The sequence below is a fragment of the Aquarana catesbeiana genome, linkage group LG01 (assembly GCF_042186555.1).
Source record: "Aquarana catesbeiana isolate 2022-GZ linkage group LG01, ASM4218655v1, whole genome shotgun sequence".
Taxonomy (NCBI): Eukaryota; Metazoa; Chordata; class Amphibia; order Anura; family Ranidae; genus Aquarana; species Aquarana catesbeiana.
This window is the reverse complement of record NC_133324.1, coordinates 334,304,676-334,448,854: the sequence shown is the minus strand read 5'-3', so window position 1 is coordinate 334,448,854 and position 144,179 is coordinate 334,304,676. Positions and strand designations below refer to the sequence as shown.

Here is a 144,179-nt window from a genome sequence, read left to right as displayed (position 1 = left end):
ATGACAAAAGGCAGAGCAGTATTCTAGAGAAAATCACAAAAAAACAATAAAAGTCAAATATAGGACAAAGGTTAAGGCACATATTCCACAACAGAACAGTGGAGGCTATAACTCCTTCTCACATCCTCCAGATGAGAATCCCTCCAAAAATGGTCTGTAACTAAGCTGTTCATTAAGTCCGGGGGGCGAGGTAGCAGCAAGGTCCACAATCCAGCGGGCCTCCTGCTGCAAAAGGGCCTTGTGCAATCCCCGCCCCCTCAGATAGGGATGGATTCTATCTAAAATCAGGAACTCAACCCCTGGAAAGATGCCGTGATGCTTGTTGACAACATGCCTTCCCAGAGGGAGATCTGGGTTGGCTTTCTTCATTGATGTAATGTGTCTAGAGGCTCGTAAGTAAAACTTTAATTTGGTGTTGCCAATAAAGAATTGTTGACACTGACAGGTGAGAAGGTATACCACCCCCTCGGTCTTGCAGTTGAAGAAGTGATAAGGTTTATATGGTCGTCCGTTAGGGAGAATGATGTCCTTCCTCGTGTTCATGTAACGGCATATCGGGCATCCACCACAGGTGAAAGTCTCCAACCTTTTACAGGGATCGCTATGAAACTTACCCACAAATTCACTATGGACCAACTGGTCCCTTAGTGAACTAGTGCGTCGGTAAGTGATTGCCGTTCAGATAAGTGCGGGCGTAAGGTAGGGTCAGCGTACAATAGGTGCCAAAACCTATTGAAAATTGACTTGATTGATTCATGTTGGTTACTAAATCTCATGATCATCCTCACTACCGAGGAGTCATCAGTTTTCCTTTGGTGACCAAATAGCAGCTCATGTCTGGTTCGTCCATTGGCTCGCCTGAATGCCTTTTTCAAGATAGAGTGAGAGTAGCCTCTCAAGAGGAGCCTATCTCTAAGGGTGGCTGCTTCGCGTAGATAGGTTTCCTGATTGGAGCAATTCCGCTTCAACCTCAAATATTGGTTGTAAGAGATTGCACGGAGGAGAGGCTGAGGATGAGAGCTGGAGACGTGCAATATTTTGTTCCCTGCTGTGGGCTTACGAAAAAGCCCACTGGAGAGACTGCCATCCTTATTTTTGGTTATAATAGTGTCCAAAAACGTGACACTGGTCTCACTGTGAGTGACAGTGAACTTCAAATTGAAAGTATTGTGTTGCATCAAACAAATGCACTCTTTCAGCTCCCCCTCCGAGCCCTCCCACGGTACCAAAATATCGTCAATATATCGGAACCAAGCCGCTACATTTTGGGTATGAGGTCTAAGGGATTCATCAGACAAGAAAGACTGCTCCCATTCCCCCAGGTACAGGTTGGCGTACGATGGGGCACAAGATGTCCCCATCGCAACGCCCTGTACCTGGAGGAAATGGGAGCCATCAAAAGAAAAGACGTTATGGTGGAGTATAAACTCCAGTGCCATGATAATTAATTCACATAGTTTTTTATTGTCTCTATGCATCTACGCAATGACACGTCTAATCACGGCAAGCCCTAAATGCTGGGGAATGGAGCTGTATAGGGCTTCTATGTCAATAGCCACCAGCAGAGACTGCTGTGAAACATGCAAACCCTCTAAGCTTTGTAAGAGGTGAATAGTATCCCATACATAAGAGGGTAAATTCTCAACAAAAGGTTTGAGATGAGTGTCAACATACAGACTAAGATGTTCAGTGACAGCCCCGTTACCTGATGCTATAGGTCTCCCTGGCGGAGCCAGCAGGTTCTTATGGACCTTAGGTAAACAATAAATGGTCGGGGTCCTGGGGTATTTTATGCGCAAAAATTCCCAGGTATCCTGGTCTATAATGCCCTGATAGAATGCTCCATCCACCAGAGCATAAAACTGGGTTTCGAATTTTGAAATACTCGCTCTGGGAATTGGTTTGTACCAGTCTCGATTCGCCAAGACTTTGTTACACATTCAGAAGAAGATTAATTGCCAACCTTTTTCTGTATTTTCAATTTCTTAATCTCCGATGTCACCGAAGAAACAAAAGACATCAAATTCAGGTTAGAACTAAGAGGAGGAAATTTATCAGATTTGTTTTTCAACTTTTTTTGACCGAGGAGGAGGTACTTCAGCCGTCAGTTGTTCCTGGAGGAGGGAATCTATATTAATGGTGTCAATTAGATCTGAGGAGTCCTGTTCCTCTAGTAAGGACAACAACACATCAAGATCCTTCTCATATTGAACAACAGGAGTTTGGATTTCTCCTTGTTCTTGGAGTACATGCTTTTAAGCAGCAATTTTCGCGCAAAAAGTGTCAAGTCCTTGATAACCTCAAAGGTATCAAGGTTGGAGTCTGGCAAAAGCTTAACCCTTTAGAAAGTAAGGCCCTCTCTTCAACTGACAGTTTGTGGCTAGACAGATTAATGATATTCATATCCCTAATGTTCGTCACTGCGGCCTGTACCCTCTCTATGTTTTGGGGATAGGTGTTGTGCCCTGTGGAAAAAAACTGCTTTTGCCTACCTCCTCATCTGAAGTCATAGCCAAACCCATACTGGATTGAGAGGGTTGTCCACCCATGTGTTAAGATAGAGAGGTGTTACCACCCAAAGTGCCCGAAGAGTAGATAGGAATATCACCTCATGTGTTATAGTTACCCAACGTTCCAGAACCAGGCTGAGCGGAAGAAGGAGGATGGTCTGTGATTAATTTCTTATGCGCATTGGAGTCTTCACCGGACAGAGCACGTTTTGATTTCTTCTGCCTATTCCTGTTATGATTACGAGAGGAAGAGGAGACAAAAACAGAAGAGTTAATGGAAGAGTCTGACCCCCTTTCCACTGTGGATTTTGTTAAACCCCTATTTCTGGAGTTGGATGTATAGTTGTTCTGGAGCCATTTATAGGCTTTCCCTTCTTGGAATGACATTTTGTCACGCCAAAATTTTGTATCCTTCTTTCTCAAGTTTTCACCAGTTACTTGGTCCAAGTGGGTCTTAATCCTCTCTTCATGTTCCTTTAATGCAGGAAGACTTTTAAACATTTGTAAGTATACACTAAATCAATATCTTTCTCAAGTGCCAGAATCCGAATTCTATACTCCTCAATAAGCATTTTCATCATATTACGTGTGCATGACTGTAAATTGGGAGGAAAAAAGTTGAAAAACAAATCTGATAAATTTCCTCCTCTTAGTTCTAACCCGAATTTGATGTCCTTTGTCTCTTCGGTGACATCGGAGATTAAGAAATTGAAAATACAGAAAAAGGTTGGCAATTTAGCTTCTTCTGAACTACTCGCCCTGGATAATTTTAAAAAATGCCATTCCCTTACGATTAAACCCTCTGATAAGGGGGGCAACATTGTCATCATGTCCAATGATCAATGTGTAACAAAGTCTTGGCGAATCGAGACTGGTACAAACCAATTCCCAGAGTGAGTATTTCAAAATTCGAAACCCAGTTTTATGCCCTGGTGGATGGAGCATTCTTTCAGGGCATTATAGACCAGGATACCTGGGAATTTTTGTGCATAAAATACCCCAGGACCCCAACCTTTTATTATTTACCTAAGGTCCATAAGAACCTGCTGGCTCTGCCAGGGAGACCTATAGTATCAGGTAACGGGGCTATCACTGAACATCTTAGCCTATATGTTGACACTCATCTCAAACCTTTTGTTGAGAATTTATCCTCTTATGTGCGGGATACTATTCACCTCTTACAAAGCTTAGAGGGTTTGCATGTTTCACAGCAGTCTCTGCTGGTGGCTATTGACATAGAAGCCCTATACAGCTCCATTCCCCATCATTTAGGGCTGGCTGTGATTAGACGTGTCATTGCGCAGACGCATAGAGACGATAAAAAAACTGTGAATTCATTATCATGGCACTGGAGTTTATACTCCACCATAACATCTTTTCTTTTGATGGCTCCCATTTCCTCCAGGTACAGGGTGTTGCGATGGGGACATCTTGTGAACCATCGTACACCAACCTGTACCTGGGGGAATGGGAGCAGTCTTTCTTGTCTGATGAATCCCTTAGACCTCATACCCAACATGTGGCGGCTTGGTTCCGATATATTGACGATATTTTGGTACTGTGGGAGGGCTCGGAGGGGGAGCTGGAGGAGTGCATTTGTTTGATGCAACACAATACTTTCAATTTGAAGTTCAATGTCACTCACAGTAAGACCAGTGTCACATTTTTGGACACTATTATAAACAAAAATAAGGATGGCAGTCTCTCCAGTGGGCTTTTTCGTAAGCCCACAGCAGGGAACACAATATTGCACACCTCCAGCTCTCATCCTCTCCTCTGTGCAATCCCTTAAGCCAATATTTGAGGTTGAAGCGGAATTGCTCCGATCGGGAATCCTATCTACGCAAAGCAGCCGCCCTTAGAGATAGGCTCCTCTTGAGAGGCTACTCTCACTCTATCTTGAAAAAGGCATTCAGGCAAGCCAATGGATGAACCAGACGTAAGCTGCTATTTGGTCACCAAAGGAAAACTGATGACTCCTCGGTAGTCAGGATGATCATGAGATTTAGTAACCAACATGAATCAATCAAGTCAATTTTCAATAGGTTTTGGCACCTATTGTACGCTGACCCTACCTTACACCCGCACTTATCTGAACGCCGGGAATCACTTACCAACGCACTAGTTCACTAAGGAACCAGTTGGTCCATAGTGAATTTGTGGGTGAGTTTCGTAGCGATCCCTGTAAAAGGTTGGGGACTTTCACCTGTGGTGGATGCCTGATATGCCGTTACATGAACACGAGGCAGGACATCATGCTTCCTAACTGATGACCATATAAACCTTATCACTTCTGCAACTGCAAGACCGAGGGGGTGGTATACCTTCTCACCTGTTAGTGTCAACAATTCTATATTGGCAAGACCAAATTAAAGTTTTACTTACGAGCCTCTAGACACATTACATCAATGAAGAAAGCCAACCCAGATCTCCCTCTGGGAAGGCATGTCGTCAACAAGCATCACGGCATCTTTCCAGGGGTTGAGTTCCTGATTTTAGATAGAATCCATCCCAATCCAAGGGGCGGGGATAGGAACAAGGCCCTTTTGCAGCGGGAGGCCCGCTGGATTGTGGACCTTGCTGCCACCTCGCCCCCCGGACTTAATGAACAGCTTAGTTACAGACCATTTTTGGAGGGATTCTCATCTGGAGGATGTGAGGAGGAGTTATAGCCTCCACTGTTCTGTTGTGGAATATGTGCCTTGACTTTTGTCCCATATTTGACTTTTATTGTTTTTTTTTGTGATTTTCTCTAGAATACTGCTCTGCCTTTTGTCATCATTTTATCGGTTTATGTTTATTCCATCTTTGCAATCTCTATACGTTGCCTGCCTATTTGTCCCATGATTTTTGGAATCCTCTTGCCACGTCCAGGGGTTGGAGACTGTTTATCGTGGGTATATCTGCTGGCCTCTCATTGTACCGCCCGGCGCAGGTGGGCCTCCCAGGATCATTGATCCTTGGGGGGCCTTTTCTTTTTGGCGGCCGTTTGTGGGCGGTGTCTGCTGGGCGGCCATAGCGCTGGCCCAGCGGATGGCTGTCTGCATGGCCGCCTTCCTGCGTCGGTGGGCCATGACTGCAGGACTCTCTTCGCAGGCTCAGCCCTGCGGGGGGGGGCCGTGCAGTGATGGTTTAGGGTCCCCTCTTTGGCGCCTCCGAAATTGCCCTCCTTGGGGATACATGAGATGACCTTTTGTTGCTCCCCCGGTTTGGCTGATTGACCGGAGGTTCTGGTCATATTCTGTATTTCACATTTGTCACTTCCAACATTTCTATTGTTTAGCCCTCTCCACTAGTTGTTATGCCTCCCCTGTTGCTAGGCAATCGGGTTTGATGCGTAGTTTCCTCTCACGTATCCGTGGGAGGAGCCTTTGCAATTTCTGTCCATCTCCCTGTCATGCTGAGTGGTTGTGTAGGGATGTCGCAGAGAGAGTGGCGCCGCATCACAACCACTTCTAGTGTATCCTCTTTCTCCCTCCCCTTGACGGTGATGTAATGACGCGATGACGCCGCACGTTGAGCAGCGCCGCGTCAGACTCCGCCACTCTGAACCCTTTTAAAGCAATGCTGGATGCGATACACTGTCATTGCTCCGGATGGCTGGATGAGTGGACGACTGCTGTGTTTGGATTGTAGCATATGGGAACTAGCTCCAGACTACTATGTAGGTGTTCCCTTTGCTTCTTGTGGAACTTAGTTTGTTAAGAATGTTGTTACATTGAGAAATGTCTGACACATTGTCGTTTTTCTTACTTGCAGAATCTCTGTTTGAAGGAAAACAGTTGAAATACACTAATTAGGAGCGATCTATTGTTACACTGCACCACACACCCTCGTCCTCTCATTTCTCCTCCCCTCTCCCTCTTGTGATTTTTGGGCTTCTGCCACGATTGAGGTAGGATACTATGGATTGATCTGGTCTAGATAATAGGCTTTAAAATGGTATATGGCAGCATACGATTGCCTGGCTATACACTATTTTTGAGAATATATATATATATATATATATATATATATATATATATATATATATACACACACACCTTTTTAGACACACATCTTGGCCTATAATCCTCTTGGGTGAGCTCTGCCTCTTTGGTGCCGCTTGGGTGGACCAGTGTGGACAAGGTGGGGCCAGCCACACACCTCAGCTTACTCCTTTGGATCTTGGGGTGGTGTTTTTTGATACGGTCGCCGTCAGGACTTTGGCAATGAGATTCCAATACTGATATGTCTGGGTATGTTTTTTCTCTTCATGTAACCACAATGCTGAATGGTTTTTGTGATGTAAAGCAGTTGTTTAATATATTTTTGTAACAATCTACTGATATATTCTTTCTTAATCTGGATTTTACTATATAGTGTGATCCTTCTCCACAAGTTGCCCCTGATGAAGGGACGTCGTGCATAGTCCCGAAATGGGTAGGGCCGCGTGGAAGACTTCACAAGCATCACTACCATTGCATACAAGTGATTGTAGCGGGTCTATTGTTATATACATCTTTGTTTATATGTACATACCTATTTTGTTGTTTTGTATTTTTCCATTTGTATTTAATAAAATTGTTCTTTTATTACCTGGTTGCTGTTAGTCGCATCAACTTTCCTGGGGGTATTCTTATTCCCTATTTAATAATTTCTGAACTGTACACACATGCCCATAATTATATATTATACCCGCTATATTCTTCTGCAATTCAGTATTCAAAATATTCCTCCTCTTGCAGCTGTGAGATCTCACTAACAGCATTCAGTGCTTGTAAGGTGTATGTGAGCACATCCCTAGCCGCACCACAGAAAGAGACGGGACATGTGTTATTGTTATTGTGGAACTCTCTAATGTATGGAAATCTCAATAAACTTCAATATTACCACAATACCGGTTTCTGTGATATGTAACATCACATACAATACACATCAAGCTGAAAATAAAACAAAGTTGAAACTTTGCAGGGATGGTGGAAATCCCTCCTACAGATATTTGGCAATAGACTGTGTCAGTAGGGAAGTGGACAGTGTCAGTAGGACAGTGTCAGTAAAGCAGTGGACAGTGTCCACTGCTTATCAGTGCAGCCTCATCAGTGTAGCCCCTTCAGTGCAGCATATCAGTGCCAACTCATCAATGCCAATCAGTGCAGCCTATTAGTGCAGGTTATCAGTGGCCATCAGTAGAGCCTCATCGGTGCAGCCACATCAGTGCTGCATATCAGTGCTGCCTTATCAGTGCAGCTTCTCAGTTCCCATATGTGCAGCATAGCAGTGCCCATCAATGCAGCAGGGATCACACAGGGAGGAATAGTTAGGATTGCCGGCCAGATCATATAGAGCGGGTATTTCCCGCTGTGAGACAGCTGGTATATGAAACGCTGGCTGCTGTCAAAGTCCCAGCGGAGGAGGCGGGACTTTGACAGCAGCCAGCGTTTCATATAACAGCTGTGTCACAGTGGGAGATCCCCCACTCTGTGTGATCTGGCTGGCAATCCTCACAATTCTTGTGATCTCCGTGCACCAAATGGCCAAATGGCAAAGGGGGGTGGTTGGGGCAGTGATATGGCTTCAGGAGAGGCAGGGAGCAGAAGAGGAGGAAGGAGGACTCCACCTCCAATGGGCGGTACAGACTGGGGGTCTGTACATCCCCTCCGCCCACAGTATACAGAACTACAAATGAGCTGTGCAAAGACTGGTGGCTGGGAGGATAGCAGCCACCGGTCTTACAAACAGGAAATTAGTGGGCAGTAATGGTTTTATTTAAAAATCATCAGACTAGTACAGAGCAACCACTAAGCTAAGAAGAAGATGGATGGCATATTCGGTGAAGGTAGATCAGCAACAAGGACATGAGAAAAAGTTTTTGCCTGACTTTCTGCTTTAAACTTTGTGTTATACTGCTGCCTACAGGGAAGATTGCAAAGAAAGAAAGAAAACTGTATGCAAGCCCAGGATAACCTCTCCCACTATCAGCATGCCTCAGTTTTGTAGCAAAGCAGTACTGGGAGCAATATTATAAACACGGAGGGGTGGGACCTATGTTCCTCAATGCGCATGGGAAAGGATTTTATGGCGAGTACAAAAATCCTATTTTATTCTTCATCCACTGAGGGACACAGGAAATATTTACCTTTAGCACATCCAAAAGTATTCAACTGAGGGGTGGGCAACACAGCAAACAAACACGAACAGGTCAAGGAAAACAACAGAAAACTGGGGACTGCAGTCACCTGATGGAGTACAGGCCTAAAGTTGGCATCCGATGGGGCCACAACATCAACCTGGCAATACTTAGAGAACGTGTTAACAGTAGTCTAAGTAGGAATCCTGGAAATAGTTGCTTGGTCCCAAAAATCCTAAGAAACACTTATAGATCCTGTAGAATGTACCTTGACAGAGAAGGGTGGAACCTGATACTTGGCGACATAAGCTTGGATGATGGCCTGTCTGAATCACCTAGAAATGGTGGAACAAGAAGCCAGTGTATCCTTACTGAGCCTCAACATTAACTTGTCTCTATTCAAAACCAGACAGGGCTTCTTGCAGGATAAGGCTGCCAGTTTAGACACTCAACTCTCAGAGGTGATGGTTACAAGGAAAGCCACTTTGCAGGTGAGAGTAGAAAGAGGAATATTTCTAATGGGTTCAAAAGGGTAGTTTCTAAAGTGCCGAGAGAACCAAATATTTAGAGATGCGTGTCTCTCAAAACCTGGGCTTCAGATATTCTGTTAAAAGGAGAAGTATGGGTTTGGCTTTTTTTCCCAGAATCATACTTATCTAGGTGGATGCAGCATCGATCCGATGCTGCAACTGTCCCTTGGCATCTCTGCACTGAGAACCGAGCCATCGAACACCCCTCAGTTCTTTCAGCTCCCAGAGAGGAGAGCTGCTGCCTGTCAATCAGCAGCTCTCCTGCTCTGCTCCTCCAGGCTCACTAGAGCACTGAGGTGTGAAGGGGCGGGGAGCAGCCGTCTCAGCATCTTGCTGAGACTGCCATCAGTCCAGGCACCTGGCGTATCCAGACTTCCGAAGTCAGGATGACACGGTGCCTGGACTGATCTGTGTGACGTCAGAGAGCGGACTTCAGACCGCTCTTTGCTCAAAACGGGTCACAGGAGTGCAAAACTAATTGCACTCCTGTGACCATTAGGAGAAGCCCAGCCAAACGAGCCCAGGCTGGACTTCCTCGTTAAAGCCTTTGACCATAAAGCAGGATTGTAAATAGGTTCTTGAGAAAAAAAGATCCTGATAACCTGGAAGAGCTCATGCAGCATCTGCCAGAGATCGTCCCAGGTCAGAGTACCACATCCATCTGGGCCAATCCAGCGCTGTCCTGTGGCTGTACAGCTCCAGACATATCCGCACCAGGCCGTGTGTGCTAGTCTTGAATTCAAAGTACATTATAATTTCCCTATGCTGGGAGAAAGTAGGAGACTCTTTTTCTGAGATTCTGCAGTGATGGACAGAGGGGAGGGGACACTAGTGTCCCGATGTCCCACTGGAGACTAGAACGTGCTTAGAATGGCTGAGTCTGATGGCTCAATATGGATGGCGTGCTACTTTCTGGACCCTGGGACTGCTGGGACATATAGTTCCGTGTTGCCTGTGCTGGGTGAGGCTCTGAGCTAAGGCCAGACCCCCACAGCCCCTTCCAAAAGTCTGTGGACTTCACCCTGGCTGCCTTACTTCTGCTACTGGCCCCTACCCGTCTGTCTAGATCTCTGCCCTGGGGGCGTGGCTTCAGGGTAGTTTGAATAGGATGTATTTGTGAAGAGCTCCTGCCATCCTGCTATACATCCTTGACATCCCTTCTCCAGCGGACCCATCTTGTTCCCTCCACAGTACTCAGGGCTCACCAGATGGCCGGCGTGCCGCTTGAGGCCGACATCGCAGCGCTGCTCCATGTCTGCAGCCGTCTGGGAGACAGACCATGGCTCTGGCCTAGCTTTGGGAGCGGCGGCCATCTTGCTCCACCCGGCCGCGGTACCAGCGCTCACTCCTAGCTTCCCTGATCACCCTGCGCCTGGCTCTTCCTCTACACAGCCACCGGAGTTCAACTACCTGCTAACCGCCGCCTGCAGCACTCAGTGACACTCCTTCACAGCGGCCTGCAGGAGGAATGTCAGATCCGGCCCTGTGAGTGGCCGCCATCTTGCTACACCTCGGCGCTCACCTTCCTGACTCCTCTACACTTGATCCAAGCCACCCCTGGAAGTCAGAGCACTCTAGTCGGTCAGGCCACGACCCCCCGCAGCGGATAGCTATTTTCATCTGTGGCACGAGTTAAAACAGCAGCCCTAGCTCCAGAGCCATGTGTAGTGGCCATCTTGCTCCATCCTGCTACAGTGTCCACAATCAGTCTTGATCTCTTTGCCCCCTCTGCACCCGGCTGACTCCCTACACTGCCACCGTGTGAGGGCTGGCTCAGCCCTTCCTTCTCTGAGCTGGCCCCTCAGTTGTCAACTAATTGCCATCTCTCTCCACAGTTAACCAGCTGTTGTGGATCTGCTCATCAGTCCCGCCTACTTAAAGATCTCCAGCTCACTTCATTCCTGCTTTCGCCTTGGTCACATCACAAGAAACCATCTCCTGCGTTCCTGTTTAAAGACTGGCTTTGCCGACATCCCATCTAGCTCCTTATCCTGCTTGCTGTTCCTCTACTTGCATCCCTGACTTTTGGCTTGGCTGATTACCTGATCTGGTTACTGAACTCTGGCTTGGCTTATTACCCGATCTGGTTACTGAACTCTGGCTTGGCTGACTACCCGATCTGGTTAATGAACTCTGGCTTGGCTAACTACCCGATCTGGTTACTGGACACGGGCCATGCTTTGACTACACTTACTCTATTTACCTTTTTATTTTTATTAATAAACAAGTGTGATTTTACTGTACTTCTGTCTCGGTCTGGTTCATGGTTTCATGAATTCATGGAGAAGGACATGAATTCAGAAGATACAGTCAATCCACTTGCTGGTAATATTTTTTTCATATTGAACAAGCAAGATCACCGCATGGATCAGTTTTCCTGAGTTGCACGGCTCACCTGGAATCCCCCACTGTGGCTGCTCCGGGACAACCTGAGTTGCAGGCCGTCCCTGCTGCTGCACCAGTCTCTGTGCAGGCACCCGCCTTGAGTATTACGTCTAAAAGAGGTATTTCTGGTTCCGCCCCGCTTCCCCAGTGATTTGAAGGTGATCTAGTTCAACGCAGAGGGTTTCTCAACCAAGTTGAGATATACTTTGAGATGCTGCCCCAGGCTTTTCCCACAGACAGAAGCAAAGTAGGGTTCGTGATATCTTTGCTTTCTGAGAGAGCCTTGGCCTGGGCTAACCCTCTATGGGAGATGCAAAAACCTGTTGTCTTGAGTTACCCTGAGTTTGTGGCCTCCTTTAGAAGGGTATTTGACGTTCTCGCATGCTCCACTTCTGCTGCCAAGTGCCTCATGTCCATCAGAGTACGAGAACTGTTGCCAACTACGCCACTGAGTTCCGTACTCTGGCAGCAGAGGTTACTTGGAACAATGAAATCCTCGTGGCTGCTTTTTCTCATGGTCTCTCAGATTCCATCAAGGATGAGATAGCAGCCCGAGATATACCCACTAAGCTGGAGAGCTTGATCTCGTTTACCATTCTCCCAAGGCAGCTGGCCACCCTGGTAAGAATCAACTCGTTTGGGCCATTTCCCAACAATTCTGGTGGCCTAGTCTACGTGCTGATGTAATTGCCTTCGTAGCTGCCTGTTCCGTGTGTGCTCAGAGTAAGACTCCACGACACCTTCCAGTGGGCCTCCTACAACCCATACCCAATGAAGAGAGGCAATGGACCCACCTGTCTATGGATTTCATTGTGGAGTTGCCTAACTCCCAAGGCAACACAGTTATCCTTATGGTGGTTGACCGGTTCTCAAAGATGTGTAATTGTATTCCACTTAAGAAGTTGCCCACTTCTAAGGAACTGGCTTTCATTTGCTCGGGAGATCTTTCGCTTACATGGGCTACCCAAGGTGATTGTCTCGGACAGGGGTAGTCAGTTTGTGTCCCGGTTCTGGCGAGCCTTTTGTGCACAGCTGGGAATTCAGCTTGCTTTCTCCTCTGCCTATCACCCGCAGTCTAATGGGGCCGCAGAACGAGCCAATCAGTCCTTGGAGCAATTCCTATGTTGCTATATTTCTAACCATCAAAACAACTGGTCAGACCTATTACCATGGGCAGAGTTTGCTCACAACAGTGCCTTGAATTCTGCTTCCCGATTGTCTCAGTTTATGGCGAATTATGGTTTGCCAACCTTCCATGTTGCCTGACTCGTTTGTTCCGCAGAGTATTCCTGCGCTAGAGGAGCATCTCTGTGGTCTTCATTTCACTTGGGCACAAGTCCAGGAGGCTTTGCGTCATGCTAATGATAGGAACAGACCCCATGCTGACCGCAGACGCCTGGGTCTCATCCTCGGACGTACATGCTCCTGCCCTCCTCCATGATTTCCATAGATGTTTTCCCCTCAAGCCCAGTGGTCCTCTGAGGGGGAGGGGTCGTTGAGGAGGGGGGTACTGTCAGGGCTGGCTCAGCCCTTCCTTCTCTGAGCTGGCCGCTCAGCTGTCGGCTAATTGCCAGCTCTCATCTCTCTACACAGTTAACCAGCTGTTGTGGATTTGCTCGTCAGTCCCGCCTACTTAAAGATCTCCAGCTCACTTCATTCCTGCCTTCACCTTGGCCACATCACAAGAAACCATCTCCTACGTTTCTGTTTAAAGACTGGCTTTGCTGACATCCCTTCTGGCTCCTTATCCTGCTTACTGTTCCTCTACTTGGATCCCTGACTTCTGGCCTGGCTGATTACCCGATCTGGTTACTGAACTCTGGCTTGGCTGATTACTCGATCTGGTTACTGAACTCTGGCTTGGCTGATTACTCGATCTGGTTACTGAACTCTGGCTTGGCTGATTGCCCGATCTGGTTATGGAGACTCTGGCTTGGCTGACTGCCCGATCTGGTTACTGGACTCTGGCTATGCTTTGACTACGCTTACTCTATTTACCTTTTTATGGCTGACTACCGGGATGTGAGGAAGCAGTTTGCCAGAGCTCCGTCTGTCCCACTCCTATCCTAGCCTGATCCCGCTGACCCGATCGCCCCTGTTGGAATGCACCAGCCTTCTTACCCTACTGAGACCACCAGGAAAACCTGGGGATGGTGAAATACGGCCCCACGCTGGAGGATATTGCTTAATTCCCACTGCTGCTCTCTCCATGTGAGCCGCAACAAAATGGCGCTGGCCAGCCTCATGGAAGGGATCACAGCAAGCCCTCCTCTTCATCCACGGCAGGGCAACACAAACCAGGGAAGAGTGAGTCACAAAACCCCCTGCTTCTAGCCCTGAAGACCCCCTGCTGCTCTCACAACCTGAGGACACAACACCTCTCTCCCCCAGCACTGACCATGCTGACACAGGCCCTGCAAATCCCACGCTGACACAGATCATGGAGGCTATTCAGCACAGTCATCCCTCACCCCTCAGATAGACTCTATTAGATCTGTCCTTCCTGAAACAAGATGTGCATAATCTCTGCCATAGAGTGACCAGTGCAGAACGCATAGGAGATTTGGAGGATGATACCTGTCCTTTGCAGGCCTCTGTTAGAGAATTACGCTAAACCCAAGCGTTACCGCCGACAAGTTAACAGATATGGAGGACCGCCTGAGGCATAATAATCTGCGTTATTTGGCCTTTCCGGAGGGTTTGGAAGATACGGCCCCCAAGTCTTTCATGGAGCGGTGGTTAACATCTACTTTTGACACCTCCACCTTCTCTCCACTATTTGCCATAGAATGAGTGCATAGAGTTCCCCTGTGCCCTTCACCTATTGGGGCACCCCCACATGCTATGCTCATCAAACTGCTGCACTTCAGGGACAGGGAAGCGGTTCTCAGAGCCGCCAGCACAAAGGAGCGCATAGCCTTCAATGGCAACGGGATCACTATCTTTCCTGATTTCTCAGTGGCTGCGCAGAAACAGAGGGTTACTTTCCTGACCATTAAAAGGAGACTACAAGACCTCCAACTACCCTATGGTATGCTATACCCTGCATGACTGAGGGTCATCCATAAAGGAAAGGCCTACTTCTTCACAGATCTGACAGAAGCGGCCCACTGGGTGGATTCATTGGGTCCTCCTGATCAACGTCACCAGCAACGAAGATCTCCTTGCTGACCTTCGGTTATCCTTTTTCACAGCTCCCCCCCTCGCTTCTTTTCTCATCTGCACCACTCCGCAAGATTAGTCACAGAGAACGCTTGTTCATTCATGATTTTTCTGACACTTCTCATCCGAGTGATTGATGAACCATTACCTCATGTTGCCCTCCACTCACCAGACAAAGCTACTCCTGGATAGCTTTCACAGTAATCTCCTTGATGATGTCCTACTAAGATAACCGACATATCTCTGTAGGGCCCGTGTCACCTACCATAACTCACTTTGCGGCTACTGATGGAGCCTAACTGTTGTGAACTCTATCGCCACCCACCACATCCCCCATGTTTTACGGTTTTGTTTCTGGGATCAAAGCCCCCAAGTGTTAGGTGTGGGGGCCGGGAGGGTTAGGGCTGTTCTACCCATTTCCATTGTTTTTGGGACATGCTCCTCCCTTTTCTATTTTTATCTTTATTTTTTGTGTCTTTTTTCCCCCATGGTTTTTGGCAGGATCAATCATCATGGTATGCAGTCTACAGCTGTAAGAGAAATACTATACCTTCTTATCTATGTATTGTTATCAGCGACTCATGCTACATTGGGGTTGCAGGTTTATAAAACCTGGTTAACTTCACTACAATACAGAAAATATTCTTCTTTATGCTATACATTGCATGGTTATGTCTAAACTATGTATAATTTCATAGAATGTTAGGGGCTTAACTCCAAGGTTAAACGCTCACTGATGTTTGAGTACCTGGCCCAACAGAATCCGCATGTGATCTTTTTCCAGGAAACACATCTACTTGGCTCCAGAGTAATAGTGCTAAAGAGGGTAAAAATAGCCTACGCCTTACATTCCACATACTCACGGGGCACATCTATTCCCATAGCTCAATCAGCTCCTGTTACTATTAAGCATATTAAGCTAGATCCTGGTAGCTGCTAGGTAATTGTGGTGTTAGAACTCCTTGGTAAACCATACACAGTGACTAGCCTATATACCTCACCACCCTTTACTAAACAATTCTTTGATCGTGTACGCACTTCCATCCTGGAAATTGCAGAAGGTCCTTTATTGATAGCCGGAGATTATAAGGGCCTTGACAACTCTCTTGACAGATTTTGATGCTCTACTGTACCCCCCACTCCCTAAGGCAATTATCTTCCGTCCTGGAAGACTTCCCAGAAACACCATTACCGGTAAGTGTAACTGGTTATTTTCTCAAGTCGTCTTCCAGGACGGCACCCTGAGAGAAGAGCAAGTAGCTCAGACCTACCTTAGGGCGGGATAACAGCCTGCAGGACATTTCTGCCGAAAGCCAGATCCTGAGGTGACAGAAGTTCCACTGTGTAATGTCTCAGGAACGTGTTCTGACTTGACCACATTGCTGCTCTGCAGATCTGATCTACCGATGCTCCAGCCCTTTCTGCCCAAGAGGTTGCCAGAGACCATGTAGAATGTGCTTTGAGATTAGCTGGGACTGTTCTACCTGCTTGTTCATAAGCTATAGAAATGGCTTGTCTAATCCATCTAGCAATACGGTAGTTGTTTCTGAAGCCTGCTCACCCCTCCTTGTGCCACAAAAACTGACCAACAGATGATGAGATCTTCTGAACTCCTTTACCCTGTCTAAGTAAAGCAGCAGACACCTAACATCTAGCGAATGAAAGGCTCTTTCCTTCTCGTTCTGTGGATTGACACAGAAGGATGGGAGGACAATTTCCTGTGACCTATGGAACCGTGAGGCCACCTTAGGAAGGTACAGGGGATCCTGCCTAAGGATGGCTCTGTCCTCCAATAGACGAAAAAATGGCTTTTTCATAGATTGAGCATGCAAATCGCCCACCCTCCTGGCTGTTGTAATGGCCAGAAGGAAGGCGCTCTTAAGAGAAAGCAGTTTAACTGAACACTGAACCAACGGCTCAAAAGGAGCCCTGGTTAGGGCCTCTAAGACTAGAGATAAGTCCCAAGGCGGAAATTTATTCATTTGGACCGGAGACAACCTCTCTAGCCGTCAAAAATCTTTTGACCAATGGGTCCAGAGCCAGTCTTCTGTCCAAAAAGCTAGACAGAGCTGCCACCTGGATCTTAAGGGTCTTGGTTGCCAAACCTCGATCCACTCCCTCCTGTAGGAAGTCTAGGATCGTAGGAATGTCCTGCTGAAAAGTCCTTCTTGTTTCACACAAACGAGAGAAGACCCCCCAGACCCTAGCATAAATACGTCTGGTAACCGGCTTTCTGCTCAGCAAAAGGGTCCCTATTACTCTCCCAGAGCACTCCTTCCTGCGCAGGCTCTCCCTCTCAAGCGCCAAACCGTCAATTTGAAAAATCCTAGGTTCGGGTGGCAGAGTGGACCCTGAAACAGAAGATCCCGACGGTTTGGATGGTGCAGCGGGGAGGTCACCGACCAGTTTCCCAGAGTGGGAAACCAGGTCCTCTTGGGCCAACAGGTAGCAATCAGGATCAAACTGCCCCTGGACCAACTCAGTTTCTGAATAATTCTTGGGATGAGTGCTAAGGGGGAAAAGCATAAGCCAGGCTGAAATCCCACTCTTGTGCTAATGCGTCCACCCCCTCAGACCCCTCCTCTCTGGACAGGGAAAAGAACCTTCTGACCCTCCTGTTCGCCCTGTGGGCGAAGAGGTCTATCTCTGGAGTGCCCAACCTCTGACACACAAGAGAGAACACCTTGGGATTTAACACCCATTCTCCCCAGTGAACAGTCTGACGACTGAGGAAATCCGCTTGTACATTGAAAATCCCCCTTAAATGTACCGCTGAAATTGAGGGAACCCTCTGTACTGCCCATTCCAAGATTTTCTGTGTCAAACTCATTAGAGAGCGCGACCAGGTACCCCCCTGACGATTCAGGAAGGCCACCATCGTAGAGGATCTGTACTTCTCTCCCCCTGATCCTGTCCTTGAACGCTCTCAGAGCCTCTTTGACTGCCTGAAATAGGAGGAGGCGGCTCTTTGGAGCCTGTCCCAAACACCCTGAGCCTGTAGCCCTTCTAGATGGGCCCCCTAACCCCAGGAGCTCGCGTCGGTTATCACCCTGACAGGCTGAAGCTGGGTCCAAAGGTGACCCACCCCCAACCACTGAGGGTTGAGTCACCAAAGAAGGGACATCTTTACATTTCCAGGAATGGAAACCCAAACGTCCAAGGACTCCCTTTTTCCATCCCATGAGGAGAGAAGGAAATTTTAAAAAGGGACCTGGAGTGGAACTGGGCCCAAGGTACTGCTGGAATATAGGACATCATGAGTCCCAGAGTTCTCCTGATCAACCTTTGGGAGGCTTCCCTCCGATCTATGATTGAGGATACCATGCAAATCAGTGCTTCCACCTTCTCCTGGGAAAGAATCAGCTCCTGTGCTACTGAATCCACCAGAAGGCATAGGTAGAGCTTGGTCTGAGATGGAGTCAGTGAAGATTTCTCGTGACTGATCAACCATCCCAGGGACTCCAAGGTGCCTACCACCTTGTCTAGATCCAGGAGCAGAGAATTCCTGGAAAGGTTGTAGACCAACAGGTCACCTAAAATAGGGGATCAGAGTGATTCCCTGAAGGTGCAAGTAGGAGACGACCTCTGCTAGAATCTTTGTAACGACTCTCGGGCTGGCTGCCAGCCAGTCCGAAGGGCAGGGCCCGAAACTGCCAGTGCTGTGTGCCCTGATCTGTGTGTATTGTAAGACGAAGGAATACCTGATGCTCCGGAAAAATGGGAACATGCAGATATGCATCCTTTAGGTCTATGGCGACCATAAAGACCTCCTTCAACAGATGCTTCCTGACCGTGTACACCGACGCCATACGAAACTTCATGTATTGTAGGAAGGTGTTTAGTTTTCTCAGATTTATAACCAAACGGTATTTCCCGGAGGGTTTTGGAACCATGAAGACATGGGTTTAAAACCCCCATCCTCATTGATTTGTCAGTACTGGGAGGATGACCTCCTGGTCTGCTGTCTGAAATTCTCTAAGAGTCCCATAGCTTTTTGTCTGTCCCTGGGTAAATAGGTTAGAAGGATTGGGGAGGTCTGGAAACAGTCCACTGAATGATAAGAGGACTCAGAGACCTGTTCCCACTGTGTGACAAAGTGTGAGGGCCTCCCCCCTACCCTGGTGCTGGCATCACTTTGAATCCTTGTCTGCAGACTTTGGGCCTGAGAAAAGGAGACCTCGTTTCTACTTGCCCCTGCCCATGCCCCATTTCTTGCCTTCTTTGCGATTTTTAAAACTGTTGTTGATCTGGGGGCCTCGAAAACAAATTTCCCTTTATTCTTTTTCGGTTTTACAGGAAACTTCTTTCCCTTTTCAGTGGATCTGGAAAGGGTCTGGTCCAAACCTGTACAAAACAGGAGGGACTCTTCAAATGGTAGACCACACAACCTTGTTCTGGATGTGTGGTCCCCATCCCAGGTCTTAACCCATACGGTCCTTCTAGCCGAATTAAGGAGGGCTGTTGCCTTTGCGGACGTACGCACAGTCTCAACTACAGCATTCGCAAGATAGGCAACCACCTTCCCAATCACTTCCAAGGAATCCAAAAGTTGTTTGGACTTGGAAGTTTGCGTTATATAGTCCATCAACTCATTTACCCATATATCCGTATATCTGGCTACACAGGCTGACGCCAGTGCTAGGCTCATAGCCGCAGCATTGGCCTCCCAGGCTCAGCGCAAAAGGGACTCGGACCGGCGGTCCATCTGGTCCCGTATATTGCCTGCATCCTCAAAAGAGAGGTCCGATTGTTTGGACACCTGAGCCAAGGACGCGTCAAGCCTGGGTAATTTAAAAAAGTCTCCTCTTCCTCTTCTTTGAAGGGGCACCTGAGTTTCCAGGTTTTAAATTTTAGAAGTTTTTTTCTCTGGTTCCTTCCACTCCCTCAGAATAATCTCCTTGAGGGACTGGTGGATAGGCAAGACTTTGGACTGAGGCCTGATCAGACCTCGATACATCCTATTCTGGGCGGAAATGTGTGCTTTGGGTTCCTGAATTTCCTCCGAAGCCTATATTGCCCCCAGGAGACCCTCCATATCTGCTGAAAAGATGTCTGCCTGGTCTGTTCCTCTTCCTCCTCTTGGCTATTTTCTACACTTTCCACCTCCTCAGGGAGGCTCCGAGTGGAGTCATCAACCTCCTCTGCCTCATCCTCAGAATCCTGAAAGGACGGGAGCCTCTGGGGCTCAGTGCGTGAATATCTACCACCCCTAAGTGTAGAAGCACTCGCCTGAGAGGATGAGCCCTCTCTGCTACAATGGGGCTCTTCCTGCCTAGTATTTCCCGCACTGTGGGCTCCCCCTGCAGTGCCCTCTGGATGCTGTGCCATTTTCCAGTTGTCCCGGAACCGGAAGTGCCTCGCTCTAGCATGGCGCGCCGTAACCACACTTCCGGTGCCTAGGAGGAAGAAATCCTCCGCAAAATGGCGCCGAAAGAACTTCCACTGTTCCCAGGGTCCTTCAGTTCTCATGGGGGTTCTTCTTCTGCCCCCCCTGAGAAATAGGGAAAACCCCTCAGGACCCTACCAGACCCAGAGGCTTCCCAAGCCTGTGGTCTGGCTCCCAGGGGGAGACTACCAGCCCTCGGCCTTAGGTCTATAAGAAAAAAAAAACAAACTATTTCGCTGAGATGGAAACACAATCAAAAACTGAGGAGCACAGGGAGGGGCAGGGTTTTTAACCTCTATCTTAACTGTTTCACGTCAGGTGGGACCAGTCATCTCTCAGGGTGCTGTCCTGGAAGATGACTTGAGAAAAACAGGATTTGTAAGTAGGCATCCTTGAGGTCTTCTGATGCCAAGAAGTCCATTTGATGAAGTTATTTACGGACTACATCCTGAATCTTTGTACCTTCAGGAACTTGAGACTTTGAGGCCGATTTTGTTTAGGTTCAGAATAGACCCATGTCTCGGTTTCTCTTGGGAATTGTGAGCAGGTTGAACAGAAGCCATGAGACCTCTCCTCTGCGGTCACAGGTGTAACAACCTCTTGGGATAGCAGTCTTTTTATAGAATTTAATTGACGACAGCGCTGCACCCCACGTGGGGTTTTTGTTTAGTTTTCAGAGTGCTCCGGCATTTTGTAGCAGCAGCTGAGTCCACTTTATTATGAAATTATTTCATAGTGCAGGTGCGCATTTAAGTTTTACACAATCCCTCAGCTTCCACAGCCAATTCATTAAAGCCCGCAACTGATAAACAAGATGGTAAGCTGGTTCTGCAGACAGATCTGGACAATCCAGGAGGGCCCACAGAAGGTCTGCTAGAATACTGAAGATGTCTAAACAACATGTCCTCGTGGGCCAGTTTGGTGGAATAAGAATCAGCAGAATTGCCCAATTCAATCCTGCATAGAAGACAAGGTATGGGCCTTAAGCTGGCTACACATTATACAATTTTCTTGTACAATTTTCCTTTAGATTTACCAAAACCATATAAATATGAGGTCAAACCTAAACACTTTCAAATTGTATGCATGTATGAAGGCCCTTGCACTACATAGTAAATTTAAAGGAAATTGAACAAGAAAATTGTATGTGTAGCCAGCTTAAGAGGGGGAAAGGAATAGATCAAGATGAACTGATCCCATAGAATTACCAGCGTATCCACTACAAAGGCCCGAGGATCCCTGGCGAAAAACTTGTCCACCTGTTGAACATGTACACCCGGAGGTCCACGTTTAGAGTTCTTACCTCGAAGCGCAAAACTCCTTCAGTGAAGAGACCATTCTCTGGGATCCAGAGGTTGAGTAAGAATGGATGCCTGCCAGTTTTTCATGCCTGGAATGTGAACAACAGTCAGGGCTGGAATATGGTGTTCTGTCCAAGCCAAAATGTAGTCCACTACTCTGAGCTAAGTGACTTTCAGTGACCACCTAACGATTGATAAAGGCCACTGCTGCGACACTGCCTGACAGAATCCTGGTCAGGTGACTCTGCAGATGAAATGTCCAGGGCAGAAGGGACAACCGGATTGTCCTGAGATCCAGGACAGGGATCAGAAGCTGAGCTTCCTCCAATGACCCACAAAGTTCCCTGCACAAGAGGGCATCTAGGATTTCTGCCCATCTGGACAGGTTGACATCCTTTGCGAGTACTTTCTAGATCATCGGAAGAAAGGCTTATGGGGCGATATCATGACTGGGTCTGTTTGTCCCATGCTGACAGAATGTAGAATTGCAACATCCCAGAGTAAAGCTGGGCATACGGTACTGCTTTGAAGGAGGCCACCAAAACCCCCACACATTTATGCTAAAGCTCATGGTTGGGTGGCAGGTAGGCAGGAGCTAGTCCAGAAGGAGAGGAAGACTTTGGACAGGGTCATTCCAGATACTTCAAGCAAGTCTGATACTGTGCTGACTTCTGGAGATTTAGGAACCAACTGAATCTCTGCAGGGTCTGCGCTGTCCATTGGACATTGGCTGACAATGGGGATGCCCTGAAATTGGTGCAGAGCTAGGACAGTTACTAACCCCTTGAAGAACACTCAAGGTTTACATCAGGAGACTCATCCTGGATATTTGGTGGAATGTATCCAATAAAGGCTTTGCCCCCTTAATGACCAGGGCATTTTTTGCTATTCAGCACTGCGCTACTTTAACTGGCAATTGCGCGGTCATGCAATACTGTACAAAATTACATTTTTTATCTTTTTTTTCACACAAATAGAACTTTCTTTTGGTGGTATCTGATCACCACTGGGTTTTTTATTTTTTGCGATAAACTAAAAAAAAAAAAAAAAAAAAAAGACTGAAAATGTAAAAAATACCACCAATATTTTCTACTCGGTCATAAAACATCCAATAAAATCAAATTTTGTCATAAATTTAGGTCAACCTGTATCTTTGGTAAAAAAAAAAAAATCCCAATAAAGTTTATGTTAATTGGTTTGTGTGAAAGGTATATTGTCTACAAACATTTTTCTGCACTTAAAAAGCCAGGACAGTACAAACTACCCCTTTTTTTGACAAATTCAATTCTTTAGAAAATGAAGAAATTTGAATATAATATACACACACACACACATAGTGGGGATGGAAAGTATTCAGATCCCTTAAATTTTTCACTCTTTGTTATATTGCAGCCATTTGCTAAAATCATTTAAGTTCATTTTTTTCCCTCAATGTACACATAGCACCCCATATTGACACAAAAACACAGAATTGTTGACATTTTTGCAGATTTATTAAAACAGAAAAACTAGAATATCACATGTTCCTAAGTATTCAGACCCTTTGCCCAGTATTTAGTAGAAGCACCCTTTTGATCTAATACAGCCATGAGTATTTTTGGGAAAGATACAAGTTTTTCACACCTGGATTTGGGGATCCTCTGCCATTCCTCCTTGCAGATCCTCTCCAACGCTGTCAAGTTGGATGGTAAATGTTGGTGGACAGCCAGTTTTAGGTCACGGAGTTGTTGTGAAGCCACTCCTTCCTTATTTTAGCTGTGTGCTTAGGGTCATTGTCTTGTTGGAAGGTAAACCTTCGGCCCAGTCTGAGGTCCTGAGCACTCTGGAGAAGGTTTTCGCCCAGGATATCCCTGTGCTTGGCCGCATTCATCTTTCCCTCGATTGCAGCCAGTCGTCCTGTCCCTGCAGCTGAAAAACACCCCCACAGCATGATGCTGCCACCACCATGCTTCACTGTTGGGACTGTATTGGACAGGTGATGAGCAGTGCCTGGTTTTCTCCACACATACCTCTTAGAATTAAGGCCAAAAAGTTCTATCTTGGTCTCATCAGACCAGAGAATCTTATTTCTCACCATCTTGGAGTCCATCAGGTGTTTTTTTTAGCAAACTCCATGTGGGCTTTTATGTGTCTTGCACTGAGGAGAGGCTTCCGTCGGGCCACTCTGCCATAAAGCCCCAACTGGTGGAGGGCTGCAGTGATGGTTGACTTTCTACAACTTTCTCCCATCTCCATCTCTGGAGCTCAGCCACAGTGATTTTTGGGTTCTTTACCTCTCTCACCAAGGCTCTTCTCCCCCGATAGCTCAGTTTGGCCGGACGGCCAGCTCTAGGAAGGGTTCTGGTCGTCCCAAACGTCTTCCATTTAAGGATTATGGAGGCCACTGTGCTCTTTGGAACCTTAAGTGCAGCAGAAATGTTTTTGGAACCTTGGCCAGATCTGTGCCTTGCCACAATTCTGTCTCTGAGTTCTTCAGGCAGTTCCTTTGACCTCATGATTCTTATTTTCTCTGACATGCACTGTGAGCTATGACGTCTTATATAGACAGGTGTGTGGCTTTCCTAATCAAGTCCAATCAGTATAATCAAACACAGCTGGACTCGAAGGTGTAGAACCATCTCAAGGATGATCAGAAGAAATGGACAGCACCTGAGTTAAATATATGAGTGTCACAGCAAAGGGTCTGAATACTGATGTGATATTTCAGTTTTTCTTTTTTAATAAATCTGCAAAAATGTCAACAATTGTGTGCTTTTCTGTCAATATGGGGTGCTGTGTGTACATTAATGATAGAGATAGATATATATATATATATATAGATATATATATATACATACATACATACATACATACACACACATAAAATTTTTCATCTTTCTTTTGGTTTACATTCATGACAGCTGGCTACAGCTATGGTGCTGGGTGCTTGCGATTGGCACAGGTACCATGTTATAGCTGTGAGCCAAGCACAGCATAGTAGGAAACACAGTGGTTATTAATTTTTTTTTATTCATAACAGTTTTGTTGACATTGTGATCACCACATGCTCACTGGGTCTTGCATAAAGGGATTCGCAAATGGTCCTGCACATGTCAAGCCACAGCATATGTACTGTGGCTGGTCGGCAAGTGGATAGTCATTCTATATAGTAGTGAAGTGCTATCGGTGTTGAGAACTAATGGATCTGCTACAATTGATTCAAGATCCCAAATCAAGTTTTTGGATCAGATAGCTAAAGTCAGTTAATCACCACAGCAGGTTGCATAGCCAGACCTCACAGGCAGAACAAGGCCTTAACCTTAACCAAAGCTCTTAACCTTTTTTCCCACAGGGTTCTTGAAAACTGGGACATTCTCAACAAGGGCTGATGAGTTTTTGTTAAGGCAGGAAATGGCAGGGTCAATGACTGGGACTGACCATTACTTTGGGAAATCAATAGCATAGGACTATTTGGGAGGGATGAAAATGTTTCTGGATGAGGCTAGTCACCATACAACATAGGTTTTAAAACAAATGTACTTAGAAGATTTTTTGCAGGCCGAGTTAGATTAGCCGACCCTAGGCTGGGACGACATAAGCTACTCTAATGCAAGACACATACACACTGAGTCAATTCTTCAGCTTGGGGCAGAATTTGGCAAATTGGGTCTCCCTGATACTGAATTCTCCAAGTGGGGCAGGGTACCAGTCTTGGCAGGGCAAGAGGTAGAGGAGTAGTCAGTCTCTGAAACATGGGGCAAAGGAAACAGAGTGTGTACAGAGTGCAGGGTTTAGGGGTGCGCTATGCACACTGTGCATAGCGCACCCCTAAACCCTGCACTCTGTACCCAGCACACCCTTGAACTCTGTACGTAACGCACTCCTGAACCCTGCACTCTAAGCATAGCGCACACCTGAGTTCCGCACTCTGTACATAATGTACTCTTGAACCCAGTACTTTTTACAAATTGTACCCCAGATACAACCGGCCCGTTGAGGACAACCATACTGCTGATGTGGCCCACTATGAAATGGAGTTTGACACCCCTGCTTTACAGCATTGTTTGCCAGTGCCCAATCATCTGAAGGCAGCAACATATAACCCATGGTCTAAGACTGAGATCCAGTGTCTTGTAAAGTACAACGGAGAAAATAGATTTATAGTTTGTATTTTTAGTAATGAATGTCATGTTAACCCTGTTAGAAATGTAACCAACATCTTCTTACACTTAATTAGAATATTGTTTTACTCTTGTAGTGGTAATTAACATTAATGTTAACATTCTAGCCTTTGCTATATAAATGTTAAACTTGTTAAAACGAAAGGTTGTCTTAGGGCTCATTCACAATTGTGTGCTGTAAAAATTTAATGCATTGCGTTAAAATACAGTGCAGCGCATAATGCATTCTGCATGCGTTTCCCCCCTGGTCACCTGGGAAAAATGGATAGGACTCCAAAAACACATGTTTTTGGTGCGCTTTCCTTCACCATAATGGAAGGTGTGTTTTTCAAACAGGGCACTGCTGCATGTAGGACTTTTCAAAAGCACTGTGCACTTTAAAAAAAGATGAGTCGCACAAAACAGTTAGGTAAAATTTAAAGGTGACTATTTTTCATGTGCTTTTGATGTGCTGGGAGGGTGTGTTTTAGCAGGACAAAGTGCACAGGTGTGAACAAAGCCTTGTACTTGTTTTAAGCGAACCTCTAAAACAAACCTATAAGCATTTTTCTCTACCCTTTTCATCATTCTCAGGTGATATATATCAGGACACCAATTGAGAGGGGAAATCTTCCCAACAAGGACATACAGTAATAAAACCATTCCCCACTTTTTTCAAAATTTCAACTTAACATTTGCATGCGGTCTAGAGTAGGGATACTAGAGATACTAGTAGTAGGGGAAAAAAAAAAAAAAAAAAAGGAAGAGCGCTTAATCAATTTCCACAGCTTTGGAAAAGACACAGTATATTAAATCAAGGAGTTTATTCATTTCACATATGACTGAGGGAAAATGTGAAGGCTGGCAGCCTCACACCCCTGCACCCTAGAAAACACAGATTCTGCTCCTCGGTGTCAGGTCCCACATGTACACACAAAGTGCCCATTCCCTCCCTCATACATATTTTGCACATGATTTGCTCTTTTTTTCCAAAGAATTCATTATGCCCTATGCAGAATAGCGGGGTGCAGTAACCTTACTGCAACGTATCCAAGTCCTGTCATTCCTATACCAGTGACCTATGGGATTGATGCACAACAGGGTTGAGTGAATAGTGGAGAACCCAAAATGGAATAGGGACCTTGTCACCCAGATCCTGAAGTGCCTTATTGCACTGTAAGACTTTTCATATTGTCCCAGAACCGGTTTTGCGCTAGAGTGTGGTGAAAGGCCCCTTCCAGCAATATAGTTAATAATATTAATTTAAAAAAAAAAAAAAAGAGGAAAAAAAAAAAAAAAAAAAAGTGTCAAAGCCTCATTCATTTGTCCTCTCTGATCCTGCGTATATCCTGCCGCAATGGATCCTGGAACATACAAGTTGAATAAGCCACGGAGTCCAAAAATGGGATGGGAAAAAAAACAAAATAAAAAAAAACAGGCTACTGGTGACAAGGCGGAACAACGTCTCTATAAAGAGGGTTTGGCCCTGCATCTCTGTGGGTTGTTCATAATTCCCAATAGGGGGAGGGTCCTATCAAGGTCTGTCCAATTCATCACCGCTGGAGGAAGAGTTTGCTGGCATCATAGGGTCATCAAGCAGAGAGAAGTGTTGTTGTTGGGGCTCATAACCCGATAAATCATCACCAAAAGTAGGTCCTTGAATTCTGCTTGCAGAAGTTGCGTGCAAAGGGTGGTAACGAGGTATTGTCAGGCCAGCAAGTCCAGACTGATGCAGCATTCCCTCTCCTGCAGCTCCATACATGGCCCGCAGAGTATTTGCACTGGGTTCTGGTTTAGGGTCCCGGGAGAAGGAATGAGAAGTGTCACCAGCACCATGCCGTGCTGATGGTAAAATTAGCTTGGAGGGAGGACGTTTCTTTCTCTTCTTAGCTGCTGTGGGAAGGTGTGGAGCATCAAATGTATTCTCTGTGAGTGAAGACTAAAGAGTGGGGGGAAATAAATAAAAACTTGATTAAAATGTCAGTGGAAACCTACAACCTTCAAATATCTTAGACACCAATATTATGAAGTTAAAAAACATAACAACTATACTCTATGAAAGGACAGAAAGCAGAGAAACCACTAAACATTAGCAAAAGAATCAGGGGCTTGTGTTGTAAAATCTTTAATATATATGGCCAAATTGTACTATTATTATTATTATAGAACAACCAAAATGCTTACCTTTTTCCCATTGTGATGGTGGGAAGTCTGCATAGTGCCTAAAATACCATGTGCTACTGAAGAGGATTTGGATTTTTTACTCTTGTGTTTCTTGCGTTTCCTCCGGTCCTCCATGTACTGTGGATAGTTAACACATAAGCACAACATATTTTTGAGAGACAATCCAAATTTGGCCTTAGAGGTTTCTAGTTACACTTCTAGTAAATCTAGACAAAGTTTATCAAAAGCCATATAGGGTTTTAAACAGCAAATCATCTTTTACAATATTTTTGAGGATTTAGTACCCACAATACACATACTAATGCCTTTGTCACTATCAGAAAGTTCACAAAGCCAGAATGATCAAAATTACTTTATACAGTACACCTTTGGCAGCATCCTGTCCTGTTTGACTTTTTCACGTTCCGATATCAAATTCTGTGGCCAAACCAAAATGTTGCCATTCTGGTATTCATTTAACTGCTTTTCATATTAGGATCCCCCCCCACCCCCCCAATTTTTTTTTTTTTTGCATGTACAGGGCCTTAATTTAGTCAGTTTTAAAAAATACCCTGCACGTATTTTTTTATTTTTTTTTATTACACAGAGAAAACAATACTAAATATGTAGTTCTAGTTTTTTTTAATATGCCAATAGTTTTGTATAACGATTACTATTCCAAATAAAAATATCTTCTATTTATCCTGAACACAGGGACCCCAAATATTTGTAGCTGTTGATACATACATTAGTGTATTGACTGTATGGTCAACATACATGTATTTTTAGTAGATATTTTCTAGTAAAATGGCTGTAATTCCTTGATGAATAAAATATCTCTAAGAACCAGGGTTTTTTTTCTTGCAGTCCACTAAGGGACACAATGTCATACTGTCGGGTTATGCTGCTGCGTACAGCAGGATTGGAGACTGGCATATAAAAATTCTAAAAGCAAGCCCGTGATAACCCCTCCTACTCCCAGTATGCTTCAGTTGACCACAGTACCAAGAGCATGGTAATTACAAAAATCCTAATTACTTTCACTTTCATTGAGAGACACAGAAAGACGTATACTGTCGCTGTGTACTGACGTTCCTAAGCAATTCATCTGAGGGGTGGACAACAGTAAACAAATGCTAACAGGCCCAACGTGAACAAAACTGGGAACTGTGTGCAGAGCAAGAGCATCCCGAGGACCAACACCCAAAGCTGGTCCTAGATGAGGCAAAACCCCCCACCTGGTAGGAATGGGTCAAAATCAGGTGATAGTACAGGTAATAAAGCATGACGTTGAAAACCAAGAAAATACTCCCAACTAGTGAGGAACGACACAACATGGGAGAGAAAACTGAGTTCTAAATACCAATATGGAAACTGGACTACTTGATCCAAGCAGATAGTGTAGAACACACAAATTCCCTACAGGGAAGGACTCGCATCCGAAAGTGTTGTCACTGTGGAGAAATAACTTTTCTCCATAAAGACTGAGCAGAGGAAACTGAGAACAAAAACGTCCTAGTAAGGGGAGCCCAGATATGCCCTGGCTTAGAGAAGACTAAGCTTCAACTCACCTGATCCCATAAGGTCCAAGAGAGAAAAAGAGCTAATGTCTGTAAGGGCTGCCAGGGCAGATGTCCATTTCACCAAACAAGGACTACACAGGAAAAACCCTGAGGATGACATGGTCAAAAGTATGTACAACTTAAACCCCCCTGTCTATAAGAACAAGGCCCTCTGGGGTAAATCAGGACCTTGGTTGAATGCAAAACAAGAAAAATCACCAGAAGAGCATTCAAGGGGTGGAGGTTTAGATAAAGCAAGATCCAGCTGAAACTTGGAGGCATTTGGACCTTCAGAAAGACAGTGTCAACTGGAGACCATGGCGACGGTTTTCTCCACAGGTCTTTGCCTTGGTGTTACACAATAGGGATGTAATAAGAATTGGTGAGACCAAACACTGCAGCCAACACAGATTCCAGGGATGAGACTGAGTTTGAACTTGGGTAGGGCAGTGATTGGCAAGTATTCATCTTAGCAAAAGCGCAGGTCAGAGGGTCCAGGAGGACAGGGATGTTGGGGTCTCATGAATACCATGTATCATGGCCTTTCATGTCCCAAGGGACAATTTCTCTGGGGGAGAGGACAGTGGCCAGATTGGGATACAGGTTCTGAAAATGAAGAACTAGAACAAGGGTCCCTAGGCCCAGAAGACGCCAAGGAAGCAAAGGCAGGTTGACCAATTTGTGCGATGACACAGGAAGGCAAATTATAATGTGCTGAACAGAGCTCAGAAAGAGTGCTTTCTTCACCTGAATGCGTGAAGGGGAAATGACCCAAGAGCTTACAAGGAATTAAAAAAAAAAAAAAAAAAATGTACACCCCCACCCCACCCACTTAGAAAAGTCAAGGAGCACCATCATGCTGAAGACCTCCCTAAGGGTGCTCAATCTTGCAGTTGGGCAGGGACCAAGTCATGCCCACTCAAAGGAATGGGTAAAAATGAGGAAAGAGTTAGCCAACCTTTCATTAGACTTCTTACACTGTGGCAGGTGAACACTGTCCTCCAGTGATATCCTTGATAATGCATTAGGAATATTTCCCTTTTGGAGGACCACAGCTTGCTCATGCATGGTCTCTAGATATCCTGGTGTAATCCACCTTCTGACTCCCGCAAATACATGCGTGTGAAATATAAGGAAGAGAACCCCTAGTGCTATACTGCTTATAAAATGTATTAAATGTAAAAGTAAAACTGGTATGAAGGCAAAACACAATTCCTAATAAACACGGCAGCAGCAATTGTAGATCAGTCAGTGCGTGCGGACATCACAACGCTAGCTCTGCCCGACGAGTTTCCCCATAGAAGGCGTAATAATCAGGGATTGGAGGCACCAATCTCCAGCCAAATGTGTTGGGCGAAGCTAGCGGTGCGACGTCAGCACGAACAGACCATTCTACAAATCGCTGCAGCCGTGTTTATTGGGAATTGTGTTTGCCTTTAAACCAGTTTTACCCTAAGTGCAATACCTTTTAAATTAATACATTTTATAAGCAGTATAGCGTGGAATTCTCTTCCTCATTTTTGATACGCATGTATTTGTGGTCAGAAGTCAGGAGTCAGAAGGTGGATTCCACCAGGATATCTATAGACTGTGCAGGAGCAAGCTGTGCTTCTCCAAAAAAAGAAAAAATTCCCAATGCGCTTTTTTTTTTTCATCTCCTTTGTGGGATGTTATGGTCTGGTAAGCAGCCTGTTAGCCCTTATGAGCCTAGGGGTGACACTGAAGCACTTAATTTAAAGTTGTTTTTAGCACAACAGCACCTTTTTTGCAAGTGGAGGGACTTGTTTTATGCATGAATTTTTGAGTATTCAATGTGGGTCATTAATTTTGTGTTGCATTTTTGTGTTATTTTTTTGCATTATATTTGCACTTTATTATATGAATTTTTCACAATACTTTGCATTTTTAATACTTGTATTTTTACATGCTAGTGGTTATTTGATATGGCAGGATATCAATGATCTATATGTGATTTTTACATTCACAATATACAGGTTTGACATAGCACACTTCTATATATTTTTTTTACAGAATTTGTATGGATAAGTATTCAGCTACTTTTTAGTGCAGCTGTCTCACTTTAAATTCAAAGCGTGAGTTCCAATCATTTTTAAAATATCCCTGATGAGAATGTCAAGGGTCGTCGTCCTTTGATGCTCAAACTGGTTAAGCACTCCTTGGACACAGTGTCTTTCTGCATCCCAGCTAACCAGAGAGGTTTGCGCATTTGTAAAGACAACAGACCCATAGAACTCATACAAGAGACAAGCCTAGATGCCTCCAGCAAGCCATCACAGCTGAAGCGTAGCGCTTCGGACAGCTCATCCTCAGGGTTGGAGGCAAGGCCTTCAACCCTGAGGATGAGTACTTACAGAAACCCAGACAGGCGGTGAGGGTCAGTGGCTGGAAGTGGAGAGTCACTGCATCACTGTAGATGGGCAGGAGGAATGGACTGGTGGTCAGAGTTTCAAGTGACCAATTGCAAAGCAGGAGAAGCAGCAGCAGCTGGGAAATGCTTCCTCAATGCCGCATGGCAGGAGGGAACACAGGGTGAGTGCACGTGACACTCCACCCAGTGAATACCATCATCAGTTCTCAATCCTTCGGTGTTAACATCTACTGTGGTAAAGCCTACAGAAAGCAACAAATTTGAAGGGGCTCAGCAGTCCAAATAATGGGGTAGCTCTTGGTGCTCAGCCAACTGGTCTACCTGGCTGGCCGTTGCAGTGTACAGGATTACAGGATGCGGGGGGGGGGGGGGGGGCTTCCGCGTGTGATGCAAATCGCTGTCATCGAGAGGGGTGGAACCAACGCCCAGTCTCAGAAAAGGAAGAAGCGCTCAAGATGTGACAAATCGGGTCAGATGAGTGGCCTGCAGCAGGATAAACTTCCACACTCCAGGTCACCTTCACCTGTACCTAACTGTTGTCGCTCGATTGTGAGCCAGGTGTCGCGGCACAGAAAAGCGTCCAAGGAAGAGCAAATCAGGACATAAGCTTAGGCAAAGATCCTCATCCTCTTCTAGAGAGCTTCCTGCTTAAAGAAGGCCACACGGGACAATGTGGCAGATGCTCGTCAAGTAAAATCTTATATATTACAGCAGTGGTCAGGGAAGGAAAAAAAAGTGTCTAAGAAATCAGCTCGTCCTGCTCCATCAGCGTCAGAAGATTCAGAGCTGGGAGCATCGGGCCGCTTCAATTCAAATGAGGAGGAAGACTCTGGCTCTTCAGAGTCAGCTCGTGAACCAGAGACTCATGCCTTTGACTTTTCCTTAACTCTTTCCTTAGTTGAGACAGTGAAGCCCGATAAGAGCTTAAATGTCCACAACAGAGTCTCAAAATAATATCCTTTTCGCACCAAAGATGCTGAGCTATCTGATACTATACCGAAGGTGGACGCCTCGCTGCCAAGACTGGCTCGTCATATAACACTACCTATGGATGATTTGGTTCCTTCCGAGACCCGATGGATCGTAGGATAGATAGACTTGAAGAAAATGTATTCTGTGGCGGGAGCAGCCTGCAGGCCAGCTATTGCGCTCACTTCGGTGGCGGCAGCTTTAAGAGTGTAGATAGCGGAGTTAGAGGCCGGATCTTCGAGAGAGGTGGTGGAAGCTGGTGTTTCTTCTCCCTTACAGTCCATTAGAACCGCTGTGGATTTTCTGGCAGAGGCAGCTGTAGAACAAGTCAGGATGACAGCGACGACTAAAGGAATGTCTCATTCAGCGACGGCTTGTCGAGCATTATGGTTAAAAAATTGGTCTGCCGACAATGCTTCCATAGATAGCCTTTTCTTGGTGCCCTTCGACAGAAAACTATTGCTTGGCAAGGCATTGGAATCAGCAATTCAGCGGGTCTCTGGCGGCAAATCAGGTCTGATCCCCCAGGAGAGAAGAAAGCCGAGTCAGTCCTTTTGCCCTTCCAAAAGGTCCAAAGACAGGCTCAGTGAAGCCACTGCATATCGGCCAGGTAGGCCACTCTTCAAACAATGAAAAACTGCTCCATCTTTCCCGAAGGCAGGCAAGCCTGAGGCCAACCAGAAAGCGAAAACCCCAGACAAGCTGTTCTGAAGGTCTCTCCGCCCAGGCCCCTCAGATGGAAGCGAGACTGTCTCATTTCAGAAGGGTCTGGGTGGATGAGGTACAAGACGCCTGGATCCTAGACAAAGTTCAAAACAGGGTATCGGTTGGAGTTCAAAAGCGGACCACCTCAATCTTTTTTCGTGGATACTCGGGTTCCAGTTTGTCCAAAGAAGAGGCAAAGTTTATTGACATACGTACAGGAATTGTTGACAGCACCGGCAATTCTGCCAGTTTCAAGACACGAATGGGGCAAAGGCATGTATTCCCCTTTGTTCTTGGTCACGAAAGCCTTAGGAGTCTACAGGCCCTAAATCCCTTTATGAAGGTTCCATTGTTCAGAATGAAGTCTCTGCAAACTATCATTTCAGTAGTCAAAAAAGGCAACTGGATGGCCTCGGTCAATTTGCAAGATGCCTATCTACACGTGCCCATAGATGCAGCTCACCAGCGCTTTCTTCGCTTTGCAATAGAAGGGTTGCATTTTCAGTTTCGATGTCTGCCATTCGGACTATGCACAGCGCCCAGAACGTTTTCAAAGGTTTTGTCAGTCGTCATTGCGGTCTTGAGAGTAAAAAGGCATACAGATATTCCACTATCTGGACAACGTTCTTCTGCCAACTCCGTCGAGGCCTCTCCTTCGAGAATATGTGTTGGATAACCTGCGAGACACTCAGCCGGAAGAGTCAGATGCAGCCGACACAGATTTTGGAATCTCTAGGAGTCCAATGAGATACGATCCAGGGGTCGTGCATTTCTTCCCCACAGAAAGATTCAGGAAATTCGAAGCAAGACGAAAGTTGTGATGTCCAAATCAGTTCTGATAGCAAGGGAATGTATGCAGTACTTGGGGCTACTGCCCTCCACGATCCCGGTAGTACCCTGGGCCAGATGCGGAGAAGGAGGTTTCAATACAGTTTCCTCCACCAGTGGGATCGCCACTCGTTCATTCAGAAGATCCGTTTGCCAGTTCCAATAAGACTCTCAGGCCTGGTGGAAAGTTCCCCAAAATCTCCCGCGGAGTATCACTCGAAGCTCCGGAACCGGTAGTCCTGACAACAGGTGCCAGCCTTTTAGGCTGGGGGACTCACTGTTTGGCAAGCATGTTAAAGGTCGGTGGAAGGCAGTCCCAGCGGAAAATTCAAATCTTCTGGAGAGGCCGATCGGCACGCTCTGCTAGCGTTCCAGCCAATGTTACAAGACCAAGCAGTCAAGGTTCTCTCAGATAACAGAACCACAGTGGTTTACGTGACCAGGCAGGAGGGCACCAGGCATCTGACACTTCTCAGGGTGGCTTGCCAGATCTTCCTGTGGGCAGAGAACGTCTGTTCTCTTACAGCTGCATATCTGCCAGGGACCGAGAGAATGTGTTAGCAGATCACCTAAGTCGCACATTCATAGATCAAAACGAATGGAGCCTCAATCCCAAGTATCTAAAGGAAATTCAGAGTCTGGGGAATGTCAGTCATAGATCTGATGGCAACGGAGAGGAATTTCCAGCTCCCCCACTAATTCTCCCGATTTTGGCATCCGCAAGCCCTGGGCCAAGATGCTCTCTCCAAACCATGGAACTTTCCTCTAGGCTATGTATTTTCTCCACTCCCATTGATTCGCAAAAGCTTGTTGAAAATCCGTCAGAAGGTAGCGGCAATAGCGGTGCTACCCTTCTGGCCCAGGAGGCCATGGTTTTCGTTGACATGGAGGATGAAACTGTGCCACCCAATTCCAATACCTCCTTGTCAAGATCTTCTACAGCAGGACGGGCTCCATCATCCATGCCCAGAGAAACTAAAATTAAAGGCGTGGAGATTGAAAGAAGATCGTTAAAGCATTTGGATCTGTCGGATCGAGTAAGGAGTACCTTGTTGCAGGCTCGCAAGAAAACGACTAATGCTACCTATCACAGGATTTGGAAGGCTTTTGTACAGTTCTCCACGAAGAGGAATTGGGATTCGATCTCTCGTTCGGTTTCTCATATATTAGCATTCCTCCAGGGTTGTCTGGATAAGGGCTTGGCCTAAAATTCTTTGAAGGTCCAGGTTTCTGCCCTCTCAGCTATGTCTAAGAGAAAGTGGACTTTGGATCCTCTAGTGATGCGTTTTTTTGAAGGCAGCAATCAAGGTATGACCTCCAGTAAAATCTTTTTTCCCCAAATGGGACTTACCTTTGGTATTGAGAGCCTTGTTAGCCCCCTCCATTTGATCCAGTTTCGTCATGTTCTCGGTTTCATCTGACGTTAAGGACTATTTTCTTGACCACAATTGCTTCGGCAAGGAGGGTGTCCAAGTTGTGTGCTTTCTCAGTCAAAGAACCGTACTGCCTAGTTTTTCCAAGACCGAGTGGTACTCAGGCCTGTGCTGAGTTTTCTTCCAAAGGTGGCAACTTCTTTTCATATAAATTGGGAGTCAATTCTTCCAGCATTTCTGGAAGGAAGATCAGAAGATGAATGGTCAAGATTGGATCTGGTTCATTCTTTATCAGTCTACCTGGATTGAACTAAAGAGTTCTGAAAGCAAGATCAACTTTTTGCCTTTCCCAGTGGTCCAAAAAGGGCATGGCAATTCCTCCAAGAGTTGGAGTCAAGACTATCCAGATGGCATACAAAGTCCAGGGTTTTCCACCACCCTCGGAGGTCAAAGCGCATTCTACTAGAGGCACGACAGCGTCCTGGGCGACATATGCTAAGGTTTCGGTAGAGGTAATTTGCAGAGCAGCAAGCTGGAACGCTCCGAATACTTTTATCCGACGCTACAGGGTGAATGTGGCTCTTCTGTGGGCGATCTACTGTTTTTTTATGGCGACTGTCATCCATTAAAATGTTTTGCAGCATTAAGTTTGTCTGGTTGTTTGTGGCTAAATGAATCTCTTGCCCTCCCTTTTTTTAATAGATTTGCTTGCTACGTCCCATGATAGGCTGACATGAGGAGGTCCAGGAATAAGGAAAATGGTTTTCTTACTTGCTGTAATTTTCCTTTCCTGGATCCTCCTCATGTCTGCCGGGGACTCCCACCTCAAGTCCATTGTGAGGTGGGTATTTTTGAACACTGAGGCAGACAGCCGCCCTTTATGGGCTAGGAGAGAGGTTGTCCTGGAGGGGTCAGAACTGACCTATGGTAGGCTGACATGAGGATCCAGGAAAGGAAAATTAAAAACCATTTTTCTTAGTATTTTCTTTTAAAATAACATTTTTTTTTTCTTTTATTAACAGGGTCTTTTTTTTATTGACTGCCTGTCATACTGATCTCCTCTCCTCAACTGTAGATAATGTGATGGAGGGGAGATATGATGCGTTTACAAATTTTCTCTGCTCTGTGATCAAAATAATTGGTTAAATCATGGCGATTATTTAATCTCACTTGCCAGGTTACCCATGGGCACTGTGCAGTATGCCTATGAGGATCAGAGTAATCTCTTGAGCAAGCTGCTGTGGAGATGGGATTTTATTGCTTTCTAGATGCAGGGAGGATAATTTATAGTGGAAGTCCACAAGCCTGTTAAAAAGGCATTCAGCGCTTTCTTTTACTTTAGGCTGCAGCATTATTCATTATAACGAAGACCGCTTGTTCGTCAGCCTAATTAAGAAGTACATGCACTAACCAGTTATTTTTTGTCCTGAATGGTGTGATACTTGAACTATAATTAGGCCTCATGTTCATGGTCACTTTTTACTTGGAAGTGATACTGTGTTTCCTTGTTATTTTGTAAAATTAATAAAGATATATTTGCCTCTAAAAAGGTATTCAGCGTTAGACCATAAAAAACTTCACCCAGGCACTATATTGTACAGGTATCAATGGAATTAAAAAGTGACAAGTAGGGGCTTGTTCACACATAGTGCAGCGACTGGCATTTTGCTGCACTGGATAAATGCCAGTCTCCACGGTTTTCTCTCTTTTTTTATTCTTTATTTATAACAGAATAAAGAATCTAGCAGAGCAATGTACTACAGAATAGGAACAATGTCTCACATGATAAAAAGATGATTCAAAGTAGCATGGAAGTATAAAGCGAGATACAGAAAATGCAAGATATTCTGACATCAAGAAAACACACAAATTCTTACTTTAAAAACGGGGAGGCAACTAGACAATATGCCTGAATTTGCTTGGGCGGAAAACATCAAATTATTTAGAGGAAAAGAAACGAGAACAGAGAAACTAAAGGACGCCTATGGGTGTAATAAAAACTCAGGAAGGTGAGGGGAGGGGGAAAGGGAAGGGGAACCAGGTTGATGGGAGGCACACGTGCATTGGCAAAGAGGAGAGGAGGACCTCATTCCCCAGAGCAGCTCTCTATTCCCCTCATCCGAATATACAAACATGTCCCAATATGATCATCTTTTAGTATATTGCTCTCTCCTGTTTTGGGCAGCAAGCGTTAGGTCCTCCATAGCATTAATACTCCTGACTTTATTAGTCTCCACTGTTTTCTAAGTGCCCCATATGCAGTGCAACGCAACCTGGAGGCGAGGTGCAGTAAGCTGCAGTAAAATGCAGGCATGCTGCATTTTACGGTAGCACACAGGTAGGCACCACATGTCACTGCAAACCAGTGCAACATACGACGCTGCTGTTTGGAGACACGAATGAAGTGTTATTCTGTGTGCTTCAAATACAGAAAAAAAAAAAAAACCTAAGGAAAATGAGGAGCTAAAAACACACACATCACAACACCCTCTACCACACCTCATTGCAGCCCAAAACTGACAGCTGTCTCATGCTAAAATGGAACTCTTAGTGAGCAGGCAGTGTAAACTGGCACCTCAAAAAGGAGGTTGGTTGTTCAAACTTTTTTTCAAAATCCACATAAAAAAACAACAAAAAAAAAAGGGGGGGGGGGTATGGATAGCCATACAAATACAGTTGTCATTCAGATTTCTGCAATGTGGTTTAAGCCAAAACATAAAATAGAATTTAAAGTGCATCTAAACCCAGGAACAAAAGTATTGCACCTGTCCTTGTGTGGTGATCTTGTCAATAATTCAGTTCCTGTTTAAGAGTGACAACTGTACTAAGCAGTATTGTCACCCTAGGCAGGGAGTGTGTTAGGACTACATGACACCTTCCTCTCTTTATCGTAACAGTTGAAGGTGTCTTGTAGTCCACGGAGATAGTAGGGAACAATGCTAACTGATAAAAGCTCAATAGAGGAGTACAGGCGGTCCCCGGGTTACAAACAAGATAGGGTCTGTAGGTTTGTTCCTAAAGTGGTTGTAAACCCATTACAACAACTTTATGCTACAGGTAAGCCTATAATAAGGCTTACCTGTAGCTACCCAGGATATCTCCTAAACCTGCATGGTTTAGGAGATATTCCCTGTATGTGCCGATGACATCGGCATATACGCACTCGGGCAAACTGGAGCAAAGGCACGTATGTGCTGTTGCTTCAGTTTGTGTGCAGTTACCGGCGGCTCCCACGCGCATGACGTCATTGCGGCTCCGGCCAATCACAGCGCCGATGCCGCGATACCCGGAAGTAACCCACGGAGGGGATGATGACAGCTGCGAGGGCTTTGTTCTCGGGTAAGCAATTCATAATGAGCTAGTATGCTATACATACTAGCTCATTATGCCTTTGTCTTGCAGGGTTTTTTTTTTTTTTACCAGGGTTTACAACCACTTTAAAGTTGAATCTGTTAGTAAGTCGGAACAAGAAAATTATTTAAGTGTAGCTCCAGCCAAAAAAACTATTTTTAAGCTTTTTGGATAGCTTAGGGAATGGTTAACACCCCATTTGTTTTGCTGTCTGTGCCCCTGTTCAGAAGATTTTACCTCACTTTCTGTCCCAATGACAAATTAATTTTGAAAATTTAGGGTTGTTGTGGAAACAAGCCTTGGTGATAAAGTATCAGTGGAGTTTTCCAAGAATAACTCTAATGCCTCGTACACACGATCGGACATTCCGACAACAAAACCGATTTTTTTTCCAGGTGGATGTTGGCTCAAACTTGTCTTGCATACACACGGTCAAACAAATGTTGTCGGAAATTCCGAACGTCAAGAACGCGGTGACATACATGTACGACGAGCCGAGAAAAATTAAGTTCAATAGCCAGTGCGGCTCTTCTGCTTGATTCCGAGCATGCGTGGACTTTTGTGCGTCGGGATTGTGTACACACACTCGGAATTTCCGACAAGTTTTGGTGTCGGAAAAATTGAGAACCAGCTCTCAAACATTTGTTGTCTGAAATTCCGACAGCAAATGTCCGATAGAGCATTCACATCGAACATTTGTTGTCAGAAATTTCGATCGTGTGTACACGGCATTAGAGGAGGGAATTTCCCTTCCTAGGGGTAGATTTCCTCTCACTTCCTGTTGTCTCCCTCTGTTTAAAGTAGGAGTCATTTGTAAGTCGAATGTTTTTATCTAGGGGACTGCCTGTACTGGAATTTATCAGCTCACAAGATTTCTCGCTGGATGAACATTTTATTTATTTTTTGCAAAAAATTAAATAAAAAAAGGAAAATTTTATTGTTGGAGTTTAAATACATTTACAGGAACATGGCTATCTGTAACTTCCCTTTGCACATCAAAATTGCAATACATCCAAGTATGTTTTAATGCAAGCATAGTTTTAGTCTTTTTCGTACCGCTAGAAATCGAGGATCCACAATAAAGTCAGGATGCCTGTGTAACCACTCATGTAATTGGCAGCGCTTGGGGGCTTCCTCCCCAAGTAGCACAGTGCCATCCCTCTGATTTACAACTGGAATTCGAGCATCCATATCTAATTCCATCTGAAAAAGACAAAACCATTACCGAATTACTTCAATGCATCTAGAGAAGACAAACTACTTTACTTTTTAACTTTTTTTTTTTTTTAAATCTGTCCTTAGTTTTTGACAATATTTACTACTCTAACCTGTTTCTCTTTTGGTGTCTTGCATGCTTCTCGATTTCCCTGCACCTTTCTGGGTGAACTTTTAATATCTCCACTCTGTCGTTATGCAACAAGGCTTAATTCTTGGACCCCCCCCATCTACAGCTATCTTTCAGCTCCAGATGTAATACTTGACTATGCATTCTCATTAGGCCCCTTGGGCCCATGCTGTCTAGCTGCTGCGAGTCCATCTCTGCATTTTAGTGTGCCCAGGAGGGGCACGTGCAATCTGCAGCCTATCAGTCTATAGAACCAATTAGTACAGCACTCAGCTCCATCCAGCAGCAGCAGAATTTGATAGGCTTCAGGCATTGGCGCTGGATGCTGTACTTGTAGCCTCTGAGGCACAACAATGCTGGTAGGGGCACACAGCAGCTAGACAGCGAACAATCCTTGCTTGTGCCAAGTGTGCAACATAGAAAGCAAATGCAGGGCTTAATAAAGATTAATGAAGACCCATCACGTAGGTTAGGTCTATGTTCGTCAGAAAATGGGAAAGGGAATTGGGTACACAGTTAACAGAGCAACAATTTAATAAAATACTGAGAGGTGTGTATAGTTATGCGGTAGATTTTAATAACATAGAAGCAAATATAAATGTCTGGCTAGATGGTACATAACTCTGGTAAAAGCTCATATATATCAAGCAGGGAAATCTCCATTGTGCTGGAGAGGTTGCAACTTGAGGGGCACTATGACCCACCTATGGTGGGAATGTCCAAAGATATGGGAATATTGGCGGGAGGTGCGGCAAAACCTAGGAGGCATTACCAAAGTGGAAGTACCCGATGATCCGTGGAGTTGTCTATTCCACAGTACAAATAAAAAAACAGTATAAAAATACAATAGTTACATTTTTATTAAATGCAGCTAAATGGCTCAACCCAGAAAGTCCTACACTAAGGGAATGGTTTAAAAGAATTGATTATATTTATAATATGGAGTACTTGAGTAGTAAAGAGGAAGATCAGACAGAAAAGTTTGCTTGAATTTGGAAAAAGTGGATAGACTTTAACTGCTTGCCGCCCGCCGGCTGTCATATGATGGCCAGGTGGCACGGCTCTCGTTCTGGGAGGGCGTCATATGATGCCCACGCCTTCCTGGCCCACCAGGGGGTGCGAGCCGCGATGTGCGCCGGGCACCCGCGATTGCCGGGTAACACAGCAGGACCGTGGATCTGTGTGTGTAAACACACAGATCCACATCCTGTCAGAGGAGAGGAGACCGATGTGTGTTCTCAGTATAGAGCAACACCGATCAGTCTCCTCCCCTTGCGAGTCCCCTCCCCCTTCAGTTAGAAACACTCCCTAGGAACATAATTAACCCCTCGATCACCCCCTAGTGTTAACCCCTTCCCTGCCAGTCACATTTATACAGTGATCAGTGCATTTTTATAGCATGGATCGCTGTATAAATGTGAATGGTCCCAAAAATGTGTCAAAAGTGTCCGATATGTCCACCACAATATCGCAGTCACGATAAAAATCGCCGATTGCCGCCATTACTAGTATAAAAAAAAAAAAATAAAATAAATAAAAATGCTATAAAATCTATCCCCTATTTTGTATACGCTAACTTTTGCGCAAACCAATGAATATACGCATATTGCGATTTTTTTTTAACAAAAATATGTAGAATACATATCGGCCTAAACTGAGGAAAACATTTGTTAAAAAAAAAAAAATTGGATATTTATTATAGCAAAAAGTAAAAAATATTGTGTTTTTTTCAAACTTGTCACTCTTGTTTATAGCGCAAAAAATAAAAACCGCAGAGGTGATCAAAATACCACCAAAGGAAAGCTCTATTTGTGGGGAAAAAATAATAAAATTTCATTTGGGCACAGTGTTGCATGACCACGCAATTGTCATTCAAAGTGTGACAGCGCTGAAAAATGGCTTGGGCAGGAAGGGGGTGAAAGTGCACTGTATTGAGATGGTTAAAAAAATTAAATATGTGGAGGTGTAAACTCCCAGGAGCAGGAATGGTAGGGGGCGGGGAGAAGAAGAAGAAGAGCTATGTGCCCCCAAATACATTGTAACTAGAATATAAGGCAGTACATTAACTAGTTCTGAAATACTGGTTGAACTACTTGTACTCTACGATGCAATAACCCTACTAACCACCTAGTGCGTTGTGTGTATGCAGGACAACGTGGTCACTGATGCACAACATTGCCAAGGTAAAACCTCAGTAAGTTAGTCCAGGTGGCATATTTGTGTAATAAGCAAGATTCTTTCAGCAATCATTTATTATAACTGTCCCCTATAGGGGACCCTATTCCCAACAATATACCCAGGAGTGTCTGGGTTAACTGGAGAGAGGAGAATCAAGAAAAACAAACACAATACCATAGGTAAGCATGAAGAAACTAAAGAAAAAAGGAAAAAGAGCAAATCCATCCGGGAATTTGAAGTCGGTCATCCAAGTGAACAACTTTATGTATCAGGGACCTGTAGGTATGCAAGTCAGGGGGACCATATTTTCCTCGAAAAGAGGGTTGCTTGTTCACATCCCAATTCTGCTCTTTTGGCACAACACACCCAAATTCTAGCACAAGCCCTCATCATATCCCAGATTGACTGCGATGACACTCCCTTCTCTGGTATGCCAAAAACACTAGCCCATTCTAGTCCATCCTAAACCAGTTGCCAACCGGCGCACGCCGATATACGTCAGCAGAATGGCACGGACAGGCAAATGGGCATACCTGTACGTACGTCCCTCCCTTCCCGTGAGCGCCGCAGCGGTTGGATTTGTTAGAGGACCGATCAGTCCCCAGGGCCAGACCAATGATTTATGGTCTGGACCTGGTGATCGCTCCTAATGAATTAAATCCTTCCCCTGTCTGTGTAAGTGTAAACACAGACAGGAGGAAGTGATGTCATCTCTCCTCGTGGGGTCTTTTTGATTCCAGTGAGAGGACATCTAACCGTGAGTTACACAACACTACACTAACACCAGTACACCCCCCCAGTTAATCCTTTCACTCCTTGTCACTGTGTCACCAATTGCAGTTTTCAGTTTTTTCACTGATCACTGCATTGGTATAATTTGTGACTGAAAAAAGTGTTAGGGCAGTTAGTAGTAGCCCCCGTTAGGGCTAGGTTAGACCCCAATAAAGGTTTAACCCCTTGATCGCCCCCCGTGTCATATGTAAACAGCAATTGCACCATGCATGTGAAGTATCACCGCAAAGGTCAGATTGAGGGCAGTCATTTCAGCAGACCTCCTCTGTAAATCTAAAATGGTAACCTGTAAAGGCTTTTAAAAATGTATGTATTTTGTCGCAGCTGCGCGTTTGTGTGCAATTTTAAAGCATGTCTTGTATGGCATCCAAATACTCGGCATAAGATCATCTTTATTTCATCAAACATTTGGGCAATATAGTGCGTTTTAGTGCATTACAAGTAAAAAAAAAAAAAAAAAAAAAAAAAAGTGAGTTTTTTTCCAAAAAAAATTGTGTTTGAAAAATTGCTGCGCAAATACTGTGTGAAAAAAAAAAAAAAAAAGCATCACCCACCATTTTAATCTGTAGGGCATTTGCTTTAAAAAAATATATATAATAATGTTTGGGGGTGCAAAGTAATTTTCTTGCAAAATAATATTTTCTCATGTAAACAAAAAGTGTCAGAAAGGGCCGTGTCTTCAAGTGGTTAGAAGAGTGGGTGATGTATGACAAAAGCTTCTAAATGTTGTGCATAAAATGCCAGGAGGGGTCAACCCCCCCCCCCCAAATGACCCATTTTTGGAAAGTAGACACCCCAAGCTATTTGATGAGATGCATGTTGAGTCCATGGAATATTTTATATTTTGCCACAAGTTGCGGGAAAATGAAAAAAAAAGTTGTCACTAAATGATCTATTGCTCAAACATGCCATGGGCATATGTGAAATTACACCCTAGGCTTATACTCGAGTCAATAAGTTTTCACAGTTTTTTGTGGTAAAAGTAGGTGCCTCGGCTTATATTCGGGTTGGCTTATACTCGAGTATATATGGTACCTGTAAATTACATATCTTAGAATACAATACAGGACACAGGCTTGATATTCACAGACCCTGGGCTATGTGCTGGTTCGTTCAAATGATTGGACACTGACAAAGGTTTTGAGGACATGGCCCATGGGTATCAAGATTTTTTTAGCAAGCAACGCAGAGTAACACAGGAACAGAAGGGAGAGTGGTCTGTCTTGTACTTTTCTCAGGATTATGGAATTTACAGGTAAGAAAAAATTCCTTTTATTTTAATCGCACAGTACAAGACACAGGATTGATATTCAAAGACCCTGGGATGTCATCCAGCAATGAATGAGAAGGGTGGGCAAAAGCAATGCAAACAGAACTGTGCCAAAGGCAACTCCTTTCCTAAGCAATTTTCCTTGGGTGGCTAAAAGCAGAAAGAGGAAGGATTATGCCTTCACTGAGGTGGATGGCGGACACCACCTTTAGGAAGAAAGGAGGGTCTTGGGTACTAGACAACCTTAACCTTCTGAAGAAGGCTATTTTACAGATGGGTTTCAAAGGGTGGTTTCTACAAGGCAGAGAGAACCAAGCTGAGGGTCCCAAAAAAAACACAGGGTGTTTGTAAGGGTGGTTTGATCTGGGAAACACCTTGAATAAAAGTTTTTTTTTTTTTTTTTTTACAAAGGAAAGCAAAGCAAGAGGTTTTTGGAAAAGAGTGGGACTAGGCCAAAAAACGATCCTTAACAAGAGTTAGAGAGTGGAGAGGTGTGCCCATAGGCTGGGAATCTATGCTTCAGAGTGCAGAGGAGGGCAGGTGGTGTGTTCGAGAGGCTCAGGATCACTGCTTGAGAATGAAAAAAAGGTGAGCAGAGAGGTGTGTCCAAAGGCTGGGGATCTATGCTTGTGTGGTTGACAGAGTGGAGAAGGAGGGCAGAGGGGCATGTCCAGAGGATCCTATACTTGGTTGTAATAGTGAGCTGGGACTCATCCAGTGATCCAAGGGGCACAATGAGGAGGATTAGAATTATACATCTACTGGCAAGGTGTGAGAGAGTGAATGAGTGAGTGTGTCTCTGTCAGACAGATTCTGGAAGAAACAGGTGCTAGCTTCATCTGCCCATACTTAAAATGGCTGCACACACAGCACATGTGAGTGCTGTACTAATAAATCATGTTGTTAAAAATTAACTCCCTAAATTTCATTAACAATATCTCTGGCTGCTGCAGAATTTATTTTTCTTTGGCTGCAGTTCCACTTTAAAGCCAACTCCTGGTCACAATTTTAGAAAGGGCAGAATGGGTGGCACAGAGTAATCTCTGGAGTTGAAGTGTCGGTGTTCACACCAAGCAAAGAAAGATTTTTAGGTTCGACAATAGAAGTGTCTTTTCTTGTTTTTCCATTAAGGCCAGTGACTAGTAGGTAGGGAGGCCCTAAAACAGCAGATCTGGCCTGTTTGGAAGAGGTCAGGGGTCTGGAAGTCTTGAGTATGTCTGTGTAACAGGTTCTTCTAAACCAGGTTGGTGCAATGAGAATCACTGGTTCTTATCTTGCTCAATTCTGCGGGGCATTCAAGGCAGAATTTGCACTGAAGGAAAGGCTAAATCAGCCTGGACCTAGTCCAAGGAATTACCAGAGCATCTGATGCCAGAGATAGAGATCCGTGATACTGGCCACAAACCTTGGCAACTTAAAGTTGAATCTGTAGGACAGGATATCCATGTCTGGAGCCCTCCATCTCTGACATATCAGGTTGAAGATGTATGGTTAAAAGGCCCATTCCCCTTGGTCCAGGCAATGACAGCTGAGGTAATCAAACTTCCAATGGTCTACTACAGGGATATGAAGAGCGGTGTTTCTCCAGCCATGAGATGATCAGGCTTGATTCCTTCAAGGCTGCATGACTTTTGATACTCTCCTAGGGATTGATAAAGGCTGTGGCATTGTCTGATTGCACCTTGATTGGAAGAAGGGAGGGTCCAGTAGTGTAGAATCATTTTTATTGTTTTTTTTAATCAAGATCCAAGATGTTGATGGGAAGCTTGGCTTCCTGAACTGAGAATTTGGAACAGAACACTGAGAAGCTGAAATCTATTATCACCTTCCACTGGTATGGTAGAAACAACTTTGTTCCATGCAATCAAGAGGTGCTGAAGAAACCGTGAATGGAACTGATGAATGAACAGCACTGAAGGCCATCATGAGGTTCAAAACTCATAGATTGTCTCACAAAATAAGGTCTCTCTGACCTTAAGGCCAAGGTGTGAGATATGAGACAGACCAGTTTGTTTTCTGGAAGACACTTGGGCAAACAAGGTCCATAAAGACATAGATAAGCGAGTTTGGGGTGGAGGAACTTAACTGGCCTGCACAATGCTGACCTCAACCCGATAGAACACCTTTGGGATGAATTAGAGCGGAGACTGTGAGCCAGGCCTTCTCGTCCACATGTCTGACCTCACAAATGTGCTTCTGGGTTGGATGTCTAAGTCCCCCATAGTGCACTGTGTTACCATCTTCTATAAAAGTTGGAGGCTGGAACCATCATAAATTGAGGGGGAGGTGGGGGCATTTATCGAAAACTCCTGGAAGTTACCAATTAATTAGGAACATCATTCTACAACTTCTAAAACGAAGCTACAAAGTTCTCTACAATCCATCCCTCCATACACTTCTTCAAACTGCATTGCATTTGATCTCTCTTATACACTAGTCACTTTCTCATGTTGTCGCAAGCATTACATTCAAAGCCTTGCCATTCCTCTGGAATTAGCTTACATTTTGAAGAAACCCACACACCTTTACCTTGAATTCTGTGATATATTCACTATACCTTATGAATATGCACTGCTGTGTGACCTATTTCACAGAGCCTGTCTTCTAAACTACAGCAGATGCTGCAAAGGTGAAGGCACAGTCAGTACAGGAAACAAATCACATGCGACATCACTGCTTGTAGGCAGAAATGTACCATGAGCTATGTAGTCTTTAGGAACAAAGTAAATCAAAGGACATAGCAGAGAATAAGCCCCAAAGCATACAGGGAATTCAGGAAGACGTTGAAAGATATGACCAGCAGATAGGCAGCACTCACAACATGAATGGGATTTTTCAAGTAAAGTTATATTGAACTGTCAAAATTAACTATGGTTTGTATTGCTTTTACAATACTGATGTTATACAAAAGTGTATGCTGTGACTTTAAATCCCCTTTAACAAATAACAGAAGAGCCAGTAACAATTGTGCACTAATGCATAAATCTGGCTTTAGTGGAGTGAGCAGTATTCGATACATGGTAAACACCTTGACCTACATGGTGGAAGCATTCCCGTGAACAGCGAGTCATTAGTCGTCATATGAATGCCATGAATTAAATTTATTAAATAACTGTATCTTGATTGCATTATTCATAAAACTGCAATAGATGCGATCAGAAAAACAATCCTCACCAGTGAGGAGGCTCACCTGGACCAATTTCTTTTTACTCTTCTTCTTATGTACATGCTGCACAGAATCCACTGCTCCATTACCTAGGAGTTTGTGTTTCTGAAATTTTATCTTTAGCCCTTCCTCCTACAACAAACAGAGGAGATAACATTTCATTGATAGAAGATACATAACAAATTAAAGCGGCTTTAAAGGCTAAAATATGTTTTTCTAAAACAGGCTATACTTATTTGCTCTGTGCAATGGTATTGCACAGAGTGGCCCTGAATCTCTTCTTTTGGGATTCCCTGCTGGCGCTTTTGGCTCCTCCACGTGTGAGTGTGCCACCGTAGCAAGCTGCTTGCTATGGTGGCACATCAACAGGCTTGCTCCCGAGCCGGGCTGTGCACATCCATAGAGACATAGAGACACACCGTGCGGCCTGCCCCCATTCCCCACTACCTACTTACATGATTTGATTAAAAGCAGGCGCCAACACTTCCCGCTGCTGCCTCTGTGGCAGGCGAGCCAATGGCTCCTGCCTCTGATCTGTGAATGTAGGAGAGAGCTTTTCCATACAGGCACAGCGCTGGTTCAAGTGAGAAAAATACAAATACTGGAGCATTTTTTACCTTAATGCAGGAAATGCATTTAAGATAAAAAATGTCTTGCCTTTCAACCACTACAATGAGGCTATAAGATTTCCAGATGTGGAGCTGACACCGTTATTCAGTAATGATCTTATTGTTGCAAGTTTAAGCATAATACCAAATGTGTTAAAAGACCAATTATCTGCAATAAGTGCCAAATACATGCAACAAGTAATACTATTAAAAAAAAAAAAAAAAAAAAACACTGCAACTGTGCTGAAATCAGAACATTCATTCAATGTAAAGCCCAGTACAGACTGACAGTTTTAATTGTTCAACCCAGCGGGTTGAATGAAAAAAAGACTGAGGAGTTCACTGTACTATGCGATGTTAGTATAGTGATCTACCCGCTGAGCTACTGCGTTCTGACAGGACGACGGGGGACTGAACCCCCCATACCGCCAAAACACACAGGTCAGAACTGCTTGGATGCCGATCGGAAGCGGTTTTTCCAGCATGCCGAATGTTCGGCCGGCTTCTGTACACACAGGCCGAATGTTGGAAGGTTTCTGTTGAACCGGCTGATACTCGGCCGTGTGTACCAGGTTTGGGTGTCCTATTTAAAGTATTCTTTCTCCTTGCTTCACCAACCACATTAAAACTCACAATAAAAACTAAAATTTGATTGGTAGCTGTGAAAAACATCTTTGTACTGACACCTAACCCTTCACCAGGCTTTCTGTATGCAAGAATCAGCAGGGAGCCTGCAGTAGGTCATTCAGAATCACACAATTATAAAAAATAATGAAGTGAGGTGGACTGGTGCAGCACAGCTATGGCTTGAAACACATTTTTAATTATGAACTTAGAAGAAATTAAAAGTATACCATGAGAAGACTTACACTTTTGATTTGGACTGTAAATTCCTTTTGATCAGGGGCAGGGCGTATATGTGTATAGGTGGTGGGGCTCCGTTCCTCGGGGGTTGGTGACATACTGTCAGGGCTGTCACTTGGTGGATCGGAAATTCTCCTTGGTGGACCCCATTTGCCAGTCAACACACCATTGCAGACTTGCTCAATTCGACAGAGGAGAACCCGATCCTATATAATTTTAGATTTATTTAGAAGTTTGTTATAACAGTATCCCTAAACTTAAATTGGCAGGTACAGCCAAGAAGCTTAATTGTGGCCTGTGACTTACCTTTGGCCAATCTGCACTATGTGGATTCTCCAGAACTGCTTGGGCACTGCCCTCTGATTTCAGGTCTGCTGGAGAATCTGTGAGAGACAATCGATTTTCTTCATCAAGTAACCGAGAGTGTGGTAAACCTGCTAAGAAAGTATAAGCAAAGTAGTCTAGAAAAAATGCAATTTATATATTAAAAAAAAAAAAAAAAAAAAAAAAAAGGATTTTTATAACAGCTTACCTGTAAAATCCTTTTCTTTGAAGTACATCACGGGACACAGAGCCATAGTAGTCACTATGTGGGTTATAGGCCACCTTCAGGTGATGGACACTGGCATGCCCTAAATTAAAAAGTGCATTCCCTATATAACCCCTCCCACTGGTGGGAATACCTCAGTTTGGTAGCAAAGCAATACAAGTGTATACCAAGAAGGGAGGGACCTCTGTCTCGTGATGTTCTTCAAAGAAAAGGATTTTACAGGTAAGCCATTATAAAAATCCTATTTTTTTATCGTACATCATGGGACACAGAGCCATAGTAGTTACTATGTGGGATGTCCCATAGCAATGCCAACTGAAGGGAGGGAGACACAACAAAGTAGGGCACCAAGAGACTAGAGGACTCATACTGCAGCCTGCAGTATACTTCGCCCAAATGCGATATCCTCATGCCTTTTACATCTACTTGATAGAATCTGGTAAATGTATGGATTGAAGACCAAGTTGCAGCCTTGCAGATCTGAGCCATGGAGGCTTGGTGATGCACTGCCCAAGAAGCACTAACAGCCCTGGTGGAGTGCGCTTTAATATGAAAAGGAAGAATTTTACTCTTTAAACCATAAGCTTGAACAATCACTTGACAAATCCATTTAGAAATAGTAGATTGACGCCTGCCTGTCCTGTTTTAAGATCGTCTGGCAACACAAACAAAACATCTGTTTTACAAATCTGAGCAGTCACTTTCAAAAAGACCTTGACCGCTCTCACCACATCAAGAGAATGTAGTGACTTTTCTTCCACAGAAAACGAGATTCTGGAAAAAAAATGAAGGCAGAACAATATCCTGGTTTAAATGAAAACCCGATACTACCTACGGTAGGAATTCAGGATGAGGCCACAATACAACCTCATCCTTATGAACAACCAATATGGCTCTTTACAAGAAAGAGCATCCAACTCTGATACGCGTCTTGCAGAAGATATGGCAACCAAGAAAATTATTTTTCCCCCCATCAAGAGGACCATGGAATATCTCGTATTGGCTCAAAAAGGCTGCTTCTGTAAGCCGACAGGACTAAAATTAAGTCCCCAGGGTTCAGGGGTGACCAAACTGGAGGATTTAATCTGCGTCACCCCCTGAATAAGGTTACGAACTTAGAGAGTGAGAAGCAAGCGGTCATTGAAAAGAAAGACCGATAAGGCAGACATCTGGCCTTTGATATTACTCAAGGCCAGCTTCATTTTTAATCCTATCTGTAGGAATTCAAGGATCCTACCTATGACATATTTCCTGGGGTGCCAAAACCTAGATTCACACAAGGAGACATATGCCTTCCAGATTCTATAGTTTGACTCTGGAGGCCGGCCTCCTAGCATTAACCAAAGCAGAAACTACTGAAGCTAACAGCCCATGATCTTTCAGAATGTGGGTCTTAGTCAAACCGCTAAATTTAGCGTTTGTAAGGTAGGGTGGAATACCGGACCTTGCGAGAGAAGGTCTGGCCATAGTCCAAGGGTCCCCTACCGCCATCTTTACGATCTCGGCAAACCAAAATCTCCTGGGTCACATTCCTATTTTTACTGTAATCTGTTATCTCAATGTTGTTCAAATGTAATTATGCTTTGTCTAAATGTATCAATTGTTCCCTAGACCTATTCCTCCTGAAGAAGTGGTCTTTACCGCAAAACCAGTAGGAAACTATTAATGCTCCACCGCAACAGAAGGTCTACGGGGGAACCCTTTAGTAGTTAGTTAACTATGGTGTATTTTTTAATTATTTTTGTATGTTGATTTTCTTTGTATTTATTAAAATTTGATTTTTTATCATAAACCTTTGGGTCATTGTATCAGTACCGAGACAGTCCATTAACTACTCTGGGGGGTTATATGTTTTGGTCAGCATCAGCAACTGCCCTCACATTTCCACCCCTTCTATTCTCCACCATGAAAAGGGAAACTGGTCAAGAGCTTTTTGCATGGCGCTGCGGCTGACCAATTTTTCAACCATAGGATTCTACGCACATGTACCAGTCCTAGCATGAGCCGTGAGGCCTGGAGAATAGAATCTTTCATAGCGTCTACTGTAGAACACAACGCTTCTGATATCCCGGCCAAATCCTGGGCCTGCTAATCGTGAATAAATTTGAGTACCTCTATAAACTAGTCCTATAAGGACGGAGATACTCCGAACGCTGCCAGCGCTGACTGAACCTGCGAGCGAAAAAAAAGGAACTGCAACTTTTTACCTGTTAGATCCTTTAGCAAATGAGCATTGTCTACTGGACAAGTCAGGCTTTTGATTACTGAGGATATAGCAGCGTTAATTGCTGGAATTCCCCATTTCTTATAAAACTTTTCCTCCATAGGATAAAGTATTGAAAAACTTTTTTCGGAGGAAAAAAAAACTGTTTATTTGGGTGCTCCCACTCGGAATAAGCTTTCTTAGCCATGAATGGATAGGAAAAGCATGAACAGATTGAGGAGGCGTTTTGGTGACCCCAAACCAGAAGTTGGCTCATCGACTGACTGCGTTACTGGCAGAAAAAATGTGGAGCGGACCAATTCAGTGAGACTGTACCAATAATCTTTCCTGCGAAACTGACACTTCTGTATCAGGTTCTTCGGAAGAGGTGACTTCAGTTTCTTCCTGGTCCTTTGAGAGAAATTCGTCATCTCTCGCCCCTTGTTCCTCAGTATGAGGGTCCTGAGCAAGGGACTGGAACCTGCTACGCTTAGCTCCACTCTGGGATGTGATTAAAGCATCAATTTTTGCTTCGCACTTAAAATGGTTGAAGAAAAAAAAACTCCTTAGTGATATACACAGGGGCTGCAGTATTAAGAGCAGCTGCAACACTTGCCCCTTCTGATGGCTCACTCTGACCAGCCATATTACTCTCAGGGGAGGATGCCATCTTTACTGAGATGGTTCTAGGCTTCCGTGTGACTGTATAGTCTTTCTAAAGCCCTTTTTGAGGTGTTTCCCACCCCCCTTCTGCCATAAACATACCTTCCCGCGCTGGACGTTGGAGAACGCCAAGCTAAGCTCCCTTCCCCACCCCACCCCCGTCGTCTACGGCCCTTCCCCTCTTTTAAAAAAGAGCTTTTTCCCGCGCAAGCGCGGGCTCCTGATATTATGGGATCCAAAAGGAAGAAAGCAGAAATGGCGAGGGGGGGTCTGGAAGCCTCCGAGCCGTTTTTTTTGTTACAGCCCCCAGTAGTGACACATAGGCATGACAACATTTACTAAATTGAAGGAGACAATCATAAGAAAATTAAAAAAATTTCTTAGAAAACTCCATTTACCTTTCCCGCCGCAGGGTTTTCTGTGGTAAACCAACAGACCCAATCTTCACCCTTCACGGTGGGTTCTGTTAAACCTTCAGGAGCTGGGGATCCTCGAGGAAACCCACAATCCTGGAGCTGTAATAGCACCACCACCAGTAAAAACTTTATGGCCTTAATACCAAAAAGTACTGGATCCCGGGGACAGCTCTCTAAAGAGAAGCGTTCCAGGCAAGATATTGTTTCTTTGGATACGAGGCCCCGATACCATTCAATCCGGCCAAAAAGACACTTTGAATGGATCCGGCTGCATGGCTAGCCCCAGCAAGGATTGCTCCAGTGGAGCTCAGCACAGCACATCTTTACTCATGACCAACACCTTAGACACTGGCGAAAAAAAACTGAGGTACTCCCACCAGTGGGAGGGGGTTATATAGGGAGTGCACTTTTTAATTTAGGGCGTGCCAGTGTCCATCACCTGAAGGTGACCTATAACCCACATAGTAACTACTATGGCTCTGTGTCCCGTGATGTACGATAAGAAAAATAGTATCAACAAAGAACCAAAACTTTCTAAAAGTAATATATTAGATGCACTGGAATGCTGACTCTAGCATTTTTTCCCATCTTGATTCAAACTATTAATAGGTCTGCAATCAACACTAGTTCTTAAAACAAAAATTACAATATAAAATGATTGGGTGCGTGGCAATGGGTAAATAATAAAAAGGAAAAAAAAAAAAGAAGGATAGAGCAGAGGTGTTAGCTGAGAATTTAACTTGTCATCGGTATTGTGCCCTCCTGGTGTGTGATAAAAATTACCCAGTGCCTGTCATCCTCCTGCTAAAAGAGAAGCAATACTAGATTATGAATTGCTCACCATTCAGATTAGCTGTTTTGCTCCCATTGCTTTCATCAGATGAATCATCTGAGTTGGATGAAGAGGATGCTGAAGAGCAAGAAGATCGTCGTGGAGCTGGAGAGGAACTGACAGATGAAGAGATGGAAATAATATGAGGGGGTTGAAGTTCTGTGGTTGGCAGAGGGTGGACAGTGGAGGGAGTGGATGGGCGGGAGGTATTTGCCATGCCTCTAGATTGGAGATAGTTGAGCCGGCATCTTAGGAAAGAAAATGAGGGGTCCGGCATTAACGTAAGGTCTGTGCGGCTCAGTCCGTATTGTGCTGCCCCTTCAAGAAGCTCCTTATCATGACGGCCACTCTCCCACCACTCAGGTAATTCAGGGTCCGGCCGACACAAAGATAAACGTGCAGGAAGCAAAGGATGACACAGAACCTGTTCACGCACTCTACGCAAGAGGTCAAGGCGGAACAAAGCTCTTGATGCTCGTTCCTCTGAAATAGGTTCAATGAAGAGAGATGGATCTGGAGACTCTGGGGGAAAAAATAAATAAATAAAAAAACACGTGTAAACACATATAAATAACTAATCAACAATAGGGCAAACAAGTAGAAAGAAAGAAAAAAAAAAAACTCCTAAAAAACACATCTTACCATCTCCTGCAACTGGTGGTAAACGACAAACTTGCCGACACATTGCCACAAAACCATGAAAATATTTAAGCAGCGATTCGTCAGTTTTCTTGTCCAACCTAGCCAGACTACGAAATCTCTGCCAGTCATAGAGCTGTGTGTCAGGGTCATACTCAACCCCAAAGCTGGAGAGAACACGGAAAAAATCACAAGCCTCTCGACGAGTCCACCTGGTGCAAAATTTAAAAAGGGAGGATGCTAAAAATTTAACTACATTGTTTTACAAATAACGATTAACATACTAATTGTCTGTTGAAGTCTCACCTTTGTTGTTTCTCTCGAAGTGCAATTTCCTTCAGTTTGAAAGCTGCCTCACATCGTTTCTTCCGCTTGTCCCCTCGTTCAGCAGCTTCAATCTTCAGTTGTTCTCGCTTATAGCTACGTTGGTATGCAGTAATAAGCCGGCGAAGGCGGGCAGTGAGTGCAGATCCAGGTGGCCATAGCATGCCACTAGGCACAGGTGTTGCTGCAGAAACAGTAGTATGTCAATGACTTAACCACTGAAATTACTACTTTTTAGACGGGTGACTTAAATATTTGAGACTTTTGCACTTCTGGTAGATGCAAGAACCAGTTACAAATTTTGGAGAAACCTCACTGCTTTGCTACAAGTCACTGATGTCAAAAGTATATATAATGGGCTTTGGGTCAAATTCACGGTCGATTTTTTGCCAAGCGAATACATTATTTAATGTTATTATACTGGTGTATGTGCATATGCATACACAAACCCACATACATGTATATGTAAGTAGTACATGTGCTGGAACACAGTTAAAAGAGTGGGCCCTGGGTGTTCAAAACAAAAACTATAACTATATATTTTTTTTTTTTTTTTTATTTGAGTCTGAAGTTTTAAGTAGACCACTTGAACCTCCAAGCAAGCAGCTCTGTGGAGCTGTCTTTTGCTAACCCATAGTTATCTGGGAATCCTTTGTCCTGCTTTTCAATGTCTAAATAATGATTTTGTTTTTCATGCATGTTAAAATGAGCATTATTGGCCTAAAAATTACTTTAAACCCTCAAAACATAAAATTTTCTGAAAACAACAAACCTGTAGACAAGTTCAAAGTTTCACACGCTATTTACACAAATATTTTTCAAATAGGATGTTTCGTCTTCACAGGAAGCCTAACCTTTGGGTTAAATGACTGTCTACAGTAGGATTAGACACCGGCAAACAAAAGAAACTGTACACCAGTTCAGAATAACCCCCCTTACTACCAGCATGTCTCATTTCTGTAGCAAAGCAGTATCAAGAACGTGGTAATAGAGAGGAGAAACCCATGTCCCTCAACTGACCCCAATAAAAGGATTTTACAAAGAGTACAAAGTGTTTTCTCTCTACCATTGAGTTACACAAAAGTTTTTAAACTTTGGGATGACCAAAAGAAGCACAAGTGAGGGGGTGGTCAATACAGCAAACGATTGTTAACAAGCCCAGTAAAACAGAGAACATAGGACTGCCTTCATTTCAAAGAGCTGCCTGATTAACTTTATGCCCAAAGGAGGGAACATCCATCTGTTAGAACTAAAAGTGGTTCTAAAGCCTAAACATTTTTAACCCTAATGTATTCCTTGCATTAAGGCTTAAAATGCCTCATTTGATCCAGTTCTGTTCACATCTGCAGCTCTTCTCTCCCCTCAATTCTGGGTCTCACTGGATTTGCTAGGGGAACCGGGAGCCATTGGCTCCCAGTGCTGCCAATCAAAGCAAGTGACAAGGGAGCGGGAGGCAGTGCAGAGTCCCGCTGTCCGTGTCAATGGAATAAGCTTGGGAGCGAGCACACATGGGTGCCCCCATAGGAAACTGCTTCCCACGGGGGCACTGGACAGAGAGGAGGGGCCAGGAGTGCCAGCAGGGGACCTGAGAAGAGGAGGTTTGTGGTCATGCGCTGCAATTCCATTGCACAGAGCAGGCAAGTATAGAGATGTTTATTTATTAATTTTTTTAAATGTTACCTTTACAAAACGCTTTAAATTACTTATGAACAGATGACCAAGCAGCAACCTTGCAAATGTGGAAAACAATTGCTTGAGGCTGAAAAGCCAGAGAAGAACTCACAGGTCAGCAGCAGCCTGACCATTTGGGGTGCCCAGGCACCGCCCCCTCTCTCCAGCCACCCTTGTGGGCTCTGTGAGTCAGCAGGTGACTGGGTAATGTGGGTCATAAAGCCGTGCATGATCATGGTAAAGGCCTCAGCCTAAAATGGCAGAGGATTCATCCACAACCGACAAAGAGAGCAGCACAGTTCCTACCGCCATCATCAGTAGGCATGTTGAAAGCAGCACCAGATCCGTTTTTAGAGAGCGAGATGGGGGCACCTGGTACAGTGGAAGCACCCTTTCCCCATCCCCTCTGTGTCTAGAATCAAGACCTGTAGCAGCTATGGTGCTATAAAACAACTTATAAGCTCGGGCAAGGAGATAAGGCCTCAAGTAAACACAATACCCGGACAGCTTGTAGTAAATGAGAGTTGGACTGCCTGAAATGACTAAATTCACTATATAGGCGTGACAGACCTAAATCAAGATGGGGCTTCTGGAGAGGACTAGGAGCAAGCCTCTTACCCACCGACTCTTTTTTGAGATTTGGTGTTTAACACCCTAGAGAATAAAATGGCAGTCACTGCAATACTTTCTGTCACATCGTATTTGCGCAGCGGTCTTACAAGCGCCCTTTAAAAAAAAAAAAAAAAAAAAAAAAAAAATCACTTTTTTGAATTAAAAAAATAAGACAAAAGTAAAAGTTAGCCCAATTTTTTTTTTATATTGTGAAAGATAATGTTACGCCGAGTAAATTGGTACCCATAATGTCATGCTTCAAAATTGCACCCGCTTGTGGAATGGCTGCAAACTTTTACCCTTAAAAATCTCCATAGGCGACATTAAAAAAATTCTACCCGTTGCAAGTTTTGCGTTACAGAGGAGGTCTAGGGCTAGAATTATTGCTCTCGCTCTACCGATCGTGACGATACCGCACATGTGTTGTTTGAACACTGTTTTCATATGTGGGCGCTACTCACGTATGCGTTCGCTTCTGCACGCGAGCTTATTCTACCTTATTCTTCTATTTTTAAACCGTTTTAAAAAAATAAATAAATTGTGTCACTTTTATTCCTATTACAAGGAATGTAAACATCCCTTGTAATAGGAAAAAAAAGCATGACAGGACCTCTTAAATATGAGATTTGGGGGTCAAAAAGACCTCAGATCTCATATATACACTAAAATGCAATTTAAAAAAAAAAAAAATAATAATAATTTGTCATTTAAAAAAAAAAAATGAAAAAAATAAAATGGCACTTTAAGAGCTATGGGCGGAAGTGACGTTTTGACGTTGCTTCCGCCCTGCAGTGTCATGGAGACGGGTGGGGGCCATCTTCCCCTCACTCGTCTCCATGCACGAGAGGACCCGATCGACTCAGTCGCTGCCGAGGGCTCCGGTAAGCGGCGGAGGGCACCAGATCGCGGTGGGAGGGGGGGCCCCTCTCCCGCCGCCGATAAAAGTGATCTCGCGGCCGCAGAGACCACTTTTATCTTGTACCGGACCGCCGGCCGAACACGGGGATACTGGGGTTATGGCAGCTAGCTGCTGCCATAACAACGATATCCGTCCTCAAAGTAGGGACGTACATCGGCGTGCGGCGGTCTGGAAGTGGTTAAAAAAAAAAAAAAGTTAGGTGTGAACTTGTGTCGGAAAGTCCGACCTTGTGTATGCTCCATAGAACATTTGTTGTCGGAATTTCAGCCAACAAATGTTTGAGAGCAGGTTCAACAAAACTTGTTGTCGGAAATTCCGAGCTTGTCTACACAATTCTGACGCACAAAAGACCACGCATGCTCGTAATCAAGCAGAAGAGCTGCACTGGCTATTGAACTTCTTTTCTTAGCTTGTCGTGTGTTGTACGTCACCACGGTCTTGACGTTCAGAGTTTCCAACATTTGTGTGACCGTGTGTATGCAAGACAAGTTTGAGCCAACATCCTTCGAAAAAAATCCACGGTTTTGTTGTCTGAAAATCCTATCGTGTGTACAGGGCATAAGGGTATAAAAAAAAACAAATTCCAGTGTTCCTGTTCTCAAATGATCAGAAACAAACCTATATTTTCCATTAAAAAAAATACATCAAAATGTATTTTAGTGCACACAAACATAAAATCCACAAATTTTTTCCTAAAATATAAAAGATGAAACTTTGTAGAATAAAATAGATACTAAATATCACAAATATTTTAAAAACTGTGGGCACCTACGATATAGTGAAACTATGGTACACTGAATTGTACATACAGTATCTCACAAAAGTGAATACACCCTTCACATTTTTGTAAATATTTTACTATATCTTTTCATGTGACAACACTCAAGAAATGACACTTTGCTACAATGTAAAGTAGTGAGTGTACAGCTTGTATAACAGTGTAAATGTGCTGTCCCCTCAAAATAACAACACAACACACAGCCATTAATGTCTAAACTGCTGGCAACAAAAGCGAGTACACCCCTAAGTGAAAATGTCCAAACTGGGCCCAAAGTGTAAAAATTGTGTGTGGCCAACATTTTCCAGCACTGCCTTAACCCTCTTGGGCATGGAGTTCACCAGAGCTTCACAGGTTGCCACTGGAGTCCTCTTCCACTCCTCCATGACAACATCACGGAGCTGGTGGATGTTAGAGACCTTGTGCTCCTCCACCTTCCGTTTGAGGATGCCCCACAGATGCTCAATAGGGTTTAGGTCTGGAGACATGCTTGGGCAGTCCATCACCTTTACCCTCAGTTTCTTTAGCAAGGCAGTTATCTTGGAGGTGTGTTTGGGGTCGTTATGTTGGAATACTGCCCCGCGGCCCAGTCTCCAAAGGGAGGGGATCATGCTCTGCTTCTGTATGGTCACAGTACATGTTGGCATTCATGGTTCCCTCAATGAACTGTAGCTCCCCAGTGCCAGAAGCACTCATGCAGCCCCAGATCATGACACTCCCACCACCATGCTTGACTGTAGGCAAGACACACTCGTCTTTGTACTCCTCACCTGGTTGCTGCCACACATGCTTGATACCATCTGAACCAAATAAGTTTATATTGATCTCATCAGACCGCAGGACATGGTTCCAGCAATCCATGTCCTTAGTCTGCATGTCTTCAGTAAACTGTTTGCAGGCTTTCTTGTGCATCATCTTTAGAAAAGGCTTCCTTCTGAAATGACAGCCATGCAGACCAATTTGATGCAGTGTGCGGCGTATGGTCTGAGCACTGATAAGGCTGACCCCCCCACCCCTTCAACCTCTGCAACAATGCTGGCAGCACCCATACGTCTATTTTTTTAAAGACAACCTCTGGATATGATGCTGAGCATGCGCACTCAACGTCTTTGGTCGATCATGGCAAGGCCTGTTCTGAGTGGATCCTGTCCTGTATGGTCTTGGCCACCGTGCTGCAGCTCAGTTTCAGGGTCTTGGCAATCTTCTTATAGCCTAGGCCATCTTCATGTAGAGCAACAATTTCTTTTTTTTCAGATCCTCAGAGTTCTTTGCCATGAGGTGCCATGTTGAACTTCGAGTGACCAGTATGAGAGAGTGAGAGCGATAACACCAATTTATTTTTTTTTCAATTTTTTTATGTTTTTTCTGTATCAAAATACAATACAAATGGCGAGATGCACCTCTCATCTTCACATTACATAATATCAGCAATAAAAACCGGTCGTAATGCATTCCCAATACCCCCCAGCCCCCTACCCATCTCCACTCTCATTCCTGATCCCTCCTGCACTTTCCTTATCTACTCCCTCCATATGTCTAGCTTCTTGGATCCTGTTCTACATTTTACTTTATACTTTTTACCTTATACTCCCATTACTTCAGCAAATCTCATTGAGTACTTATATTCTGACCATTCCCTCCATTTCTCTTCAAATTCCGCTATCCCACTCTAAGTTTTGCGTTTCGGTTATTTTATTACACCATTCCTTCAGTGTTGGCCTTTTCGATTCTTGCCAATGTCTAGGTATTAGACATTTAGTGGCGTTTAAGAGCTGCGGGAGCAGCGTTCTCTTATATTGCTTGGTTGGCATTCTAATCCCGTGGAATAAGCACCCCCACGGGTCGTCCAGTAACACCAAATTTAACACACCTGCTCCCCATTCACACCTGAGACCTTGTAACACAAACAAGTCACATGACACCGGGAGGGAAAATGGCCAATTGGGCCCAAATTGGACATTTTCACTTAGGGGTGTACTCACTTTTGTTGCCAGCGGTTTAGACATTAATGGCTGTGTGTGTGTTGAGTTATTTTGAGGGGACAGCAAATTTACACTGTTATACAAGCTGTACACTCACTACTTTACATTGTAGCAAAGTGTCATTTCTTCTGTGTTGTCACATGAAAAGTTATAATAAAATATTTACAAAAATGTGATGGGTGTACTCGCTTTTGTGAGATACTGTAGGTGATGTTTTAATCACAAACTATTAAACCTGTGGCCAAAATATAGGCAGGCAAAAGAAGAAAGGATTAGTGACCGGTATGGCACATGGTTTCCCCTATTGCTGACTTACTATGCCTTGTTCCTCACTAGATCTGTGTGGAGGCAGTTCTATTGTTAGAGGCAGGGCTTTGCTTCCTCATGTCAGAGCCTCCAGCAAGAACCAGAGAACAGTTCTTGCAGTCAGAGGCAGCTGTGACTTAGATCTCACACTGCAAATATACTGTACATCTATAAGGAGGTAGGAAAACAGGAGTAACTAGGAACTCACCCATACCATGATCTCACATACATGATTGGCTGTCACGGCGGTCACATGGTCAGAAGACTTCCAATCGCAAGCAGCGATCAGGAGCTTTCTGTTAGCCGCCTTTAACTGTCGGGAGTGCACGCCCTTGGCACAGCTGTTTTTGCAATATAGCATACAAGTATGTGGCTGTTCAGCACCCAAGGCCCATCCGATGAGAGGCATTTTCGTGCTGTCTGTGCCAACAGGTTAAGACACTTGTTATTGTCTGTGTAATATTGTTTTTGTTAAGGGAAAAATATTTTATGCGAAAACCTGAACCCATTTATACTCCCCCTGCATTCTCAACTCACCTTCCTCACCATCCACCACAGATATTTCTTCATCCATCATAAGGGGGTCCATCTAGAACAGTATTGCATTATACAGTAAATGCCAGGGCAAAAACTTGGTGTGATTTTTATAAATTATGCTGTGACAAGCAGTCAGTCTCACCTCCTCCTCAGCATCTTTCTGTACATGGAGTGGCTTATACTCAGGATCTTCAACATCTCTATCAAAATCTCCACTGTAAAAATAAAATTAATTCAAAAGGTATGTTATAAAAGAGTTTAAAATCCCAGTAACACAATCTCCAACCATCTAGCTTTAATGTCATCCAACATAGATACAGCAAGCTTTAGAACTCACTGCATAAGAAGTATGTCAAATCCATATTACCTCTAGTACAGAACCTAACCGCCTCTTGCTTTTGTGTCCATATTAGCATGGCAACACATCACCGACAGTAGAATATCCCAAGTTTCTTTACAAACATGTCAGTTGTCCAAAAGGCACTCACCCCTCAGGCAGCTCCACAAAATCCTGTGCATGATGTTCTGCAGCAATTGCCTGCTCGTCAGGCCCTCCAACCTTCTCTAGGAAACAAAGACAAGGATCTGCACGCATAGTATTGTATTTCTCATAACCTGCAGGGAAAGGTAACTGGATTACTGCATATCTTTTACAAAGAAAATTATTACAAAGATGATGATAATGTCACGTTATCTACAATTCAATTTTTTGGAAATGGGTCTCCAGTGTAATGTCTGTCCACATGACACATTTACCCATTACATAATCACCAATTATACTATTTGTTGAAGGTGACCATGTCACCACCATACATGCCGAAGCTCCCCTTGCACAAAAATTTGAAAAAAACATCTGTTTTGGAAGACCTTCACATTTGCTTTCATAAACTGTCTCTAATGGTAGAATATGGTATTAAAGTAGATGTGAAGTCATTTTAACATATACAGTGTTTTCTAATCTATAAAAACATATAGCTTTCAATAATCCACAATCTACCTTTTTATAAGATGGGGGATCATGGACCTGCGGGTGGGTGTGACCGTCTCATCAAGATTGGGAGATGAGAGTGGGGCTGGGGACCCACTGGTTGGGGCAGTCAATTAAGAGAAGAGGGATGGTGGGAGGCGTGGCTACAAACTGACTGCGGAAGATACAGCATGCTGTGCGCTTGAACAGCGTGCCTGTAACTTCAGATGGGATGAGAGGGGACGCAAACTAGCCACCTTAGACTGGCTTCAGTGCATGTTCAGTTTGCAACCAGGAAGAAGGGACGTGTCAGGATCAACCACGTACTACATAAAAAGTAGAATAAAAAAAATTACATACTGGTGTGAAAAAATACAGTCAAACGCTTTAAAGAGACAGATTTTTTTTTTAGGGTTACGAGCACTTTAAAGGCTCATATTTCCTAAATTTTTGTAATCTGAAGGTTGATAAAAATTCAGCTATTGTAATGTCTATTTAAAAAAAGAAGTAAGGCCAAAGCTTTTTTTGGCCATATTTCTCATGTAGCCAAGAGCAAACTAAAGCACGCTGTCAGCTGATGTCACAGAGCTGCTCCAGTCTCTGAGGATCCTGACAATAATGTCAGGATCTACCCAGATGCCTGACCAGCAGCTGGCTCAGCCTCGCAGCGCGCCACTGAGAGCCGGAAACTCCCACCTGGCGCTCCAGTGAGTGCTAAAGAGGCAGAGCAAAGAGTTGTGACCGACATTCACCACTCTGCTCAAAGTGGACGCGAGAACTGACTGATCAGAGCTCACGCGATCGCTCAGTTCTTGGCCTTAGGAGGTGGCAAGGGACCGATGCTGCAGCCACAAAAGGCAAGTATGCATTTCCACCCAACCCATCTCCTTTAAAAACTCACCATGTTTAAAGACTCCAATAAGTAAAGATTTGTCAGCCTCTCTGTCCCACCAAAGAGCTGGTAAGTCAGCTTGATCAATTTGGGGGACCCATAAGTTGATCTCTCTGTAATAAAAGTTCATAAATAACACAAAATTACCACAGAAAGGAAGATATGGTAAAGAAAAGTACATAGCAAAATGGGGATTAATGCCATAAAAGTGATGCAGCAGCTTTACTGAAGTCCCCCCAAAGTGTCCTTTGCAGGATATGGAGTGGAGATAAAACATTTTGAGTAAAAATCCAGAAAAACTATAAAAAGGATAAATAGCCTCTTAGAAAATTATCTTGTACGTTATACAAAACACACAGTAGATAATTTCAGTTCCAAGAAGAAATAATAAATGCAGATTGTCATTTATTGTAGGAAGATAGATATTTGTTACCCAGCTTCCTCCAAAACCTGCATTGTGTTAAAAGTTAAAGATTGATGGGGGAAAGCAATCAGTAACAAAACAATTTTAATATTTAAAAAAAAAAAAAAGAGTAAACTTACTTGGCATCAACTCCACCAAGCACCTTTATTGCATGGCTTCCAAACACTTCCTGCCGCAGATAATATAACATTCGAACACGCAGCAGAACCCTATGAAGGCACAAATTAAAAGAAAGCTGTAATTCAACATTTATTACACACGTTTTAATCTAGCAAAGATTTCAAAAGGAGATTTATGCATGTATGAACAGTTACTTCAACTTTAAGTATAACTAAAAGGCAACTGTTTTTTTTTTTTTTTTTAAGTTTTGGATAGGGTGGAGATGGATAAGAACCCTTGTCAGTTTTTATTGCTGTCTGTGCCACCACCAATGACATTTACCTTCTTTAATTTGTCCAGTTTACCATCATCATTGAAAGTGAAAGTAAAAGAAAATCCCAAATTTTGGGTTGTCACCAGAAAAGTAATAGAGGGGAAATCTTCCAATGGGGACACCAGTTCTAGTGACCTGGGGGTCCCCAAGGAATTCCCTTAATTTGCAGGGATTTACTCTCAATTCCTGTTGGCTATGGGACAGGAAGTGAAGGGAAATCTCTGCAATGGGACACAGATGGTGAAAAAAAAAAAAAAAAAACATTTGGACGTGGGTTCCCTCCCTCCCTCTATCCAAAAAAAATGAATAAAACGTTTTGCCTATAGTTCTACTTTAAATCTACTCAGCTTGGTCATACACAGGCAGGGTTAGTTGCATAACACAATCTAAAGGAAACTCCTCAAGAAATTTGTATTTATATAAATCCATGACATCTATTTAAAACAGAACTGCCACACAGCACAGCTAGGTGGATGACACCACAGCTAAGGAACTCAGTGGTGTTCCATCTCCACCATCAGCATGTGATTTGGCAGCGAAAGATCAGCAGCAGATAGCCATAGTGATAGTCATATTTCTACCCTCTGCACCATGATCTTGATCAACACATCTGAATGCAGCACCCCTGCCCCTAACCTCTTCCAGTCTGAGCGCTGAAGTACACACAATTTTAGCGGATAATAAAAAAAAATCCGATTCAGGTACTTACACTAGCAACATAAACAAGGATTACATTTTAATGAAAACCAAAAGCTGCATTCAGTGTTTTTCCTTTTAAATCTACCTGGAGTTCAACTTTAAGCACAACTATTTTTCCCCATATATGGAGTGCAAATGATCTGATTAGTGATGCACAAGAAAAAGATAAGCCGACTTCTAATATTAATGCCAATAGGCAACAAGAGATTGCAAAAATGAATTAAAAGGCCAAAGTTCACCTTTAGAACATGTTACACCCGCATCTAGGGCATAAACCAGTTCCAGCCCACCATTCCCCATCCCTTGAGCACCTGCCCTTCACTTTTTAAGCAGACCCCAAACCGGTCACATTTAAAATACGTAGGGCTGTGTGAAGCTCTGCTGATCGCGGGTGCAATGCTTTGCAGGCTCCAGTGGGAAACCATAAAATGTATATCTTTTTGCTATGCACAAATATGTGCATTATTTGTGTTCATTAAAATGTGAACTTGGCCTTTAAACACTAAATGTTCAGTTTGGATAAATTGATCATAGAACCAGATCATGTGTTTATAATGCTGAGATCTCTCTGTAAGGACAATTATCAAGGTTTTTAGCAGCTAAAACCTCTTCTTACTTGTTGCACTGGTGCTTTAAATGCTTCTTATAGCCCTCATCTTGAAACAGAGTGTCAGGGTTGTACTTCCGAATCCATTCTGCTTTGTGAATATCAAAGCTGCTCTGAGACTTTACTTTTTTGCCCTTGCGTCCACGAGGTACAGGAATGGAAAGACCTAAGCGTGTAAAAAAAAAAAAAATCAACATAATGACCATGTACATTAACTATTCTATTTATAATTTTGGAACAAGCAGAGATTTGTGAAATCAGTGATTGGACAAGCAGAATCAGAATTACCTGAGTGGTTCTGCAGCTGCTTGGTTTTGCCATTCTCTGCAGGACTGATCAGATCCCAAATAAAGCTTTTAATGTTCTCATCCCCCCGATAGTGCAATAGACAATAAACCAAGATGGCTCGGCAAATTTTCTCCACATCCCGTTCTGTCATACCTCGTTTGAAGCGACCATGGATTAAGATATCACGCCACCGACCCCATCTAATACAAGATTGGGCAATTTCAATTATTATTCAACAGGATTTTAGAACAAACTCAAAACACTTCTTCAGAGTAGTTTCTCACCCATAGACAAGAAGGTGCTTCTCTACTCTAAAGCAGTCTGTGCGACCATAACCATTTTTGCGGTCTTGCCGTCGAGCTCGTGGGCGATCATCGTCATCACTTTCTAGATCTGAAAACTCTACCATATCATCATCCTTATTACTGAAGTGCCGCGTCTGTTTCCTGATACGGGGTGTGTCTATTACCAGTGTGTTCTGTAAGAAAGAGAAAAGCCAAATTACTCAAGGTTTCCACAACCTTCTCATTTCTTCAATTCAAAACCCTTTTATGGCTTAAAAGTGTAAGTAAAACCTAACCATGAACTTTTCTTTTTTGCTTCCTTTCGACCTGCTAAATACACCAATGAAAGTATTTTATTTGTCCAATAACTGTAAAAACCTGTTGATTCTGCCAGAAATCCTGTGAGCTAACTTCCTGTACTCGATCCCCGTGCACAGTGATGTTATCAAGAGAAGATCATGAAATCTTTGGTTTACCTGTAAAATCCCTTTCTTGCAGTACATCACAGAACACAGAGAATCTTCATATTGATTACAAAAAGGTTATGCTGCCACCTTCAGGTGACTTGGCACTGGCACGCACAAAAAAGGAAATACCCTCCTAGGCATAACACTATACTGCTAGGCAAGGTTTCAGTTTTTGTAGCAAGGCATAAACCACAAAAGGCAGAGGGGTGCCATCCCTCTGTCCTGTGATGTACTCCAAGAAAACAAATTTTACAGGTAAACCAAAAATCCAATTTTATCACACATCCCAGGAGATAGTATCTTAACCCCCATTATGATAGGTATGTCCCAAAACAGTGAATATAAGGGAAAGGGAACACGGCAACAAGAAAACAGGTCCCAAATAACTAAACCAGAATAGGTTAGAACCTCATGCAGCAGGTGTTATATTTGGAAGATGCGTGACCCTTCAGAGCTGCATGGAACAAACAGACCCCCAGGGGATATATTGCACAGAGGCTGTGTCCAGGTTTCTTCCTACATGAAGATATATGGGGAGCCCTTACCCCCTACAACCCCCACCTCTCTCCCACAGTCGAGACAGGGGCTGGTGACAGATATGTAGGGACCCATGCTGGGAATAGCTTTCCAAGTAAGCTGAGAAGGCACTAATGCCAACACCAGGGTGCTGGTTACCCCAGAGAGATTTGCTAGCAAGTCTGTCAGAGTCCCCTACCCCGACCAGGAAAAATAGTGGAGCTTTTAAAACATATGCTGTGACCTGTGGTCCCCCAGGGGATGTTCTGCCACGACCTGTGGTCCCCCAGGGGATGCTCTGGCGAGTCATAAGAGGGCCAATGAGAGCTGCAGATGAGTGTGTGTAAATCCAGGACGTGAACAGGCAGCAGCTTCATCTGCCCAGTTAAAATGATCGCAGCTAGACTCAATGGAGGGAATTTTCTGCAGCATATTTGGCAAGTACAGAATCACAATATATATATAAAACAATATGCAAAATGGTTGGAGGGAAGCTTCAGAATGGCAAAGATGTTTTTACTACAAATTATGTGAGCATACTGCAAGTCCTCTTTAAGTAGTTCATATTTTAAAACCAACTATAGTATATAGAGAAGTTATATTACCTACAATGTGATAAACTGTACTGTAGCATTTTAAAATTTGGTCAATTTTGTTCTACTTTTTTATAAAAATATCATGTATAGTTTTCACTAGGTATATAAACCAATCATTTTACAGGTTTGATGCATCTAATAATAAAGCCAAGCACTCTGAACTTGTAGACCACTTCTCTCTAAGCTGAGGTTTGTCTCTGCTCACAATCATTTGGGTGTCGGCATCTCACCTAATCATCTGCTAATCAGGCTGGTTTACAACAGACTACCAAGGCTATTCACAACATGGCAGTAACTCAATGTGAAAAAAGCAGCGCTGTTCTAGGTAGGTCCACTCAAGCCAACACCCCACACTTCTCCAGCGTGTGTGCAGGCCCAGTTTGCACATCTGTGCAATGATCAAAGGAAAATCCATATAGCCACACTGAAACACCAAGGTCCAATTTAGTAATCTGGAATCAAACAGCATAAAAACACCATACAGTAGAACAGTCGGGGACAAAAGGTTCATGCTATGGTCAGCGCTTAGTCATAACCAAGGGCTAAAATTTGCGCAAAATGCGTGAACCTTTTGTCCCCCACTGTGGAACTGTATGGTGCTTTTATGCGGTTTGATTCCAGATTAATATAAAGCGGACTTTGGTGTTTCAATGCGGCCATATAGACTTTCCTTTGATCATGGCAGTAATTCAGTGTGCAGAAAAGCTGGTGCTATGCCTTAAGTTTACAACCAACTACAGTAGGTACAAGAAGAAATGTAAAATATTCATGTGTGTTTAAAACTTGGGACATCTGCAAGTAATGGTTAAACCAATAATTAGCTTACTAAACACTCCACTCGTCAAATGAAGAGACAAACGTAATAATTACCGACAGCCATTCGCACCTATGTTATGGCTAATGGGTTTTAAATGGCTGAAGAGCAATACCTACAATAATCTGAGCTTAGACCTCCATTTCTGCACATGCACATTTATTAATGGTTTAACGGGTCTGCCTTTGCACTCTGTGACCCCTTATTAAAGATCACTGTTAATTGTCACATTTTTTTTTTATTTATAATTGATACTTAAAACTCACCTTACTGTTAAGCAGATCTAGATCTAAATCTGCTTTTTTTGCCCACTTCTGCCAAAAGTTTGGATCATCCAATGAAATGTCTGTCCTGTTTTCAGATGCTACAAAACTTGCCTAATACAGAGAGAAAAGTGTTATCAAAAACACGAGAAATCATAAGAAAAATACTCAATATTCACCTTTAAAAGGAAAAAGCATACTTTGTCTCGAAGCACAGGCTCTAAATGAGCTTGTGATTAAAAAAATACCCGAGGAAACCACCCAAGTACTTTGCAATTTATTGTGATATACCATCCACAAAATGTTTCATGCATTTACTTTCTTTATCGTACATCACAGAACACAGAGCACCATAGTAAATCACTATGTGGGTATATAGGCACCTTCAGGTGATGGACTCTGGTATACCCAATACAGGAAGTTCATTCCCTATATAACACCCCCTCCTACCAGGAGTACCTCAGTTTTTTCGCCAGTGTCTAAGGTGTTGGTCACGAGTGCAGATGTGCTCTGAAGAGCTCCAAACTGGAGGGATCCAAGGTGGATGGTACCCGGGCCTCGTATAGGAAGCACGAGGTTTTGCCTGTAATGCCTCCCTTGCAGGGCTGGACCTCGGGACCCAGGGCTTTTTGGTCATGCCTACATTATCTCAAGTTTTTCCGGGCGGGGTGCTAATACAGGTCCAATGGAGTGGAACCCCAATAAAAAAGGGACCCGGTCCTTGAAGGTTTGCCAACGCAGCCCGCCGTGATGGGGGAACTTTGGATCTGTCTGTTACCTTATCCTCGCTGCAGGATCTGCTGTAAGGGAAGAAGCCTAGGAACTGTAAAAAGTCCACCTATGGTCTTTTCAATGCACATACCTTGATACGTAGCTTCTCAGTCAGCTCAGTGTCCAGCTAAAACAGCATGTGTGTGGTCTCAGCAGCCAGGGGGGTGAGTTTTCAGCATGTTCTCCCCCCTGGGGGAACTAAGGGGCTGGGAGGTACAACAGCAATTTGTACTTTGCCCCCTCAGGGGGTGCGGTGGCAGCTTCCCCGTGTTGTATTTATTTTACAGCCTTCACATGCCTAACGGAGTGAGCTGAAAGATTCCCCACAATAGCCATAAAAGCTTCATTTTCTCCCCAGCCCTTGTCCATACTTGATTTTATGAGGACAGAGCCTCCCCTCCTATGCGTGCGCAAACTGCTGTTAATTTGAAACGGGGGGGGGGGGGTTAGTGGCAAGGGGGCATGGCTTAGGCGCTGCGCCGTGTGCAGGACGTAGCGTCCACAAGGAGCACACGGCGCAGGTGATGGGGTCGTGTGTAGAGCTTAAACCTGAGGCATTTAAACAGACGCTTCTCATCAATAGAAGATCTCTAACAGATGCACTGAAGAGATGGAGGTCTGACACACAGGACACAGAACGCTGGGGCACGTAAGGGATGCGCACACACTATAATATATATATTACACACACACACACACATATATATATATTATACCCCCAGGCGCTGGGAACTCCAGTCGTGCCACCACACTGTCATCCTCTCCGGAAATACCAGATATGCGAAGCCAGGGTGAGTCATTGGTACCAATTGGTGGTGCAGCTGCTTTTCACATCTCAGCCCCTGCATACGTTACTGAAGATGCATTTTCCTCCGCCCTGCAGGGCCTAGAAGGAAGATTAGCGACTTTAATCGCATCCTCCATCCAAAAGAATAGGAAGCGTTTTAGATCCCCCCCACCTCAGACCCCTTTACAAAGGGAACAGTGGGTACAGAACGAGGCGTTACCCTCAGGTGATCAGGAGGAAAAAACAAACAGATTACTCCTCTGCAGAGGAAACAATGGTAGATGAACCCTTTTCAGCCTCGCAATCTGAGAAATTGTTGGTACAATCTCTTACGAAGATGGTTCGTTCTACTTTCACGTTACCCCTAATGGAGTCTGCTGAAAGTTCAGTTTCTTCCTTGGGTTCCTTAAAACTTTCACAACCTTTTCATGTGTTTCCTGTCCATGCATTACTAGAAAAGCTTATTTATGCTGAATGGGATCACCCGGATAAGCATTTTCTCCCTCCAAAGAGATTCTCAGTTCCCTATCCCATGGAGGAGAAATTCACCAAAAAAATGGAACGTACTAGCTGTTGACGCTGCGATTTCCAGTGTGAATAAAAGTCTAACTTGTCCAGTAGACAATGCACAAATGCTTAAGGATCCAAGAGATAAACGGTTGGAATTCCTGTTAAAAGCCTCTTTCTTTGGCAGGTGCCGTTACTCAGCCTGCAGTCGCTGCAAAAGGCATCTGACAGGCCCTTAAGGAGGTCCCTGCACAACAAGCCCGGGATTTGGCCGAGCTACCAAAAGCATTAAGTTTTGCCATAGATGCCATGAAAGACTAGTACACATGTGTAGGATCCTGTGGTTAAAAAATTGGTCAGCCAAAGCATCTTGCAAAAGGCTCCTGACTTGTTTTCCTTTCCACGGGGATCGGCTATTTGGGGATGATTTGGACAAATACATCCAAATGATTTCTAGTTGGAAAAGTACTCTTGCCAGTCAAAAGAAGGTATAAATGCCCTTCATTTAAGCGGACTCTTTCCCCTGCGCCAGGGGCATCCACCTCTAAGCAGTGGCGACAGGCTCCGCGGTCAGACCCTAGAGGAAAACCTCAGGGTCAGGCCCAGAAGAAAGCCTGGGGCCGGAAACCTGCAAAGCAGAATTCCAAAGCTTCATTATGAAAGGGCGCCCCCCCTCGCCACAGTGGGGGGGGGGGGGGGGGGGGGGACTTTTGCAATACTCAGAAGCCTGGCAAGAGGAAGTTCAGGCCAGATGGGTCATCTCCACGGTGTCTCTAGGATACAAACTAGAATTTCGTGAGTTTCCAGTGTCTCGTTTTCTGAGATCAAACGTTCCCAAAGATCCAGGGAAAAGGCAATCTCTGTTACAGGCACTAGGCAGATTACTGGCTCAGGGGGGTGATCATACAAATCCCCACAGAAGAGCAAGGTTTGGCGTTTTATTCAAACCTCTTTACGGTACCAAAACCGAATGGAGATGTCAGACCCATTCTAGATGAAAAGAATCTAAATCAGTTCCTGAAGAGCCGCTTTCGCATGGAGTCTCAGGTCAGTGGTTTCTATCCTACAAGGAGGAGAACTTCTGGCGTCTATAGACATCAGGGATGCATATCTGCATGTCCCTATATTTCCCGCTCACCAAAGGTTTCTGCAGTTCGATGCAGAACAGCAGCATTTTTTTAGTTTGTAGCCTTGCCCTTCGGGCTACAGCACCCCGGGTGTTCACAAAATTGGCCCCACCTCCAGCCAAATTAAGGACACAGGGCATAACAGTCTTGGCGTACCTAAATGATCTATTGCTAACAGACCAGTTGGTGGCTCATTTGGAGCAAAGTGTACGCATTAGAACCAGTTACCCGGAAAATCTAGGTTGGATTCTCAATCTAGAGAAGTCTTCCTTAAAACCGCTAAAAAGGCTGGAGTACATGGGCCTGATCATAGACAGCCCAGAAAAAGGTGTTCTTGCCTCAGGCAAAAATCAACTCCATAAGAGCTGGTGCGGATGGTCAGATCAAAAGGAGATCCCTCCGTTTGCCTTTGCATGAAGTTAGGAAAGATGGTGGCTTCATTCGAAGTGGTTCCCTATGCCCAGTTCCATTCAAGACTGTTGCAAAACAGTATCCTGTCTGCTTGGAACAAAACTATTCAAGCTTTAGGACTTGCCAATGCGGCTGTCCCCAAGGGTGTCCCAAAGCCTCAGTTGGTGGTTACTAACCCAGAATCTGCTGAAAGGAAAATCCTTCAGACCAGTTATCTGGAAAATGGTAACTGAAAGACGCCAGCCTTTTAGGCTGGGGAGCAGTGCTAGAGAAGCCAGTGCGTCTGGCTCTGAAGGCCTGGACTTTCAGGTTACGGGATTGTTCTGTCAGGATCCAATCCGACAATGCCACACCTGTGGCCTATATCAATCAAAGGTGCACAAAGAGTCTCACAGCGCAGACAGAGGTGAACCATATTCTAACTTGGGCAGAAAGGAATGTGCCGTGCCTGTCAGCAGTCTTCATTCCAGGAGTAGAGAATTGGCAGGCGGACTACTTGAGTCGCCAGCAGTTATTCCCGGAGGAACGGTCCCTTCGCCCTGACATTTTTTGGGCTGTTTGCCAAAGAGGGGGCCCCCATTGGACCCAGATCTTCTGGTGTCCAGATTCAACATGAAGTTAGTCAACTTTGGGTCCAGGACAAGGGATCCACTCGCATGCGGAACAGATGAGTTGGTGACCCCATGGGATCAGTTCACACTAATTTATGCATTCCCCGCTATTCAGTTGCTGCCACGATTTCTTTGCAGGATCAAGCTGGAAAGAAAGCCGGTAATTCTGGTAGCCCCAGCATGGCCCAGAAGGTCCTGGTATGCAGAAATCGTAAAGATGGCAGTGGAGGATCCATGGTCCCTTCCACTACGGCCAGACCTACTCTCACAGGTGCCGATATTCCATCCTACCTTACGAACGCTAAATTTAACGGCTTGGCTTTTGAAACCCACATTCCGAAGAAACATGCGCTTTCCAGGTCAGTTATCTCTACCTTGATTACAGCAAGGAAGCCAGCTTCCAAAACTATATATTAGAGAGTCTGGAGGGCTTATGTTTCCTGGGGTGAATCCAAGGTTGGCACCCTCGGAAGTATATCATAGGCAGAATTCTTGCCTTTCTACAATTAGGGGTAGAGATGAAATTGGCCTTGAGTACTATTAAGGGCCAAGTCTCAGCTTTATCGATCTTATTTCAAAGACCGCTTGCTTCACATTCTTTAGTCCAGGGTGCACGGGGTGATGCGGCTTAATCCACCAGTTAAATCACCTTTGAGTCCTTGGGACTTGAACTTAGTTTTGTCAGAGTTACAAAAACAGCCATTTGAACCAATACAACATGTTTCCTTAGTCCTTTTGACAAGGAACTTTGTGTTTTTGGTTGCTAGATCTTCAGCAAGGAGGATTTCGGAATTGGCTGCTCTTTCTTGTAAAGAGCCATACTTGATTATTCACGAGGACAGAGTGGTGTTGCGCCCTCCTCCAGGTTTTTTGCCAAAAGTGGTCTCAGGTTTCCACCTGAACCAAGATATTGTCCTGCCATCGTTTTTTCCCCAAAACCATGTTCCAGGGAAGAGATATCACTACATTGTCTTGATGTGGTGAGAGTGGTCAAAAGTCCATTTAAAGACAACTGCTCAGATCCGGAAGACAGATGTCTTATTTGTACTGCCAGAGGGTCCTAAGAAAGGACAGGCAGCACCGAAATCCACTGTCATTAACTGGATTCGGCAAGTTATAATTCAGACTTATGATTTAAGGGGTAAGATTCCACCTTTTCAAGTCAAAGCACACTCTACCAGGGCAGTTAGTGCTTCTTGGGCAGCGTCTCACCAAGCCTCCATGGCTCAGATCTGTAAGGCCGCAAGCTGGTCTACAGTACATACATTCACCAAGTTTTATCAGGTGGATGTAAGAAGGCATGAGGATATTGCCTTTGGACGCAGTGTGCTTGTAGGCAGTATAGGTCCTCAAGTCGGGGGTGCCCTACGGGTTGTCTCTCCCTTCCCTCAAATAGCATTGCTATGGGACGTCCCACATAGGGATTACTATGGTGCTTTGAAAATAGGATTTTTATAACAGCTTACCTGTAAAATCCTTTTCTTGTAGTACATCATGGGACACAAAGGTCCCGCCCCTCTTTCTGGGGGTTAAGTATATTGCTTTGCTACAAAAACTGAGGTACTCCTTGTAGGAGGAGGGGTAATATAGGGAGTGAACTTCCTGTATTGGTACATCAGTGTCCATAACCTGAAGGTGCCTATATACCCACATAGTGATTATTATGGTGCTTTGTGTCCCGTGATGTACTCCAAGAAAAGGATTTTACAGGTAAGCTGTTATAAAAATCCTATTTGTTATATTAAAAAAAAAAAAAAAAAAAAAAAATGGATCCACCACATTCTATATATTTTACCATTCGAACAGAGACCAACCTTAGAGAAGGTGGAACCTTTGCCTTCAGACTCTATTGTTATAGTGGTAGTTCTTCTTAATAGAATTTGATCAATATCTTCCTCGCAAAACTTGGAGCCTTCATCATCTTCATCCATGATGGCTGCATAAGCACCTTTCCGTAGCAAGTCTTCAATCTCTTTCTTTGTAAACTGCTGGATGGGCTGTAGAATAGCCATTTAAAAATTGAGATTATTAATCTAGTTTCTAGAATTTCCAAAATAACTATATAGTGTTTTGTCTCTGCTCATCTCTATCAAATATCATACACACCCCACTCAGGTGGTTTTCCCGACCACTCATAGACTGGAGCACAGCCTTGTCCAGTCCTAACTTCAAGCTGGCCTTGTCAAACATCTCTCTTTCATAGGAGTTTCTGGTGATCAGCCGGTAAATCTTAACAGCCTTGCTCTGACCAATTCGGTGACAACGTGCTTGTGCCTGAACACAAGAGAAGTCTATCAGCTTACAAATATGACTAAATGCAATTAGAAAAGCTTGGAAAGTGAACTAGATCTTACAGCTGCAAGTTACTTCAAGCACAGCCAGCAACAAATCAGTTTTTTTCTGGACTTGCCGAAATCAATAATCATAACGTTTTTTTAACCTCATATTATCACAAGAAGATTGCAGCATCTGACACCCAGAAAACGGCTTATGTCCAACTCGCTTTTTTCATGCTGATAGCACAGGTTACACAAAATAATGGTACTCCTTCAGCATCAAAGAACAGAGTTTTTTTTTTTTTTTTTAAGGTTTGTCTAAGTATTACATGCAGTAGTGGGTCCACACACAGTTTACACCACCACCCCACAAGTTCCTAAACTGCGAACGAGGAGCCTTTTAACAAGAAAAGGAACTTTTTTTCTAAAATTGTTTTGGGATTATGTTACATGGCATGTTTAGATGCAGCTCTTGCCGGTTGTCTTCTATAAGCTAGCTACTGTTTCCATAGTCATTTCAAGTACTTCATTGCAGTTCTACAGAAGAAAGAGAAAGGGAGTGTGACAGAAAGATATAGCACAGGGATATCTGCTTATACCTGAAGGTCATTCTGAGGGTTCCAGTCAGAGTCAAAGATGATACAAGTGTCTGCAGCAGTGAGGTTGATACCCAGCCCACCAGCCCGGGTGCAGAGCAAGAACACAAATCGATCAGAGTCTGGGCGGCTGAATCGATCAATTGCTGCTTGGCGCATATTACCACGGACTCTACCGTCAATTCGTTCATAAAGATACCTAGGTTTTAAATGAACACAGATCAAAATTCAAGTCTTAAGAATTAAATTGTAAGGCCAAACCCTATCCCCCTTTAAAATGTTAATATGAGCTATTTAAAGCACAAAAATATAAATATTTTATATATACATATACAGACACAGACACGCACGTAAAATTATGACTGTGAATCCATATACACCAGAGGTTGACCATCCTGGCCAGAGCACTCTAGTCTGATTGGACGCACCAGCTCATTTTCTTTCTACTACCAATCTGTGCATGAGAATGCATGCGATGAGAGGTGTAGGTTCAAACTGGTATTAAACCTAAAAAGCAAAAACATTTTTTATATTGCTTCTTATTTGATGGCTGAATTTGTTTTTGTTTGTTTTTTTGGTTTTCTTCTATTTTCATCTAGTCATTTGGCCAATACATCTGTTTTTCATGAACAAGCACTCCAGCACAATGTATCAGTTGCGGAGATGAAACAAACCATTTAACACTAACAAGGGTGCATAGAATGATCAACTTTTATTCATTCATGTCAAAAAAACTTTTATCCCAAAAGAAAAAGAACTGTTTGATGATTATAAAGTACTAGCTGGAGTTTGCCTTAAATTTGTTAGGTGTACTAGCAGATTTAAAACACACCAACACTGCCTCAGACTGACAATGTTGCTTTATAAAAAGGTGCCCCCTGTGCTCATTCATACAGAGTGGGGGAACTCTAACACAGGTGTGTTACTGGCCAGATCACTAGGTGAAAACAGGAGGGGAAAAAAGCCTAAGAACAGAAAAAACTTATACAGCCACCACATCAAATGATTGGTAAGCTGCAATATTCCTTTTTTTATTTTTGGGCTTAATACAGCTTTCATAAATTTTCTGCCATCATAGAACAAAGAAAAATTATTTTAAGGCTTTATCAAGTGCAAATCAGATAAAAATCATAACACGAATGTATGTAAAACACAGTACAGGGCTACAAAGAAAAAAAGGACTCGGCTTGGATTTTTAAAGGTGAAAGAACATTGTAAAAGGTTAAAATTATTAATAAAATAAAATTTAACAATGTGCCACATACAACTTATAAATTATTTTCTGACAATTTTCCAAAGCACAGAGAGAGTGAGAGCTAGACAATTTACTACAAACATGAGCTTTACCATATAGGGCAGGGGTAGGCAACTCCCGGCACACAAAGCCTCTTTAACCGGCTCTAGCCCCCCCCTATCAGCAGAGCAGTGCAGGGAAGTGTCAGTGAGACACTAATGCATTCCAATTTCAGAATTCCCCACACCGCACCTGCACTGGGGGGAAGGCACTGTGCCCCCACACATTGTAAAAGATGGGAAACATTGTTTGGTTCTCTAACTTTGCTTTAGCATCAGCTTTTGTGATGGGGAAGAGATTGGGTTCAGTTCTGCTGGGGGTGGGGGGTGGTGGTCCCTGTTTCCAGGAGGACTGTCATTGGCCACTGCTAAAGCCAATCACAGTCCTGCTAGCCCCGCCCACCAGCAGGAGGAAGATGACTGGCTTGGTTGCCACTATCAAATCACAGAAAGAAGGGATTTCACTGTGATTGAGAAAATCACAATCAGGTCAGTTTGCGGAATTACTGTTGAGCTTCTGGGTAAGCTAATTGTTGAAATTAATCCTGAACCTTTGCGTCACTTACTACTGAACCCCTGAACTACTAGCCAGAGCCAGTATTCAGCGCAAAGAAAACCACACCCAACTTTGGCTGCGGCACAGAGCGCATTACTTTTTCTCAGCTGCGGGGGCTCAACTTATGATCCTGTACCCAGGCCCACTGCTTTCAGAAAATGCCCCTGACCTGAGTTAATCATTGCGCATCCATTCCCGATGCTTGTGTGTGACATCACATACAAGCACTTGGGCTGAATGCGAGAGGTGGATCAGCAGGAGGAGTGTGTCAGGACAGGTAGATGTGTCATCTCTGCCTCCTTTGACCGCTCTTCATATCATAGATGACATGAGAAGAGGGTACAGCGGTGGAGCAGATAGGCAGGAAGGTACAGAGGTGGAGTGGATGTGCAGGGAGGTACAGCGGTGAAAGAGATGAGAAGGGGGTTCAACAGTTGGACAGGAGAGCAGGGGGATACAGTGATGGCACAGATGAGCAGGGGGGGGGGGGGGGGGTTAAATTTTGGTTTAGGTGAGAAGGGGGTTTAGTGGTGGGACAGAAAGCAGGGGGTAGAGCAGTGGGGCAGATGTGAAAGGAGGTGTATTGGTAGGACAGATGAGCAGGGGGAACAGAGGTGAGACAGAGGTACAGATGAGAAAGCGGGTTACAGTGGTGGGGCAGGTGTGCAGGGGGTTACAGTGGTGGGGCAGGTGTGCAGGGGGTTACAGTGGTGGGGCAGGTGTGCAGGGGGTTACAGTGGTGGGGCAGGTGTGCAGGGGGTTACAGTGGTGGGGCAGGTGTGCAGGGGGTTACAGAGGTGGGGCAGATGTGCAGGGGGTACACAGAGGTGGGGCAGATGTGCAGGGGGTACACAGAGGTGGGGCAGATGTACAGTAGTGTAACAGATTTGCAGGGGGGACAGGATCTGAGGTGTGAAGGTGCAGGAATTGGGTCTGGTCTGAGGTGTGAAGGTGCAGGAATTGGGGCTGGTCTGAGGTGTGAAGGTGCAGGAATTGGGGCTAATCAGAGGCTGCAGGATGTTAATTTCTCGCTATTACTAAAGTAGTTTACAGCATTTACTTTATAATAAATCCTTTTCGTGATGGAGTGTGAAGTTGGCATTTTTTTGTTATAAAATCGACACGCTCAATTTCTTTGAAACATTTTTCGGCACACTGTTGCTCAAAAGTCTGCCTACCCCCAATATAGGGTGTATAGTGCTGAATTCTTTACCTTCTCTGAATGAGATAATCCTCTAATATATCCAAGCACCGCACCATTTGGGAAAAGATGAGAACCTTATGCCCTCCAGCTTTAAGCTTGGGTAGAAGTTTGTCTATTAGAACTAATTTGCCAGAGGAGCGCACCATTGCTTGTAAGTGGAAGTCATGAGGAATCACTGGTGTCGCTTCTCGGAAGTCAAACATTATCTTTTCTTCCGCTCCTAGTAAAAAACAGAGAAAACAAAACAAGATTAAAAAAAAGCATAAATATTTAATGCCTTCTAAACCAGTTATACCTGCATGTACAAATAAAATAAATAAAGCATTAGCAAGTACAGTATGTGAAACGGAGAAAAAGAAAATAATTTTAATATAAATGAAAAAAGTTGCAAAGCAAGAACATTAGAAAGAGAAAAAAAAAAAAAAAAAAGGGAAGAAGAGAAGCCAACGTCTCATACCAGTAATGAGATAGGGATGGTTGCAACACTTGCGAAGCTCCATCATGGTGTTTAGCAAGTTGGGAGTATTAGTCTGACTAGCTCCCTTGGTAAGAAAGGAAAAGTTCTTTTCCAGGATGGCCCTATAGTATTTCTTCTGAATGTTTGTTAACTCCACTTCAATGATAGTTTCTTGTTTGGGTGCGAGATTCTTCTCCACATCTTCCTTTAGCCTTCTTAGCATCATAGGTTTTAAGATGGCTTGCAGCTTTTGCACCTGAGAATGACAGGAGGGAGGGAGGGGGGGGGTTAGTCCATTACAGTAATGTACACATTATTATTTTCTGGATACTTCCAAAAAATAGGATTTTTATAACAGCTTATCTGTAAAATCCTTTTCTTGGAGTACATCATGGGACACAGAGCCTTAAGGAATTACTTAATGGATTATAGGCCACCTTCAGGTGATGGACACTGGTATACCCAATCCAAGAAGTTCACTCCCTATATAACCCCTCCTTCTTCCAGGAGCACATCAGTTTTTCTAGCAAAGCAATATACCTAAATCCCAAAAAAGAGGGGAGGGACCTCTGTTTCCCATGATGTACTCCAAGAAAATGATTTTACAGGTAAGCTGTTATAAAAATCCTATTTTCTTTATCGTACAGCATGGGACACAGAGCCTTAAGTAATTACTTAATGGGACGTCCCATAGCAATGCTACTTGAGGGGAGGGAGACACAACCCGGAGGGTGCCCCCAGACCTGAGGACCTATACTGCTGCCTGCAGCACACTGTGCCCGAAGGAGATATCCTCATACCTCCTTAAATCCAGCTGATATTTGTGAATGTATGCACTGAAGACCAAGTTGCGGCATTACAGATCTGAGCCATGGAGGCCTGGTGACGCACTGCCCAAGAAGCACTAACCGCTCTGGTAGAGTGCGCCTTAACTTGAAAAGGGGGAATCTTACCCCTTAAATCATAAGTTTGAATTATCACTTGCCGAATTCACTTAGTGACAGTGGATTTCGACGCTGTGTGTCCTTTCTTAGGACCCTCTGGCAGAATAAATAAGACATCTGAGCAGTTGCCTTTAAACAGATTTTCACTGCTCTCACCACATCAAGACAATGTAGTGACTTTTCTTCCCTGGAACATGGTTTTGGAAAAAACGATGGCAGGACAATATCTTGGTTCAGGCAGAAACCTGACACCACTTTTGGTAAAAAACCCGGACGAGGGCGCAACACCACTCTGTCCTCATGAATAATCAAGTATGGCTCTTTACAAGAAAGAGCAGCCAATTCCGAAACCCTCCTTGCTGCAGATATAGCAACCAAAAATACCAACTTCCCTGTCAAAAGGACTAAGGGAATATTTTGTATCGTTTCAAATGGCTGTTTTGTAACACAGACAAAACGAAGTTCAAGTCCCAAGGGTTCAAGGGAGGTTTGACGGGTGGATTAAGCCGTGTTGCCCCTTACATAAAACCCCGGACTAAAGAATGTGCAGCAAGTGGTCTTTGAAATAAGAATGATAAAGCTGAGACTTGGCCTTTAATAGTACTCAAGGCCAATTTAATTTCTACCCCCAGAAATCTGCCCATGATATATCTCCGAGGGTGCCAACCCTTGGATTCACACCAGGAAACATAAGCCCTCCAGATGCTATATACAGTTCTGGAAGCTGGCTTCCTTGCATTAATCAGGGTAGAGATAACTGCCCCGGAAAACCTACGTTTCTTCAGAATGTGGGTTTCAATAGCCAAGCCGTTAAATTTAGAGACCGTAAGGAAGGCTGGAACATCGGTCCCTGTGAGATTAGATCTGGCCGTAGTGGGAGGGACCATGGGCCCTCCACTGCCATCTTTACAATTTCTGCATACCATGACCTTCTGGGCCATGCTGGTGCGACCAGAATTACCGGCTTTCTTTCCAGCTTGATCCTGCAAAGAAGTCGAGGCAGCAACTGAAAAGGGGGGGAATGCATAGATCAGTGAGAACTGATCCCATGGGGTCACCAACACATCCGTTCCGCATGGGAGTGGATCCCTTGTTCTGGCCACAAAGTTAACTTACTTCATGTTAAACCTGGACACTAGGAGATCTACGTCCAGAGTCCCCCATCTTTGGCAAACAACCCGAAATATGTCGGGTTGAAGAGACCATTCCCCTGGGAATAACTGCTGGTGACCCAAGTAGTCCGCCTGCCAATTCTCTACTCCCGGAATGAAGACTGCCAATAGGCAGAAAGGAATGTTCCATGCCTAAGTTAGAATATGGTTCACCTCTCTCTCTGCACTGAGAGACTCTTGGTGCCCCCTTAGTGAACTGGACAGTTGTCTTTTCTAGTACTGCTCCCCAGCCTGAAAGGCTGGCATCTGTCGTTACCACTTTCCAGATAACTGGACTTTCCTTTCAGCAGATTCTGAGTTAGTAACCACCAACTGATGCTTTGGGACACGCTTGGGGACAGCTGTATTGGCAAGTCTAAAGCTTGAATTGTTTTGTTCCAAGCAGACAGGATACTGTTTAGCAACAGTCTTGAATGGAACTGGGCATAGGGAATCGCTTCGAATGAAGCCACCATGGTTCCTAGCAACCTCATGCAAAGGCGAATGGAGGGATCGCATTTTGACCTGACCATCCGCACCAGCTCTCTTATGGAGTTGATCTTTGCCTGAGGCAAGAACACCTTTTCCTGGGCTGTGTCTATGATCAGACCCAAGTACTCCAGCCTTTTAGCGGTATTAAGGAAGATTTTTGTAGGTTGAGAATCCAACCCAAACTTTCCAGGTAACTGGTTGTAATGCGTACGCTTTGCTCCAAACAAGCCACCGACTGATCCATTAGCTATAGATCGTCTAGGTACACCATGACTCTCATGCCCTGTGCCCTTAACCTGACTAGAAGTGGGGCCAGCACTTTTGTGAACACCCAGGGTGCTGTAGCTAGCCCAAAGGGCAGGGCTACAAACTGGAAATGCTGCTGTTCTAACTCGAACCGCAGAAACTTTTGGTGAGCGGGAAATATAGGAACATGCAGATATGCATCCCTGATGTCGATAGATGCCAGAAGTTCTCCTCCTAGGAGGATAGAAACTACTGACCTGATCGTCTCCATGCGAAAAGAGCGGATCTTCAGGAACGGACTTCGATTTTTTAGATCTGGAAAGGGGTCTGACATCTCCATTTGGTTTTGGTACCAGAAAAAGATTTGAATAAAACCCCAAACCTTGCTCTTTTGTGGGTATCTGTATGATCACCCCTTGAGATATTAATCGGTCTAGTGCCTGAAACAGAGATTGTCTTTTCGCTGGATCTTTGGGAACGCTTGACCTCAGGAAACAAGACGTGGAAAGTCACGAAATTCCAGCTTGTACCCCAGCGTTACCGTGGAGATGACCCATCTGTCCTGAATTTCCTCTTTCCAGACTTCTCAAAACTGCAGAAGTCTTCGGGGGGGGGGTGGGGGGGGGGGGGTTGCCACTTCAAGGTGAGGCTTTAGGATTCTGCTTTGCAGGTTTCCGACCCCAGGACTTCTTTTGAGCCTAGGAACCTCAATGGCCTGTCTAAATTGGTCCTTTAGAGATTGACAGATGCCTATTGCAGCGACTGCAGGCTGAGTAACGGCACCTGCCAAGGAAAAAGCAGATTTTAACAGGGATTCCAACTTCTTATCTGTTGGATCCTTAAGCATTTGTGCATTGTCTACAGCAGTAGTCATCAACCCAGTCCTCAGGGCCCACTAACAGGCCAGGTTTTATGCATTACCTTGGGGAGATGCAGACTAGAATACTGCAATCACTGAGCAGCTAATGATATCACCTGTGATGTATTTCAGTTATCTTGCAAACCTGGCCTGTTAGTGGGCCCTGAGGACAGGGTTGATGACCACTGGTCTACAGGACAAATTAGGCTTTTATTCACACTGGAAATCACAGCGTCAACTGCCGGTACTTTCCATTTTTTGGTGAATTTCTCCTTCAGGGGATAGAGAACTGAAAATATCTTAGGAGGGAGAAAATGCTTAACTGGGTGATCCCATTCACAAAAATAAGCCGTTTTAGTAATGCATGCACAGGAAACACATGCATAGGCTGAGAAGGTATTAAGGAAACCAAGGAAGAAACCAAGCTTTGGGGAGACTCCATTAGGGGTAGCATGAAAGTGGAACGAACCATCTCCATAAGAGATTGTATCAGCAATTTCTCAGATTGTGAGGCTGAAAAAGATTAATCTACTGTGGTTTCCTCCACAGAGGAATCACCGGTTTGTTTTTCCTCCTTATCGCCTGAGGGTAACACCTCATCCTGTGCCCACTGTTCCCCTTGCAAAGGGTCTAAAGTGGAGGAGGGGGATCTAGCACGCTTCCTATCCATTTAAATGTAGGATGCGATTAAAGCCACTAATCTTCCTTCCAGACCCTGCAGGGTGGAGGAAAGGACATCTTCAGTCACTTATACAGGGGCCGAGATGTGAGAAGCAGTTGCACCATCAATTTGTTCCACTGGCTCACCCTGGTTTGCCATAATTGGCAATTCAGGCGAGGATGACAGCGTGGAAATGCGACTCGAGCTCCTAGCGCCTGGGGGTGAAACCTTTAGTACCTTTTTGGTACTTGTGGTATCTTTTTTGGCAGGCAGTCCTAAGCACAAAAACAGAGGCACTATACAATTGCACTAAAATCGTTGAATATAGTCATGACAGTAAAGCCGCTATAAGGTTAAGCCTAGAGCTGGGAAAAAAGTGTCCTTCCTGTATCAGGAATGCCAGTTTGCAACCCTAACGTGCCCAACAGCTCCTGCGTCCCTGTGTGCAGACTGCTTGTTTCCTCCTTGTCAGCCAAGGAGACTGTCCCAGTTGTGTTTTTATCTTTGCTTGCTGTGTGTCCTCGTGGACATTGCACGGTGCTGCACCTAGGCCCCGCCCCCTCCATAAACCCACCCCCGTTTCAGTTTTTTTAAAATGTTCCCGCGCTAGTGCACGGCGGCTTTCGGGTCAACACGAGGGTAATAATAGTAGTAACAGTAACACCAGGACCTCCGCACCCCCCCGAGGCGGGGGAGTGGATAATGTAAGGGGGGTACACCACTGATGTTCCCCTAACCCTCTGGTCCCTTCAGGGGGGAGAAAGTAAGTATTTGGCAGATTTCTTTACCTGAAAAAAATCCCCCTGCACACGTTACTGCGGCCACAGAGAGACAGACTGAGCTTTATAGTGAAGACAACAGATTAAAGTATGTGCATAGACTCCCTCTAGTGGAGAATTAAGGCATGACAACATTTTTTCCCTAATGGAAGAAAGCATAGGTGGACTTTTTAGTTCCTAAGTTTCTTCCCTTACCTTATCCCCGCCACAGGATTTGCTGAATTAACAGACAATCCAACCTTCACCCATCACGGCGGGCTCCGTGTAACAAACCTTCAAGGACCGGGTCCCTTGATATCGGGGTTCCACTCCCTTGGACCTGTAAAAGCACCCCACCAGGAAAGCTTTAGGTAATGTAGCAAGACCTAAGCCCTGGGTCCCGGGGGTCCAGCCCTACAAAAGAGAGGCGTTACAGGCAAAACCTTGTGCTTCGGATACAAGGTCCCAGGTACCATCCACTTTGGCCTCAGTGGCACTTTGGATGGATCTGGTCTATGGAGGCTATTTAAATCCAGCATGGTTCCTTCCTGGAGCTCCTCAGAGCACATCTTCAATCGTGACCAACACCTTAGACACTGGCGAAAAAACTGATGTGCTCCTGGAAGGAGGAGGGGGTTATATAGGGAGTAAACTTCCTGGATTGGGTATACCAGTGTCCATCACCTGAAGGTGGCCTATAACCCATTAAGTAATTACTTAAGGCTCTGTGTCCCATGATGTACAAGAAATTTAGTTTAACGAAAAACAATAGCTAAGAGTTCTGATTTGTTGTGGATCAAAAATCGCCACCATAAAAGATTAATTTATTTGATTATACAATCTGAGCACTGCAAACTTGGGTGTATCTAAGGAAAGTTACAAAAAAATTATAAAATTATAATACAAGTTGTCAATATCAAGCAGCAAAGTGAAGGAAGACTAATGGCCATCAAATAGGTGGATGGGAATATGAAAATATATTGTACATACTGTGGATCAGTTTCAGTGGCTGGCTAGGTGGATGTCAAGTACCTGCTCCTCAGTTTTAAGGTCTCCAAAATCCTTCAGAAATTCTGCTTCAGAGGCAAACTGACTAGGCTCTAGGAAATGTAACAGGCTAAACAGCTCCTCCACAGTGTTCTGTAATGGTGTCCCAGTCAAAAGGACCTTGTGCTCCTACAAAATTCCAAGTGATTGGACAGTGTTATATTCACAATGAATTATAGAAACATAGGGAAAAAAAAAAAAACTTAAATTATTTATATTACAGTTTTAAACTTACTAGATCCATGTGCTTTAAGCTGTCCAAAAGCTTACAGTTTCTGTTTTTCAAACGATGAGCTTCATCAATAATGACACAACGCCATTCAATTTCACGTAGTTCAGGGCAATCAGAAAGCACCATCTCAAAAGTTGTGATTAAAGCATCAAACTTGTACGCTCCAGGAATGAGACGACCCTTAAAAAAAAAAAAAAAAAAAAAATATTGTTATTGTTATCAAAGAAAAGATAAACCGCGTCACTTGACATATAGATCGATACATAAAGAGCCACACTGAATCAATGGGGTAAAGTTTGGGCAGTTTGCATATGAATCACCTAGCTAGTACAAAAAGGACTACCTAAACCGCACTCCTGCTTTTTGTGGAGGGAGGATTTCAGTCCACAGAGTGGAGCGTAAGAGGAAAATTACTACACCCCCCCCCGGGGTTAAATGTAATTTTAATCCCTCTTTACCTGGTATGGTGGGCTGAGATGGACTAGTATACTCACCTGCCCAGCGAATCCAGCAATGTCCCGTCGAAAGCCACTGCACTCTAGGCATAGTCATTAGGTGGCTTCATAATGACACACTTCACAGCCCTGAAGCCTCCTAGGATGGGTATCCCAAAAAGGCTTCAAGCAGGAGGGAGACGGGGGGGGGGGGGGGGGGGTTAATTGGTGTTACATCTGGCCTAGAAAAAGAGGCAAATTATATATATATATATATATATATATATATATATATATATATATATATATATATATATATATATATATATATATATATTTGCAGGAGAGGAATACTTTTAAATAAAGTTACAAAAAAAGTTAAGCTCCACCTTATGGTTCTTTGAACTAAAAATCCATTATTCTAATGGAGAGAATACCCAATGGTCTGCAATGAACCCCAATAACCATTTACAGAAATAAAGTAAGTTTTGCCCCCCCCCCACGACACCATTTCTGCTTAAAAGCCTTGAGAATTCTCTCAGGGTGAATAAACTAAAATACTTAAGCTACACAACTGACCTTTGAGTCTTTGCAGTACATCTCATACTGTTGGATCATTTGTCGGCTGGCCAAGCTGCCATGGTAAACAATGGTGTTCATTTGAGTCCAGCTGGCAAATTCCCTTTCCCAGTTGGTAATAGTGGAAAGAGGAGCAATCACTAAGAAAGGACCTTTCACCCCAACGTTATGCAGTTCCTGCAGAAATGTGATAGACTGGATCGTCTTGCCCAAACCCATTTCATCAGCCAGAATACAGTTCTGCCTGCAGGAACAAAATTTATATTATGGTCATTAGTCATCAGAATATTCAGTCATAATGGTTACTTTAAACCTTACAACAGCATGGTCTTCTACATCACCCTAATTAGTCACATTTTTAAGAGTCAATTTTAGTATTTTTAAATCTGAGGCTTTCATTAAAGAACACTTAGCGATCCCACCAGGGGGATCTTTGCTCAGGCACTTCATCCTTTGTAGGTGACACTCTATCCTGATCTGTGGCCCAATTATGCTCCTGCATTGTCACCCTGGTAAGCAGATTTCTAATGGAGATTAAAACACGCTTCAAGTAGTGACGATCCATCATGATCCAAAATTACTTAGAACCCCGAAACACACACACATATTATATATATATATATATATATATATATATATATATATATATATATATATATATATATATATATATATATATATATATATATATATATATATATATATATATATATATATATATATATATATATATATATATACACACATACACACACACAAAATGTTTGGGGGGTCTAAGTAATTTTCTAGCAAAAAATACGTATTTTAACTTGCAAACACCTGGTGGCAGAATAGCGGCAATCCGCATCTGTTGACTGGCAGCAACAGTGACAAGCTGCATCTGGAGCGGCAAGGTACAGTGACAGGCAGTGTTAATTTTGGCAGCAAATTTCAATTTAGTTTTAGGACTAAAATGGCATTTTAGTTTTAGTCCCATTTTATTCTTCTGCAATTGTTTTAGTCTTAGTCGTATTTAGTCGACTAAATCTCCAGTACATTTTAGTCGTCTAAAATCTAATAGGTGTAATTAAATTGTAATGCATTAGTTAACATTTCTCTACAATTTCCAAACTCATTATATACTGCTGGAGTGAAAAATTTAATGTGTTATTTATTATGGCATTGAGGTATGAACATGCTCTACAGACCAATGTTAATTTTGAAGACAAATTTCAATTTAGTTTTAGTCTTAGCCTTTTGACTAAAATGGCATTTTAGTTTTAATCGTATTTTAGTCATCTCAGTTTTAGTCGTTTTTTAGTCGACTAAAATAATATTCATTTAGTCGACGAAATTAACACTGGTGACAGGCTGCATCTAGTGGCAGGGTACAGTGACAAGCTGCAGTAATACTGCATCTGCTGGCAGGTTACAGTGATACCCTGCATCTGGTTGCTGCGATGTAACAATGGAATTAATGCGCTACAGAAGAGCTAACACCTGCCAACCAATCATCTCTAAGCCTCCAATACTAGTCCCATGCATATGTGTGGTGTGATATAGACCGGCCAAATCTAGTGACCAAAAAGTCCAAACCTAGAAGGAAGCACTTGTGACAACTAAAAGTGCTGACACTGCAACTCTAGAGGGGATCGCTTGGCAGGTGACTCTGCCATAATGTGCCAATATGCTGTGCATATTAGTACATTATGGCATAAAGCCCCCAGGGGCCATTTTTTTTTTTTTATGTGGTGGTTTAATTCTGCTTTAAGATGGAATTGCTACAGTTTGTTAATCCATAAATCATTACAAGTTTTCCCTGTAATTAGCTCTGATCAATCTCAGGCGATTACACTAGGTTATCCTGTTGTGGTCTATAATTTTTTTTGCCATTGGTTTGCCATTGCCCAAATTTCCTTTTGACGGCCATATAACCTGACAATATATGACTTCCTGCATCCTCAAATCCAGGACAAAACTGTTGATGACACAACCTAAATCCTTCAATGTGAGACTTATGGTCTTCATTTGAATAAACGGTTTCAATTAATACTACATGTGCACTGAAGTGAACCTCATTTTATATTAAAGTCACTAGATTTTGCATGGGCAAAGTGCATGGTCATCAGTTCACCTATAAACACACACATTGTTAGCATAAGCCATCTCTTCTCACCTGTTGTACCAATTAAACAGCAGCCAATTGACTCCCTCCAGCTGGTATTCTCTTAACTGGTTACTGTTTCTGTATTCCCGAGTCTGATCTAACTTCTTCCAAGATGTAGCTGCAGGCCGTGCCTTGAGAGGTACAGAATCAGATACAATAGAATTATTTACCCATGTTTGTACAGTTGAATATCCAAAATATTTTGCAACCTGTCACATACCACACGCTTGAGATTTGGCAGTCGGGACTCAGTTCTTTTGAACTCGTCAATCTTTTCTTCATCTACATCCTCCTTAAGCTCCCAGGTGCTGTCTTCATAGGGTAGTGAGCACCACTTCACAAGATAATACACTACAGGCTGCAAAAGAGAAGCAGCAGAATTAACTCACAATTTGGACTGCTTAGAACATCACCACCCACCCCCTTTTTGTATGCTGTGTCCTAATGGGGAAATTTCCTTTCACTTCTTATCTGAGAAACACAATAGTAATTGAAAGCAATAAGAAATCAACAAGAAATTCATTCAGTTAATTGTTACTGGAACAAGTGCCCCAACTGAAAGTGTTCTCCCTCTCTGTTATTCCAGGGTCAACTGTCCCCTCCTATCCCGGTGATAAAGGTAACCAGGGCAAATGGAGAGAAATAATCTCTGTACTGGGGACAGAGACCGAACATAATCCAGAACAGCCTTTACTTTGGACTAGATGTACCCATAAGCGAACATAGGTCACAAAATGTGGAGCTATATGGAAAAATGTATCAGTTACTGGTATTTACAATGAAATTACTTAATAGTACACAAAACACATAGGTTCTTTACCTTGTAAAAATTTGTTTACTTTCCACTACAAGGACACAAACACGCACACAGAAATAAAAGTACATTTATTTAAATAAAGATCAGACTAACTTCCCCATTGTCCTTATCAATGCTATGAGATTCATCCAGGATTCGATCCACTTCAACATAGTCTGGATTAAAGCACTCCTCATCCTCTGGTAGGAAATGACGCATCTGAGCCATCTTGGTTTTAAACCTCTTGAGCTTCTGATGAATGCGTTTGTCTCTCTCAAGCTGCTGAATCGTTGCCCATTCACAGTGCAGATAGGAGCTAAAACCACGGAGTATACAGATCAGTAATTGATTCATATGTTTGGAGGCAAAATTTCAATAGAAAGATACTTACTAATTCTTATACTTGACAAAATATTCTTCTGCCTCAAAATAAACCCCAGAAGGTAGCTAAAACATGAGTAAATCAATGATGAAATGTTAACCCTGGTATGGCTCATCAGTAAGAGAATACTGAAGGGATCAGTTAGGTCTAGATTTTCCTTACCTCCTTCTTAACTAAGCGCATAGAAAGTATTTTATCCACAATTGCAGCATCTTCTTCACTTGGGTTTTCCTTTGGGGAAGAAAAAGAAAAAGAAAAAAAAAAAATCATTGCTTTTTTTGTCAATGCTTACAGAAACCACTGCCAAATATGAACTATTAGGCCCCTTTTACACGGGGCGGACTCCATTCTAACCAGCAGGGGAACAGCTCATAGATCCTAGAGCTGCACAATTAATCGTTAAATCGTGATCTCGATTCACCTCCCCTGACTATCTCTCCTGCAGAGGTTGCCGATTCTTTCATATACCAAGTGGAGAGACTTTATCTGCTCACTCAGCTGTCAAAAGAAAGCATCCCGGTGTCTTGTCGAATACAGTCCCCTATCCAAAAGTGTCCGCCCTGTACTGCGCAGGCGCAGTACGGAGGACAAACGAGACGCCGAAAGTCTCCGAAGTTCAACAGCTGATCGTCAGCTGTACACGGCGCCTGCGCTTTTATTCTTACCCTGTGTCCAGGTTCATTCCCTGCTATCCAAGTGGACATAGAGTAAGAATAAATATTTGCCGAGCGCAGCGAGGCCGTGCCCGAAGCGTGGCGAGCGAAGCGAGCCCGCGAGGGGCCCTCTTGCAAAGCCATCACTAACAAGTGCCCGAGCGCCGTGTACAGCTGATGGTCAGCTGATCAACTTCGGGCATTTTCGGCATCTCCTTCTCCTCCGTACTGCGCAGGTGCTGCGCCTGCGCAGTACGGGGCGGACACTATATGATAGGAGAACAGTTCTTGGCAGAACACGGGCATTCTGCCAAATCTTTAACTTGATACATTTTAACTAAGCTTCCTTCTTAGATCAAAGGGAAAGAACTTCTGTGTAAATAAATAAGCTGGGCAGTCTGCCAAGTTTTTTATCTCTGGAGTTGATCCCCTTTCTAATGCATGCCAATATTTCGTTTGCTTTGTTAGCAGCAGCTTGGCATTGCATGCCATCATCTACTAGGACCCTGAGGTTCTTTTCCATCCTAGATTCCCCCCAGAGGTTCTCCCCCCCCAGTGTATAGATTGCATTCATATATATCGCTCTCCAAAGTCCCGTGTCTTTTTGCTGTTCCATTCCTCTGTTAACAGCATAACTTCTAACAAGCTCTCCGACACAGGAGATGAAAGCAGCTGGAAATTTGTGTCAGGGTGAGATAGAGATGGATTAGCAGAGAGCTTGTCTATTCACAGCACAGCTCTGCATGTTTCTTCATTCCTCTGCCTGGATGGGGTGGGGGGTGCCTTTCCCCCAATCAGCTGTCACACAGTGTATGCCGAGACTCCACACCCAGTGGTGGAACAGGAAGAAAAATTTCTGACACAATGTTCATTTTCTAAACAGTGTAGAGAGCTGAAGACAGCAGATATACAAATAAAACTTATTTAGGGAGATTTGTTTTATCTCGGTGTATCATTTGAGGCTGTTCACTAAGTATATGTGAGGATTTACGTTCAACTTTAAGTATTCCAAGCAAAGAGAAGGCTGGTGAGAATTTTTTTTTTTTAAACTGATCCATCCAGTTAAAAATCTGGAGCATATGAATTGTCTGGTGCACGTTTGCCAACAGCTGGAAGGGAGAGGTGTCCTTTAGAAGGTTGTCTGTGACCTGGATTTCCAGAGCTCTGAGAAGGGCAAGAAGTGCTAGGATCTTTGTTAACGCTCTGGGAGCAGAAGATAGGCCAAAGGGCAGTGCAACAAACTGGAAGTCGATGTCTGCCACTGCAAAGTGCTGATTAGGATAAATAGGAGTGTGCAGATAAGCAAATTGGATGTCTATGGATGCCATGTAGCCCCCGTGCCTCAGGGAGGCAATTGCTGACCTTGCGGATTCCAAGCAAAATTATGTGATTTGAGGGGATTTGTTGAGGGATTCAGCGAGCAGACATCAGCTGGAAGGTGGAGGGCTGATGTCTGCTCGCTGTGAGGGTGGACACTGGTGAGGATCCATCGCCATAGAGCCCGTACAAGTATCAGGTAATACCTCCTTGCTCCTGCACCCTGCATACTCTTTACAGTCTCCGTGTCCTTACTTTGATAGCGCTCAGTTATGATGCCTGATGCGCCCCCAGGACTAGCCCTATTGATTGCTGCCCTTTGATGTTCTACCTTCTGTTCACTGTTACAGATTAACCTCTTGGGCGCCACCTTTGGTCTCCTGATTCAGGGATCTGTGGAGGTATAGATCCTAGTTTGCCTTGGCTCTGGTATCCTTTCCTCCGACCGCCCCTAGGCAAGTTATATTCCTTTACATTTACATTGGCATTAAACGTATTATTCAAACTGTTTGGATGCACATGCATGCACATATGCATGTGTGCATGCGCATGGATGCACGCACGCTCATCTTCCCCTGATATGTATTGCAGAGGGGATGTTTCTATGGTGGGTAGACCACTCCACTAAGCGGTTTTTCAACTGTGTAGATGCACTGTGTTAGACATGCACTTATGCATGTTTGTGTGCATGCACCTATTTGGATGTACGCGCACCTTCCTTCATGTATATGCAAACTCTTTACAGTGGGTGGTCTCATGTGAGTGTGTGGGGGGAGTTTACAACTCTAGCAATCCATTTAATACCTGTCCTTTTTCTGTCCCTCTCCCCCCCCTTTTTTTTATTTCAGTAAGGGATACATTTCGGAGGGCCAGCCTGGTTTGTCCTTTGTGTGGGACTCTGCCCATGTTTCCCCTCGTGCCACCATTGGACCCAACTATTTGCGTTGGTGCATTTACTCACCCCGTCTGGCTTTGGGCCCCACAGGCTGACAGCTGCAACATTTAAAACTGTTTTTAACGTCAAAATCTGGACAGAAAATCCACTCTAGTACTACACAGTTCATACGGTCAGTGTCTAAACACACTAAAACACAAAGTACGATGTGATCACACACGTACCAATTAGCTTGTGTTTAATCAATATTATGTATCTAATATGTGTATATTTTGTTTAAATTGCAGACGGTTGTAGGTTCTGCGATAGAATCGCATACACCCCGATGAAGAAATAGCATTTTCGAAACGCGTTGGATCTTTTCTGTTGTGCTCACCTCCAACATAACAGATCTTTGCGATTTACTAGCTGTCTTTTTTTGTAATATTATATGATTAGTCCTGTCCAGTATTCATTCATGATATTTTGTGATATGTATAGTGTATATATATGTGCTCATTATTTTAAACCTATGTATCTTAATAAAAATTTATATACTTTTTACACTACTCTCATACCTCATTGCGCTATTTATCCCTTCCCAAATATCCCACCTAGAGGAAATTCTATTTTTTCAGTGTCGAGTCTTGCACCAAAAACAGGGGTAGGGGGATGAACTCAAGTTTTGAAGATCAAATCTGGTTACAGCGGTTAGGTGCTCTACTTTGAGGAGGTAGTGGCTACTGAGAAGGGGGGGGGGTTTGGGATCTTCAGGTAAAGAAGTAAAACCTTTTCCCCTGTGGCCTCACCAAACAAGAAATCATACATGCAAGGTTTTTTTTTTAGGCAGCTTTGACTGTCCAGGATTTTAGCCTCAAGATTCTGCACGTGTGAATGGAGATTAGAGCCATTCTGGAAATATGTCTTCTAACATGTTCTAGGGCACCCACACAAAAAGCAGAGCAGAAGGTAGTTGTTACAATTTCTCCCTTATAAGCATGAGCCTGAAAATGGGGTCGTGTTAGTTGTTAATTGCTCTAGTTAGCTGCAGTTTGGTATACTGAAATTGCAGCAAGAGCTGGTTGCAGGGTGTTGGTTCTGCAAGAGTAAAGAGCAAAAGAGCATCAAACTCTATCTGTAGAATATCTGAAGCAAGGAATATTGTCAAAAAGTGTAGTGAGAGGTTTAAGACCCAGACAGTGGGATCAACCACATGAAGACAATTTTTCCATTGGAAAGAATCCAGCAAAGATTCTGGGGGATTGAAAATTCATTATGACGTGATCCAATCAACACAGATTGCATATTCGATCTGTTCATGGACAGGGAAGTATAGTGGCATACTGACGAAGAAAAATATACCATAGCTCCAATACTGCCTCAATGTTCTCTTCCTTCCCTTGGGCAGGTATATCAGGATCCAACTCAGGTAAAGAAATGGAGAGTAGGAGACGAGGCATTGAATTTTTGAACCCTGGGCAAAGATGGTTGTATTAAAGCCATTACTGAGTAATTATAAATTGGATTCAGAAAATTCTGCTTTTATCAAATAAGCAACTTGCTCTTTGCCTGTAATAGAACTAAAAACAAATGCAGAGACTGGTGTTGGACCAGGCTGCTGCTCCGAGGCAAGGGGGTGCATCGTCACTTTGACACTGAGGGTTGCATGGGCCTTCGGCAGAGTGAATGTTTGCCTGTGGTTCTGCAATGGCTCCCTTTCACTTTGTCTCCCCTATAGCTCTGTGCCTACCAAGTTATGTAAGAACATAACATAATATATACACTGCAACAAGGCTTCCTTCCACAAAAGCTATATCACACAAGACTTTCATACCACAAAGAACTGCATGGAGGGAACCATCTCGCCGTCAGGCATTGGGAGAGGCTCAGGCAAAAGGATTGGTTCACTCTTCACTGGCCCGGTAACATCAACTTCCTCATCATCTTCATCATCAGTAATTTTAATGTCTAGATCCTCGGTGTACTTCTTACGTTTCACTTGTCGATTGGATCGTCTCTTCTAAAGAAAAATAAATAAAATAACAGTGCACGCTGACTTGCCAATATAAAAATTGGAAATCGCACAAAACAAACTTTGTGATTACGAATACTAAAACCCTCCAGGTTGACCGAGATTCGAGTTTGCAAGCCCTCCAGGTAGGGAGAAACATTTAAGTACCTGGACACTATCTTCATCTTCTACTGGTGAAGCCTGAGATGGTAACACTTCTGTATCAGAATTATCAGATGATGGGTTCCGCTTCCTCTTCTTCCCAACAATGGGAGTGATGGTACTAAAATCAGGAAAGATAATCATTTTGCAATGGATTCATAGAATGGCAACAACCATACTTCATGCTGGTATTATAAAGACTAGAGAGCACAGTTTCATTTGGAACTCTAGGCAAACTTAAAAATTTCTAAAGCCAAAGCTTGTTTGCTATATATGATGAGCTAGAACTCCTGTCCAGTTGATATTTTGGCGTTTAGGTCCCTGTTGGGGAAATTCACTCTGTTGCCCACTATCACTTGGACAGAAAGTGAAGTAAAAGCCAAAATTTGGAGCTATCAGAACAGGGATGGAGAAGAAATCGTCCAATGGGCACGAATTCCCCAAATGTGACAAAAAGGGAAAGAGGACAGAGGTTTAACCATTTGTTACTCTTACAATTGGAAAACAGTTTGGGCTTTAGCTATACTGTAGGGACATTTTAGAAACACAGCTATTGCCGACCTCTTTTAAATTTACTATTTACCTGGTTATCCCGCAGATTTCATGGCTACTTTCTAATTCACTAATCCAGAACAAGTATGTAGATTAAAAGCTTTTTAAGTAGGCCTTTTTGGAATCCTAAAGCGGAACCAAAGCCAAAACTTTTTTTTTCTTCATTTTGGATAGAGTAAGAGAGGGTTATAACCCCTCACGGGTTTTTTGCCATCTGTGTTCCATTGGGGAGATTTACCTTCACTTCCTGTCCCATAGCCAAAACACTAAGTAGGAGGAAGTCCCTTCAAATTGAGCGAATCCCTGACTGTCACCAGAACAAGTGTCCCCATTGGAAGATTTCCCCTCTATTGCTGTTCTGGGGACAACCCAAAATTTGGGATTTTATGTTACTTTTACTTACAGTAAACAGGTCCAGACAGCAATAAAAACCTGACAGATGTTCTATCCCCTCTACTCTATCCAAAACAAACCATTTTAAGTGCATGCATTTGCAGCATGACGGTTCATCACTTTTAGAGATAACAGATGACATTTCTCCTCCTCATTGTCTGGTAAACACCCTTTGGGCAGCAATTCACAATGGATTGCTTTTAGAAGGGCTGCCGCATGTAATGTAATGTACCCTAAGTGTTTATCATCTCTTTAGGGGCAGGGAGGAATCATCCACGTTGTAAAATGTAATAGTAACTATACCCTTAAAGAATATGTTCAGTTTTGTACACATATCCCATTTTAAATTACTCCCATTTACTATAAAAACAGGTCTTTTCTGTTCTTTAAAGTGGTAGTAAAGTAGGTTTTTTTTCACTTATTCCTACAGGCAAGTTGAATATCTCCTAAACTTACACGGTTTAGGAGATATTCACACTGCATGCAGCCGGCGACTTCACCAGTGCATGAGCTCTGAAGGAACAGCACACCGCGCCAGACCCTCAGAGCACCGTGCCGTGGCCACGCATGATAGACATCGGGGCAAATCAGATGGCCAGAGCATGCAAACCCAGAAGGAAGCCCCATCAGTGTGCCGCTGTAGGGCTTCATTCTAAGATATTTCATAATGTGCTAGTGCATATTGCATGCATACTAGCACGTTATACCTTTTGCCTGTTATTTTTTTTTTTTTTAACTACTGCTATAAGGCTGCCTGTAGAAAATGGCAGTTACATAGAACAGATTAAAAAAAAAAAAAAAAAAAAAAAAAAAAAAAAGGGAATTTTCATGCACCTGTAAATTCCATATCTTGGAGTGAAGCACAGTACAGGACGCTGGAATTGATGCTTAGACTATGGGTTTTATGCCACCAACTTCAGTTGATTGGACACTCCCTTCTGCCACCTGTACAAGTGATCGAGTGGCTCTATAGCCACTATAGAAATCTTGATACCAGGATGATGCCTCCAGGTGCAAGCATCAACCCAATATAACCACTGAAACCCTAGGACATCATATGCTGTCCCTACAGGCAGCAAGTGGTTCAGGTGGAACTTTAGTCCAAAAATAAAACCTGATTGAACAGGTGTGATTTTCAATGCAGAACAGACATGCTTTGTCTCTTCTGCATTAAAGCGATCTGCCTGCCCGTCCCAAAACTGATGGAACTCCTGCGCATGTGCAGGAGTGACAATCTCGACATGGCCAATGCCAGTGGCAGGCGATCGCGACCCGGAATCCGGCTGCCTGAAGATGCCAGCGGCCGGTGTGGAGTTCCAAGACATCACATGATTGAAGGCAAGTATAGTTACCATTTTAAGTAACAATTAAACAGCAGGCAGGGGGCCTTCTCCCTGAATCCGCTCTCCTTTTAAAAAAACTACATGCCTGTGTAGGGCTCTGCCCACACTGCCACATCATTCAGAGTTTCCTGTGAATGAATGAACTACAATTACAGTCTTCTACCAGAGCAGACGGCTTGAAGTTCTGAATGAACTGCAAGGGCACTGATGAGCGCCCTTGTAATTCATTCACAAGCCCTACAACTTTCAAAAACACACAGCCTGTATGGAGGTACAGGCTGAAAGCCGCAAGGCTGATCTGCAGAAGCCTGACATTGCACCCCTGATCCATTGATCAGGGGTGCAATGTGTTCCAGGCACCTGCAGGAAAAAAAAAAATATTAAATACACATTTTGTTTCTGCAAATATATGTGCATTTATTATTTTTTTCTAAAAAGGTGATCGTATCCTTTAAGGTTTCTGTGATTACAAGTGAGCCATAACAGAATGTATTTTGCACAACACGGAGCCTCAATTATAAAAAAAATAAATATATATATAAAAAAAAAAAAAGATACAACTATCCTTAACTATGTTTACAGTCCTCGGTTACTAAATGACAAAAATCACCATAAACACTATTGCCCCAAACTTCAAGGATAAAATATACTGACAAAGAAACACACACACACACACACACACACACACACACACACACACACACACACACACACACACACACACACACACTTCTGCTCACCTGGGCTTCGATTTGCTCTTAGACCTTGAGCTGCTACTCCCTTTGGATTTTTTCGATTTATCACCGCTTAATCCATCACCCGGATCACCCTTCTTTTTCTTCTTCTTCTTCCTACTTGCATCATCATCCTCAGTATTGACACTTGGAAGCTCATCCTCATTTAGAACACGTGGAATATTCTGTTCCCCTCTCGCTCTGGCCCTAGCGATGGCCTCAGCCACAATACGATTTGCCTTTTCCTGTTTCTTCTGACTGTCCAGCTTGCGAGTTTCCCCTGATAGAAAGCATAGAAGGCAGTGAGATCAGGTAAGTAAGAATGCTACCTGCATCCAAAAGAATCAAATGTGTCTTGAATAAAGAACACAGTGCAAAGCTTTCACATTGTCAATAGATAAAAGCTAAAACTTCATGGCAGATTAAAAAGGCCATGGTGCCATTGTATTGTAGTTATTTTGTATTGCAATGTAAATGGGTTCCAACGGCTTAAAGCAGAAATGAAAGCAGGCAACATTTTAAAAACTAATGGCTCTCCCATACATTCACCTCACTACAGTGGCCTTCTGGGGATGATTTCTACTTGAGTAGAATCAGATGTGCAGGCAGTAGGAAAGGCGAGTATTTACACTCTTCTTTCATGGGCAAGTTTTCCCAGGGGAACCTTGCTATAAACGACAGGGTCATTAAATCAAGAGGTATGAAGGCTGCCATTGTGGTCCTTCTTCCCCCTATGAAAATGCCAGTTTCCTGGGTTGCAAGCTGATCTAATGGCTTTGTACTTTGAGTCACTGACCTGAAAGTAGTATGCAGATAAAGAGCTCTGAGTTTTTTCCATGTTTTTTCAAGTTAGTGTTTAAAAGTACTGAAGCCTGACATACGGGTAACCAGCATTTAGCAATGACAGCCACCAAATATCATTTAACACAAGTTTCTTATAGAAGTGCCAACTGCTGCATCACTGTTCTGACATCAGCCTTAGACCCCTTTCACATTGCAGCGCCGCCAAAACCATGCCGGTTGTTTTAGCGGCACTAGTGGGACGGGTTTTTTAGGTCACGTGACGAGAGTGTGAAAGCACACATTGAAGTGAACGGGAGGCAGTTTTCAGGCGCCATTTCTAGTGCTAAAACGCCTGAAAACTGCCTCAGTGTAAAAGTGGTCTTAAGCTGGCAACAGACTTTAAAAGCTAACTGGAAATGAAGTCATGAACTTAAAGATAGTCAAGGCATCAGTGTTGGCATATCTCAACTAAAATAGTTGCATTGGTGGAGTGTTCATGTTTAGACCTATGAAGCAAGTTGATGGAGTCACACTGCAAGGCAACTCTGCCGTTTATCATCTAAAAAAAAAATAATATAAATAAAACACACCACAATAACTAGACAAGGTTTTCTATCTTTCCAATCACTATGCCCCCTATTGGTGGCTGCAGCGCCATAGGCATTAAATTATTGCTTGATATGGCCAATGTACACCATAAAAAAAAAAGCTGCCTTGTTGATATGTTAAAAACCAAAAGGCGGGTACACATGGATCAAACTTCGGCCAGTTCAGGGGGACCAGATAATTTTCAATCCATGTGTAGCCCTCCCAGTTCAAGAAAATGCAATCGTTAGATCAGCTTCTGGTCGAACAGCAATGCTGGAAAACCTTGTTCCATCAGGGGCTTGCAGCAAATTGACTGCAGTGCTGAACGGTGTATTCAGTGTACAGCATGTAACCAGCTTAAGCTGAATAACCTTACAGGTAGATTTCTAAATTTTTAAGGGTAATAAAAGAAAACACTGTTTCTTACAAAACATACCTCCAACTCTCACCAAAGTTTGGTTGGCTGTGAGACCCGCAACTTCACTGGCGTTCAACACTTTTACCACTGACAGACTTTGTGTGGTGCCTTGTGAGGAGCCCGCCTGGCAGAAATCACACATACAGGTAACAGAGTTCAGTAAAGGAACATTTGCAACAATAATTATAACAACAGCTCTTTACTTTGAAAAGTGAACTACCCATTTCAAAAAGAGAATGTCTATCATACCTACAGAAGAGAACACCTAAAGAAAACAGATCTAAAAAATAAAAAAGCTCCACATATATGGTGCCTTGGTTCATATCAAACCTGAAACCCCAGTGATGCAATAGAAAGCACTTTCCCACTGTGTGAATGGTTTATTTTTTTCACCCTAAAAGTGGCACTAAAGTCTATATATTAAGAAAAAAAAAAATGCAAGCAGGCTCTTTATTGCAAAAGAGACGTGTAATGTCTTTCGCAATAAAACAAAAATAAATAATAATAGTACCCGCACATGTGCAGTTCAGTTTACATTCTGGCTGAGTGCCTCTGTATGGGATGGCTGAACTCCTGCACATTATCCGGTGTCAAAATCAAGACAGCCAAAGACTGACACCCAGAAGAAGTCATGTAGAAGGTGTCTGCAAATGACCTCACAAGTGACTTACATAGGTAAGTATTGCAGACTTTAGTTATACCTCCAGGAATTAGTTGTACTGCATATTAACATTGCTTGGTTGGCTTGATGGGCAGCTGGGAAAGCTGAAAATCACTGTAGTGATCAGCACTACTACAGTATTAGCACTAGTACAGCATTACTACAGTAACAGCCACTATCTTTCGGGCCCTGCTCAAATGGCTTCCCTTCTGCACACTGACCACAGGAGGTTGCTTGCTCAGCACAACAGCCGTCCATAGAATGCCTTGCATTTTTTTAAATGAATACAAGGCGTTCTCTGACTGAATGAAGTAGAGAGGAGGGGTGGCGACTATAGATTTCCCTTCACTTCTGTCCTGGCGACACAGAAGTAAATGAGGGGACAGCTCTACAGGGGGAAAGGAACTCCCCTCTTAGAGGTAATCTGAACAAGTGTCCTCAGGTAAAGAATTTCCATCACCTCTTATTCCAGCACAACCTTAACATTTTGTATTTCCCACCACAACTGATCTTGTCAACAATGTTCACTGGGACAATTAGAGGCAGTGTATCTAGGGACAGACCACAATAAAAACCTGACGGGGGTCTAATCCTTAGCCACTCTGAAACGAAGAAGAAAAAAAAAAAAAAAAAAAAAAAAAAAGGAAGGTTTTGGTTTTACATTAACTTTAAGACTCACAATAACCGCCTGTGTCACCTTCCACACGAACTTCAGTTTTGATAGCGAAATCCAAAAAATTTTTTACCATGGCCCACGAAAACAAACAAAAGATACCATTACTGAAATCAAGGAAAAACATATTTTGTCTTGTATACAACACAAACACTGTAGTCCCAATTATTGAAAAAGGGCATGCCCTGCAGCCAGGACTTACAGTTTACAGGGAGACTGCTGGGGACTTCCTGTCCCACTCCCAGAAAAAACTAAAATAAATCAGGCTAAGCGTTGCTCAGCCAGTCACAGGTAATTTTTGTATTTTCTGAATTAAAACATTGCTCTCTCTGACTGGCTGAGTTGGGGAGATGGGTAGATGACATCACGATCTCTGCGCCTCAAGAGAAGCAAAGAGTATCAAAAATCTGTAACTTATTAGGAAACACTAGTACAACACCAGTAACTTTAAATCAAGTCCTCTGGTGGAAAGTTCCCCCACTATTTACACAGCTAAAACCAGCATGGGGGGGGGGGCGGATACTTATCTTTGACAGGTATCCTGATATCACTTCTGGGAGTCCGGGCCGCGGCCTTTGATGACACCACTGGGGCTCCCGAGAGAGAGAGCGAGAGAGGGTGGACCTCAGCTTTAAGATAAAAAGCCTTCTGTGTGCAGCATCTCCCCCCCCCACCTCATACTTACCTGAGCCCCATCTCTATCCAGCGATGTTTACGAGTGTCTTGGCCCATCCAGAACTCTCCCTCCTGATCGGCTGGAGACACAGCAGCAGCACCATTGGCTCCCGCTGCTGTCAAAGTCAGTTAGCCAATCAGGAGAGAGGGGGCGGGAGGGAACAGCAGCTCGGTGTCCGAATGAACATACGAAGCTGCAGCTTGGCTTGGGTGCCCCCATAGCAAGCCGATTGCTGTGCTGTGGGGGCACTCGACAGGAAGGAGAGGCCAGGAGCAGCGAAGAGGGACCCACTGCACAGAGCAGGTAAACAGGTTTGTTCTTTTTTAACGAAGAGAGAAGACTTTACAAATCACTTCAACCCACCAAGCAGCATTGGGAATTTCACCAATCAGTTCATCAGTGAAATCTAAGTGAATTTCATTGAAGCAGGGCTGACACCAAAGATACAACAGATGGTGAGACAACTTTTGAGGAATATTATAACTCTCTCGTGATTCAGCCCACAATCCAAAAAACATAATATTCAATTCTGACCAAATTTGCCCAATTGCATGTGTATGTATTAGAGTATTAGTTGCTTAAAGAGGTAGTAAACTCTCCCACTCTGATGCTGCTTTTCATTTAGTCCATTATAATAAGTAATTATCAAACTATAGCCACTGTAATCCAGCCCAAATCGCATATTACTTACTGTTTAAAGAAACTTTAAAAAAACCTGTTTCCAGGGGTTAGGCAGCGCCATCTTAAGTATTGTTTTCTGAGTCCACAGTAGAGTGTATTTCCGCCCTTATATTGAGCACTTCCTGTACTGTTAACCAAGCCTCCTTCTCAATCCAACATTTCTATGCATTACTGCTCATAGCTGACTAGTTTGATTTTATAGTATTTACTTGTGCCGATTATCTAGTGTTTGCCTTTGTCAGTCTTATCAGCTTCAGCTGATAAGGCTGCAGTAATGCTGTCGGATGGCCAGGTTTACACTGCATGTGATGTCACATGGGGTATAGTAGGGAGCTCTGAGTGATTATGCAGTCTCGTGGGATTTCAGAGTTGTGCCTAGGAAGATCTGATAATAGACAGACAAGTACACAGAGTGTGCCTTAAATCAAGGGAGATCTGGGCATGCTCGGTGAAATCATTCTAAAGAACAAAAAGGATTGCAACAATACTAAGCAAGTAAGGAGATAGCTACAAGCAGTGTTCATTAGGGTTTTTTATGCCGATTTACATGGGACAAAGTTGTCGGGGAGAGTTTACAACCACTTTAACAGGAACGAATATCAACGACTGACAGAATCTGTAAAACGTTAAGTAATGTGTCAGAGCTACATACATTACAAATACACGCATATAAAAAAATAAGAAAAACACTATTACGTGCAGAATAGTAGCAAAATCAATTGCAGTTAGAGAAATGCAGTTTAAAGCATGATACATTTTATATACACCTTTTTGTTCCTGTACTCACCTGTGGCTGTAAGACAACTTTGAGCGGTACAGAAAGCCTCTGAGCTCCTTGCTGACTTATCACATGTGTTTGCTGTGTGCCAGGAGCTAGAGTCAGACCACCTGGTGACTGTTGTACGATTTGAAACTTCTGTGGAGTTTGTCCAGCTGTCCCCGGCTGCTGTTGTACCTGAAGCTGTATAGTCACTACCTTGGCAGGTTGCCCCTGTTGAGTCTTGGCCTGTGTCAGAGCAGCCAGTTGGTTCCCTTGAAGAACAATTTTCCCTGGCAAACCACCCAGTACCACATGACGCTGGCCTTGTTGAGTTCCTGTGGCTGCCTGGTTAGGCTGTTGAAGCACAAGCGTGATGCGTTTTGAATCCCCCTGAAGAAAATGTAGAACGTTATTGAATATATAATTGAATTAGATTATAATATATACATATAAAAAACAAGAAATGTAGCGGTAGGAAAGTGTTTGAGTAGTTTTATTAAACTAGAACACCAACCAAACTTTTTTTTGGTCAGAGTGGGAAAAAAAAAATCAAAACTTTCAGATATTCCCATTTAGGTCCTTTTGGGGGAAATTTACCCCCGCTAAATGTGCTTATGTCCATTGTTATAGTAATAGAAAGCATATCAAAATCCAAAATAGTTGATATGGGTAACAAATGTCACTGGTGGGATTTACCCTCATTTCAAGAGATAAACTTCCTTTATGACAAGACAACAATAAATAGTTCCTTTCCCCTCCTCACGATTCAAGAAAAAGGGGGAAAAAAAAAAAAAAGAAGGTTGTGTATTTCTTCCATAAAAGTTGCTTAGCATAGCACTAGCCTTTCTTGCCTGCTCATTTATAGCCAGGAGTGGACAAAGAGAAGCATACTCGGTAACCTTACACACATGAAAGGTATTTTAATGTGATGGTACAAGAAAACTGAGTCTACAACTGATTAGGACTTCTGCTGGCTAATAAAGGCTTAAGGGACAGGTCCAGCATAGGTGAGTTTTTTAGTCCTTAAAGTGGTTGTTAAGCCACTTCTATTACATGCTCCCATCCTATCTGCACCATTATAATTGTGCCTGCGTTCTGTAAAAAATCTGCAGCAGTGCTGTTCAGCTGAGGAGACAGAGACCTCATGCATGTAGGATTCCCGGCGTAAAGTCATAAGGCTACCCTGCCGGGTCCCCTTACACGCAATGGTGGCAGCACCCGAGACATCAGCTGCGGTGCTGACATCGCTGGACTCCAAGACAGGTAAGTGTTCTATTATTAAAAGCCAGCAGTTGCAGTATGTGTAGCTGCTGGCTTTTATTTTTGCAGCGGAGGGCATACTTACCTGAGCCCCATCTCTATCCAGCGATGTTTACAAGTGTCTTGGCCATCCAGAATTCTCCCTCCTAATCGGCTGGAGACACAGCAGCAGCACCATTGGCCCCGCTGCTGTCAAAGTAGAGAGGTGGGAGCGGAGCTCATACAGGTACAATTGGGCAGTTTTTTTTACAGAACACAGACACAGGGACAATTATTATAATGGTGCAGAGAGGGTGGGAGCATGTAATAGAAGATATGAGAGTAGCAAGGGGGGGGCGCACATTGTACGAGCAGAGACAGACAGGAGGGGGGGGGGGGGGGCAACGACACAAATAGCAGGCTGCAGATGACGGAGGCACGCAAACAGACCATGATGTCAGGGCTCAGCAGCCATGATTATCGTGGTCAGTTTGCAGAGGGGAGGATAAAGGCAGACAGGGTCAGCCGGGTATTTCAGGTCCAAATGACACAGCACAAGCGCTGCGCTGGGAGCAGGTAAGCAAAAATAGGAGACCATCAGCTCACTACTGTATATACGCTGCACCATCCCATAGATGTGCTTAACAGGTACAGCATCCCTGAAATGCAGGCTCACCAGTTAAGGTGAGGAGAAGGAAAAAAAAACCTTTAGAATTCATGGGTGGACCACGCTGCTTTATATCAGGAAAAACAATTTATTGCACAAACATTGATATTGGATTCTATTTTTATTTTCCCCCCTTCTTCCCTGTGTCATTATTTTTACCTGATTTCTGATTTCCCTGAAGTCACACACCTTAACTGGTGAGCCTGCATTTCAGGGACGCTGTACCTGTTATGCACATCTATGGGATGGTGCAGCATATATACAGTAGTGAGCTGATGGTCTCCTATTTTTGCTTACCTTGTGGTCCTCTAGGGGACATAAAGGCCTATTGCCCTTTTTCCGGCCATCTCACTCCTACGGTTTATTTAACATTGGTTTTGCATTAACTGGGTACCTTACCTACCTTCACAGTGGATGTGTTCTAGCTGCTGGCTATTAGGACTCTGGTAACCTTTATCTAGATAAAGGAAGGCCTGTGGATGTGGCGTATCTGGCTTTTGCAAAAGCATTTGATACAGTTCCACATAAACACTTAATTTACAAACTGAGGTCTGCAGGCATGGACCATAGGGTTTGTACATGGATAGAAAACTGGTTACTGTGGGCACATCCAAAGGGTGGTGATAAATAGAGTACTCAGACTGGTCTGGAGTGGTAAGTGGGGTACCCCAACGCCCTATCCTGGGACCAATTCTGTTTAGATTGTTCATAAAATGATATAGGAGTTTGGTATAACCATCTCAATCTCAGCGTTTGCTGATGATACAAAGCAAAGTAGGGCAATGATGTATTATTCACAAAAATATATGTAAAAAAAAACAGCGCTTGCTAATATACGTGTTTCTGCAAACCAAAAACTAGCACAACACAAAATATACTGTGTAACAAAGAAATGAAATCCAAACTGAAGGAATGTTCTCCATGTGAAAAACCAGCGCTAGCTTGGGAACTGACACTTTGACATATGCTATTGTTCAGAACTTATAAAAAACACAAAACAATAAACAAAACAAAATTGGTGAAGTCCGAAGTGCTTAAATCCAGTGATCCTGTGTGTCATCCAATGCACAAAGTTCCCTCAAACATGTCAGCTGTTGCCATAGGTTGCCCACCATGGCTGACCAATGTCTCTATGTGAACCCAAATACACCACATGCAGAAAAAAGTAAAGGTCCCCACTCACCAGATGATGTTGACCCTCTGTCATATAACAAAGACGGGTCAAAATAGGCTTAAGTGGTCTCCTTGACCAAGGGCAAGCCTCCTCTCGGCTCTCGATGTCCTTTCCTCTTGGCAGACAGTGGTTCCGATGGAAGAAGTCAATGGCAAGAAACAGAGGAAAACAAAAAACAGGCTCCTCATAGCGTAAAAATAGTTTGGGGAATTTATTAAAAAATAATCTCCATAGTCCACGGACTTTACAAACTAGGTATAAAAAGGTCAAAAAATATCCCGTGCGGGCATCCGCAATGCATAAGGGAAGCAGGACCCATTAGGTGTCAGTGTGCGTTCCACTGGTGCTCAACGTAGTCCACCATGCGTCCCAGCTTGACATATTCGGAAGCTTCAAAGTCAGTTCTCAAGCTAGTGCTGGTTTTTCACATAGAGAACATTCCTTGACAGTTTGGATTTCATTTCTTTATGTTACACAGTATATTTTGTATTGTGCTAGGTCTTTGGTTCACGGAAACATGCATCTTAGCAAATGCTGTTTTTTCACAGGAAATTATAATATATACCGTATTTATCTGCGTATAACATGCCCTTTTTCCCCCTTAAAATCAGGGGGAAATAGTGGGTGCGTGTTATACACCGATCCCCGCTGTCTCTGAGGGGAAGAGGAGCGAGCGCCGCCGAAATAGACCGAGCCAAGTGTACTGTGTACTCGGCTAGACTTGGCTCCGCTAGTAGTCACACCCAGTTCTGCCTCCTAGCCTTTACGTCCCACCACTGGACCGGTGTTGTGTCCATCATAGGAGCCGGGCCAAGGGGCGGGACTGCAAGACGAGCCGAGAGGAACCGAATACACAGGACATCTGGCTCTGTATATAGGCGGTGCTAAAATTTAAAAACATGGAGGGGATGGGTGCGTGAGACAAGGGCTTCAACCCGTCAACCACCTGAGCTGTCTTCTTGGGGGAGAAGACAGCTCAGAGCTATTTTGTTATTAAAAGGGACATGTCAAAAACCGTTTTGTTTTTTTGTTTAATATTTCACTGCTTTTTGGAGGTGAATGGGTAAGGAGTACGACGTACCCGATACCCATTCACATGGGGGGGGGGGGGGGGGGGATCTGGGGGCCCCCCCCCCCTTCTTAAAGGGGGGCTTCCAGATTCCAATAAGCCCCCTGCCCGTAGAACCCTACAACCACCGACCAGGGTTGTCGGGAATAGGCCCTTGTCCCCCCAAAGCACCCATTCCCCCCCATGTTGAGGGCATGCTGGCGCTCGCTTGTCCCCTCCCTTTCCTGACCTGCCGGGCGGCATGCTCAGAAAAGGGTCTGGTATGGGTTTTGGGGGAGACCCCACCCTATTTTTTTGAAAAATTATTGTGGAGGTTCCCCTCCGAATCCATACTAGACCCAAAGGGCCTGGTATGGACCTGGGAGAGACCCCACATCGTTTGTTTTTTCGCAATTTTTAATTTTTTTTACATTCAGCTGTCAGCGGGGAACCCCACTGACAGCTGACTCATTGGCCTCCCGGCCCCCTCTTTAGCAACCAGCTATATACAGTGTGTTTACTAGGAAAAAAAAAAACACAGCAAAATGTGTGAAAACTGACACACGAGGGTTTAAAATCGCAAAATGCACTGCAAAACAATCCTGAAAAACGCATCAAGCGCAGCCACATAGATGTGAACCTACACTTATGACCTGGACCAGCTGATCGGTTCTGACAAAACAGAACCTCCTGTGCCTATGTAATGTTAACACAGGCACAGGAAATGATGTCATCTTTTCTCCTAACTCCTTTTCGGATCCAGCGTGAGAGAAGATAACATCTACTGTGAGTACAAGTACTACACTGATACCAGATCACATAATTAGGCACATTTAACTAGGGCCGAAACAACTTAACAATGAATCAACTAATCGATTATGAAATTAAATCGATTATCATTTTCAAAATCAATTAATCGGCCAGTAACATAATGGGGTTAAAAAAAATATATAAAATCAGCCCTTTATAGTACAAAAAGAGCAAATAATCGCTACTGTAAAAAAAAAAAAATAAATGAACCCCTTACAGTAGCGATTTGCTCTTTTTGTACTATAAAGGGCTAATTTTAGTTTTTTTTTAACCCAATTACGTTACTAAACGTCTTAGGCCTGGTTCACATCTAATCTCAGTTCATTTAACATGGTTTCCTATGGGACACATTCACATCGAGGCTTTTTTCAGCTGCTATGTATTTGGAAAGGGTCAAGGACTTTTTTCAATGCAAAACTGCTTTTTTGGTTCAATATACTTCAATGGAGAAGCTGCAGAAAAGCATGTAATGCGTTTTTTGCAGCAATTTGTGTTTTTTAATCTGCCCAACAACAAATTAGCCAAAAAAAAAGCATTTAAAAAAAAAAAAAAAAAAAACAAAAAAAAAACCCCCACACATGAAAAAACACAAATCGCAGCAAAAAGCTCTGCAGAAACAGATCAAGAGCAAACTGCATAGGTGTGTAGCGAGCGCCTTATGCTGGTCACACGGATCAATTTTCAGACAAGAATATTCATACGAAAAATCTTTGTATGATCGCTGAATGAAAGAAAGTTGTTTGAAATTTTCACTTGCTTTTAACATTCGGTTTTAAAATGTCATTTCTCAATGAAAATCACATACACCGTCTGAAAATTCCCTTGACCAAGAAGTTATCTATTATTTCAAAATTTTCCCTTCACTGTGGTTGAAAACGAATGTCGATTTGACCCCACTAACGATTAGAAAACCGAACGCACGTTCTTAAAATTACATTTTCTTTGAAGGAAGAAAATTTTTTTTTCTTCATCTTTTTTTCAGCCGGCGGTCAGCTTTCATGTAAAAGCAATCCTACCAGCCAATTAGCCACTAGACTGCTTTTACAAGCAGTGGGAAGGGACATTTCTCCCCCCCCCCCCCCCCACCGCCTTCCAGTTTTCTCGGGCTCTCCTGTCCCACCGGGGAACCTGAGAATGCAGCCAGTGGTTCCCCAGCTGACCATAGAGCTGTACAGCTCCAATCATCTCTATGGCCTAAGAAACCAGAAGCTACGAGCATTTCAGCACTGATGTTGGTGTGGCCAGATGCTTTAAGGGCAGGAGGACAGATCAAGAGTCTCATAAACACCATTTAAAAAAAAAAGGAGTACCCGTCACTACCTATTGCTATCATAGGGGAGATTTACATTCCAGGCTAAAAATGAAAAAATAAATTAAATCACCCCTGTCCCCCGTGCCCACGCACAAAAGGTGAAGACAAGCATCGATCTCGTGTGGTATGTAAACAGCAATTGCACCATGCATGTGAGGCATCACCGCAAACTTCATATTGAGGGCAGTACTTCAAGCACTAGACCTCTTCTGTAAATCTAAAGTGTTAACCTGTAAAAGCTTTTAAAGGCTTTTAAAAAATGTACGGAGTTCGTCGTGGCTGCACGAGCATGCGTAATTTTAAAGCATGTGGTGTTTGGTAACTATGTACTCAGTGCAAGATCATCTTTTATATTTTACCAAATAGGACAATATATTGTGTTTTTGTGCATTAAAATTCAAAAAAAAGTTTCTAAATTGCATTTGGAATAATCAGTGTGACAAAAAAATTGCAACACCCACCATTTTATTCTGTAGGGACTCTGCTTTAAAATATATAATGTTTGGGGGTTCAAAGTAATTTTCTAGCAAAAAAAAATTTATGTAAACAAAGTGTCAGAAAAGACTTGGTCTTTTTCGGAGTATGGGGATACCACATGTGTGACACAGCTTTTTGGCAGTCTAGCCGCGTTCATGACCCTGAAAAGCAAGAAAGCAATCATAGCCTTCAGGCTTCTTAAGGGCGTAAATTGCTCATTTCACTTCCTCACTACCTATCACAGATTCAGAGGCACAACCCCCACCCCCCAAATGACCCCTTTTTAGAAAAGTAGACACACCAAGTTATTTGCCAAGAGGTATGGTATTTTGCAGATCTCGTTTTTTGCCACATTTTTTTTTTTTTTTTTTTTTAAACATTGAAAGAAAAATCGAAAAAAAAATTCATTTTTTTTTCTTTTTTCAATTTTCAAAACCTTGTGACAAAAAGTGAGATCTGCAAAATACTCACCATGCAGTAAACTCCTTTGGGTGTCTTCTTTCCAAAAAGGGGTCATGCTATCTTGGCATTTCAGAGCCTCCAAAACTGAAAGGTAGTGAGGAAGGTAAATGAGCAATTTACGCCCTTAGAAAGTCTAAAGGCAGTCATTGGTTGTCAGGGTCCTGTACACGGTTAGATTGCCAAAAAGTTTCACATGCGGTATCCCCGTACTCAGGAGAAGTAGCAGAATGTATTTTGGGGTGCAATTCCACATATCCCGATGTGTGAGCAATATATCATGTAAATGATAACTGTGTCAAATTTGTATTTGTTTTGTCATTTTTTAAACAAAACAAAATATTCAATGGGCTCAACATGCCTCAGCAAATTCTTTGGGGTGTCTATTTTCTAAAAATATTTTTTTTGGGGGGGGGGGGGGTTGTATTGCCCTGTCATTTTAGCACCTCAAGAAATGAGATAGGCAGTCAAAGTAGAAGCTGTGTAAATAAATTCCAGTATACACACACACACCATAGTTTGTAGACGCTATAACTTTTGCACAAGCCAATGAATATACGCTTATTGGGATTTTTTTTTTACTAAAGAAATGTAGCTGAAAATCTGTTTTTTTTCTCAAATCTCGCTTGGGTACAGCGTTGTATGACCACACAATTACTAGTTAAAGTAGCACAGTGCCGAATTGCAAAAAATGCTCTGGTCAGGATGAGGGTAAAAGCTTCCAGATGTCAGGTGGTTAACCTTAACCACTTCAGCCCCGGAAGATTTGCCCCTTAATGACCAGGCCATTTTTTGCGATATGGCACTGCGTCGCTTTAACTGACAATTGCACGGTCGTGCGACGTTGCACCCAAACAAAATTGACGTCCTTTTTTTTTTTACCACAAATAGCTTTTTTTTGGTGGTATTTGATCACCTCTGCGGTTTTCATTTTTTTTTGTGCTACAAAAAAAAAAAAAGCGACAATTAAAAAAAAAAAAAAAAAATACTGTTTTTCCCTTAACGTTTTTCAGGACAGCACCTTGAGAGAGTGGCTCCACCCACTTGTCAGGAAACACACCTCCACCAATCTTTTAAAAGGAGGCGTAGTAGTAGTAGTAGTAGTAGTAGTAGTAGTAGTAGTGGTGGTGAATGTGTTCCGGCCCAAGCTGGAACACATAATCAGAATATGGTTAGTCACTGCATAACAATTCAAAACAATAAGGGCGGGTTGCTGCTGTCCTGAAAGACTCCTGGAAAACAAGTTACCGGTAAGTCTAACTTGATTTTTCCCTTATTGTCTTTCAGGACAGCACATTGAGGATCACAGAGACTTACCCACTAGGGAGGGACCACAGCCTGCAAGACCTTTCTGCCAAAAGCCTGCTCGCTTGCTGACAGAAGATCCAGTCTGTAATGACGGACAAACGTTAGGTAACGACCACATAGCCGCCTTACAAATTTGATCTGGGGTGGCACCAGCTATTTCTGCCCATGTAGTGGTCTGAGCCCTGGTAGACTGTGCTTTAATTCCCAGCGGGGAGATACCCCACACAGAGTAGGCTGCCAGAATAGCGGACTTAAGCCATCTAGCTATTAGATGCTTGGTGGCCCATCTTTTTTCTAGAAAAAAAGTAAAAACAAAGAGTCCAAAGACTGAAAGTTCTTTGTTACTTCAAGATAATGTAATAAAGTACTTCTTACATCCAAATTGTGGAATTGGCTTTCTTTTTCCGCTGAAGGGTTTGAGCAAAAGGTTGGTAGGATGATCTCCTGCGACCTTTTGTGGGCTGACGCTACCTTTGGCAAAAACCCCGGATCGGTTTTGAGTATAATCCTATCCATGTAGATGGATAAAAAGGGTTTAACAGATAGGGCGTGTAGCTCACCAATTCTCCTTGCCGATGTTATTGCAACCAAAAATAAAGTCTTAGGCCCCTTTCCGACGGAGCGAACCCTGCTGAGCAAAGCGGAGCCCGTACACGGACACATCCGTGTGAAAGGGCCCTTAAGAGTATTCTTTAGTGAAATTGCTTGTAGTGATTGAAAAGGTTCCTTCGTGAGGGCTTGTAGGACCACCAATAGATCCAATTGGGAAAGTGCTTAGCAAGAGCTGGTCTGTATCTATTAAGCACCTTGAAAAATCTTGTAACTAAGGGCTCAGAAGAGACTGGTCTTTCCAGAAAAACTCCCAAAAGCGGCTATCTGCACTTTAAGCGTGCTGACTGGCAAGCTTTTGTCTGCCCCATTTTGAAGGAATTCTAAAATTGACACCAAATTTTCTACCGTTCTATTTGTCGAATGACACCAGGAGTTGTAGACTTTCCAATATTTAGCATAGATTTTTCTGGTTACTGTTTTTCTACTGGAAAGTAAGGTAGTTAACAAAAGGTTTGCGACAGACCTTTGTTTCTTAACTGCTCCTCAGATACCAAGTGGTGAGGCTTAGACTGACCACTTCCGAATGATGTATCGGACCTTGTAGAAGCAAGTCCTGCCGGAGAGGCAGCTGCCAAGACTGTAGAATGGTGGTAAACCATGCCCTTTTTGGCCAAAATGGAGTAATTAGAATTACTGGCACTTACTCCCTCAATACCAACGGGATAAGTTGAAAACGGAGGAAAGGCGTAACCCAGATGAAAAGTTCCAAGGCTGTATTAACGCATCTGTCCCCCGGGAACTGTTGTTTCTCTGAATGGAGAAGAAAACCAGGAGTTGCATATTTTCTTCTGACGCAAACAGGTCTATTTGCGGCTGGCCCCAGGCCCTGATGATCATTGCAAAAACTTCTCGATTCAAGGTCCATTCTGCCTCTTGAATCCGTCTTCCGCTTAGAAAATCTGCCACTACATTTAGAGTGCCCCTGAGGTGGACTGCTGATAAGGACAGCAAATTATTTTCTGCCCATCCTAGGATCTTCGAAGCCAGTAACTGAAGTGTTTTGCTTCTTGTGCCCCCTTGCTTGTTCAGGTAGGCTTTGGTAGTGGCATTGTCAGAGGACCTGGACATGGGAACCTTGAAGGATTGGAGATTGAAGGATTAGTTCCCTCCAATTTGAGGGCGTTCGCCTCTGACTGGGACGCACTCCTTCTGCGAAATTTTGACCCAGGTGCGGCCCCCATCCCCACACGCTGGCATCCGTCGTTACCACTTTCTTTTGGGAAAGACCATAGCAGGTCCTTTGACAGATTTGCCCGATTTCTCCACCACCAAAGCGATCGTTTGACTTTGATGGGGATTTTTACCTTTGCCTCCAGAGATTCTGTCCTGTGATTCCAAGGTCTCAGGAGGAAACTCTGAAGAGGTCTGAAAAGTAACCTTGCCCGTTGAATAGCTGGCATGGTTGAGGTTAGGATTCCTCGTCTGACTGATAATTCCTGATTTGTCTGTAAGAAGGCCATGACATTTTGGACTTTGTACCTTTTTCTCTTCTGGGAGAAAAACTCTGTTCCACTGAACTGATTTGATACCCCAGAAATTGTACTTCTTTGGCTGGATTGAAATTTTACATTTGCATATTTACGATCCAACCCAAGGCTTCTAGATGACCACGGGCTATTCCGAGGTCCTCTAACAATTTCTCCCTGGAAGGGGCAAAGAAGAGGTCGTCCAGGTATGGAATTACAGCGATCCCCTGCAGGCGAGGAGGTGCGAGAACTTCTGCCATCACCTTTGTAAATATTCGCGGTGCAGAAGAAAGGCTGAATGGGAGGGCCTTGAATTGTAGGTGCAGAACCTCGTTCCCCAGGTTTATTGCCATTCTTAGGAATTCCTGAGACTGAGGGTATATGGGGATATGCAGATAGGCATCTCGAAGGTGGATCGATGCCATAAAGCATTCCCTTGTCAACAGGTTTCTGACCGTAAAGATGGAGTCCATACGAAACCTTTTGTAAAGGACCGATCTGTTCAGCAGTTTCAAGGTGAGGATTAAAAATTGAAAACTTCCGGATGGCTTTTTTTTTTTTTTAAATCAGGAATATATGGGAATACAATCTCTGATAATGCTCCCCCTGTGGAACCTGAGTTACAACCCCCTGATCTATCAGATCCTTTAACAGGTTCTTCTTTGCTAGGGACTTTGTTGCATCTTTTGGTAGGTTTGTTATAAAGTACCTTTCTGGGGGGAGATCCGAAAATTCTATTCTGTAACCTTGAGCCAGCATGCACAGAATGTACTGGTTTTCTGTTATGCTTGCCCAATAGGGGAGAAAACCCTGAAGTCTTCCTCCCACCTGTAACCAGCTGTCATTGTGTCTTGCTGGTTGACGCAGGAGGATGGATACTGACATTGCCTTTGCCTTTTCCCCTCTGCCCTGACCAATTTTTCTTTTTCTCTTGAGGCTTGTTTTGTTCCTGAGCCTTTGAGGACGAAAAAAACGTTTGGACTGGCCGTTTCTTCTTGACAGGAAAAGATTACTTTTCTTCTGCAGTCCTGTCAAGAACCAAGTCCAAATCGGGGCCGAACAATAAATCCCCTAGGAAAGGGACCCCGCATAGTTTGTTTTTAGATGCTGCGTCCCCCAGCCAGGTTTTTAACCACAGAGCCCTTCTAACTGAATTAGTAAGGGCTGTGGTTTTTGCTGTGATCCTAATAGATTCAGCTGATGCATCTGAGACATCTGCTGACAAGGTTGAAAAGGAATCAAGGTTTCTTGCTTAGGAGAATCAGCTATTATGTGAGCCTTAAGCTGATTCACCCAATACTCCATATTCCTGGAGATGCAAGTAGTTGCCATTGCTGGCTTGAGGTTGCCCATGATGGATTGCCAAGCCCTCTTTAGTTGTTGATCCATCTTTTTGTCCACGGGGTCCCCATGTCTTCAAATGCCAAATCGGTTGTCTTGACACTTGAGAAAAGGCTGCATCGAGCTTTAGAACTTTATTCCAGAGAGCCGCTGGGTCATCATCAAAAGGAAACCTTCTCTTGTGAGCTTTTGGGAAGAAAGGTTTTCTTTCAGGATCAGCCCATTCTTTAATTGCCTCAGCAATTACTGCGTGGACCGGAAAGGTACGAGTTTTGGGCTCGCCGAGTCCTGCATACATCTTGTCATGTAAAGACAATTGTTTGCGCTCTTCCTCTAGACCCAAAGTAGCATAAATTGCTCTCAAGAGACTGTCTACTTGCTCCAAAGACAAATTTATATTTGGAGGGAGTTAAGGATGCACCGAATGGGTTTTTTGGTGCCGAAACCGATACCGAAAATAAATCTTCCTTAACCCCGAAAACCGATACCGAAAGTGACTGTTTTTAAAAATATTTTTATACAGGAGATGGTCAGCGACTGGGGACATGGTACAGGAGATGGTCAGCGACTGGGGACATGGTACAGGAGATGGTCAGCGACTGGGGACATGGTACAGGAGATGGTCAGCGACTGGGGACATGGTACAGGAGATGGTCAGCGACTGCGGACATGGTACAGGAGATGGTCAGCGACTGCGGACATGGTACAGGAGATCAATGCAGCCTCACCAGTGCCCATCAGATGCAGCCAGCCAGTGTCCCCAGTAGGGCAGCCAGTGTTCCTATTGCAGCGTAGCCAGTGTCCCCCGTAGTGCAGCCAGTGTCCGCATTGCAGCCAGTGAAGGGAGAGGAGAGCCACCGCTTGTTTGATTACAGCACCGGGAACATCACAGCTTTCATTTCAATAGCTGGGTGTTACCCGCTGCGCGCCGTCACATACAGACCCTCCCCCTTGTCAGGGGAACTTTGATAGACAGATCACCCGTCCCAAGATGGTGGCATCCAGCTCCTTTTTGACAGATGCAATCAAATCGCTGCATGCGGAAGAACCTTCTTCCTTCACCAAAGAGTCAATACACGTTTGACATAAAGTCTTTTTCCAGCCTTCAGGTAATTTAGTCTTGCATGAAGGACATTACTTTTTTAATCCCATCAAAACACCAGTCTCATGTGCCCAGACAGGCCCCACCACCAGGGGGAAGTACACTCAAGTCCCACTAATAAACTAGGGAGGAGAGAGCTAGAGAGAGACCCCATAGTAAAAGTAGAGCAGAACCTCAGTCTGCTCCTTACCTGGGCCTGGGCCTTGCTGGTGCCTGTCCCTGTTACACTTGCTGCGGTTCCTGAGGCCATTGCTGGTGCTGCAGCACGATGCATGTGGCAAACGCCGGTTCCGGACTCCATTAGCTCCTCTGCGGAAATATAGGCACCAGACCTATTCCTCCCTCCTCCCCCTGCGCTTTCCGGCGGAAATGACGCCCAACGCCTGCTTATCGGATGCCGCCCCACTTCCGGTTACCTCACTTCCGGCTGATGCAATTCCTCTGACTGCCCTTCCCAAGATGGCGGCGGCGTCGGGGAAAAAAAAACATGCCTGGACCAAAAAAACGAGCGTCCGCATGCCTAACGCTACCGTCTGGGAGCGGCGACTCCTGGAGCAGTCCTGGCTCTCCCCGAGCACTGACAAGGGAGAAGGAGCCCATCCGATCAGCTTCGCATCAGCCTGTGGAGTGGGAGGAATTGGCTCTGAGGTAGGTAATACGGTGGAGTAGGGAGCCTGGCCTCTCAGGGCAGCACCTTGAGAGCTCCTAACGCTCCACTGAGTGTTCCCTTCCAGAGGAACACAAAAACTGGCGATAAGTGGGAAGGAGCCTTCTTTTACAAGATTGGTGGAGGTGCGTTTCCTGAGAAGTGGGTGAAGCCACTCTCTCAAGGTGCTGTCCTGAAAGACGTTAAGGGAAAAACAGTATTTTTACTGTTTGCTATAATAAATACCCAAAAAAAAAAAAAAAAAAAAATTCTTCTTCAGTTTAGGCTGATGTGTATTCTACATATGGGAAGTATTGCTAATAAAAGAAAAAAAAAAACAAAAAAAACAAAAACAAACAAAATCCCTTGGATGGGTATCTTAGGCTCGGTTCACACATATGCAGTTTGCTTTTGATCCATTTCTGCAGTGGGTTTCTGAACACGTGATTTTACCACGATTTGTATTTTTTTTTTTGCTTTGTTTAAAAAAAAGGTTAAAAAAGACAGCGACCCTTTCCATAAAACGCAGCGGCTGAAATAAAAAAAAAAAAAAAAAAAAAAAGCATACAGCGGGGAAAATTATTTGATCTTTGCAGATTTTGTAAATTTGCCCACTTAAGAAATGAAGGGTCTATAATTTGTATTATAGGTGTATTTTAAATGATAGAGACAGAACATCAACCAAAAATCCAGAAAAAAAAAAACACAATACAAATGTTATAAACTGAGTTGCAGGTCAGCGAGTAAAATAAGTATTTGATCCCCAAGTAAAACATGACTTAATACTTGGTGGAGAAACCCTTGTTGGCAAGCAAAGAGGTAAGAACATTTCTTGTAGTTGGTTACCAGGTTTGCACACATCCCAGGAGGGATTTTGATCCACTCTTCTTTACAGATCATCTCTAAATAGTTAAAGTTTCTTAGTTTCTTGGCTGTCCCTTGGCAACTCGAAGTTTCAGGTCTGGAGACTGGCTAGTCCACTCCATGACCTAAACGTGCTTCTTAAACCACTCCTTTGTTGCCTTGGCGGTCTGTTTTGGGTCATTGGCATGCTGGAAGACCCATCCACGACCCATCTTCAGTGTTCTGGCTGAGGGAAGAAGGTTCTTAGCCAAGATTTTACAATACATGGCCCCATCCATTGGCCACTTGCGGCAAAGTCGGCCTGTACCTTTAGCAGAAAAACAGCCCCAAAGCATAATGTTTCCACCTCCATGCTTGACTGTAGGGATGGTATTCTTAGGGTCATAGTCAGCATTTTTCTTCCTCCAAACACGGCAAGTCGAGTTAATGCCAAAAAGCTTAATTTTGGTCTCATCTGACCACAGCACTTTCTCCCAATCCTGCTCTGAATCATTTAGATGTTCATTGGCAAACTTCAGATGGGCCTGTACATGTGCATTCTTGAGGAGGGGGACCTTGCAGGCGCTGCAGGATTTCAATCCACGGGGGGCGTATTGTGTTACCAATGGTTTGTTTGGGGACTGTGGGCCCAACTGCTTTGAGATTATTCACAAGCTCCTCATGTGTAGTTCTGGGCTGATCCCTCACTTTTCTCATGATCATTCTTACCCCATGAGGCAAAATCTTGCATGGAGCTCCAGACCAAGGGCGATTGATGGTTATTTGTACAGTGCCTTGAAAATGTATTCATATCCCCTTGAAATTTTCCGCATGTTTTCATATTACAACCAAAAACTTAAAAACGTATTGTATTGGGGATTTTTATGTGATAGACCAACACAAAATGGCACATAATTGTGAAGTGGAAGGAAAATTATACATTTTTTTTACAAATAAAATATTTGAAAAGTGTGGCGTGCATTTGTATTCAGCCCCCATGCGTAATTTATTCTCAGTAAATACAGCTATTCTGTGAAGCCCTCAGAGGTTTATTAGAGAATCTTAGCGAACAAACAGTATCATTAAGGCCAAAGGAACACACCAGACAAGTCAGGGATAAAGTTGTGGAGCAGTTTAAAGCAGGATTAGGTCATAAAAAAAAAAATTTAATCGCTAGCTTTAAACATCTCACAGAACACTGTTCAATCCATCACCTGAAAATGGAAAGAATATGGCACAACTGCAAACTTACCAAGACATGGCCGTCCACCTAAACGGACAGGCCAGGCAAGGAGAGCATTAATCAGAGAATCAGCCAAGAGGCTCATGGTAACTGGAGGTTACTTAGTCGTGCACTTCACAAATCTAGCATTATGGAAGAATGGCAAGAAGAAAGCCATAAGAAGTCCAGTTTGCATGAAGCCATGTGGGGGACACAGCAAATATGCGGCAGAAGGTGCTCTGGTCAGACGAGACCAAAATTGAACTTTATGGGCCAAAATCATAAAAATACATACATATTACACATACACACACTTTTAACGCATCAAGTTTAAAAAAAAAAAAAAAAAAAAAAAAAAACACCCATCTCGATCCAGCGATGTTGCACGAGAAACTCGGCCTGATTTGAGACACACAGCACAATTGGCTCCCGCTGCTGTTAAAGTCAGTGAGTTAATGGGGGGGGGCAAGCCGAATGGACAAACAGTAGCGGCTCGACTCATGTGCCCCCATAGCAGGGTGCTTGCTGTGGGGGCAGGAGGGAGGGGCCAGGAGCGCCAGTGCAGGACCTGAGAAAAGGAGGGTATGGGCTGCTCTGTGCAAAAACCACTGCACAGCCCAGGTAAGTATTAGGAGGTGTACTGAATGGAAATTTTGGTGCCAAAACTAAAAATGCATGATGCACCTTTGAAAATGACAGGTTTTTCAAAAATATTTATATTTTTATATGTATTTGTATTATATATTCAACTTTTTAACTAATATCATCAATTTAAATTAATATTAATTTATTGTTAGCCATTGGCGTCTTTAGTGCAAGAAAAGCTCAAGAAAAATGCAGTCTGCAGTCTCGGACCATCTTTTGTATCATGTCTGCAATGTCTTACCTAAACTTAAACACATTGCTAATAGTATTAGCAAAATTTCCATGGTACAGGAGATGGTCGGAGACTGCAGACATGATACAAGAGATCAATGCAGCCTCACCAGTGCCCATCAGATGCAGCCTCACCAGTGCCTGGATCAGAGCGGCGATTTCCTGCTGCGTCACGGAGCTGGATTTCAATTGCCCGGGCCGGGCGGCCATAGTAACAAGTCCCACCTCCTTTGATACACATCACACTGATTACATTTCCCGGCATTGGATCAGTGTGCCGTCTATCATAGGAGGCGGGACTTTGTTACAGCGGCTGCTTAACAATTCAGCTCCGGCACAGAGGGAGATCGCCGCTCTGCATGAGAAGGAGAGGAGGAGGGAGGGGAGGACTCTGACTGGGGCGCGCCAGGATGACACCCCCGCAATGTGGGCACCCGTGGCAGACCACCCCCTTTTCGGTGCCATTATCGGCACCTCTCTCTTTTTTCGGCTGCATGGAAAAAAAAAAATTAAAAATTTTGGCCGAAATGTCGGTGCACCTCTAGTAAGTATAGCATGTTTGTTATTTTTAATCAAAATGAACAAAAAAAAAAACAAAACAAAAAAAAAAAAAACACAAGACTTTAGTATCACTTTCAGTATAGGTGTGGTCAATTTAGTGCGTTTAGAGAAAAAAAATTCAATTCTGTGCACTCAGGATCTGAAATTCGAAATGCAGCTAAACAAATGTAAAACACATCTAAAAATATGCCAACATTTTTGGTCAGTTAAAAAAAAAAACAAAAAACAAAAAAAACCACACGCCCCTCCACCCCCCGTTGAAATGCATTGAAAACGCAGCAAGAACGCATCATTAACGCACCCATGTTACATTTTTTATGTGGTTTTTGAGTCACGTAACATATGAAAAACAGACCATAAGCACAGTTAAAATCGCAGCAAAATATTTTTTTCCCCCCCATCTCTTAACGGCAAAATGCTGATAACACAATTTTTGGCTGATGTTTTTCGGCGGGAGCCGAAATTTCGGTGCATCTCTACGTACGGCATTTGTCAAAACAGTCCGGGGGTCGGGGGACAGAGCCCCCCTCCCTCAAAGTCCCAACCCCCCTGTTTTTACATTTTGGCACGCTGTTTTTCTTCTTCTTCACTTTTTATTGTCCACTTTTTACAAATCAGCTGCAAGCGGGGAAGCCCGCTGACACCTGACGAGTCAGCAGTTGTTATGGATGCAGCAGCCGGCTCCTTAGCAACCAGCTCAATGCGGTAAATTCCCGCATTAAGTAACCGCTGAATTGAGCAAATCTCGCATTCAGTATTGAACTACAAATTCTTAGTGAATTGAACACTTGCATACAGCACTTGTTACACCATTCGGTATTTTAATGCATATTATTAGCCGTTATTTAACTCTTAGTGAAATGACCCCTATATTACCAAAAGTACTTGGCCGCTTGCCTTTACACGCACATGAACTTTAATGTCATCCAAGTCTTAGTCCGTAGGGTTCAATATTGAGTTGGTCCACCCTTTGCAGCTATAACAGCTTCAACTCTTCTGGGAAGGCTGTCCACAAGGTTTGGGAATGTTTGACCATTCTTCCAGAAGCGCATTTGTGAGGTCAGGCATTGACGTGGATGAGAAGGTCTAGCTCGCAATCTCTGCTCTAATTCAACCCAAAAGTTGAGGTCAGGACTCCCACCAAACTCACACATCCATGTCTTTGTCGCAATCTTGCCCGAGCCTGGATCGGCTCTGACGTCAGCAGGCTTAAGCCCGCTGTTTGCTGAAAACAGGTCCCAGGAGTGTAGAACAAACTGCACTCATGTGATCCACAGAAGTAGTGCAGCCAAACAAGCTTTGGCTGTACTTCTCCTTTAAACAAAAATAAAGGGTAGGGCTGAACAGTGACTGATCACTGTGATAACCAATCGGAGGCTATCACAGCGATCAGGTGCTCGGGAACTGGGTCTCCTGGTTTCAGATCATTAGTATAAGACTAGTGGGGCTCAGTGAAAGCAAAGTCTCTGTGCTGGGAGAGCACTGTTTACAGGAACAGTTTTTTTTACCCTTTTGAGATAAAAGTTTTACATCGATGACAAGCTGACCATTGTAAGCATCCCAGTCAGTGTTAAATGCTTTGTTTGTCTCAACCCTCTGTCATTATTGCTGGACAACAACAAAAAAAATAGACTTCACTGGCCAGATCGACAGGAAAAGACAGCAAAAGAAAAAAAAAAAAAAAAAAAAAAGATACCTAAAATAGGAAACATACCAGAGGTCTATATAGTAAAGTGTATGAACATTTATTTTACCTGCTGAGGAGTGGACGTCAACGTGACTGCCGGTTTGATGCTTGTATTGCCATCAGTAGTTGCCGATGTGCGCACTGGTTGTAACAATAACTGTCGAACAGGTCTGACTGCACCAGGATGTCCTGCTGGACTTGGAACTTTGGCCAGCACTGTATTCCCAGATACGATGGATACCCCAGGTCTCAGCTGGGTTCCTGTAAGCACCTTAGCAATGGTCACTTTGCCTCCATTAGCGGTCTGTCCAGGAGTTAGAGTTTGAATTTGTGTCACAGGAACACCACCAACAGTCATTCCTGGTGGTGCTTTTAGAATCATAATTTTAGGAGCTGTAGGCGCAGCTGTTGTAGTTGTTGCTGTGGTTACAGTCAAGGGTGTGCCCATAAAAGGGTTTCCTTGGTTCAGAGGTTCCTGATTGATGGTTGGTTGAGAGGGAAGCACTGGTTCTGGTGGGAGAATAGGTGCACGATTTTCTGGCAGCACCTGAGGCTGGATTCGCTGACTTACATGTGAAATTGCTTGTTCCGGTCCTCTATCTGTTGTGAACTGCTCTAAAACACTGCCTAAGCCAAGAGCTTCATCGATAGTATCTGGTCCATCTCTGGTAAATGAGTCACTAGTTAGAGAATCCAACCCAAATAGGTTAGGGTCATCAAAAAGGTCCATTATCGGGTCCGCCATATTTGGCGCCTATAAAAAAAAAAAAAAAAAAAAAAACAACACGGCGGGGAAGGCTAGTAGCCTTCCCCTTCGGAAACAGAGCAAAAAAGATAGGACCTTAGTCACTCAATGTCACGGGACGATGAAACAATGAACAAAGCCAGGATAATACTCTGCAAAAAGAAAAAAAAACACACATATTAACACATTTGATAAAGATTTTACATTTACATCACTTTCTTTTACATTCCCTATGACAGGAATTTTAAAGGATAAGTTCACCTTTTGTAACATGTCACACCCAGTTGAGTGCTGTGGTAGTTAATTAAGTGTTCCTGTCATGGTCAGACAGATACAGTCTGCAGGACCCAAGCATTACACCCACAATCTGCTGATTGTTGGTGCAATTCTTTACAGGTTCATTACAAAAAATAAATGCTTTTTTTTTTTACATGCAAAAAAAAAAAAAATTTTTTTTAAATGTGCCTTTATTTAATTTTTTTTGTAATTAATCTTAATGATCTTGAAGTACCATATTTATCGGCATATAACACGCGCTTTTTTCTCCTGAAAATCAGGGTAAAATCGTGGGTGCGTGTTATAGGCCGATCCCCGCCGATTTTGTGTCATCGGAGAGATTGCGGCAATTGCCGCGGTCGCCGCCGACATACACAGCAGTGGGTAGATTCAAATATGGCGCCGGGACTGCAGGGATTCGTCGGAGCCGAGATACACATACCCGAGTGTTCTCAGCTTTTTTCGGCGCCGCCGTCACGCCCAGTCCCACCCCTTGGACCTGTGTTATGTCCATGATAGGGCGGGACTGGGCGTGACTGAGAACCGCTGAAAAAAGCCGAGAACACTCGGGTATGTGTATCTCGGCTCCGACGAAACCCTGCAGTCTCGGCGCCATATTTGAATCTACCCACGGCTGTGTATGTCGGCGGCGAGTGCACAAAGCTGCACTGACATGGCTGGATTGGGGCAAAGCTGCACTGGGGCAAGGCTGCACTGATCCCCACACACTGACTTCCTTGAATTTTGCGACACGTAATCACTATGCCCTGTGGGTAAACACTGCTGTGCCACACATTTCACAGAGGTGCTGAGAGGGGAAGTTTCAGGAGGTGGAGGTAGTACAGGAATCACTGCTTGAAGGCAGCAAGGTACCATGGGATACGTAGTCCTTAGGAATTGAAAGTAAACATCAGAGAAGCTACAAAACATGCTGGGAATCCAGGAAATTGTGGAAAATGATGGCCAGCAAATAGGCAGCACTTACATCATGAAAGGAGTTTTTTTTTTCAAGTAAGCTTCTATTGGATTGCCAATGGTAACCATTTTTGGATTGCTCTTACAATGCTTAGGTTACAAACTGAAAGTGTAAGCTGTGACCAAAAACTCCTTTAGCCTAGGTTCACACTAAAATATGGTGCAGGCAACCTGCAGTGCAAACTGTGTGAGTGTGTGCGTTTCCTGCACCACATTCAAACCACACTGCCCTTGCAATCCACAGCAGGTGCCAGTGTAGTCTTAACACCCCCACCAGGTACCTGGTTTTGAAATCCCCACCTGCTACACCTTCAATGAATGCCAGAGCTGGGTGTAAAAGATGGGTATAGTCAGGCTCTGGTGATGAGAGCCTGTGACGGCCCATTAGTGCTATAAACTCCATTGCCCTGAAAGATTACAGCTATGTGGGTGGGTGGGGGTCATGGACAGAGGATTTTAAATAAAAGAAGTGGCATCAGCACAAGGGACACATCCTACTAGTTCATTTTTTTCTTATCGTTGGCTGCATCTAGGCTTTTAAAAATAATTATTATTATCAGTGGCTACTGAGAGGTAGAATGTACTCATTACTCAGGAACCCCGATAGAGAAAACTGCTCTAGTCAGTGTTCATGTCAACCACACAATCTGGGTGAAAATGAGATTTTGAACACTATTTTTTTTTCTTGTGGTGTCTATATCATTTTGTATTTTGAGGTTCTTTTTAACCACTACCGGACACTTTCTCCCCCTTCCTGCCCAAGCCAATTTTCAGCGCTGTCACACTTTGAATGCCAATTACTCAGTCATGCAATGCATATATTTCTTTGTTTCTGTATAAAAGTCAATTTTTCTTCATGAATTTAAGCCAAATTGTATTCTATGTTTCTTTGTTAAAATAACCCAAATCAGTATATAAAATATGGGTATATATTTTTTTTTTTTCTGAAAATTGCTCAGTCCTGATGTACTGACGGGCTCCCATTTCTTGATGCCCTAAAATGTCAGGACAGTAAAATACCCCTCAAATGACCCCTTTTTAGAAAGCAAACAACCCAATATTAAAAAAAAAAAAAAAAAAGAGAGAAGGAGACATGCAGAGTTTTTTGAAGTTGTAATTTTTTTGTTACAATTTTTTTTGAAAATGAAAAAAAAAAAAAAAAAAAAAGTTTTTTTTTGTTTGCATGCTATCACCATAGCAGTACATCATATGACTGGTGTGGCGGTGATCAGGGACACCGACTGGTTACAGTATTTGAAAAAAACTAAAAAATGTTTTCTTCCTTGTTTACAATTTTTTTTTTTTTAATTTTACATACTGTGACCAAAGCAGCATGGTGTTCACCATTGTGAAACCGTATTGCTCTAGGGAGGCGATTAGGATTTTTTGCTTTACTATGATTGCTTATTACAGAGATGAGCCAATTACTGTTATAAGGAATCACTTTTGTGAATGGCATCCATTCATGTACCATTGTGTGCTATTGTGAAAACTGTGACTGACTACAGCTATCACATGGTACAGGTCCCTTGTGATTGGCCCCTGTACCATGTGATCATAATGAATGGCTGTGAATGAAAGGCTTTGTGTACTATTGGCAAATGGCATGTGATCGCTGTGATTGGTACTGGAGCCAGCCTGGTACAACAATCGATCTTCTGCTGTGGCCAGTGGAAAAGGCAAGTGACAGATTGTGCCACTGTGTGCCCCCTTGCATACCCTTGGCCTCCAAATTCTCCAGAGTGCAATACAATCGAGCATCTGTGAAGTTTGCTGGAAAAACAAGTCAGATCCATGGAGGCCCCACCTCGCAATTTATAGGACTTAAAGCAGTATTAAGCCCAAAAGCAAACATTATATTGTAGCCTGCCAATTCTTAGAAATAATGGGGTAGATTTACTAAAACTGGAGCACTCAGACACTAGTGCAGCTGTGAATGGTAGCCAGCTTCTAACTTCAGCTTGTTGAATTAAGCTTTGGCAATAAAACCTGGAAGCCAATTGGTTTCTATGCAGAAGTGAGTGTAACTTTGCACTCTCCAACTTTAGTAAATAAACCCCAATGGCTATATTAATTTTTTTTTCTATGCTTTATTTCCTTTATGTTCATCTGGCGATCCAGCCAGTAAGTCTGTTTTTCAAAAGAACAGAGGTCTAGTGGAGTTTGTTCCTGGGCAGGTTATGATGGGTGGCCATAATGTAATTGCGGATCGGCAAATAACTATTTTTTTAATACATTATATATGCAAACCATCATCCCACCTTAAAGCTGAGTGCAATCTGGTACGCAAATATGCTCCAAGGCCCACCTGCCAAGAAGCCGCATATTTCAGTGGAAAATTTCCAATACAATGACTGGGCCACTGAATGTTAGATCGAAAGAACGTTTTGATTTTGCCAATGGCTGAGTGCGCTGATCAGAGTGTTCTGGTGGGGGTCACCCCCCTGTCAGAGCAAAACAGCTCAGCGGGGGGAGATCGCTGTACTAACCCTCAGATCGTTAGTACAGCAGCTTCGACCAGAGTTGTCAGGTTTTTTTTCTAATGAAATTAAAAAACTGTTACTGTGTACCAGGCTTTATTGGTCAGCTGCTTTTATTGACTGAGTGGGAATGACGTCAATCCCATGCATGCACGGGAGTTCAGTCAGATTCAGCTCTGCCAGAATTGTACAGTAAACTGCGCATGCGCAGCTCACTACAGGGGTGGGCAGGCAAGTAACTATAATGCAGAAAAGACAAAGCATGTCTCTCCTGCATTAAAATTTCTGCCAGTTTGCCCTTTTTTATTTTTGGTATAAAGGTTCTACTTTAAGGTAAAAAAAATAATTTTAGAGTATAAAACCACCCTAACAAAAAAATATAAACAACTTCTTCTGCTACTTATTATACCAATGTTCCTTATGAAAGAAAAGCTGCAAACTGCATAAAGTTTAAGGTTTTTTTCTTCATTTTAGGTTAAGTAAAGGAGGATTATAACTGTCATATTTGTTTTCGCCATGTGTCATATTGTGGAGATTTCCCTTCACTTGCTGTTCCATAGCCAAAAAGGAGTGAGAGGAAACTCCTGCAAATTAAGGGAATTCCTTGGGAACCCCCAGGTCACCAGAACTAGTGTCCATATCAGAGGATTTCCGCTCTATTACTTTTCTGGGGACAACCCAAAAACTTCAGATTTCCTTTTACTTTCACTTTCAATGATAATGGTAAACAAAATCGAGAGGGTGAATCTCCTTATCGGGAGCACAGACAGCAAAAAACTGAGAAGCTGTCTTATCCCCCTGTACTCTATCCAAAACTAAAAACAAAAGTTTTGCCTTTAGTTACACTTTGAGAACAGAAGACCAGAAAGGTGCACAAGGACTGTATCCTTCAATAATGGATAATTATAATGATTGCCACCTTTGAGCAAAAACACCAATGTACAACAAATGTAAAAACATGAGATGAATGTTAATGAGAAGTTCATACAGAGGCCACTATTTTGTAGAAGTGGTGGTTATCCTCTACACTGGGGATCAGCTACCAGTAGATCACTGACAGGTGACTAGTAGATCACAGTCTGGGCTTGCTGTCCCACCATCCCAGAGGATCAGAGTGCAATGCAGAGAGACTATTAGTAAAGCTGGATATGTAGTAGGAGGGGCATAAGCCTCTGTAGTGCTGGCTCCTATTCCATGTGGAGTGATACCAACTGCACTCCACCTCTTATCCCATCTAGCATTCTCCAGAGTGGTGCCAGTAGCAGGAAAGAAGAGATCTTCAGGTCAGTGTGAAGCAATACACTGGGCATAATAGTATAGGGCTGCTTTCACACTGATGTGCTGCGGTTTACCCACACCACGGGTGCAGGGCTGTGTACCTGCAGCTTTCCTGCGCTTAGCCATAGACTTCTATTATACCCTGCAGTTTTGGTGCATTTTCTGAATGCAGGAGCTTTGGTGCACTTTCAGAAAGAGCACCACGATTGCAGTATATAATAGAAGTGAATAGCAAAGTGCAGCTCACCCAGGAACGTCACAAATGCACTGCTCTGCACCTGCGGTACAGGTAAACCGCAGCACATCAGTGTGAAAGCAGCCTTATAGGGAGCTCAGCACAGTAAGGGTTCATTGACATTTGTAGTTTGGGGGTAATAAAACTCCATAATTAAGACTTTTACCACCCCACTGCACCCCCTTTAGCTGCAGTGGCCAGGGGTGTACACATGTCGCAGCAAGAGAGTTACACACTCGGTCACAGTTGGTGTACTGCTGCAATCTTGTGCAGTACAGCAAACAAGGTGTGAAAGCAGGCAGCGTTGTGTTGCTTTCTCATCAGCTGCTTTAACCCTTTGGACCCCAGAGAAGTACACAGTTGCAGGGCGATTGCAGAGGGGTCCTATTTACCTGAATGGGTCGCATTTAGCAGGCAATGGAGCCAGCCAAAAGCAACAGGGGGTTTAATTACTGCTGTGGCATGTGTACACTTTTGGTTGCTGCCTAAGCAGCTAAAATGGGGTAGGGATTGGGGTGGTAAAACCGTGACTCAACCGCAAGGGTTTACCCCCCCCCCCAAACTTTGAGTGAACAAGCCCTAAGGGTGCTGCAGACAAATGCAACTAAGGGCTCATTCACAAGTGCAGCAGGCACTGCTGCTCCTCTGAAAAGCAATCCAACTGTGTTTTTACAGGTGGTGAGGAGACAATACCTTGCCACCTGATTTAAACCCATGATTGCCCCACAATGCATGCAATTGCAATATGGTAGTATGGCAATTAGAGGTTTAAATCAGGTGTGAGGAGGAGATACTGTACCTGGTGATCTTGGACTTCTATATTGTTCAGGTAGATCTCCACCACTTTAAAGATTTACCTATAATAAGGCACACCTATATGTAGTGAAAATATCTCCTAAACGCGTACCGTTTAGGAGAGATTTACATCACTGGCACACATGCTCTGAAGGATCGGTCATGGGTGCCGTTCCTTCCGAGCCCCCTGCCGTAAACTGCTGCTCCTGGACGCATGTACGGGAGTGAGGTCATCACAGCTCCAGCCAATCACAACACTGGAGCCTGCAAACTCAGAAGAAACTATAGGGAAGAGCCGTCTCAGCGGTGTGTGGGCATCCCTGGAGGGCTTCGTTCTAAGGTGAGTATTTCATAATGAGCTAGTATGCAATGTGTACTAGCTCATTATGCCTTTGTCTTTTATTCCAGAGTTTACAACCTCTTTAAGAATGCCTACCCCTGCTCTACAACCAGTTCACAACCATGATCCCTGACAAGTGGCTTAATACGATTCTTCTGCGGTCCAGCAATCACATTCTTGTCCATATCAGCACACAGATGATCTATACACATACATATTATGGGATGGACATGCACATGTGGCTAGCACCTTACCTTCTACCTATTCATGCTGTAAAGCAGGCCTATTACCCCCATGGCATTATGATCATATCTGGATGCATTACATCGTATGTATACATAGAATATTGGTGTAACAGTAAGGACCTGAGTGTGTGTGTGCCCATTCTCCTATCAGTGCCCCTCTATGATCATACACCCCCAATGTAATAGCAATAGTCGGCCCCTCGTGCACTTACTTGCTGTCCAGATGAGCTGTTTACAAACTAGCCAAGTATACACATGTAGCAGTCCCCCGGTCACACACATGCTGCTGCACACTGAGCTCTCTCCTCCCCATACAGATACACACGGTGCAACCTAACCCAGCAACAGGCCCCGCCCACACTGCTCGTGCCGCCGCTTTCCGACTCACTGGCTCCATGCATAGTCAATCATGTACGGCACCCAAAGACTAAAGCTAGGCTGAGAGCTTCGCCCCTCCTACCACACTGAGGCCTAGCGGTTTCCAAGGCAAGAGCGAAGCCAGCCTCGATTACAGGCGCCGGGGAATGAATGAAAGCCGGGAAAGAATCAGGTGACGGACCTGGATAGCCCGGAGCGCTCGGCTCCGGCCCGCCGCTCTACTTCCTCCGGCTGACCGAGGAAGGCGGGGCTCTGTGCCTAATAATAAAGGGTTAACGGAGACCGTACACACCTCAATACATACAGCGTGTGACCTACAGTAATACATAGCAACCGGTGTGACAACACTGCACTCCTTATAGAGGAGGACAAACAACCGCCTGAGCCACTACAAGAGCAGAGAAGCTGTTATTAACAATCACCCCCAATGTGGGCGCTTCAGTTCTATAGAACAGGGACGGCATAGCTCACAACTGTCCCTGATTTTAAGGGACTGTCCCTGATTTGGAGCAATGTCCCTCATTTTGATCTGATCCATACAGATGTATAAAATGCACTTTTCATCTATCAAAAAGTGTTTTTCCAGCGCTAAACCTTTCATCTGATTTCTAAATTGCTGCATTTGTAAATTCCAAAAGCCAATATAAAGGAATAGTAGTGGTAAAAAGAGCACCTGTGGGTTTAACCAATCTTGTTTTTTGTACAATTCTCTTTTAAGGGGTGTGTCCTATGCCTGCATACTTTTACAGATAGGTGTCCATTCCCATCTCAAAAAGTTGGGAGGTATGGGGAAGGGGTACATCCCCACCACTGTTTTGTTTCCATGTCCCATTGTGGAGATTTCTCCTCACTTCCTGTCCCCTAGATGAATCAGGAAGTTACTGAAAATGTCTAGGTTCACACTTTAACCACCTGCCCACCAGGCAAATTTCAGCACTCCTCTGCTACATGTAAAAATCAATTTTTTTTGCTAGAAAATTACTCAGAACCCCCAAACACACTAATATATATAATATATTATATATATGTAAACATCTCTTGTAATAGGAATGATGTGTGACAGATCCTCTTTATGGAGAGATGTGGGGTCTATAAGACCCCACATCTCTCCTCTAGGCAGGAAAGGCTGAGATTTAAAAAAATAATAATTCACGAACCTAGCCTTTCCTGCCGAGTCCCCGGGTATGTTTACTTCCGCCGGCCCAGACGTGACGTCATAACGTTGCGCCCGGGCCTCAGAGAATCAGAGATTTCCGGGGGCCATCTGTCCCTCAGAAAGCTCTATGGCTAACTTCTGCCGGCGGAGGATTCCTTAATCCATAAAACATAATTCAGATATCAATCTTTTCCGCTGTTCAGCCGCTTGATCGTTCCTACAGGCGGCGGGGGGGGGGGGGGGGGGGGGATCCCCCGCTGCCTGTAGGAACGATCAAGCGGCTGAACAGCGGAAAAGATTGATATCTGAATTATGTCTGTAGCTGCAGGCGTCATTCAGATATCATCACTGAAAGCCCAGGACTTCGAGCGTTGGCAAATGGTTAAAGTGGTAGTAAAGTCTTTTTTTAAAGTTGTACCTACAGGTAAGCCTATAATAAAGCCTACCTGTAGGTACAGTGACTAGCTCCTAAACTTGCAGTGTTTAGGAGATATTCACCCAGCATACAGCCGGTGACGTCACCAGCACATGAGCTCTGGCCACTCTTCCAGGGGTAGAGCCGTTCCAAAGCACTAGTCTGCTCAGTGCCCTACTGCCTGTCCTGCTGTCACTCTGCAGCGGCAGGACGGGGGGGGGGGGGGGGGAGAGAAGTGAACATTTTTTCAAATGAATGTATTATCAAATGTATTTATTAGTTCAGTAAAGTTTAACGTTAAAATAAACAGAGTTCTTTAAAATGTATTATGTAATTATATGCAGTGTTATATGGGGAAAAAATTATTCAAGTAGGGATACAACACCAACCCTAGTGACGCCACTGCAGCACACCACAATGCATTTTACTGCACAGCCTCGCTTTCCATGAAAATCCAAGGAGCACTGTATGAAAAGCCCACACACCCCAAAATCCAATCACCTACATAGGCCTTTTAGAAATAAAATTAAGGAAAGAAAAATGACCTTACGCCCAGCTTATGAGAGGTGCAGCTGATGTCACCATGCCTTACTGCTAACCCCTAAGAAAGCTGGGTGCACAAAAAACCATAAGGATGTGCCCCTGGATTAGCCCAGAGCCCATTCTCACATAATTAGAACACTGCAGCTATCCCAAGAGGCACACAGAGGTCACCTCCTATACCACCCAGAAAAATATTGGAAGCCAGCACTAGAAGATGAGCATTTTTCTTAAAATGGAATTAGGCCTCTTGCACATGGAGGCCTAAAAACACTACATTTTTTTCTACGGATCTAACTGCAGACCATTGTTTTTAATGGGCATGTACACACTGCTGCATAAACTTGCTCTGTATATAGATCAGTAGGAAAAAACTGCATTGCTGGACAGTACTTTACACATATGACACCCCAAGCAAAGCTAGAAGAATTTTTATGTACATGCGAATGCACATGTATTATACAGTACATCCTTGTGTTTTTACGCAGGAATTTTCTTCCAGGATTCTGATGTTCATATATCAGTACCCTTAAGGTCTGAAAAGGGTCACCTCTGCTCCAGAGGTGATGAGAGGACTGTGAGCTCCCTGACCAGCACCATCTTTTTCCAGGTAGGATGGTCAGCATGGCATGATTTAACTCCCACACAGAGGCACAGGAGTTTATACCAGCCTCAAGGTGTGCTGAGAATATACATGGACCTGTGCATGTGCACCTCAGTATAAAATCCTAAAGAAAATTGTGAACAGGTATGTTTTTTTTTTGTTTAAATTAGACCTCACACACACAGGAGGTTTTCTAAACTCACCTCTTGGCAGCAGCGTTTTGACAAAAAACGCCTGGTGTTTGTAGAAGTGTGTAACATGTTTACCCACGTCAAGCATTTGGGCATTCATTTATTTCATTGGCCAGAAAGAAATATTTTTTTCTGGCCATTGAAATTAACACTCAAGTGCTAAATGCGCCTAGTGTTAATGCACGTTTACAAGCCTCAATCGTTTTTTTCTGCCCAAACTGATGCTCCTGCAGTGGGGTTTTTTCCCTGCCTTTAAATCTCTATGTGTGCATGGACACACGGGCTAACATGCAGGGGATTTTAGAAGCAGGAACAACTAAAACCTGCCAGATGCCCCTTTGGAGCAGCTGTAAAAAGGTCGTGTGTGTGTGTGTGATGCAAATATCAACTTCCTTGGTGTAAACCTTGTCAGAATTATCACTGTCTGAGGACCTATGTTATGGGTAAACCAAACGTTTACCAGCCCTTAAATGTGGTGACTGCATTACTCACTTCAGGATCATACCAGTAAAAAAAAAAAAAAAAAAAAAAATCTATGGAGGGGCAGCATTGTCATCCAGGATAGGACTGTGTAAGAGCTACAGGCTACTTCCCCTCCTCTATGACATAGGGGGAGATGTTCTGTAGTCCACAGAGGTGAACTTCGGGCCAGTAACACTTTGAGATTTCAGTAAGGCAGTTAGAAGCTCAATGGATTTATGGCAAGACATTTTCCTGCATGTATTCAACAAATATAACAAAACTCTTTCAAATATTTAACAAGTCTAAAGAGCACAAGTTCATTTTTTTGGGTTGACACAACACCAGTCAAAACTTCTGTATAGATCTGGGGAAGGTAACATCTGTTTTTTGGCCAAGGCTTCATTGGGAAGAGACTTTCCCCTTCACTTCCTGTGCCACTGAATGTTGTCACACAAACAAAAATCTCCAACAGTGACACAGACAGGGAAAAATGCTGATGGGGTTTATAAACTACACCTACTGCCTTCATGTTCTCCCTGTGCCCATGTGGGTTTTCTCCGGGTACTCCGGTTCCCTCCCACACTCCAAAGACATGCTGGTAGGATATATTGGCTCCTGTCTAAAATTGGCCCTAGTGTGTGTATGTATGAATGTGAGTTAGGGACCTTAGATTGTATACTCCTTGAAAGCAGGGACTGATTGTGAATGTACACTATAAATGAGATGCGCTGAGGAAATTGACGACACTATAGAAGTATCTGAAATAATATTATTATTATCCTACTTGAAGCAGAACTCGATATACAGCTAAAGATATGCAGAAAAAATACATATACTGTATAATAGAGCTGCACGATTCTGGGTAAAATGAGAATCACAATTTTTTTTCTTAGAATAAAGATCACAATTCTTGTGGCGTAACATCTTTCACATTATACAAAAATATTGGGCTAATTTTTTTTTTTTAATTCATTGACGTGTATTTTTTCCTAAAAAATTGCATTTGAAAGACCGCTGCAAAAATACAGTGCGACATAAAATATTGCAACAATCACCATTTTATTCTCTAGGGTCTCTGCTAAAATTATATATTATATATATTTATATTATGTTTGGAGGTTCTAAGTAATTTTCTAGCAAAAAATACTGATTTTAACTTGTAAGCAACAAATGTCAGAAAGAGGCTTAGTCTTTAAGGGGTTAAACTGCCCTCATTTACAGACCGAAGTTCACTCATTTGATCAAAAAGAACCAAATGATACTTTGTTTATAGTTATCTCCCAGCGCTGACAATGTTAATAAACATTTGCTGGCTTTTTTTTTTTTTGATAGCTGAGTAAGCAGAGAATTTGTTACATGAATGAATTGTTGGAATTGCTGGATTAGGATGTGGTGGGGGTGGGAGTTGAATCGAGATCATGATTTTTTTTTTTTTAACGATTAATCGTGCAGCTCTAAATATATAACAGTAGTTTTATCCGCTCAAGGATTTGCATTTCTGTCCTTCCAATCCTGGGATTTACACTGTTATGACACACAGCAGAGCTCTGTCTAGCAGGGCAGGAGACTTTATTTTTCTCTGCTGCAGTTAAAGTGGTACTAAACCCTTCTATTCTTTTAAGGCCAAGGAAGCTGCCTTCTTAGCCTCCGTTTAATCTGCAACTGCCATGGTGTTGCACATGTACTCAATTATACCACCAGCCATTTGATGGTTTGACAGTTTGAAAACACAGGTGTGACAGTTAGCAATTCTGGCATGCCAGGAATGTAACTGTTTTTTGAAACCCTTAAAGCGGAGTTCCACCCAAAAGTGGAACTTCCTCTCATTTGTCGTCCCCCCCCTGCCCCCAATGCCACATTTGGCACCTTTCGGGTGGGAGGGGGGAGCGGATACCCGTCTGACAGGTATCCTGTCCCCACTTCGGGGAGTCCGGGTCGTGGTAAATTACATCACATCTTGGCTCTCTCCTCCTTCCCCAGCCGCCGGGCCAGTAGGAGAGCACAGCGGTCCCTCACGCATGCACAGTAGGGACCCAGCGTGAAGCCATAATGCTACACTGCCACGTTCCATTACACGCAATGGCGGTGGTAGCACCTGACAACTGATGGAAACATCAGCTGCAGTGCTGACATCCCTGGACTCCAGGACAGGTAAGTGTCCGATTATTAAAAGTGAGCAGCTACAGTATTTGTAGCTGCCAGCTTTTAATTTTTGCAGGAGGTGAGCGGAGCTCCTCTTTAAATTGATGGGCTTAGTTCCACTTTAAGTAACACAGGTCTTATCCTCCCCCCCAGCCTGTGAATGGACAGTGAAAAAAGAAGCAGCAAACTGATGAGCTCCTCTCTCTGCCACTATGCTCGCTACTCCTATTAATGCGACCAATGTGAGCACATAAGCACTGCAGTACAATAGAGTGGCACTTTCTGCTGCTTCTATATCTTCCTTAAAGTAGAACTCCACCCCCCCCCCCCCCCACCACCACCATTTTGGATAGCGTAAGGGAGGGTATAACCCCTGTCAGTTTATTTTTTGCCATCTGTGAGATTTACCTTCCTTTCCTGTCCCATAGCCAAAACAGGAAGTGAGAAAATCCTTGCAAATTAAGGGGATGAGGTCACCAGAACTAGTATCCCCATTGGAAGATTTCCCCTCAATTACTTTTCTGGGGACAACCAAAAATTTGGCATTTTCTGTTACTTTCGATGATAATGGTAAACAGGACAAATAAGAGGGTAAATCTCCTTAACGGGGGCACAGACAGCAATAGAAACCTAATTAGGTCTTCTAAGGTGGTCCTTTATATTGGACCCCCCCCCCCCCAGACAAAAATGGGCATTATATTTTGGAAAGGGAGGAGGGTCATTTAATATCTTCTGCCAGCTCAGAGTTACGTTTAAATTGAGGAAGAGAATAGAATTGAAAATTGCTCATTATCGACCTCAAGACTGAGTGGATATCATTACAACACAGGTTCTCAACCAGTGCTACTTATGATGGGTTTGGAGACTTCTTCCACTTCTTATAATAAATTCACCATGACTGTTGCAAATTTTAGCAGATACCGCTATTTTAAAAATAGTTTTGCAGTATTTTAGCAATTAAAATCATTTTGTCATGTAGGACAAAGTGCCAAGTCCTCGTAACAAGTCACCCCTCAAGCACTGCACTCTGGGAATAGGGAGAGAAGGTCACATGCCCCCCCCCAACATACTCACACATGTTGGATAATTCCTCAGCTCTCCTGCAAATGGACGCAGAGACAAGGGACCACAGCAAAGAAGAGTATCAGTAAGTGGGGAAGTAACCAGTAATGTAAAACTGTCACCTTGTCCTGAATAGACAAAGTGACAGATTATCTTTAAAGTGACCCTGTCACTTTCAGTTCAAACAACAATACACGCAGGAAGAGAGGCTCTATACGTACCTTTCCAGCATCTTATCTTGAAACACCCCTGCAATGCTCCTCCCTAGCTGCTGCAAATATTCGACCAACCAGATGAGTTGAATGCCTCCTGATGCATGCGGTGGAGTTGGCGGGAATTCACACACCTGGAAGTGCGGAATACTTGTGGTAGCTGGAGAGCAATATTACAGAAGAGTTTGCAGATACAGGAAACGTAAGTATAGAGCCTTGTCTTGTGGGTATTGTGATTTGTTATCACCCGGTAGTGACAGATTTACATTAACGCCCCTATTTCAAGCTTATCGTGAACCAGGAAATTTAGAGGCTTGTTTTGTATGTTTTTCACACATAACTTGTCATATAGAAGCAGAATTGTGAAATTTATGGCCTCAGACTTTTCAAGTGTTTTTCAGGCACTCCCATCTTACGGGCCAATGATGCACAATTCTGACCCACAGACCCTTCACGTGACACCATTCAGACATGAACATACCTATTGAAAATATAGTATTCTTCATATTGAGTGTTGCCCTGTTTCAAAAACAATGCAGCAAAACGCTAAAATGCATTAATAAACACTAGCAACACCACCTTTGGTCTTGAGGTTTTTCCACAATGGGAAAAAATAATTTTAAAGCTTTAAAAACATTATCAGCGCATTTTTTTCACGCTGCAGTCAAACTCAATGGAGGCGGCAGGTTCCGGTAAAGCCTAGAGAACGTGACGTGCCTTAAAGTGGAACTACATCTAATTAATAAAAGACTGCTAGCAGGCAATAACAAACGCCAAACTGCCTGCTCGCAGTTTTTTACTGAATGCACACTGAGCTGCGTATGCGAGAAAACTGTTATTCCCCAACCAGCCAATCAAGATGCTGAAAACCCGGCACCCTCTACAAACTGTGGAGAAGAGGATAGCAGCAGGCAAGGGATTTAACCGCTGCTTCAGTGGAAAGAGAAGGAGAGTATTTCTTGGAGTTTAGAGAAGTAATGCGAACGTCTATACTGCTCCATCCTTCTGTCATTGATTGATTTAATTACCTACTGCTTTGATGGGTGGTACAGGAAGGTTAAAAACATGTTTACATTTGCGTTGCCCTCTCAAAAGTGATCTGAGGTGCTTTTCAGCCACTAGCGGGGCGCTTTTAATCCCGCTAGCGGACGAATAAAGGGTTAAAAGTGCCCAATAGGCAGTTCAATGGGCATACACCGCTCCTAAAGCGCTGCAAAGATGCTGCTTGCAGGACTTTTTTTAATGACCCGCAAGCACACCGCTCCAGTATGAAAGCACTTGGGCTTTCACACTGGAGTGACAGGAGAGGCGCTTTACAAGTGCTATTTTTAGCGCTATAGTGCCTGTAAAGTGCCTCAGTGTGAAAGTAGCCTAAAGGACAGGAGGGTTTCAATCTGTCAGCAGATCTACAAACTTGGCAGTGCCTAAAAATGGAGAGCAACTAAGCATGTGCAGAGCAGGGTGAGAGCGTTCATTACTGGATTTTAAACAGTATAGGCAATTATTTTTAATGTTTTAAGTAGCTAGACTTTCACAAGGGGGCAGCCTGAAGTGATCTATCAGGACTTCATTTTCTGACTAAAGTTCCTCTTTAATGCAGGGAATACAGTAAAGCTGAAAACGTTTAAACTTAAAGTGGTGCTCCGCCCAAAAGGGGAAGTTCCGCTTGTTTTCCTCCTCCCTCCCTCTGCTGCCACATTTGGCATCTTTCAGGGGAGTGGGTACCTGGTTTTTATAGGTACCCGCTCGGCCACCCTCCTCCTTCCCCCGCCGGCAGGCCAATCACAAAGTGCACTGTGCTTCACACGTGCGCAGTAGGGAACCAGCTGTGAAGCCGCAAAGACTTCATTGCTTCATCCCTTAGCTGAGATTGCGGCGGCAGCACCTGAGAGCCGATTGAAAAATTGGCTCAGGTGAAGACACCACTGGATCCCTGGACAGGCAAGTGTCCTAATATTAAAAGTTAGCAGCTACCGTATTTGTAGTTGCTGACTATAATTTTTTTCTGAAGGAGCCTGGAGCTCCTCTTTAAGATCATGATAAAACTGGGGCTCAACCCCGTTCTTTCTGCCCTCTGGCCACTTGTTTTTGCCACAACTGAGCCCTGGTTCACACTATTGCGATGTGGGAACCAGCACGATTCCAGTGCGGGTTCACGCATCGCATCTCCCTCGCAGGCAGCTCACACTGCCCTCTGCGAACCACTGTGGGTGTGAATACAGCGTTAATGACACCCCCAGATCCGTTTGCAGATCACAGTACAAACTCAGACAGGAATCGGATTGCATGAATGTAAAAACCCATGTAATCCGATTCCACTGCAGGAAAAAAAATGGTTGCTGCAGCCTTTTATGCAATGCAAGTTCAGCCATAAAAACTGTATGGCTAAATTTGCATCGCACAGACATCGCATGTGATCTGCACAGCAATGCAGTGCGAATCAAATGCGATGTCTGTGTTCACAATAGTGTGAACCCAGCCTGAATGAGGCCTTAATGTGGCTCTAAAGTTTTCTTTACCTTAAAGCAGGAGTAAACTCATTGATTTAAAAGTTTCAAAAAAAAAGATACAATTCCTGCACATGCCGGGAATGTAACGGTCACATTGGTTGTGCTCTCAACCAAACTGTCAAACCATCCAATGGCTGGTGTCATAACTGATCACTTGTGCAGCACTATGGCAGTTAAAGATCAAACAGAGACCAAGATGGCAGCTTCCTTGGATGAAACCGATTGGAAGGTTTACTTCCACTTTAATGTATTCTCTGCATTACAGGGTTTGTTGAACCCCAAAAAAAATAATAAAAAAAGAGATTTCCTGGTCCCTTAAAGTGGTTGTACACCCTGTACAACCACTTTTACCTACAGGTAAGCCTATATTAAGGCTTACCTGTAGGTGCTGGTAATATCTCCTAAACCTCCACGGTTTAGGAGATATTTACAATAATGCCGTGCACTGAGGTCTATGGCTTATGCGCACTTTAGAAAGGGCAGATCGTGCTGTTTCTAAAGGGGGTCATGCCGTAACTGGCGGCTTCCGTGCGCATTTGCGGGAGTGATGTCACGCGACTCCGGCCAGTCACAGAGCCGGAGTTCGCGGTCCCGGAAGGAAGAGGGGTGAAGATGGACGCTCCCTGCCAGTGTGGACAGCGGTGACATTGCAGGCTTCGTTTTCAGGTAAGTGACACATAATGGGCTACTATGCGGTGCATAGTAGCCCATTATGCTTTACCTTTGCAGGGAAATAAAGAATAAGTAAAACCCAACAGGGTTTACTTCCTCTTTAAAGCAGATTACACAGCACAGTGCTTGTGCTGTGTAATCTGCCCCCCCGCTAAACTGTAAAAAAAAAAAAACCTCCCTGAACCTGCCACTTCCTGTATCCCCTCTCTGTACTGACCACGGTGGTCAGGGATGCTGTGCCCTGACCACCGTGGTCAGAGTGCGTCCCTCCGTCATATGCAGCTCTCCACTCTCTGCCTCCTCTCTGCCTGTCATCTCTGTCTCTGTCCACCCCCTGCCCCTGCTGCTATTAGTAAAATAAAAAAAAAAATGCTAAATGGTCCCTGCCAGCCCCTCTCTTATAGCCTGGCATAGCACACTGCATTAGTCTTATAAAAAATGAGCATTGTAAATACTGATTTAGCGCAATCTTCACGTGACTCTTGGCCAGTTTCCAGGGCTACTGCAGGAGAGATTGAGTGACCATGTGATCTCCACAGCTGATGACAGAGGGAGATCTCAGCCCATCCTGCAGAAGCCATATATATCGGATTTGAACAGCAGCTGCCAGTCATGTGACCGGCCTGAACATTGTTCTAAATAGGTATTTACAACACTCGTTTTTATAAAAAAAAGACTAATGCAGTGTGCTGTGCCAGGCTCTAATAGAGGGTCTGGCAGTGTTTGTTATATGGGTTAACAAACGCTTTAAGATAAAAAAAAAAAAAGAAGAAAACACTTTTGAATGTTGTTTCCCCCTCCCAATACCTACCTGAGCCCCATCTAGATCCAGTGCTGTGCCCAAGAGCAGAGGCTCTCTCCCTCCTAATTAGCCATGGAGGCAGCAGAGAAAGCCATTGGCTCCCACTGCTGTCAATCACAGCCAGTAGGGGTGCAACGGATCGTCACTGTTCCGTACGGGTCAATCTCCGCAGATCGGCACACCCGCGATCCGCAGAGCGCTCGGAGCGGCGGCCATTTTGGCACACCCGGCGGCAGCCGCTGTATCATCAGGAAGTGACGTTTCGTCGCCGCCATCTTGCTACACCCCACACTCCAGCACACTACTGTAATGATAAAGTGAGAAGGGGGCAAGCGGACATCTTGTTACACCCACCGGAGTTTTAGATTTAAAAGCTATTTTCCACACAAAACAGAACTTATATGCATAAATACAGTATTTGTAGATAGGAAAGACTGTTTAGATGTTAAATTTTAAAAGCAGCAGCAAACCTGCTGACCTTACACGGTTGCTAATGTGACAGAACACCTCTGATTTTCACATTTAACATTAAATGTGAAAATCAGAGGTGTTCTGTCACATTAGCAACCATGTAAGGTCAGCAGGTTTGCTGCTGCTTTTAAATTTTAACATCTAAACAGTCCGTCCGATTGACAAATACTGTATTTATGCATATAAGCTCTGTTTTGTGTGGAAAATAGCTTTTAAATCTAAAACTCCGGTGGGTGTAACAAGATTTGTCTTTTTTTTTTTTTTGCTGATCCGAAAATGATCCGATCCGAGACTCTGATCCGAGGATCGATCCGATCCGTGAGTTTTTTGATCCGTTGCACCCCTAACAGCCAGTGAGGAGGAAATGGGGCTGCACTGTGTATGTCTATAGAGACAGAGCACTCCCATAGGAAGCATGATATGGGAGCGATAGGCCATGGAGGATCCTAGAAAAGGAGGTTTGGGGTATTGCACAGGAGCAGGTAAGTAGTACATGTTTATTATTTTAATTTAAAAATAACTTCAGTAATGCTTGAATGTAGGCATGGGCTAGTTGACCTTAGGTGACCCTAGGGTTGGCACCTCATCCCTTTAAACTACACAGGTTCTGGGGCTAATTTAATGCAGATAAGGCACCAAGTGAGTTTAATTGCCACCTTAATCAGCCCCAGAACCTGTATAATTCATATTTGTTAGGGTTTAAAGCGATGAGGCGTCATTCTTAGGTTTCCCACCAGGGTATGGGTCCTATACAATCCAGGGGGCACTGCTGGATAACATCCATGGAGATGTAGAGGACACAAGTCCCAGATAAGAAGCTCGTATTACAGACAAAGCCGTATACAGTCCCCTCATACAGTGCTCCGAGTGAATGGTGACTAAAGGCTCCGCCGGTGTTCGGTGACGCTGCAGTCCCATCCCTCCCCCCTCAGGTACGATCCATTAGCCCATCCCCGCCGATCTAATCTCCCCGCAGCCTTACGACACGGACGTGTTAGGTGCGGATGTACATATAAGTGATTTCTGTCTGGGTCATACCCCCTCCCCCACGTCTCACCTGTGACCCCACTCCGTGACGTCAACGCCCCCGTCTCACCTGTGACGTCACGCTGTCCGGGTCTCGGCCGCTGTTGACCCTTTATGAGCTGGTCCCGGCTATGCCGAGCATGGACGTTCAGCGCGGTGCAGCTCAGCCTCACACCATTACGCATTACGTCATCCCGGCCTCCGTCAATGGTTGAACAAGTTCGCCGTCAAGTCCCGCCCCATGTGCGACTCCATTGGCCAGTGCGCACGTCACTCGAGTGAAACTATGCAACGTCAAAGCGCACAAGCTAGATTGCGCGCTTCAGGAAGTACCTACGGAAGAGAGGGCAGATGGCCCCTTCAGGCAGGGCTGCCCTACTAGTGCCTGATTGGAAATCAATCGTGGTTAAAAAAAAAAGACAGGCGCCCTAAATTGCAAGCCCTGTGATTAGCTTCTGCCATTAAAATGTAGCTTTCCGTTTCTATATATATATATATATATATATATATATATATTATATATAATATATATATATATATATATATATATATTAACAGATCAGATTTTAGCCCTGGTTTACATTGCAGCAATTTGGCATGCGGCAATGGCACTGTCTGAATCGGTGCAACGCCGCATGTGCGGCGCCGCACTGATTTCCAAAAGAAGTTTCTATTCCACTTTTGGTGACTTCGGGATGTGATTTCAATAGACATCTGTGCAGCAACCCACCCATATAGCAGACATCCCAACTCATTTCAGGGAGGTGGTGCTTCGCGCCCACAAATCCCCACCCCTCACGGCAAAATATTATTTAAATCACTTTTTCAATATTTTTTCACAGTACTTCTGGGAAAGGGGGTGGGTGGTATGTGGACAGTGTCAGTAGTTTTTTTTATTTTTAATAATTGATTTTTTTTACAATTTAATTTGCTTTTAATTTTTTTTTTCACAATGCTTTTTGGGGAGAGGGGGTTGGGGCAGTGGACAGTGTTGGTAGGGCAGGGGAGAGTGGTGTCAGTAGTTTTTTTATTTTTATTTTTTACACTTTTTTATTTTTTCAGAATTTTTTTACAATTTTTTTTAAATATTTTTTGGGGTGCTTTGGTGAGATGTCAGGGGTCTGAACAGACCCCTGACATCTCCCCTTTGAGACAGACATAGGGACTGAGGACACACATTCCCCAGTCCCTTTCTCAAAGCTAAAGATGAATGAACAGGAGACAGAGGCTCCTGTCCATTCATAAACTGAGCAGAGTAAACACAGTTCAACACAGTTTACTCTGCTCATTTATCACAGGACACAGGAGCGATCTCACTCGCTGTGGTCATTAACTAGTTCCCCCCCGCAGCCGGCAGGAGAGGAGGGGAGCCGGCTGCGGGGGACGAGGGGGGCCGGAGCAGAACAAGGGGGGGTGCAGAGAAGGACATGGAGGGGGCCAGAGGAGAACGGGGGTGGAGAAGGACATGGAGGGGGCCGGAGGAGAACAGGGTGGAAAGGGACATGGAGGGGGCTGGAGGAGAACAGGGGTAGAGAAGGACATGGAGGGGGCCGGAGGAGAACGGGGGTGGAGAAGGACATGGAGGGGGCCCCGGAGGAGAATGGGGGTGGAGAAGTACATGGAGGGGGCCAAAGGAGAATGGGAGTGGAGAAGTACATGGAGGGGGCCGGAGGAGAACGGGGGCGGAGAAGGACACGGAGGGGGCCCGGGAGGAGCACACAGAGCAGCTGGGGATGATCGGTGCGGCTGGAGGGACAGCTGTGATCACCGATCTCCCTGTATAGCTTTTTAGCTGACAGCTGCGGGAGGGAGAGAAGGAGAAGCGGCTGTCAGCTAAAAATCTATACAAAGGAGATCAGTGATCACAGCTGATTCCCGCCGCACCGATCATTCCCGGGGGAGCGGGAGGCGCTTGCGGGTGTGCGGGAGCCGCCGCAGAAATGCGGGT

At 43.9% G+C, this 144,179-nt stretch overlaps 1 protein-coding gene across 5 annotated transcripts; it reads right to left on the bottom strand.

Annotated features, from left to right (window-relative positions):
* Nucleotides 1-26,331: 26,331 nt before the first annotated feature.
* Nucleotides 26,332-142,427, bottom strand: CHD8 (chromodomain helicase DNA binding protein 8). 5 transcript variants are annotated; one of them, XM_073631569.1, is made up of 38 exons: nucleotides 142,302-142,427; nucleotides 122,287-123,116; nucleotides 103,397-103,759; nucleotides 99,937-100,042; nucleotides 98,136-98,409; nucleotides 95,114-95,228; nucleotides 94,769-94,954; nucleotides 90,253-90,321; nucleotides 90,100-90,155; nucleotides 89,823-90,024; nucleotides 89,133-89,270; nucleotides 88,922-89,043; nucleotides 86,767-87,010; nucleotides 85,757-85,933; nucleotides 85,507-85,650; nucleotides 79,364-79,619; nucleotides 78,916-79,126; nucleotides 75,857-76,052; nucleotides 75,088-75,255; nucleotides 74,796-74,978; nucleotides 68,771-68,881; nucleotides 66,112-66,305; nucleotides 65,828-66,027; nucleotides 65,549-65,705; nucleotides 63,920-64,009; nucleotides 63,386-63,489; nucleotides 62,006-62,132; nucleotides 61,660-61,732; nucleotides 61,518-61,569; nucleotides 54,695-54,896; nucleotides 54,392-54,600; nucleotides 53,759-54,271; nucleotides 49,392-49,522; nucleotides 49,091-49,291; nucleotides 47,638-47,745; nucleotides 39,919-40,065; nucleotides 27,707-27,823; nucleotides 26,332-27,461 (listed from the first exon to the last, which is right to left on the bottom strand). In XM_073631569.1, the coding sequence occupies exons 2-38, from the start codon at nucleotides 122,962-122,964 to the stop codon at nucleotides 27,057-27,059; spliced, it is 7,029 nt and encodes a 2,342-aa protein (XP_073487670.1). In that variant the 5' UTR covers nucleotides 122,965-123,116; nucleotides 142,302-142,427; the 3' UTR covers nucleotides 26,332-27,056. The 5 variants fall into 5 exon arrangements, with proteins under 5 accessions (XP_073487670.1, XP_073487698.1, XP_073487706.1 ...); XM_073631597.1 differs by having other exon boundaries at nucleotides 49,392-49,519; XM_073631605.1 differs by having other exon boundaries at nucleotides 49,392-49,468.
* Nucleotides 142,428-144,179: the final 1,752 nt, after the last annotated feature.

Coding starts and splice junctions, on each gene's coding strand:
- CHD8 (XM_073631569.1), bottom strand. CDS start 122,964: ATGGCGGACCCGATAATGGACCTTTTTGATGACCCTAACCTATTTGGG. Junction 79,620..85,506: donor ACCTTAAAACTGAGGAGCAG/GTACTTGACATC, acceptor TGTCATTCTCAG/GTGCAAAAGCTGCAAGCCAT. Junction 63,490..63,919: donor CTTGGTGGAGTTGATGCCAA/GTAAGTTTACTC, acceptor CTTTTATTACAG/AGAGATCAACTTATGGGTCC.